The sequence below is a fragment of the Chrysemys picta genome, chromosome 11 (genome assembly GCF_011386835.1).
Source record: "Chrysemys picta bellii isolate R12L10 chromosome 11, ASM1138683v2, whole genome shotgun sequence".
Classification (NCBI taxonomy): Eukaryota; Metazoa; Chordata; order Testudines; family Emydidae; genus Chrysemys; species Chrysemys picta.
The window spans coordinates 10,142,229-10,286,407 of NC_088801.1; the positions used below are offsets into that span (position 1 = coordinate 10,142,229).

The window sequence follows — 144,179 nt, forward strand, 5'->3', positions numbered from 1 at the left end:
AATGATCCCTCACTTTCACAGACCTTGGGAGGCAGGCCAGTCCTCGCCCACAGACAACCTGCCAACCTTAAGCATATTCTCACCAGCAACCACGCACCGCACCATAACAACTCTAACTCAGGAACCAACCCATGCAACAAACCTCGATGCCAACTCTGCCCACCTATCTACACCAGCAACATCATCACAGGACCTAACCAGATCAGCTACAACATCACCGGCTCATTCACCTGCACGTCCACCAATGTTATATATGCCATCATATGCCAGCAATGCCCCTCTGCTATGTACATTGGCCAAACTGGACAGTCACTACGCAAGAGGATAAATGGACACAAGTCAGATATCAGGAATGGCAATATACAAAAACCTGTAGGAGAACACTTCAACCTCCCTGGCCATACAATAGCAGATGTAAAGGTAGCCATCTTACAGCAAAAAAACGTCAGGACCAGACTCCAAAGAGAAACTGCTGAGCTCCAGTTCATTTGCAAATTTGACACCATCAGATCAGGATTAAACAAAGACTGTGAATGGCTATCCAACTACAGAAGCAGTTTCTCCTCCCTTGGTGTTCACACCTCAACTGCTAGCAGAGCACCTCACCCTCCCTGATTGAACTAACCTCGTTATCTCCATATTGATTTATACCTGCCTCTGGAGATTTCCATTACTTGCATCTGAAGAAGTGAGGTTCTTACCCACGAAAGCTTATGCTCCCAATACTTCTGTTAGTCTCAAAGGTGCCACAGGACCCTCTGTTGCTTTTTATAGATTCAGACTAACACGGCTACCCTTCTGAAGATTTCCCTGGTTATACATCCCACGATCGGATAGCTCGTTGGCCACAGCATCACATTGGGGAGCTTATGTTCAGCTGATTATTCACCATGACCCCCATATTTTTTCAGTTACTGCTTCCCAGGGCTGAGTTCCCCATACTGTAAGCATGGCCTACGTTCTTTGTTCCTTGATGTATACATTTAGCATTGTTTGTTTGCCCCCAGTTTCCCAAGTGATCCAGATCCCTCTGAATCAGTGACCAGTCCTCTTCATTATTTACTACTCCCACAATTTTTGTCATTTGCAAATTTCACTGATGATTTTGTTTTCTTTCAGGTCATTGATTAAAAATGTTAAATAGCATAGGGCCAAAAACTGATCCCTATAGTAGCTCACTGGAAACCACACCCACTTGATGACAAATCCCCAATTACAATTATATTTTGAGGCCTCTCAGTTAGCCAGTTTATAATCCATCCATTTTGCACCTTGCTAATTTTATATTCTAGTTTTTTAAACAAAATGTTTGTTTTTATGACAAATTTCAGGTCTCAGTGTCATTCTGCATCAGAACAAAAAATGTTTTGAAACCTCAACTTTCAGTGGAATGGAATTGCTATTTTCTGGCTTGTTCTACCCCCTGGGTCCATCTCTATTCAGACCAAATCATGCCAGAGAAACTTGATTGCTTTTTTTTTTTTTTTAAAGATACATTACAAAACTAATAGATGAAGGGAAGAACACAGTTTATGGAATAGAATAAAATAATTGAGATGGTATGTCACAAAATCTTTCTACCAAAATTAATTTAAATTGGCCTGGACACACATGCTGCAATATGGATTTGGAGCAGACCTGGGATTTTTAGAAAGCTGAAAGCATCCTGCTATGTCTGGCAAATGGTTTGCTTTTTTTTGATTGATTTGAAGAGACAAAAACCAAAGGTAGGGGAAAATTTGAGTGCCTAAGTCCCATTTTCAAAAGGGACATGAGCCCAGATCCTCAAATGTATTTTGGTGCCTAACTCCATTGATTTAATTTAAACACTCTCTTAAAAAGTTTACTCCCAATGTAACACACAGTTGTTGACAACTGGAGCTAAAAGCTAATGCTAAATGTCCTGGGAAAGCTGAGATTGTGTAGTAATACTTTCTAGCCCTAGGGGCTTCTGAGTCATCTGACCTTAAAATCACCATTCTGATCACCAGAGGGGTAGCCATGTTGGTCTGTATCCACAAAAACAGTGAGGAGTCTGGTGGCGCCTTAAAGACTAACGGATTTATTTGGGCATAAGCTTTCATGGGTAAAAAACCCACTTCTTCAGATGCATGGAGTGAAAATGACAGATACAGGCATAAATATACTGCCACATGAAGAGCAGGGAGTTGCCTTACAAGAGAACCAGTGTTGACAAGGCCAATTCAGTCAGGGTGGATGTGGGCCACTCCCAATAATTGAGGAGGAGATGTCAATACCAAGAGAGGGGAAATTTTCTCCTACTTGCTCTTGTATGTTACCATTCCTAATGTCTGATTTGTGTCCATTTAGTCTTTTACGTAGAGACTGTCCGGTTTGGCCAATGTACATGGCAGAGGGGCATCGCTGGCACATATCATATTAGTAGACGTGCAGGTGAATGAGCCCCTGATGGTGTGGCTGATCTGGTTGGGTCCTCTGGTATCGCTAGAGTAGACGGGGATAGAGTAGGCAACGAGGTTTGTTATAGGGATTGGTTCCTGGGTTAGTGTTTCTGTGGTGTGGTGTGTAGTTGCTGGTGAGTATTTGCTTCAGGTTAGGGGCTGTCTGTAAGCAAGGACTGGCCTGCCTCCCAAGGCCAGTGAGATCATTTTCCAGGATAGGTTGTAGATCATTGATAATGTGCTGGAGAAGTTTTAGCTGGGGGCTGTACGTGATGGCCAGTGGTGTTCTGTTATTTTCCTTGTTGGGCCTGTCCTGTAGTAGGTAACTTCTGGGTACCCATCTTGCTCTGTCAATTTGTTTCCTCACTTCCCCAGGTGGGGAAAGTAGATTTAAAAGTAGCCACCCTTCAACAAAAAAAACTTCAAAAACAGACTTCAGAGAGAAACTGCAGAGCTACAATTCATTTGCAAACTTAACACCATTAATTTGGGCTTGAATAGGGACTGGGAGTGGCTGGCTCACTACAAAAGCAATTTCCCCTCTCTTGGTATTGACACCTCCTCCTCAGTTATTGGGAGTGGCCCACATCCACCCTGACTGGAGTGGCCCACATCCACCCTGACTGAATTGGCCTTGTCAACACTGGTTTTCCACTTGTAAGGTAACTCCCTTCTCTTCATGTGGCAGTATATTTATGCCTGTATCTGTAATTTTCACTCCATGCATCTGAAGAAGTGGGTTTTTTACCCATGAAAGCTTATGCCCAAATAAATCTGTTAGTCTTTAAGGTGCCACCGGACTCCGCATTTTTATTGTGATCACCATAATGCTTTCCAACCCCCACTCACTTTAGTTTTTCTCAAAATAGCAGCCACTAAAATCAGAGAACTGGTAGACTTGAAGCAATGCTGTATACCACTTGAAAGTTTGCAACCCCATCTTTCATAGGCAATAAAGAATTAATCTTTGCTGTAAGAGTTCATCGGACTAGTGGCTGCTAAAATCATGCTGCGGAGGAGAAGGGGAAACCACCTGGTAATCAGAATGAGCCTATTTTTAAAGCAGTGGGTATTATCCATTGTATTAAATTCTTTATTCAGTATTTTTGTTATTGAATTTTAATTGCATCAAACCTCTCAGAAGTTTGACGCAACTTAAAAAAATTAATATTAATCTATGCTCTCTGCCATAAGAAATAGGAACTGCTCTGTTCAAGACGACTAAAATTGCCCAATGAAGATAAGTGAAGAAAATATTAGATTTGACTGGGTCAGATTCCTACAGTGGTAGGAATGTCTAGATAGAGTAAGATACATTCCTTGGGTGTCAAAGGGCTTCTCAGACTGCAAGGAGAAAGGAATTGTCATCAAATAACCATCAGTTATCTCATAGTATAACACTTTATTCTAACTTCTGTGTACTTCAGTTTAACTCTGTGCAATGGAGAAAACAAATATCATGATATTCACACCAACTGAGAATTATTAGCCTGGCAGGTAAAGAGAAATCATTACTTTTTGCCTTGAGACAGTACATCAAGATGTTCAGTGAAACAGTTATGCCTGAAGTTCATATAGAGGTACTTTTGATGAAGACATTCAGCATCCATGTATCTGGAAATGCCTCTAATTCAAAAAAGTAACCAGCATCACAACTGGGAGGTACACTTTGCCATGTGTGAATGCTGTAGCATTCCCGCCATTAAAACCTCTCTCATAACCTCACTTATTCAGTACACACACACACTATCTCGACAAATAAATGCAGGAATATTAGATGATATGTTATGCTATCCCTTAAGCATAAATTAAAGCTTTTGCTGCTGTGCACATTGTAAAGCTGCAAAGCCCCTTTCATAAATAACTGGTGGTTTTGTTCCCTCTATTTCATAAGGCAATACTTTGATCTACAGCAGCAAATTATACTTTTTGAATGTTTAAGTAATACATACTTCCACATGGCTTTCAATTTATGAGGCAATTGAAGACTTCCATGGCCCTGCACCAGAAGTTCAGTAAGCACTGATGAGCCATTTTATACAGCCCAGAAGCTGAACAAAGTTTATTGCTATTTTACATCTAATGTGGGAGTAACATTTCCTTTTAGAAAATCCTTCCTCATCTACCTCTATCAGACCATGCTGACAAAACAATCCAAGAGCAATGGATTGAGTGCAACTAGGTTTCATTAGAAGAAGGCCGTATTGTACATACTTGGCCCAAAGTGGTCTGAATGGCAGATCGCTGGAGCAGGAAACACACTAAAATGTGTCATCTGCAAAGGGGTTTGGTTAAGAAGAGTTCTCTAAATGTTCATTCTTTTGTTTGTGTTAGTGTTAATTGCATAGGAACGTTTAAGTGACTCGGTCTTCAGCGCCTGCAGGGATTAACCCCTCAAGCCAGCAATTCTCAACGTGGGCGGTCGTGACTTTGGCTCCCAGTCAGTGGCTTGGGATGGGAGGGTCACCAGCTTGCTCTTCATTCTCCTTCCAGTATGCTGCTGAACTTGGTTTGGTTAAACCGCTTGCCCTGGGTTCTCCTCATAACCTGTGCAATGGCTTTTGTCAGCACCTCCTTAAAACAGCAAAAGACCAGGCGTCTCCTTTGAATCACAGAGATCTGGGGCAAATGATTCTGGGTGCAGCTGAACAGGAACCTTTTCAAATAAGGACATAGTATGTGGGAACCTCTGCCTTAAATCCTCCAAGTGCTGCGTGGGGAAGCAGCCTTGCAATGCATATTCATGGCTGGGGAATCATGTAGTTCAACCCATTTGGAAGCCTACCCATAATTTACAGCAAACTATTTAGAGGTAAATCTATCTATCTATCTATATTTTAAATCCTTTCTTGTTTCAAATGAGTCTTTCTTTAGCTAAAGTTTAACCCTGGTCTAGAAGAGCAGACAAAATGGAACAAACACACTTGCATTCTGCTGTTACTTGACTTTCAGAGCTCACTTCCACAAATGGCCTCGGGGTGGCAGCAGGACTGCAAGAATAGTGAGACTTTTAAACATCAGAGCCTCTTTGGTGAAGCTTCTTACTGCTGAACATAAAGCCAGGTTTACAATCCATTCCTCATTTAATACACAGGCCAGTCCCTTGCCTTGCTGTATGTTTCTGATGTATGAGGACAGATATTGGATTGGTAACTGAAGTGCACTAAGGACTTTACAGAATATGAAAATGCCTCAGTCCCTGCTCCACAGAGCTTATGATCTAAATCTAGCTTAACATTGCAAGCCCTAGCCATGGGCAAAGGGATGGGGAGAGGAAAGGATGGGACAGAGTGAAGATCAGGGGGTTGCTTTTTTACGTATTGTTGAGGAAAGTACTCAAATGTTTATATGGTGGAGGCCACATACACACCTGGGTAGAGCTTCGTTACCCATCATTGGAGCTGCCCTGCTGCTCATTCGTGGGGAGGCCTTGAGGTACTTCTCCAAAATGGGCAAGAAGAATCCATCCAAAACCACCTCAGTCCAAAACCTCCTTTATTCCTGGTTTCAGAGTAGCAGCCGTGTTAGTCTGTATCCACAGAAAGAAGAACAGGAGTACTTGTGGCACCTTAGAGACTAACAAATTTATTAGAGCATAAGCTTTCGTGGACTACAGCCCACTTCTTCGGATGCATATAGAATGTAACATATATTGAGGAGATATATATACACACATACAGAGAGCATAAACAGGTGGGAGTTGTCTTACCAACTCTGAGAGGCCAATTAATTAAGAGAAAAAAACTTTTGAAGTGATGATCAAGCTAGCCCAGTACAGACAGTTAAGAAGTGTGAGAATACTTACAAGGGGAGATAGATTCAATGTTTGTAATGGCTCAGCCATTCCCAGTCCTTATTCAAACCGGAGTTGATTGTGTCTAGTTTGCATATCAATTCTAGCTCAGCAGTCTCTCTTTGGAGTCTGTTTTTGAAGACTGCTGAGCTAGAATTGATATGCAAACTAGACACAATCAACTCCGGTTTGAATAAGGACTGGGAATGGCTGAGCCATTACAAACATTGAATCTATCTCCCCTTGTAAGTATTCTCTCACTTCTTAACTGTCTGTACTGGGCTAGCTTGATTATCACTTCAAAAGTTTTTTTTCTCTTAATTAATTGGCCTCTCAGAGTTGGTAAGACAACTCCCACCTGTTTATGCTCTCTGTATGTGTGTATATATATCTCCTCAATATATGTTACATTCTATATGCATCCGAAGAAGTGGGCTGTAGTCCACGAAAGCTTATGCTCTAATAAATTTGTTAGTCTCTAAGGTGCCACAAGTACTCCTGTTCTTCTTCCTTTATTCCTGGAGACCTTGGTTTGCACTGGAGGGAGTGTCTCAGCTGAGGTCTCCCTGATCATCACTGTGGCTGTGACCAGGCTCAGGAAGGTCTGTATGTGGGACAATGAAAACAAACCAACATTTTTCTCTTTGGACTCCAGAGCATGTAGAGGGCCCCACCATCTTGTAGCTGTAGCTCCCTGAATGATACATGATACCCTCCACGTGCTTCAGACGGGCCTATGGGCTGATGAAGGAGCTCAGAACTAGGCAGGGATTCCTTCTCCCTCCTCATACCTACCCACAGTGTCCAGCAGCTGCAGGCTCTTCTCCCCCCCGCCTCCCACAAGCACAAACCCTCTTTGCTCTTTACCCTGTTCCTCAACTCCCACCCCCATGCAAGCCCTTCTAGTGGGGGCAGGAGGCTGGAACATCACAAGGGTTCTCCATTTCAAATGACATGCAGGATGCACCATCTTGCTCCAGCCCCAGGGAGGGATAGCTCAGTGGTTTGAGCATTGGCCTGCTAAACGTAGGGTTATGAGTTCAATCCTTGAGAGAGCCATTTAGGGATCTGGGGCAAAAATCTGTCTGGGGATTGGTCCTGCTTTAGGCAGGGGGTTGGACTAGATGACCTCATGAGGTCCCCTCCAACCCTGATATTCTATGTACTTCAGTGGTGATCTACCTTGACCCCTCAGTGTGACATGAACTCTCCTTCCATTCAGTCTGTTGATGAGCTGCCTTACTCCCTCTGATAGTCCAGCCATTTATCTGGCTCTTAGAGTGAGTAAATAATATGCTCCATTATATGTCTGGCAATAGAGTATCTGCGCACGTCCTCAGGCAATCAATATACAAAGCCATTTGATGTTAGAAATGGTTTGTTCCAAGTGGCCCTATATATCTTTATACTGTAAATCCACACACTGTCACTGGAAGCCACGCACATATTATTACGCCGTTTTGCTTGCAAAGCAGTCTGTTATTTCCCCTGGATTCAGGAGCAGGCAGATAAACCACCTCTCTTATACACAAAGCAAGATTCTTCCCTCTCCCCCTCCAAGCTGATATATAAGGTTTCTTTTTGAAATCAGCCTCCCCATTAGAAGCAGCAGGTTTTCTGTGCCTGTGGGGGCGGGGAGAAGATAGGTCCCCAACTTTTAAAGAGTGTTCTAGGCCTTTAAAGTTATAGCAGTGTTTGGGACCCCACTGTGCTAGGTGCTGTAAACACACAGAAGGAGACAGCCCCAGCCCCCAAGGGCATATGGTCTAATTAGGCAAGACACACAAAGGGTGGGAGAAAGGAAGTATCCTTGTCCACATTTTAGAAATAGGGGCTGGAGGCACGGAGTGCTTAAAGCTGGGATTTATCAAAGGAGCTGAAGGGAGTTAGGTGACCAAATCTTTTGAAACTCCCGGCCTGAGTGACTTGCCCCAAGTTACAGAGGGAGTCCATAGTGGAAGCCAAAATCAAACCCAGATTGCCCAAGTCCCCATCCAGTGCATTAGCCGCATTCCCTCCAGCTTCCCCATATACTAGTTATACAGTACAAAGGAGAAGTGCTTCATTACATGCAGATAGCCCCATGGTTTATCAAGATTTTGCACCTCTTACTACAGCACCTTCCATGGAAGAGTCTCCAAATCCAAGAGCTTTGCTAATTTTTCTGAATTTAGTTTCACAATTCCCATTTGAGGTAGGGACTAGGAAACTGAAGGTCATGGAGGTTAAGCAATTTGACCAAGGTTTCTCAGCAAGTCAGTGGCGGAACTCGTTATCTGTGTATCACTGGCATTTCTAAGATGCCTCTGATGTTGATTTCTAAGCAGAGGTATCTCAGAAGCAGGAACAGAACCCACTGCTGCCGCTTCTAGTCCTGTGCTTTAGCCAATAGATCACATTTCCCCCTTGTAATGTCTTCTCTTGGGCAACTTCCATAGTAAAGGCACTTTGGACCACATAGGCAAAGGTATGTAAGCACCTAATTCTCATGAATTTCAATGGGGGTTAGGGGCCTAAATACCATTGAGGCTCTGGCCCTCTGTGAGCATGTTACACAAAGGTCAGGGGGTGGGGAGAGGCAAGGCTCTGCCTGGTTGCACAGGCAGCACAGTTCAGTGAACGGTGAAAACTTTTGACTGGCTGGTATCAATGGAGTTACTACTACCCATTATATAGGGGGGATTTAAAGAGACGTGGAGACAAAAACCTCCCAACCCCCAAACCAGGAAGGAGTTGGAATGTGGTAACTGCCTGTTAATATGGATAAGATAATAACTTTGGCCTAGATCCTTCAAAGACAGAAGCACATGTGTAACTTTACGCCTCGGACTCCTCCCATTGCCCTCATTGAAAAGGCTCGTGTGAATGAAAATCACTCGGGCTTCGGGTTTGCACGGTTAGGCAGTAGAACAAAAGGCAACATCTGAAACGTGATTTAGCTCTGCAAAGTGACTGTAAAACATGGAGAGCTGCCGAATCAGCAGATCTCCTCTGTCAGCCTCTGATGTGTGCTGTTTCTCACACCTGCTGACCTTAGTGACAACAAAGGCTTTCTAAAGTTTTGACTGCTGTTGGCTCTACAGAGCCAGCCCAGCTAAGGGGTGAGCTGGACTCTGTTCCTTCTGGTGCATCAACACCAGTGTTCGTTAAATGCCCATCAGCTACACCTGAGCAAGTCCACAGAGGCTCATAGGGCTACACACGAGGCACTGAGGGCCAGCAGAGCAGTCAACTCAGAAATGCAACCCCCACAGCTGGGGTAAGAGGGCTCCAGCACAGGTATCCCCTTGGGCGAAGGACCTCCCTTTCTCTCAGGGGTCTGGCTTGTAGCATAGTCCAAACACACAGATCGTCAACTAGTTGAGTTTTAACAGTTTCTCCCTAATGGAGCAATTAGCCCAGGCTCAGCCCCGCCATGGCTCCCTTGTACTGTGAGCCCAACGGCTGCCTGTGCTGTCTGGGTCTGCACTGATTGCGTTGTTGAAGATTGTCTGCTAGCCTAGTTCCCACCTCAACGGCAGCTTCTGTGTATCATTTAGGGAGAAATGGTCCAACTGTGAGAATGTTAATTAGCGAGTGGGACAACCTGCCATGGGAGGCCACTGGGACACCATCACTCGATGCGTTTGAGAAGGTACTTGATAAAACACATAGAGGAGGGCTAGATTCTGTCCTTGGATGCAGAGGCTTAAATCTTAATGAAGCTGCATTTCAGTGCCGAGGGCAAAACTGGGCCCTTAGGGAACTGGAGTAAAGGACAATGCTACCCTGGGGCAGGCAGGTGGGCTCTATTGATAAGGCCAATACAATCCTGGACAACGATGGCCTGGCTAGAAATAATGGGCCACAGCCTCCGCTGATGTAAATCAGCATAGCTGTATTGACTTCAGTGGAGCCAAGCATTGAGCATCTGGCAAAAAAGTTCCTTTTAACAGACTCTCTGAAGCTTTGTTTCTCCTTTTCACCCCCATGTTCAGCATTTACTTGCTGGTGATAAAATGTCTATCATGCATTATATGCACAGTCCCTGCTCAAAAGAAAGAGGGTAAGAGACTGCTGTTCTTCTTATTGACTGTTTATTCACTTCTTTAAAAGTAATTAGGCGTTTAATCAGTGCTTCTATGGATTTTTGGGGGAATCTGTAATTAAAATCTGCCCAGTTCTTTTGCATTATATACTTAATTTTCTCTCCGTGTTGCTTGAATATCTTTTAATATTCTCACTCCCTGTAATGGAAACTGTCAGATGCTCTGACATAAAAACGAACGGCTCATGAAGCCACTGAAACGTGCTGGCAAACCACAACCCTGTGAGATTTTTGCTATTAGAAAGAGTCAGATCAGTGATAACAGCCCAAGATGTGGGTTAACAGGCTTGATCCAGTCCAAGCTGCTTCCCCCCCCCCTAATTAATAGAGATATTTCTTTTCATCAGCATTACAGTGTGGAGAGGAGGAGGGGAAAGAAAAAAAGGGCCGTCTCACTGTGGGAATGCAGCTGGTCTCTCGATAAACCTAATTTTAATCTGCCGTTAATTGAAATCTTATCTTCTCCCGAAAGCAGGAATGACATTAATATACTAACACAATGTAATAATTTAATAGCCCTGTTGGAAGTGACTCATCCATGATGGAAAGATAGGGATTTAGCCCACTGAGTGCATCAGTCCCCTAATCCTGCTGGTTTAGAAGCAGCCCCAGGTAGAGGCAAAGCTGCTTTGGGATCTTACACCTGGTTTGCTCGTTCTGCACGATCATCTCAATGGCTGGACTGAATTCCTTGGAGAACATTGGAAGATGATGGTCAGGCTGGGTGTGTATGATACGATGAATCTCATGATTGTTAGTGTAGTCCCAGAAATGAAACTCTTCATTTACAAGCAGGGGTCAAAGTTGCGAAGTGGTTAGGTCTAGCACAGCTCTCCCTCTGGAACTATATATTGCAATTGCATCTACTAGATCAGGAGTGGGCAAACTTTTTGGCCCAAGGGCCACATCAGGGTTGCGCAACTGTATGGAGGGCCGGGTAGGGAAGGCTGTGCCTCCCCAAACAGCCTGGCCACCGCCCCCTATTCACCTCCTCCCACTTCCTGCCCTCTGACCAGCGTGGCAGGGGAGGGCGCCGAACCCGGCCGCGGGCCACTCTCCCTGACCGGCCGGAGCGCAGGGGGGAGGGCGGCGAGCCCGGCTGGGGCACCGCTCTCCCTGGCGGCTGGAGCCGGAGCGCCGCACCACGCCGCCCCCCTCCAGGTGCCGCCCCAAGCGCAAGCTTGGTGGGCTGGTGCCTGGAGCCGGCCCTGCCCCTGACTGCCCCCCGCAGAACTCCCAACCCATCCAACCCCCACTTCTCCTTGTCCCCTGAACGCCCCCTCCCGGGACCCCCACCCCCCATCCCCTGACTGCCCCGACCCCTATCCACACCCCTGCCCCCTGACAGCCCCCCCGGGACTCCTACCCCCTATCCAACTGCCCTCTGCTCCTCATCCCCTGACCACCCCCTCCCGGGACCTCCGGCCCCTAACTGCCCCCCAGGATCCCACCCTCTTAGCCAACCCCCCCTCCTCCCTGTCCCCTGACTGCCCTCCTGACCCCTATCCACATCCCCGCCCCCTGACAGGCCCTCCGGGACTCCCACTCCCAACCCTCCCTGTTCCCCATCCTCTGACCACCCCGTCAGAACCTGCGCCCCATCCAACCTCCCCCTCCTCCCTGACTGCCCCCCAGGACTCCCCGCTCCCTTACCCAACCCCCCCCGCTCCCCGCCCCTTACCAGCAGCAGGAGCTCGCAGCCGCGACACCCGCCCAGAGCCAGCTGCGCTCCCCACGCTGCCCAGCGGGAGTGGCGGGCCAGAGTGCGACCCGCGTGGTGGCGTGTCTGCAGGGGAGGGGGGGTAGTGGGGGATGGGCAGGGGACTATGCTCCCCGGCTGGGAGCTCGGGCTGGGCAGGATGGTCCCGTGGGCCGGATGTGACCCGTGGGCCGTAGTTTGCCCACGTCTGAATGCCAGTCCAGGAGGGAATCAGGCAGCCCTTGCCGATGGGCGCAGCCTGCGAGTATTTGGCCTTCCTCTTTCAACTGGCCACAGTGGCAAAGAGGGGAGTCACAAAGGCCCCACTTACAGTCCTGAGCAGCACATTTGATCTCTCCACATCTGAAGAGCTTGAGCTTTTCCCAAAGATGGGGTGGAAGGTCAAAACGAAGAAGCTGGACTGATGGATTTGTCATGAGATAGACATTGACTATGGTTGAAGCTTGTTCTTGCCAACTAGCATGCCACCTGGAGGTGTCATCGAAGTTCCTTAGGGGAATTGTCCGAACGGGGTGATCTGAGCTAAAACAGTGCCTGAGTGGATTAAACAAGGGGTAGATGTGGCATGTCTTGCACCTTAAAGAGCAAATTCTGAAGGTGACGTGTTGCCTGATGTCAGGAGCGGTAATGCTGGAGAGAACCTGGTAGTCAGGACTCTGTTTGTGGTGTTGCTATTTCTTCAGCTCTCTTCCAAACTTTCTGTCCTTATCTGCCCTGGCTGTTAGGAGTGACTGGGTCATGGTGCTGTGTCGAAGGCTTCTGAGCAGCACCAATTCTTTTGATTAGTGCCCAGGCTTTGCAGCTATCTCTTGCCATGTTTAGCTCTGCAGTAGCCAGCTCCACCTTGTTCCTCTAGAAGCGTACAAGCTGTCTAAAAGATGTGTGGTCCTGTCTAGATTGCATTTTCTTCATATTGCTTGAGGAGTTCTGCACACTCCTCATCTAGGCAGGGAATGTAGGACTTATAACAACCTCTTGAAATTGACTTGCTGGCAGCTTTGTAAATAAATGGCTTTTGTGAACCACAGGTAAGCTTCTTCGGGGGGGTGTTATGTTGGATACAAGAGATGTAGGTGAATTGTGTAAAGCTGGGCCAGTCTGCTTTGCAATAGTGCCACTGAGGGTTTGTATTAGTGCTCACAATAAATCTGATTATTCCAACTTTGGTCAGGATCAGATGATGTTGACTCTGTGGGAAGTTTCCCAATACACTGAAGTGGATGGCTGCTTGTGCTGATAGTCCTGGTGAGGTCAGGGAAATAGTCTTGCTTCCATTTGGCACAATGAAAAGTATCCCTTTGTTTTGGGTCATGGATGACATGAAGGTCAGGGAGCAAGGCCCAGTCCCTAAGGTCAACTCCATTTGGATCTGACTTTCTATCCCCAAGTGATAATGGTGGGTAATAAAATCTGCAGCTTAAATGGCTGGGTCTGGGAGCTTAGGGAGAATATATGGGGTAGGCCAGGGTTGGGGACTTGTACGTATTTGCCACTTTGACATGACCGACTCTCACAAGATCACCGGGGTGTGAATTAGGGGAATAGTTGTGTGTCAGCAAGATTTACTCTAATATAGATAATATGGCCACGTGCATGACATAGAGAGTAACTCACAAGATCATAATCAGGCTGGCAGAAAGAGTCAACATTTGTACCCTGAAAGCAGATTACACCCGTGTTGTATTTCCAGGCTAGGGACTGGAGAACAGAACACTTAGCAACTGAGAAACCTTCAATATTTACCAGAAGGATTTTCAGGGAGAGGCCAATGTCCAAGGTTCCTTGATCATAGTTAAGATTGCTGAGACTGCTTGAGAGCCCATGCTGGCCAGGACCTGAGAGATCTGGCTTGCTAGCTGCAGCTTTGGTTTTCCTGTCTCAGAAGAGTACTTACAGAGCATGCAACAGGAATGTAACTGCATTATACCTCGCTCTGGAACTAAGAGTGGAGAGAGTGCTTCCCCCTCCCTGGCTTCTCTGCAGACTTCCCCTCCTCAGTGCAGTGAGATCTCCCCCCTCTATTTCATTGTTATTTGAACCACTGCTTACATACATTAGGTCAGGTCATGCCAGGCACGTATAGCCTGCTACCGGTCCCACCTAACCCAGTGCAACCTGCCACGGTTTGGGTGTCAGCAACTAAACTCGGAACTCCACCACTCAATGGGGGTATGCCAGATACCCCTGGAATAACAAACAATATCCACAAAGGAGTAACTCCATCTGGCACTGCTGCCTTGCTGCTAGTTCTTGGTTGAACAAAGGCCAGGGGAGAAAATCTTGAATCAAATCTCCTGTGGATCCTTCCAGCATCTCCTGCAGCTGTGCTGGCTTCCAAACATCGTGCTCTTTAAGTCTTTGGCCTAGTCTGAGGGGGGCTTTTGTCCTAAGGCAAGACTCTGCCTCCTTCCTTTCTTCCTAGGTATACGCACCAAAGATTCAGTTACAATGGTTGCCCTCTTCAGACTTGCTTGTTGGAACGAAAGGACAATGTGCACAGGTATGTCAAACTAGAATAGGTCCAAGGCCCTAGAAAGTCAGCTTTCTCTGACAGATCTAGAGAAATTTGACATTGATGGAGCCACTTTCTCTGCAACCAGATTAGCTGACACAGGTTCTTTCTGCGAGATGCATTACCCATTTTTTCTGGCATGGAAAAAGCAAACAAGATAGCCATGAACATGGTGTGGGTTTTGCATTCAAAAACTAGTACCTGTGGTCAAATGTTATGTTGCAGCATCAGAACACATATCACTAAGAATATCTACTAGAGGTGGCTTGCCAACATCATTAGGAGATATGCCCCAACTCTTTCCTCCATATTTGAAGAGTGGGACTTGTTCTATCAGCAACTCAACAGCATCATCACTAAGCTACCTCCAGGCGAGCAACTCTATCTGCTGGGAGACTTCAATGCTAGAGTTGGCTCAGATGACAAGATGTGGCTGCTGTGGATGGCTACCATGGAGTTGGAAAAATGGCAATGGGCAAAAGACTTCTGGAAATCTCTGTTTCTGAAGCAGTGCTAAATGCAATCCCCAGGTTCTAGACTATCAAAGAGCTTGACATAGAACCATCTATAAATGAGTTTGAAAAGGTAATCACCTCCCTAGCATCAGGAAAGACCACAGGAAAAGATGGAATTCCAGCAGAAGTACTGAAACAAGGAGGACAGGTTGTGCTTAAACATCTGCCCAGAATCTTGCTTGCCTGCCTGCTGCAGGCAAGGAGTGGTACCACAAGACATGTAGAATGCTAACATCATAACGTATAAAACCAAAGGAGATTGGAGTGACAGTAACAATTATAGAGAAATGATGAGTGTGTTGCCGGCAAGGTGTTTGCATCGGTCATTCTTAAAAGACTGCAAGCTTTTGCTGGACGTGCATATCCAGAGAGTTAGTACGGCTTCTATGCCAGTAGATCAGCTATTGTCATTGTCTTCATACTAAGGCAACTGCAAGACAAGTATCAAGAACAAGGAAAACCTCTATATGTGGCCTTCATAGATCTTACAAAGGCTTTTGACCTGGTCAGCAGAAAGGGCCTTTTCCAATTGCTAGAGAGAATTGTTTGCCTCCCCAATCCTCCTTAGTCTGATTTGATCCTTCCATGATGGTATAAAGTCCAGTATGATGCTGATCCTTCTGACAGCTTTGAAATCCACAGTGGTGTCAAACTGGGATATGTTTTGGCACCAGGACTCTTCAGTATAGTCTTTTCTGCTGCTTTGCTGTACTTTCTCATCTAGCTCCAAAGGTGCATATCTCCATACAAGACCAGACGGAAAACTCTTCCACATTTCATGTTCAAGAGCAAAACGCAAAATGATGTCCCCGCTCTGTGCCTCAATTTCCCCATCAGGAAAAAGGAGACAATGATACTTGCCAGCTTCACAGGAGTGATATAAATGCATGTTTGTAAAGTATGCTCAGATCCTCAGCTGAGAGGCACTGAGAGGTAGGTGTTGCTACCAACTTGTGGATATATTTGTGGCTATCTCTAGATGGCAAAGGCTCTGTGGTTAAAGCACCAGAATGGGAGGTGGGATAGTTGGGCTCTGTCACTGAGCTACTGGGTGACTCTGGCCAAGTCACCTCCCCTCTCTGAGGCTCAGTTTCACCATCTGTAAAATGGGGACACAAAATACTTACCACACTGGTGATGTTGTGAGTCTTAGGCTATGGTTACACTCCAGAGCTTACAGCGGCGTAGCTGCACCACTGTAGCACTGCTAGTGCAGACGTTCTAAGCCAACAGGAAAGAGGTCTCCCATCAACTTCGTTACTCCAGGCCCCACAAGCGGCAGTAGCAGCTCTCCCACCGACATAGCGCTGTCTGCACTGTCACTTAGGTCAGTGTAATTTACATCACTTGAGGGGGTGGCTTATTCACATCCCTGAGCGACGTAAATTATACTGACATAAGTGGTAGTGTGTACATAGCCTCTGTTCGCTAATCTTTTCTAAGCACTCTCTGGTCCCCAGGGGGAAAGTGTTACAGCTCGGGTCACTGAGAGATCCTGAAATCAAGTTGCTGAGATTCTGGAGAACAAGGTACATAAAATATAATCAATGAAGTTTGTATCTACCACATGGACCTGATTCTACTCCTATTAAAATCAATGGGAATTTTGCCACTGAATTCATTGGGAACAGGATCAGACACAGTATGAATATTCATTCACTGACTAAACTCCCAAAGGCCTTTCCCTGCACGTCCTCTGCTCAGCATAAAATGTGGGACCGGTTCTCAGGGGGCAATGTTACCATTGCTTGTTCCAAAATCCTAGTCATATAAGTGGTGCTCCCAGGGGTCTTCCAGAAAATGCTGTAGAAATACTAAATGTGCTGCACTGTTTAGCGTGTGAGTAGGCACTGTCTGTACATGATCTTGTCGTAATTAGAACTGTGATCTTAGCAAACGGTCCCTCTTGAAACCCTGGTGTTGCTTTGCAGGGAATTAAAGAATAAAGCAGAGACCTATATGCTGTTTCATTGGTGAAAGCAAATTAAAGCGCACATTTTAGCCGAGTAAAACAGCTGGGCTCTTCTCAAGACAACTCCTCCGGGGCAACTGTCTGCTTTTGGCGGATACAAAAACATCTGGCATGACACCAGGCATTTAGCCACAAGTGTCAGCACCAGCTTGCATTTGCCAGAGAGGAATTGTGCTGGTCACTGAGCCTGACAAACAGCAAAAAGTTGGGCACAAGATGCAATGACAGAGAGAGCAGGGGTTGGTTTCCGTGTGTGCTGAGTTATCTTGTATCCTAATGGGGAGCAGAGAGGGGAAGTTAGTTGCAACATGCAGTTCTCAAGGTTTATTTGCTAAGTAACACTAGTAAAGGAGGAGAGGACATGCTGGCATATGGCACTGGGAGCTGGCAGGCTGGGCTAATGCTAGGTATATCTGTGCACTCAGATAGAACATGGAAGAGCATTACCACCTGGGCTACGTAAAGGGCTGTTCTTACAAATCAGTGGTGCACTCTGGAATACTGTGTTTGGCTCTGGGGGTCGCTCTGTCTCTAAAAGAATCCAGCTGAAATTGAGGGAGTTAAGAGATGGGTGACAAAAATGATCAGAGTCCTGGAAAGTCTTCCATGTGAGGAGAAAATGAAAGGATTGGGACTTTGCCATGTCCCCTTTTATGTGTCCCCTCTCTACATATATATTAAATAGTGAAGGATGTAGAAAAGGAAGATTGGGTAATGTGTGAACACCCATTCTCAACAAGAGGACATTAAATGCAGTTGAAATGCAGCAAATTTAAACAGACAAAAGGTATTTATGTACAGCGCTTAGTAAGCCTGTCTGCTCTTGTGGGACTCATTGCCACAAGATATGTATATAACATTGAATTATCCTAATTTTATAGATGAAGACATGGAGTCACAGGGAGATGAAGTGACTTGCCCAAGGTCACAAAGGGAGCCTTTTGCAGAGTCAAAACTGGACCCAAACCTTCTGACTTCCAGTTCTCTGCCTAAACCTCCACACTTTCCTCCTTCCCCGGTTGTAAGCTAAGCAGAGGACATGGGCAGTAAAACTGACAAGAGATCCAGAGGAATGTCTTCATTGTTATTAATCAGGTCATGTTTTAGCATTTGGAAAGAGCACATTATCTAAAAAGGAGATTGACAAAATATGGCATCTGAAGGCCTTGCCATGTTTAATGTACTGTGTGGTAGTGATTTGCTTTCCCCTGCTAAGCTCAGCTGGTTTATAATTGTTTCGCTTGCTACTGAAGATGAAAGGCCAGTTGTTTTTCAAAGCCCTTTTTGCACGTCTTTGCTCCTAATGGGACTGTCAGTGCAGCTGCTTTCTATTTCCACTGTCAGTGGAGCTCTGAAGTTCCACTCTGAAGATTTCCGCAGTTTAAAGGACGATTTTCCCCCTCGGCCCCAAAAGACCCCGCCAGGGACCACTTGGAGACGTTACTACTTTGTGTGGGTGGAAGTTCCTATAGGCAATGGCCGATTTCCCAGAAAGAGTCATGATATTCCGTGTAGCTTATGAAAACCCTTAACCTCCAAACCAGAGACCCGCCCTCTGAAGAGCTTTAATGAAGGGGAAAGGAATTTAGTCTATTTCATATTCATTTCTATGTTGGGGAAAGGGAACAACCCCCTTCCCAAATGAAAACACACTGAAAAGTTGACAAATATTATTAATTATTTGTATTATGGTAGCATGCCCAGCTGAGATTGGGGGCCCCAGTGTAAAATGTGCTGTACAAGCACATAGACAGACAGTGTCTGCCCAGAAGAGCTTACAATCGAAATAAACAAGTCTGGTAAGGAGAGTACTATCATTACAGGTGAGGAACTAGGGCCCAGAGAGTCGAGGTGACTTCCTCCAGGTCCCACACACAGTCTGCGGCAAAGCTGGGAAATAAACTCAGATCTCCTGAGTCCCAATCCCATGCCTTAATGTTCTAATCCTCCTTTTGTATTTTAACCCACCTCCTACATACTAAAATAGGGTAACTTACAAAACATGCCTGCCGTTCCCCTCTAGTAGCTGTCTCATTTTGATGTGTCATCTGGATGGTTGGGTGTTTTCTATTGTTTTGGCTCAGAGACCACCCTATAAATCCCTCTGATTGGTCATTATATGTACATGGTTCCTGTGCTCTGCTTGATAAGATGATTCGTAGCTCTGTGAGGGCCCTTGTTCCAGCTGATGAGGTATTTTTCATAGCAGATCAAATCTTTCTTTAATGGTAAGTTTGAAGGCCAGTTTCTGCGATTCACATTCCAGGCATGTGTTCTTCCTATCTTGGCTGCTCCTCCAGGGCTATCTGTCAGTCAGACCAATGTTCCTAAGCTGCTACGGTTCCTAATTAGAAATCATCTTATGCAAATCCAATCACAAAATTGTACCAAATATAATGGGATGCTGAGAGTTCTCCAAAGCTCTTCCCTTCCGCCCATTTGAGTGAGATTTTTTTTTAATGGAAATCGAATAAAAATAAATGAATTCTAGAGGGGTCATAAAGTTTAACCCAATTGATTTTTACTCTATAGCCTGCTTGAACGATTATCACTTCTAAAGAATTTATGCCATAATGATGCTATTATCCTGTGGAACCCAAAGCCACAGCGTTTACAAAGGCATTATTTTCAAAATTGCAAACATTTTCCAGTGCAAATTTCCTGGGAAAAACCGTAACAGCAATAAAGGGCCAAATCCGGCTATCCTTACTCAGCAGTCTAGAGTCCTAAGTAAGGAGTGAATAAATGGTGAGTAAGCTGAATGTGAATGAACGAGATTATTTTGATAAATTGCTGGTTCTAATCCTTCCCATGTTGGATTTGATAGCATCCTAAAGGCATCACCATCACATCAGTTGGCTGCTTGGTGGTCTGCATGAAATGAGTTTGCTGGATCTCAGTCCAGTTCTTCACAGATAAGTGTCTGTATCACAAAACCACCACCACAGTTGGCACAAACTGCCCACCCTGTCGGCAGTCTCAAGGGCTGCATTGGTATCAAGACTGAATTACTCTCTTGCCATGCGAGGTGATCTGCTCCGCATAGAGTTTAAGTGTGTAGGCTGGATAATATGGGGAAGCTTGCCCTGCAACTGCTTGGCTTGTGCTAGGGCACTGCAGTTCTGTACGTATGTATATGGTTACCCATAGGCTGCATTTCAGTGCGGAATTAAATTATCTCTGTCCATAGTATATTTGGCCATATTGCCTTGATCTGCATCAAGAATACCTCTTTACATCAATGGAAGTTCTGTCCTATCTAGAGTGGCCCCCTTCACTATAGTCTCTCAGCACTTCACAATCCTCACTGTTTTTATCCTCATAGCACTTCTCCCTACCTCATAGGGGCGGTATCCCCATTTTACAGATGGGAAACAGGCACACTGAGGCTTGTGCAAGGTGTTGCACAGAGAGACTATGAAAGAGTAAATGAACTGGGGTCTCCCAAATCCTGGTCTAGTTCCCTAACCACTGAAGTGATCTTCCTTGCTGTTTCATGCCTGCCTTGAGAACAGTCCTATGTGCAGCATGGATTCTGTTCCCAACTCTGCCATTCAGTTTTCTGGATTTTTTTTAAAAATTGTTTTTTAGGAACTAAATTTGCTGCTTCTCTCAGCAGATCAATTTGGCTTAATAATTAATAGATTGCTCACCACTGGCAACAGGCATAAAAGTCCAAAACATACATAACTGTTCCCTGTACTAATGTAATAAAATGCTGTTACTTTTATGGCGGTAATTTTAACAGGAATTTAAATCACCGCCCTGTTGACAATCAGACAAGTCTTCTTTAAATAGACATGCGATGCAATTGAGCTAGTTAACATTACAGCGCATGATTGTCTTTACCTGCTGCAATCAGCTTTTATTCTCAATTTTATAATAGGTGTAAATTTTTATATCTCCTTAGGCAAGCAGAGGACTGAACTGAACTTCTGGAAAATTACTTAGAATCGGCTATGGTGATATAATGGAATAATTATAGTTTCAAGGACTGGCCATCTACTGAAAAAAATAGAAGATTCCTTATAAAGTACTAAAGGTCAGATGAGAAATGGAGAAATTGACAAATAGGAGAAGCTACGGCACTGGAGCTGTAAGTCAAGCAGTAAAAGCAAAGATTCGGTGTAAGTTCACATTGCAGCAGAACAACCAGGTGGATGTTTTTGTCTGAATCTCCATTGTAAGTGGTGGAAGTGGGGAAAGGCTAGAGGGTTGGAATGAAAATTCCACAGTTGGCCATAGAGAGGGAGAAAAGCAGAGGGAGTATAATCTTGCATTGGAGCTGGAGATATTTGTGATTTGTATCGTGGTAGTGCCTGGAGGCCCCATTCAGGGATTGCTGCTCTACTGTGCTTGGCACTTTATGCAAGCGTAACACAAAGAGCCTCCAGGAGCTTGCAGTGTAAATAGGAAACATGTTGAAATTGCAGTAATGGCATTTTCTTCAAGACATTTCTGAGCTAGAGGGGTGTTTGCTCCCCTTCCCCCTCCTTGGAGAAACCAACAGGGGATTTGGCCGGAAGGACTTGTGCAGCCTCCAGGGGTCAGTTGAAAGCCCAGGCCATCTGTGCAAAGGCCTCTTGTCTTCTTCTGGCCCACTCCTTCCTTCCTGATTCTATGGCACCAATGGAGCCATGTCCCCATGAGTTCCCCTGCTGGCCACCTCCCCGCTCTCCAGCCATCTCAGGAACTTGCCCAAGTGAACTCTTGACACTGTGGGATATCCCTGCAGAGCTGACAATGCTGTCGATAAAGCCGTTCTCCAGGCCCTGCTCTCTCAAGCCCGTCTTCCCCTTCCTACCCCTGGAGCATATGTGGAGGGCTGCTTGTAGGCAAATGAGACCAATGACATGCAGGTAGTGCTCCCCACCTGGCTCTAGGTGGTTCCCATCCCTTCCTTTTCCACAGGGGACAATTGGGCCTAATTTGAACAATTCCATGGTGATTGTCAAGGAAGTTTAGGCTCAGAGTGGAGGGACTGTAAAACAAAAAGAAAGAAAAGGGGAAGGAGGGTTTGCATGCGAAAGCTGCTCTTCAACAGTCAAATGAGAAACAACTGGCACATCCTCTGGCTGGGTTAGAAACCCAGCCCCCACCCTGACGCAGATCTGATGCACGTGAACCCGTGAGTGAAACTGATGAAAAACGCAGAGTGAAATTGGCCAGAGCAGTTTCCCTGTGAAATGCAAAGAGTGAATAAACAGCAAGTGAGATTTTTAAAATACTCTGTTTGGATGAAGTTGGGTAGTATTGATAACACAGGGTAGGAATTTTTGTTTTTCCCTTATCTTGACAGTGTCCCTTTAAGAAATAAGGGAAATAATGGAGATCTTGAAGAAATCCCACTTCTAGAGCACTCCTGGTGCAATGAGCACATTTATATCAAACTACTCCGCTCCTGTGGATAGTCAGCTGTTTTGACTCAGATAAGCTAAGTCATGGCACATTGAACTTGCACGGCCTCATGGGATAAAATGTAATTTTATATCCTGAGCTGATGGAGCCCAGTTTTTATTGCAAAATGTTTTTGTGCCATCTCTTGTGATTATGCAGAACTGTGGGCATAAATGGGGCAGTCTGAGGCTGATTTGCACCTGCAATTCATTTGATGATTGCAAAGTTTGTTACACACAGAAGTATTGTGGGTGCAAATTGTATTGGCCTAAAGGAAGATCTACTTGGCTGAAAATTTAGCCTAATTGTTAATTATTGTTACTGTTATTTATCAAGTACCCAAAAGTGTGACAGGTGCTTCAGAGACGTAGAACAAAGAATACCCATCTAGAAGAGCTTGCAATTTAAGTACATGGAAGCTGGAGGACAGGGAAGTAAAATACACCCAATATAATTAATGTGAGGTGTGGCATGTCTGAAATTCCAATTTCAAAGTCTGAGCTTTCCCCCCAAGCCTGGAAGGGGGGTGGTGGTTCTGCTTCTGGTCCATCTCTAATAGGAGATACTGCTGCAGATTTTCTCTCTTCTATAACTTTTCAAACCCTTCTAAATTCTACCTTCCACTCTCACAATGGTCTTGTAAACTCAGGAAGTTAGCTGGAAGGTGGTGTCAGTGCAGTTCAGGAGCAAAAGGACAGGACGGAGACAGGTCTAGTGTAATCTAAATGAAGGCAGTGTGATCTAATTTGCCATTACATTACACTCAGGCTGTTCCTGTCTCTTGCCCTGTCTCTCCTCCCCTTCCTGCCCCAACAGTGATGAGATAAGAATAAATCAGCTTGGGTTGATTGCACCTTACTGAATTTGTAGTCAGGCTGGTCCCAGGAGGAGAGGGATAGCTCAGTGGTTTGAGTATTGGCCTGCTAAACCCAGGGTTGTGACTTCAATCCTTGAGGGGGCCACTTAGGGATCTGGGGCAAAATCAGTACTTGGTCCTGCTAGTGAAGGCAGGGGGCTGGACTCAATGACCTTGCAAGGTCCCTTCCAGTTCTAGGAGATAGGATATTTCCATTAATTTTTTTTAAGGCCATTAGAGACAAAGGGGGTGAGGTAACATCTTGTATTGGACCAACTTCTATTGAACCTGAAGAAGAGCTCTGTGTGGCTTGAAGCTTGTCTCTCTCCCCAACAGAAGTTGGTCCAATAAAAGATATTACCTCACTCAGCTTGCCTGAAAGGCCTTTTCAGTGTATCCTGGGAAGTCCACATAATTACCATTTTACCACTTTAGTCCAAGGCACGAGCCATCTCAGTTTTAAATAATTCTTTCTTGTATGCTAGCCAGTCTTGAGAATTCCCCATTAAAGCTATTCTAAGAAATACAGACTAAGATCCTCTGTAGAAATAGCTGGATGAAGCCAGCAATTAATCTGATGATCTGAGCCCCTGGATAGGTCTCCACATCTCTATGTTGCTTGACAGAGCAGGCAGATGCACTGGGGATGGGGGATGGGAAACAGGCTGCACCATCCTAAATGGCTGCACACCGTTCTATAGATGTTAAGGAGCTGGGTTGGGATTAGTCTCCCTAAATTCCCTCTGGGGTAGTACAGTTCTATCCCACTGCCAATGCAGGGCTGTGCCTTAAAGACACACACTGTCCTACAGGACACTGTGAGGACACACTTGAGTTTTGCTTGGTGTGCTGCAACCTCTGTTACATGGGAGGTCATCGAGGCCGTTACTGTGTGAAATGAAGTAGACAAAACTTCATTTCTGGAGCCCTGTGAGGTGAACTCTGAGGGAGTTGAGAAGGCCTTTCTTTAACTGCCGTCTTGATGCTCTCAGCTCAGTGGTGCCTGCTACTGAACCACCTGACAGCCCTAAGGATTATAAGAGGAGATATGGCAGGAAATGGGACTGGCCACAACTGCCATAGCTTTTTGGCGCATTGTAATCCATGTAAACGTGCAGCACGATCACATCCAAAAGGGGATCTGGCAGATAAGCAAAGCAACCCGAAGTCAAGTTTGGGCAGCGAGGGACTCAGGCTGGAATTCACCATCCAGCGCCACCCAGGGCTGTGAGGAAGTCTGGATCCAGACATTAATTTTGTGGCTTAGTCATTCTGGGCCTGTTCTCCTTTCATTTACCACAGTTTCACAGTGGGGTAGCTCTATTGATCTCAGTGGACTTATTCCTGATTTAGACAGGTCTGCCTGAGAGGAGAATCGGGCCCTCTCTCCAATGAGCAGAATAGAATCCCTGATTGGAACACACCCAAACTCCCATTGAATTCAATGGCATTTTTTGCAGGATTTGTCCTTGCGAGTGAGAGCTGAGAAGAGACAATGAGTTAAGTCCTGCACGTAGCTCGCCCCCAACTCCCCGCCATTCACAATGTGTGTGAGAGAGAAAAAACCCTACTCACACACTGGCTGGGAGGCCATTCAATAAAAAAGCTTTGTCCTCTCTATGCCCAGTGCTCCCATTAGTACTTTTCAGCAAGCTGACAAGTGCCATGAGTATTGGCAATGAACTCTCACTGAATGCATCTCTGAGCTTTGCAGGAGCGGCCGTACGGTTATCGCTTCCTTTTGGCCCGGAGGCTCATCCCCAGAGCTGTAAAATCACAGGAGCTGAGTTCTACAGTACGAGCTGCAGGCTAGGGAGGTTGCTGCGCTGCATTAAATTAACCCCCAGAACCAGCTTTTCTTGGCCATTGGCTTCTTTTTAAAGACTAGCGGGAACAATCTTTGGCCTGAGTCAGGAAATCAGAACAAGAAGCCCCATAAAGCACTGGATAGAAGGGCATCTCCCTCTCACACTCTCACATACATTTTGGATTCCTAATTCTTCTCAAGAGCTTTGAGAAAATGTATGTACTTTGGATTTGCCATCAGCTGAATCTCCCTCTCCAACCAGGTCTTGCAGCTACATGAATAAAGCCTTCAGACAGGAGGGGAACAGCCATGTGACGACTGCGCCTGAGAGTAAATATATTTTCCCTTTTTAGAAGCATTGTTTGTATAGGCTGTTCAAATTCTATTGTGTGCCTTTTAGAGTGTGGGCCCAGCTCCTCAGCTGGTGTGAATTGGTCGTGTCCCACTGAAGTGGATGGAATTAAATGGATTTATATCTGCTGAGGATCTGGCCCCAAATCTTCCTCTTTGTTTGGTACAGTACAGAGCATACTGTCAGCACCTGGGGCTAGTCTGTAACTCCACAGTCTTGTGCTGAGTAGGGAGCAATGCCTAACTGTGCTACCCTAGAGGCAGACCAGAGAATGAATTGTGGCTCAGACAGATACAATCCCTCCCCTGCCCCTCCCTTTCCTGGGGAAGGAATAAACCATTTCACACCTTTTTGTGGAGCTGCTCACTCCTCCCTATGCACCTGGCCATCAATTTTTATTTATTGTATTGCGGTAGCACCTTGGAGCCCCTGTCACGGACCTGGGCCCCATTGTACTAGGCACTGTACAGACACAGAACAATGAGATGGTCCCTGCCTCATAGAGCTGAGCTACTTTGTTTGGTGACTGGGGTAGGTGGTGTGACGGGTTGGATCACAGAAACCCCCTTGGGAGCTGCCACCTGATGTGCAAAGACTACCCCTGCTCCTGTTTTCCCTGCCAGCTCAGGACTCCAGCACCCTGTCTTGCTGAGCCAGACACTCCCGTCTGCTCCAACACAGACCCAGGGTCTGAATCACTTGTCCCAGAGCTGCAAGTTTACCCGAAAACAGCTCACAGAAGTGTGCTTGTCTTTAGCACTCAGATGCCCAACTCCCAATGGGGTCTAAACCCAAATAAATCCGTTTTACCCTGCATAAAGCTTATGCAGGGCAAACTCATAAATTGTTTGCCCTCTATAACACTGATAGAGAGATATGCACAGTTGTTTGCTCCCCCAGGTATTAATACATACTCTGAGTTAATTAATAAGGAAAAAAGTGATTTTATTAAATACAGAAAATAGGATTTAAGTGGTTCCAAGTAGTAACAGACAGAACAAAGTAAGTCACCAAGCAAAATAAAATAAAATGCACAAATCTATGTCTAATCAAGCTAAATACAGATAAGTTCCTCACCAGTTCCAGAATGCTCCCTTTTACAGGCTAATCTCCTTTTAGCCTGGGTCCAGCACTCACTCACACTCCCTGTAGTTACTGTCATTTGTTCCAGTTCCCTTCAAGTATCCTGGGGGGGTGGAGAGGCTCCTTCCTTAGCCAGCTGAAGACAAAATGGAGGGGTCTCCCACGGGTTTAAATAGACTCTCTCTTGTGGGTGGAGACCCCCCTCCTCCCTCCTATGCCAAGTCCAGCTCCAAGATGCAGTTCTGGAGTCACCTGGGCAAGTCACATGCCCCTGCATGACTCAGTCTTTACAGGCGGAAGCCATTGTCCACATGGTATCTTGCATGTCTCCTGGAAGACTTCTCAAGTGGATTGGAGCATTCCAAGATGCATTGTTCCCCAAGTGTTTCCTGATCAGGTACTTAACCTGGCGAATTCCTTCCTAAAGAAGCTGACCAAATGCCTCACAAAGCTTACTTAGAAACCAGGCAAGCATACAGCCCATATTCTTAACCTCAAGTAGAAAATGGTATATATGTACAAATAGGATGAATAGATATAGTAGACCATAACCTTTATGGAGATATGTTACATGGCACAGGCAGCACAAAACATATTCCAGTTATATCATACATACATTTATAAGCAAACCCCCCCCATAAAGCCTTATGGGGTACGCTGTCACAGGTGGAGTCAGGGATGTGACCCACAGTGCCTGGGGCAGCCCTCACTGGAAATGCTAAGGTCAGGGCAGGCTGCAGGCAGATACTCCCAAGACTGGTGGGTAACACTGAAGTTAAACTCCCTAACCAGTCACAAACTGTGCTTCTGATCCCCCACAGTGGTTATCAAGAAGCAAAAAAAGAAATCACACAGCCCCCTTTATTGCATTCTAGTTCTCTGGCTCCCAGTCAGCACCTAGGTCCAGTACAGTGAGAAGTCATTTAAAAAACTCTGCTCACATATACAAAATGTTCTTCTGACCCCAAAGGGTCAGCCACCTCACCAGGTCAATATAGGTTTGGATCTTACACAAAATACCACGCTGCCAGCCAATCGTTTAGCGTCTAAAACTAAAGGTTTATTATAAAGAAAAAAAGAAAGAACAAGAAGAGAGATGTGAAATGGTAAAACAGTCGCATACGTACAAAGACTTCAAAGTCCATTAGGTTCCTAGCAGTATTGGTGAATCTGCTGGTTTGAAAGTCCCTCTGGAACACATCCACAGCTTGGATGGGTCATTCAGTCCTTTGTTCAGAGCTTCATTTGTAGAAAAGTTACTCCAGAGGTAAGAAGCAGGCATGAAGACAAAATGGAGATGATGCAGCTGCCTTTTATAGTCTTTTTCCATGCAGCTTGATTTCTTTTGTTCCAGACCCAAGCTGCCTGGCACATGGCCTGGAAGCCTTAGAGGTCTGTCCATAAGCAGGCCCCTGCATGCATGCCTTGCTGAGTCATAAGTTATATCCCTTGTCTTCTCTCAGTGGGTCAATTGTATAGTTGATGGTCCTTAATGGGCCATCAAGCAGCTAGGCAGTGCTGATGCCAAACTGTCTGAGGGGTCAAGTATCAGAGGGGTAGCCGTGTTAGTCTGAATCTGTAAAAATCTGTTTTGTCTGAGGGGTGTCACCCAGAAGCATAGCACAAGTTTTGAAATACAGACATACATACATAGCTATAACCCCTAATACCAAGGTGATACAAACATATAAACAAGATTATCACATTTGGCAAATTATAACATTTGTGTAGATATTTTACATGACATATCTGGCCTAATTCATTGTGATTTTACAATATTGGTATTCATAATATTCTAAAGTGTCCCCCAGATTCCATACTGTGTCAGAAGGGGTCCTCAACCCCTTCCCACTCACAGCAGCCAATATTGGAGGAGTAGCTCTTGCACTCCTCACTGATGCCTGTCTATAATCTGAGCAGGGCCAAGTAGAGGAGTAAGTGGGGATTCCCACTGTGGCTTAGTCACGGTAGTGACAATCTAGCCCTCAGCAAATAATGACAATGAAACCCCATCAATTATTTGACTACAACCAAAGTCCTTAGTCAAGACCCTCCACTTATAGGCCACAGGGCGTTTTAAGCAGGACCAGTGCCCACTGACTGCACTGGGAATTGCACCTGCTTATTCCAGCGCTGAATCTCACCCAAAGTCGCACAAATTGAACTTGAAAAGAAAATCTATAATTATTTTTTCTAAAGAACCTGCTCCTTGGGGCAAGAGGAAAAAGGGCCAAAGCTTTTTGCCCAAACAGTTCTGAGTTAATTAGCACACTTATCAGGGAAAGTGGGCAAAAAAGTGCAGCCAGGTGATTTTTCCTTATTTAACCTCCTAACCAGTAGTTCAGAAAAAAGCAATTTCTTTTAAATCTGAGTTCTGGGTGAATGCATTTTATTCTAGCTCCATTAAATTACTCCCCTGCTAAGTTCTCATGAAATAGGTTGTTTGTGCCAGCAGCCATTCACTCCCTGAAATCATTCAAATCAAAATGCTCTGTGTTTATTAGTACTGATGCATAATTCTCTCTTGGTGTGGAATTTTGAGACTAAGTTATCTGTGCCCAAATTGCACCTACATTCCTTCCCTGTAATTCTGGGAAGACCCAAATTCTGCTCTCAGTGACACACATACAGCTGAGTTATCTTGAGAATGTGGCCCTATACAGTACTTGATGAATGCTTCAGGGTGGTAAGGATAGGGATTGTATTACAACGATAGGCATGGCTATGCAAATAAGTGCATGTGACTATGCTAATGTGTTAAGCCTTTGAGCATGCCCAGTGTCAACCAGATGTTTCCAGATGTTTCAGACTGAGTTGAGTATTCATGCGGTTGCTGCTATGTGACACACTGAACGGGGCTGGTTGGAAATTTTTGACTAAAGTTTTTTTTTTTTTTGGTCAGATAATACTGATTGGCTACAACCAGAACTGTTTGTGGAAACGTATCCCTTTTGATGAAATTTTCATTGAGAAAGAGAGACCCACCCCACCGTAGCCAGTTGATGTTATTGCACTCACCTCCAGGCTGAAGAATGGCTCCAATAGGAGAGACTGCCTCTAGCCCAGAAGTTAGCGCACTCCCCTGGGATTTTGGAGACCCAGGTTTGAGTCCTTGCTCTGAATCAGGTGGAGTAGGGACTTGAGCCGAGGTGTCCCACATCCCAGAGGAATGCCTTGGCTATTCAGGCATGGGTCTGGGTTCTTGTCTTGTAATTCTTCATGAAACAGAATTCTCATTTTCCGGCCAGTGCTATTCCTGAGCAGTTACTGTATATTACCCAGAGAAGGTGCTGCAGTAACATCCTGTGTCGCTACCTTTGAGCCTTCCTCTCTATAACAACCTTGCAACTTCTGCATCCTTGTGAATGGGAGACCAGGCATGTCACGGAATTGAGATGTGTGGGACTGAGATGCCGGAAGGAAGAGGGCTACTGCTCTGGTATTTATCTGGTGCTTGGTACTTATCGCCTTCTTGCAAGCCGTGCCATTGTCAGCTATGCTGGTCTCTGTACGTCCCTACCCCCAGCCTGAGGTGTAACTGAGCATTACTAATCATTTACCTGGTCATGCTACTGTGTACTGAGGCTTTCACTCTGTCTACATTGTCTTACTTTCTGCTGTAGCAGCAACAGGGGGGCGGAGATTAGACAAATCTGCTGTAGCGTTGCTTGTCCTTATGCTGCTGCAGAATTCTGTCACACAGTAGCACGCTGAAAACCTACCACAGTTGCTCCTGATTGGTGCCCTTCCTGGAAGTCTTGTCTGATGGGTCTATGACTGTATGGACGTAGCAACTAAACTATCTTCTCATCTCTACAGTTGGTCCCTCCAGCTCAGAGCTGATGCACATGGATGTGGGGCATGGCCTATGTGCTGCTGGATGGTGTGGGGGGAAGCTTGCACTGTCACTGCCTGTGCTGTAGATGGAGACTTCGGTCTCCAGGACTCTGCCTGGCACCTTCCAGCATGACCAAATTCATTTAAATTTTATACAAATACATCCAGCATCAAAATCCACAGGTTCAGATTCTGATCTCGGTCTCATTCTGGAGTAACTCCAGTTAAATTGACGTTGATGATATCAGAAGTTGGTCCACTGAGGCCAGTGTTTGACTGCTTTCCAGAACTACCCTGACACTTCACTTGAAAGAACCAGAATCAAAGAAGGAAAGGACACCCAATGATCCCTTGCAATGAATAAATGCATCTTTAATGTCCTGGAAAGAGCCTCTTGTTCCTCACCACAGGTTTTATGTAGGACCCAATGCACAGTGAACAAGGGTACAGTCCAGATGGGGGATGCATTCAAAAGGCCTGAGTCTACTTTTTTGTATTATACACGTATACATCCATTGACTTCAGCCGAGTCCATCCTGATTTACATCAGCATAAGCGAGAGAAGAATCTGGCTCTTAGTGTATTAATTCCAGTCTCCAGGGACATGATGGTGTCTAATAATGTTCTCTAATTTATTCTCCAGCCATTCGCAAACAGCTTTAATGGCTTGTTTATCTCCTCTAAAATGATGAATACATCACTCATCGATTGGCCTTATTAAATGACTAACATGCCATGGGTGGCTTAGCGGCTGAAGCATCAGGGCTGAAATAATTGGATTCACTGGAACCCTACGTCTGAATCCTGGCAGAATCACTAATGTCTTTGACGCGCTTGGATACTACCGCGTTGGGGGCCTAGAAGCACCTGGATAGACAGCCAGGCAGTCAGCTCAGGCCCGTTATCTTTTCCCCAGGGAAGTTTTAGATTGAATTTTACTGTAAGTCTTGTGGGGGAGACTTTAAAAATGAAATTCTCTCTGCTCTCTTTGGGAATTAAAGAACCCATGGTGTTTTTCCTATGTCCTTGGTCAAAGTCTCCCCACCCTCCCCCTGCTCCACACTTCTGCCTGCCTGTCTCTCTCTCTCTCTCTCTCTCACACACACACACACACACACACACACACACACACACACACACACACACACACACACACACACACACAGCTGCATTTCAGTGACAAGCAAGGTGATTCTTGGATGTGAAGATGGTTGGCCAGATTGTCAAAGGGTCAGCACCCACAGTTGGGGCCGTTTTTTTCAATAAAGCTCAGCATCCAACACGATAAAGGTCTTTTGGAAATTTGGCCACTTATTTTGATGCCTCTATGGTTGCTGACGTCCCTCGAACACATGCGTCCCTATGTATGATTGCTGAGCTCTTTTGAAAATCTGGTCCAATGGGGCCAAACCCTGCGGTCCTTCTTCAAGCAAAGTTCCCATTGGCCAGCAGGGATAGCAGAATTTGTCCTACAGCTGGTAAAGTGCTTTCAAATTTGGCGGGGGATACTGGGCCTGAAAGACACAATGTTTGACTCTTAAATCTCTCCCTTCTTCCTCTGAAGACACACCAGCACTTCTTTGGGACAGTGGCTAAATATGGGCCAAATACTGGAGTACTAAAATTGGTCAAACCTTTGAAGGAAGCCTGAGGAAGAGCTGAAGGATTTGCTCTAATATTTTAAAGGAAATTTGCTGTAGTCATGTTTCAGTAGTCAAAAGAATACACTGTTTCCTGTGGGAACTTGTGCTCTGGAGTGTATGCCTTGCAAGAGGACTCTCCTACATATGCATCAAAGAAATGAGTGGCAGAGAATATATTAATTAACAGCCTGAAGAAATTAATGTAAATTAAGGACACAATGAATTTTTAAAATTAATTTAGCTGATTCTCAGGAAGCAAATGGGTCTAGATAGAGAAATCAGAATAGGGAGATGCATTGCAAGCATATCTGACCATGTCAAAACCACAATAAAGATGCCAAAGATTAATCAAGTGCAAATTAAGCACACCTGTGATAGAAAACAAAGCATGAATTCTAAGGAGCTAGTCACCTGTCTTGTAACCCAAACCTCACTCATCATCAGATTGGCCCACCTAGATACTCAAATACCAATTAGTGCAGATAAAATAAAAACCAACCTAAATCCTTCCCATAAATTCAAATCAGACATTTCTTGAGGTTTTAAAAGTTCATGTCGCTTTTTCCACCACCACTTTTCATCTTCAGGAAGCGGCACTTTCTTGCTCCCAGGTGGGAGCAAAAATGGAAATGCCTGGATCTGAGTGAATGTTCTTGAATTCCCGTGAATCTTCTTTCCAATGTATTTTAGAAGATCTGCTTTGATTATGCTTGAGTTCCTTTTGCATTCACTTTCTGTGAATATTCTAACAGGTAGGTTTGCTGGGAGGAAAATTTTCAGGAAAAGAGAATTTTCAGCAAGAATTTCAGATAATTCGCATGAAATTAATTTCAAATTCATAATCATGAGTGCTCACATCAGGGACCTGATTCTAAATCTGCAAGTTATGCTTATCCAATCAGAAAACAGATAGAGACCATGTGACCTATATGTCCCATCAAAACAGCTTAATTTCAATCCTTAATATTCTGAAGGAACTGTTTATGACCGAGCTGCAATTATTTCTAGATATTATTTGGTGAATAATTTTGAATAACAAATTCAAGAAAATTGGGATTTTTTTCCCGGATCGTTAGCAATGGAAAAGAGAGGGAATGAGTCAAATATGTGATTTTTTTGCAAATTCTTTGCCCAGCTCCAGAACTGACAAAATAACACAAAGGAAGCTGCTTTTGTTCTATTTGCAGCCAGCATTGGAAGCAAAAGTGCCCCAAATCTCTCTGCAACACCTGTTCTGACCAGATTTCTAGCCAGTTTTATGAAATAGGTTTGATTTAACTGTAAAGAAGCATTTTGGCCGCACTAGTGAATCTTAGGGTTTGTCTACACATTAACATGAACTAGGTACCTTTAAATTCAGGGTCCACATGAGGCCGTTACAGCGCAACACTAGCAGGGTCCACATGGGGCAGTTACAATGCAACACTTTAGTGTGCACTGCAACTCACACCCCCATAATCCGCAGTGTGGGGCTGCATAGATGAGCTCCTAAGTTCATTGATGCTTGTATGCATGGGGACTAACACTTTATAAAGTCAGTAGGAGTCTTTCTGGGCAGGGGCAGCTCTATGTTTTTTGCCACCCCAAGCATGGCAGTCAGGGAGCCTTCGGCGGCATGCCTGCAGGCGGTCCACTGGTCACACGGATTCGGCGGCGTTTCTGTGAGTGATCTCCCAGTCCCACACCTTCGCCGTACCCGCTGCCGAAGCTGCGGGACCAGCGGACCTCCAGCAGGCATGCCACCAAAAGCCGCCTGCCTGCCGCCCTCACAGGGACCGGCAGGCTGCCCCCTGCGGCTTGCCACCCCAGGCATGCACTTGCTGTGCTGGTGCCTGGAGCCGCCCCTGTTTCTGGGGACAGGTTACTCTATTACTGTAGGATTTCTTGCACCGTTCTCTGATACTGGTCACTGTCAAAAGACAGGATACTGGATTAGATGGATTGTGGTTCTGATCCAATATGGCAATTCTTTCAATGGTCTTTGGGTCATTCCCCACATACATCAATTAGCTTGGAAAGTGCTGAGGTCTGGTGCTGAAAAGCCTGGCCTTTCTTCCTTATTGTTCTGTTCCCTCATGCATTGTTTCCCTCAGTAATTAACAAGGACAGATACCTACTTCTCTAGTGATTGTTTAACTGCACTGACAATTCCAGGGCTCTCCCTGGGGACCGTCCCAAATGTGACATGCTTTTTAAGTTATGTCCCCTTATTGATCTCTTGTCTGAATAATTCCAAGAAGTAGCTGCTCCTGGCCATGGCATGTCTGTAACCAAGCTGATAGTGTCATTCACGGGAAGAATTATTTTTAAAAGGATGCCTCTTCAGCAGCATGCTTGGTATTTCAAATGTAACAAGCTCTTTTAGAGCTCCCTGGGCAGATCAGATATATTAGAGACGGATCAGAATCTTGAATTCTTGAATCTGAGTGCCCCAGTGTATTTGGGGACTTAAACTGGGATGTGACTCCTCAGACCCAAGTGTACCCCTTCAATTTTAATTTCTGTTTGGGTCCAAAGCTAGAAGTGGCCCATGTTCCTGTTTATATGCAGCTTGAAGCCCCACAAAAACAATTTGTGTTGGGAGATTTTGTCCCAAAATCAGGGGAAACTCTGAGAATGGCTGATTTTGGAAGGATGGCAGGAATCTCATGGGAAACTCCACTATTTTGGGCTGAAATTTCACAAGAAAAGCTCACAAGGTCTGCGTGTCCTCAAATGTGAACCTGAGCCCTGGCCTTGAACCCAAACTGTAAATTCCAGCTAAAATCTAAGCCAGGCTGAAAGTCTGAGTCGAATGCCACTTCCTTGACATGTACAACTGTATGTATCCCACCTGTTTCTCTCTCTGTCCTTATGTGTAATTGTTGTATATTCGAAGAAATAAAGCAGTGTTTTATTGCAACCTAAAAGAGCTGGCTCAGAAGCTCTCTGGACCATTAATATTGACTTTCAATAACTCTTGGAACACTGGGGAAGTTCCAGAAGACTGGAAGAAATCTAATGTTGTGTCTATATTTGAAAAAGGTGAATGGGACAACCCCTCTAATTATAGGTCCTTCAGTCTCACATCAATTCCAGGCATGGAGTGGCTGATACGGAACGTGATTGATACAGAATTAATGGAAAGTAATACAATATAATTCATTCCAGTCAACGTGGGTTTATCGAAAATAGTTCTGTCAAACTATCCCTATATATATATATTATGAAATGACAAGTTTGATTGATAAAGGTAAGAGTGTTGATGTAATATACTTTGATTTCTGTCAGGCATTTGATGTGGTACTGCAAGTCAATTTGGTTAAAAAACAAGTTACAAAATTAACATGGCCCACAGTAAATGGATTAAACACTGGCTAACTGATAGGTCTCAAAATGTGACGGTAAATTGACAATCATCATCAACTGGGTGTGTTTCTATTGGAATCCTACAGAGATCAGTTCTTGACCAAATGCTATTTAACATCTTTATCAGTGACCTGGAAGAAAACAAAGTTTGCAAATGACAAAAAACTGGGGGGAATGGTGAGTAATGAAGATGTCAAGTCACTGATACAAAGCAGTCTGGATCACGTGGTAAGCTAGGTGCGAGCAAACAATATGTAAATGTATGCATCTAGGAATAAAGAATGAAGGCCATACTTACAGGAAGGATAATGTAAAAGGATAAATGGACACACGTCAGATATTAGGAATGGCAATATACAAAAACCTGTAGGAGAACACTTCAACCTCCTTGGCCGCACAATAGCAGATGTAAAGGTAGCCATCTTACAGCAAAAAAACTTCAGGACCAGACTCCAAAGAGAAACTGCTGAGCTCCAGTTCATTTGCAATTTTGACACCATCAGCTCAGGATTAAACAAGGACTGTGAATGGCTAGCCAACTACAAGAGCAGTTTCTCCTCCCTTGGTGTTCACACCTCAACTGCTAGAAGAGGGCCTTACCCTCCCTGATTGAACTAACCTCGTTATCTCTAGACTGATTCCTGCCTGCATATTTATACCTGCCTCTGGAAATTTCCATTACATGCGTCTGACAAAGTGGGTATTCACTCATGAAAGCTTATGCTCCAATACATCTGTTAGTCTATAAGGTGCCACAGGACTCTTTGTTGCTTTTTACAGATCCAGACTAACACGGCTACCCCTCTGATACTTACAGGAAGAGGGACTCTATCCAAGTAAGTAGTGACTCTGAAAAAAAATTGGGGGATCACAGTGAATAATCTGAACATGATCTCCCAATGCAATGCTGTGGCCAAACGGGCTCATGCAATCCTTGGATGCATAAACGGGGGAATCTCAAGTAGGACTAGAGAGTTTATATAACCTTTGTATTTGGTAATGGTATAAATGTTGCTGGAATACCATGTCCAGTTCTGGTGTCCACAGTTCAAGAAAAGTTTCAGAGTAGCAGCCGTGTTAGTCTGTATCCGCAAAAAGAAGAACAGGAGGACTTGTGGCACCTTAGAGACTAACAAATTTATTAGAGCATAAGCTTTCGTGGACTACAGCCCACTTCTTCGGATGCATATAGAACATATATATATGTTCCATTCTATATGCATCCGAAGAAGTGGGCTGTAGTCCACGAAAGCTTATGCTCTAATAAATTTGTTAGTCTCTAAGGTGCCACAAGTCCTCCTGTTCTTCTTTTTACAGTTCAAGAAGGATGTTGCTAAATTGGAGAGGGTTCAGAGAAGAGCCATGAGAATGTTTACAGGATTAGAAAACATGCTTTAGAGTGATAGGCTCAAGGAGATTGATCTATTTAGTTTAACAAAGAGAAAATTAAGGCTTATCAGTCTATAAGCACCTACATGGGGAACAAATATTTGATAACAGGCTCTTCAGTCTAGCAGAGAAAGGTATAAGACGATCTAACTGTTGGAAGCTGAAGCTAGACAAATTCAGATTGGAAATAGGGTGTAAAATTTTAACAGCTGAGGATAATTACCTGAGGGTCATTGTGGATTCTCTATCACTGACAATTTTTAAATCAAGTGGATATATTTTTTAAAAGATCTGCCATAGGAATTATTTTGGGGAAGTTCTAGATGAGCACAGTGGTCCCTTCTGGGCTGTGAATCTATAAGGAAACCAAAACATTTGACCAACAGTAGGCTGAATAACTGGGGAACTAATGGGTAAATGATCCACACTTCAGGACACAACCAAGTTTCAGCGGAAGTGGAGTTTCGGGTTAGAAGGGTTCAGGCCTAGGGTTTACTCAGTATATATGCCCCAAAATAAGCCATTATTTAATGGAACAGATTCTTGTGCTTGACAAAGGACCCTGGGAAGGGAGGACAAAGGCAGCCTTAAAGTTGTCTTATTACCCTGTCATAAATTCATTGTTACCATATCTGCTTGTTGTATCCATCTGTGTCTCATCAGATGTTTAGATTGGTAAGCTCTTTGGGACTGTTACTTATGAGTATGGTACATTGCACCTTTGCTCCCCCCTGCTCCTGGTGGCTGACTCAGCCACTGGCATAAGTTAAAGCAGCTCCCCAGTCCGCTGATCCAGGATCACCAAAGCTCCATCTGCATCCTCTGCTGCCCGTGGCACATACCGTACACTGCGGGGTAGATTGGGTATGGGGGATACACAGCCAGCTTTGCCTGCTCTGTGATAGCCAAGGATTTCCCTATACAAGGAGAACCTCTCGCTGGCCTGTTAGGGCAGCTTTTTGTCCCTATGCAAAGGCCAAAGGCAGAAAGAGGGAGCATGTGGGGTACAGCAACCCCTGTACTGCTACATGCAGAGGAAGCATGCTCCTAGGGTTACCATATCTAACAAATAAAAGAAGAGGACCCTCCACGGGCCATGGCCCCGCCCATTTCCCCACCCCCCAGCCCAGCCCCAACTCCGCCCTTCCCTGCCCTAACTCCGCCCCCTCCCACTCCCAGCCACGCGGAAAGGGCTGCCCGACCGCTACCGGCTTCACGGTTTGCCGGGCAGCCCCCAGACCCTGCGCCCCCAGCCGGCGCTTCCCCAGCGCAGCTGGAGCCCCGGAGGGGAAGCGCCCAGCCGGGGGCGCAGGGTCTGGAGGCTGCCCGGCAAACCGTGAAGCCGGTAGCGCTTGGGCTTCGGGCAGCCCCCTTGCCTCCGGATCCTGCGCCCCCAGCCGGGCATTTCCCCTCCCGGGCTCCGGCGGCGCAGGGTCCGGAGGCATGGGGGCTGCCCAAAGCCAGTAGCGCTCAGCTCTTAAACAGAGCCGAAGAGTCGGGGAGGAGCAGAGCCGCCGCGGCCGGAGGCTCTGCTCCTCCCCTGACTCTTCGGCTCTGTTTAAGAGCCGAGCTGCCCGAGCGCTACCGGCTTCGGGCAGCCCCCTTGCCTCCGGACCCTGCGCCGCCGGAGCCCGGGAGGGGAAGTGCCCGGCCGGCGGCTGGGGTCCGCAGGCAAGGGGGCTGCCCGAAGCCTGTAGTGCTCGGGCAGCTTGGCTCTTAAACAGAGCCGAAGAGTCAGGGGAGGAGCACAGCCGCCATTTTCCCGGACATGTTCGGCTTTTTGGCAATTCCCCCCAGACGGGGGTTTGAGTGCCGAAAAGCCAGACATGTCCGGGAAAAAGAGGACGTATGGTAACCCTACTTGCTCCCCCTTGTATCAGGAGCTGCTACCTCTCCCAGGCTTGCAACTCTGCCTAGGAATGAAGGAATTAATGTCTTCATCGGGAGGTTTATAGACTCCTCAGGATAATCATCGTTGGAAAGATGCCTGCCCTGAAATTACAGCATAATGCTCTCCTTGATTAAACCTAAAAGTCTGGTAGATAAAAATCACTAAGAATATTCATTTCATCATTGACTTCAATGAAGCTGTCAGGACAACTCAACTACTCAGGCAAAGTTTCTTTTATCAGACTTCTCTTGTTTTGTAAACTCTGAATATTTCAGCATTTCTTACCCATGATATTAGGAGTCAATTTTCTATGGGGGTATAAATCCACTAGGTGCAAAGGGACCATTGATTTCAAGGGGAGTTCGGTACCCAAATACATTGGAAGATCTGGGCTTTAATCGCTGTGCTTTGGTTTCCCACCTTTAGAATAGGGATAACAATATTTCCATTCTCCCACCTTTGCCTCTCTTGTCCATTTCAGTTGCAAGTTTTTCAGGACAGAACTGTCTCTTACTATATGATTTTTTTATAGTGTTTAGCACAGTCTTAGTTGCAATGTATAGGTACAACTGTAATATGAATAACAACAATAATGCATATGCATGTAGGTGCACAACCGGGTCTGCATTTTTTTAATATAAACCTCTGTTGTCCTGCTTTGCTAATTTTGCACCTATATAATCTACTACTGAGCACTGAAATATCAAACTGGAGATGGGTGAAGAGAAGAATATACCCTTTTCCTGAAATTGAACAGAAATACACATAGGATTATAGTCTCCTGTAGGCGTCCATGTGTCATCCCATTAATATAATTTACAAGAGTGCTGTACATTCCATAGTATATAGGGCTAGTCCTTAATAAACACAGATAAGAGCATTACTCTTACACACTACTCGTCTTGAGCTATCTATCCTGTTATTAAACAAAGCTAGAGATGAATATATTAGCCTTCTTTTTATCTCTCTAGATAATTCTGCAACTCTGCAGTAAATGCAAATATTTGAAGACATTACGACACATTTAATACAAAAGAAATTGGTTCTGTAAAAATAACAATTGTTTTCCTTTTTTAATCTAAAACTAGTCTCTTTTAGAAAGATCTAAGTGATGCCGGCAGTCAATCAACCTCTATGATTTGGGCCCTGACTACTTGATTAGAATAACTTTAAGGAAAATTGCCTTTCTGAATCAAATCTATGAACTTGAAGAAACTGCTTATCTGAGAGTTTAGGACTCAAAACACAGTCCGGGCCATATTAGACAAGGCCTCCTTGAAAATGTGGGGTAAGGACAAAAAGTAATAAAGTCTCTGTCATAAGTTCAATCAATCAGATCTAATATAAGAGAGAAATTATCCTTCTGACTTTACTATTCTTAGATCTTCTATTTGTTAACAATGGGAAATGTCAGGAATGTGGAAAACTGGTTTCATTACCTTGAATTATTTCTAGATGTTTTTATCTTGGAGAGAATGAATTTTAATCGCTGACTCTGTACAGCTGCGTATCAGCCAAAACGTATTCATGGCTGAATATGATACTAAGACATTCCATGATGAAATTATCCACTGACTTATAGTTAGAGATAAAACTGAAGGAGAGATGGAGAAAATGTGCTCTGTGCATTTTACTTCTAATAAGGATTATTTTCTCTAAACATAAGGTCCAGTCCTGCAAGTTGCTAAGCACACAAAACCTTATTTAGATCAATTGGATTTATACATCTCAGGAGACCACCTACACCTGAAAGTACTGGGCCCAAATTTGGCAAGACCAGATCGACTCATGGCTTGTGCTGGCTTCCATTAGTCCAGACCCAGGTGAAGGGCATGTAGAAAACCACAGATGTGTTTAAAGAGGAAGAGCTTTTAAAGATAATAGCTACAGCCACCCACAAACAGGTTTCTACACAGCATGAATTCCAGTTTTGTCTCCTGTGTTTATCCAAGGACCACATCCTGCCTGGAACTCTTTACAGCACAGAGAGACACCTAGTGGGTGAATTATATACTACAAGTATCAGAGTAGCAGCCGTGTTAGTCTGTATCCTCAAAAAGAACAGGAGTACTTGTGGCACCTTAGAGACTAACAAATTTATTAGAGCATAAGCTTTCGTGGGCTACAGCCCACTTCTTCGGATGCATACAAGTAAACATTATTACAGGGCACAAGTGACAGAAGGACCTGGGGGAGATTGTGCCAACACATTCCCAGAATTGGACAGCGCTGGTCATGGAAGGGGCATCATCCCTGTATGCTCTTCAGGAGTCCCTGGTGAAAATGAATGCTGCCTTTTCTTGCCAGAACACCCAGGCTCAGTGTGTGGTGAACCATCAGCTGCCCTCCCTGAATGACGGAATTCTTCACCTGCAACACAGCAGCCGGTGCTGCAACTCGCCTCTCCCTACGCTAGCTCGTAGTTGGTACATCCATCCCTTTTTGCAAATGCAGCTGAGCTCCACTTACCCGACTGCCTAGCAATGGTTTCCTCCAAAGGCACCAGTTTCAAAAGATTGCAAGCGCCCCACTGGAACTGCCACTATCTGCATGTGTTGCATAACATGGTATCACACTCTGCTCAGACAATGGTTTTTGCAGTTGCCGGGATTGGCAGGTGATGGGCAATCGAGGGAAGGAACGATCAGATCAGTGGTTAATCGCTGTCTGCAGGATTATCCTGACAATCTGTGGAGGATTGTTACCCTTCATAGTAAACGGAGGACCTGCTTAAAGATGAATTAGGAAATCCTAAGGAGCCAAGGTCAATGGAGTGAATTTGGCTTTCGATGCCCTGCTTTAACCTTCTGCCACCCTACCAGTGCTGATGGTCTGAGAGTGCTTTGGCAATTAAAAGACAGAGAAAGGGTTGTTTAAGCACTTTGATCACAAGGAGCCTGCTCCCATTTCAGGCAATGGTAACACACCCATCATTTCAATGGAGCAGGATGGAGGCCTGCAATTATAGGCATAAGATAACAGATCTAGTGACTGATCAGTCGCTCACTGTATTTTAACTGGAGATGTTTTGTGGATTGTCTCTTTAAAATAACTGGATTCTGCACTGATCTCTAACCCGTCGGGTCTATGGAACTGCTTGTGCTAGAGGCCTGATCCTGCAAACACGAATGCAGGTGCTTAGTTTGTGCAGAGGAGTAATCCTGTTTTGCTCAAAGGGGCTGTATGTGCAGTAAAGCTAAATGCATGCATTAGTGTTTGCAGACGCCCAAGTTAGCACTGGGCTTGGCCCATTGTGTGACGGAGCAACGTTGAAATAATGCAGCTGAATTCTGTCCTGGGGCATGCACACAGGGAGCTCCCTTCAAGCCCCACATGCAAATCTGGGGGCCTTAAATTTGCCAAGTCCCTGATGTAATCTTATAGTGCAGGGACATGGATGGCACTTGGCTGAAGCTGCTGTAACGGGGGGATGGTTATTTCTGGGAGAAGGGCAAATCGAATCAACCCAAAGCCAATTTGCGAGAGGCTATAGAACAGAAAGAGGCAATGTGAACACATGGGAAAGGTTGCGCACCTTTAACTCCCATTGGCATCAGCGGGACTTGAGGGCGCTCGGCCCCTTGCAGGATTAGGTCCATGGCAGTGAGAAAGCAACAGGAAAGGACGGATATATTTTGTCCTGTCTCTCATTGACTTCAGTGTGGGTAGGTTTCCATCCCAGGTATAACCATAACGCTGCCGTATGCTGTGTACACCTCCATAACATGAACTGGGTGGCTTGAGCTCCGTGGCTGTTTACTGAGGCCAGTATTTTTAAAAGGGGCCTCTAATTTTTGGTGCTTCCATTTTGGGGTGCCTCCAACTTTGAGCCCCGAGGGCCTGATTTGCAGAGGGGCTGAGCACCTCCAGTTCCAGCTGGCGTCCGTGGGAGCTGCGGGAGCTCAGGCCGTCAGAGAGCTAAAACTGGGAAGCTGAAAAATGGAGTTACCCCCAAATTACAGTTCGCTTCTGAAACCGGGGGAGGAAGATGTTATGAATTCCACTGGATGAAATCGTGTGCTGCCTGGCTCTCTGGATGGCAATGCAGACAGGGGATGGTGTGGGAGGGGTGATGAACTCTGCAGGAATGGCAGTCCCCAGGATATAGAGAGGAGCAATTAGGCATCATTGGTGATCCCTCGATTCGAGGATGATCTCTACCACAGATTTACAAATGGGGCCTGAAATGACTCAAGAATCCGATCCTGGAACCGCAGAGCTGCCTGCAGAAGGTACAGACATTTCCTGGCGGGTCAGTTGCCGTCTGGGAGAAAGTTCTTTCTTTTTCCTTCCATCTCTCTCTCTTTTCAGCTTTGAGGGCAAGGCGCTGCTCCTTGAAGTGGGCCACTGACTGGTGGAGGAAGTGGTGCCATTGGGGTCAGTTGGTGGCTTGCTTCTCCCAACTTGTGATGTTCACATGAGTTTTCTTGAGATCCGCTTTCACTGTGTCTTTGTAGCGTTTCCTCTGACCACCACAGGGTCTCTGACCATGTATGAGCTGAGAGTAGAGGGCTTGTTCTGGGAGACGAGAGTCTGGCATCGACACACAATGTCCAGCCCAGCGGGGTTGGTGCACAAGGATCATTGCTTGAAAGCTGGTGACGTTGGCCTCAGTGAGGATGCTGGCATTAGTGCAATGATCTTCCCAATTGATGCAAAGGATCTTCCAGAGGCATCGTTGGTGGTACCTCTCCAGACTCTTGAGGTGCTGTCGATAGGTCACCCAGGTTTCGCATCTGTAAAGGAGTGTAGGAACAACAATTGTCTTATAGACCTGGATCTTGGTGTCCAGCTGAAGGTCACGGTCTGTGAAAATACATCGCAGCAATTTCCCAGGCACAGCTGACTGACAAACAAATGATAAAGCTGTGAATCAGCTCAACCATTTCCTTATCTCAGAAACATTTTTGGGATCATCCATGTTGTGTGACTCTTGCAGATTGCCCTAATAAAACACCGATTGTACAATAATAACTAAGATTAAAACAACAAACTATGTGCTGAAATTCAGAGATAACATCCGCTCTGGCACAGCAAAGATTCTGAAATTCTTTGTGGCGTACATCAAGTACCCTGGCATGTGGCACTCTTTAGAAATAAAACGATTAATGATCCTATAAAGGTTGCATGCAAACTTCGTAATTACACAGCATCTTTTATCTGAGGATCTCCCGGATACTTTATAGACATTAACGAATCAAACCTTTGAGCCCTGCCGGAAGGTAGATAAATGTTGTTTTCCCCAGTTTTATGGATGGAGAAACCGAGGCACAGAGAGTTGAAGGACTTGCTCAAGGATGTGCAGCAAAGTCAGTGGCATAGACAGAATAGAACCCAGGAGTTCTGACTCCAAGTCTTCTAACAAGTAGGAAACAAATCCTCCCCCACTGCATGATAAAATCTACTACACCCTGGGTTTCCGGTGGCGGAAGGAGAGCTGGCTCGTCACGTGATGCCAACTCTCCTTGTTTCCAGCTTCACCTCACTGAAGAAGAGCCTGTAAAATGAGGAGGAGGGGAAACCGAATCTATGTTGGGGACTGAAGACACCAGTGAGAGAAGGGAATCAGGCAGTCAGCTGCAGGTGCATGGGGGAAAAAAGCATCCTGGACAGCATGTTCAGGGGGGAAGAGACCCAGAAATGGGATGAGGGGAGAGGGGTAAGAAGGAAGATGAGACAAATTCAAGCGCAAAAGTAGACAAATTGCTTAGCCTTTTATCATTGCAGAGACAGCATAAACACATCACTACTCTCGCAGTGCTACTCCACCACGTGAGCAATTGTTGTGGTTGTTACAGGGAAGTTAGGTCCTTGCATCCACGCTGTGTGTAAACTTGCCGATTCTTTCTGCATAGCATCTCTGACATAAGGCCTTTCCTAGCCAGCCACGCAGCTCAAACTCTCGTCATATCATGTCTCGGTTTCTGCAACATTCCTTTCTCTGGCCTTGGGAAATGCAGTCTTGTCCCGCTCATCTCAGAATGCTGCTCCAAAGATGATTCTCCTAGCCCATTGCTTTGACCCCTCGCTTTGCTTCCCTCCACTGGCTCCCCTTTCTCTATTGCATCACATATAAACCGGGTGGCTTCACATCCAAGGCCCTTCATGACCTAACCCCACCCTACCTAGCATCTCTCGTTCGCTATTGAAATGTTGACTCCTGATCGGCCCATGGCATCAGCCTCCATCATCGCCCACTTGTTACATTTTCAAACAAGAACCTCTGTGTTTGGTCCCATGCTGCCCCTCATGCTTGGGAGATGCTCCCCATAAACATCCTCAAAGCTACCTCATTGGCCTCCTTCAAACTCTCCTATGCCGTGATGCCTACAAAAAAATGGACAATGGTTCGGCTGCTGGTGTGCTGAGACCAGCGCCTCTCAGGCTGCCCAATACTGTTTCCTTGTACTTCACCCTCTGTCTGTCTCTCTGCATCCATCTGTTGTCCCTGGTTTTAATAATTAAATTGTCAGCTCTTTGAGGCAGGGATTGTCTTTTTATTTTGTGTTTGTACAGTGCCTAGCGTAACAGGGGCCTGGCCCAGGACTAGGGCTCCTAGGAGCTATGGGAATACAAATAATTATTATTGTATTATTTGATCATGAGTGGGTGTGGAAGTGGGATTGGCCTGATGGCAAATGGGAGGGGAGGCCCCATCGCCAGTGACATTGACAAATGGATTTGGCCAGTTATTAGAAAACTTTGTGAAGGGAACAGTCTTGCAGCAGCCCCAGGCAGGTGGACTGGATTGGATCTCTAATAGGTGTTTCCCATTTTTGATTGGTCTGAGGCCTGGTCTACCCGGGAAAGTTAGGTTGATATAGGGTGTGAATTTTTCACACACCCCCCCCCCCTCCCCGAGCACTGTAGCTCTACTGAACTAACCCCTGGTGTAGATGTGTCTGAGCACTGAGAATTCTCCCAGTGACCTAACTCCAGCTGCTTGGGAAGGTGCATTACCTACAGCAATGGAAAAACCTTTCCTGGCGCCATGGGACGCATCTGTGCTACAGTGGCATAGTGACAGCACCATAGCTGTAGCACCTGTCCTGTAGACATGGCCTGATTTCCTCATTCCAACTTTAGGTACGAACAGGACAGTTTACGTCAGTGTTCTCAAACTTTTGTACTGGTGACCCCTTTCACATAGCAAGCTTCTGAGTGCGAATCCCCCCTGCCCCCTTATAAATTAAAAACACTTTTTTATATATTTAACACCATTATAAATGCTGGAGGCAAAGCGGGGTTTGTGGTGGAGGCTGACAGCTCGCGACCCCCTCCCCCTGTAATAACCTCGTGACCCCCTGAAGGGTCCCGACCCCCAGTTTGAGAACCCCTGGTTTACAGCTTGTTTCTAGTTGCTGTATAATCCAAGCCACGCTGATCTCAAGACAGAAAGAAATACAGGCTGTTGTGTATGTGCACTGACGAAAGTTTAATGCCCCTAATCTGTTAGGAGCCTAGAAAAAAATGTTCAGAATGTGTTATTTATATCCTTATAAGTCAAACTTTAGGCTTATTTTCTAATAGATTGTCTAGCTCACTTTCTGTTTTCCTTATCTCATCTCTCCTTTTCTTGCTGAAAACCATCAGTTTGCCGCTGACCTTACTTTTACTTTTCACCTCATAAATGTTTATTGATCTAGCCAAGATGTGATTATATTGGAAAGGTGTGCTGCATCCCAGAAACTGTTACAATGTGCCCTGCATTACCAAAGGGGATGTAGAGGAAAGGAAGGCAAATCAGGACAACTGAACACATGTTCTGAAATGTACACATTCAAGGGACGGGGCAGGTTCAGGCAATCCAAACTGAAGATCAAGGGCCTGAATATTCACTGATTTAAATGACCCTCAATGGAACCTTGGAATAGAATAACTAATTGTGAGAGTCTTTTCACAGACTTCAGCAGGCTTTGGATCAAGCCAGTATAGATCATCCCACAGCGCAAGGCTTGACTTCATATTTGATATGTCCTAGACGAATGAAGTGCTGCTCGAGGGAGAAACGGAAAATCAGGTGAAATTCACTCCTGTGCTGAGGACCTGCACTAGATCTAAACACTAACTGAGTCCTACTCTGTCCTACTGTTAGAGCTGGGTGGGGAACAGTTTTCCCATCCTGGGAAAATTTTGGTGATTTCAAATACATTTTCCCATTCTGAATTGGGAGAGGGGTGGAGGGGAGGCAGTCAAAAGCTTGAAAATTGTCATGACCCAATGATTTGAACAAATGTTTTGGTTCTGGTCAAGCCAAACATTTTATTTTGATAATTTTAAAACATTTCATGTTTATTTGAAATTTTTTAAAAAGATGATTCTTACAACAAATTAACTTAAATTTCAAAACAAAAAGTCACTTTGAACCAAAAATCAGAACTTTTTGTTTAGATGATGTCAAAACAGGTGGTGTAGACAATTTCAAAACTTTTATCAAAATGTTTGTTTGAAGCAGGAAGTTCCTCCAAACGGACCCTTTCCGACATTGGCATTTTTAGATGGAAAACCATTTTGTCATAAATTTTCTGATTGGCTTTGCCACTTAAATCATGGTCTGAGAGCACATGACTTTACAGCTGAGTCTGCGCTAACTTACTCCAAGGGCTGAATTAGACCCCAGGGTCAGGGGAGTACAAAAGTGTCTTTATTTGTATTGATGTAAAGCCTAGAGGCACCGTCAGGATCAGGTCTACTGTGCTATGCACCGTACTCAACACATAACAGACCGTCCCTGCTGCGAAGAGTTGGGAGAAAAGTATGAGAGCAAAGAAGGAAGGAACGGAAGCTGAAAGCTCTGCAGAAAACCCATTCTACAGTAAGTTTAAAATTGGAGGCACCTCTGAGCAAATCTTTGAAGGGAAAGAATTGCAATAGCAGGCAAACAGAGGAAAGGCTGAAAGGGAACATTTGTACTGGTGAATGAAGAGAGGAAGAAACTCAACCCCAGCCGCTTTCCCCTGTCTCTCACATGTCATTAGCACTATTTGTTACCATAGGCCCCAATCAGGAGCCCGTGTGCTTATACTGGGGAGATAACTCCCTGCCTTGAAGAGCTTACCATCAAAGGCCTTGATATTACAAACACTGAAGCACATGAGTAACTTTATCTCTGTGAGCAGCCCCGTTGGATTTCTTCTCCTTTCACCACTACAACTTTTACCTTTCACCCTTTCCTTTTATTTTCCTTCTATCCATCCTGATCAATGGAGGTCAATGGAATTATATAAAGTTACGTACATGCTTAGGTATCTGTGGGATCAGGAACTAAGAAGACAATTGCCACATGACAGAGGAAAAAGAGGGAAAGCTATATCATACAGACAACAATTGTACATAAATATTATGTTCACATAATCATATTGAAATGATTATTCCCTCCCCTAAGCCTAGACATTGTTTGTTAGCAGATCTCTTATAGGCTTGGCTGGTAGCAGTGAGCCTTGAAAAGGGATTTGAAAGAGGAGAGAGGGGTGAGTTGATGGATCAGTTCAGGGAAAAGTGTTCCATACAGAATGGAAGAAAGGGCACAGATATTTGTAGTACCAATGGACAAAAAGATGGTGGAGGCTGGGCCCGTTGGGAGACTGGAGTGGACATGAAGGATGCAATCATAGACAAGAGCAGAAAAGTAGGGCTGGGCGGAGCTGTGAAAAGTCTGTAAGAAGAGGGCAAGAAGTTTGAATATAATATGGTGGAAAAAGGGTAAATCAGCAAAGAAGGGGAACTGGGGTAATGAGGTTACAGTGATGGAGGGAAAATCCTAGCAGCCATATTTTGAATGGACTGGAGGACTGGAGTCAGGCTTGGGAGGCCGGAAAAGAGGAGGTTGTGAAAATCAAGCTGGGAGATGTTGCTGATGAGATGGGCTAGGGGGAGGAGGAAGAGAGGACAGGATCATGGACACTCAGGGCAGGTGAGGAGGGTGTGGTCAGCAGTGTCAAAGCAGAGGAGAGCTCAAAGAGGATGAGGATGGATTAGAGGCCCTGAGATGTGGCAACAAAGGGGTCATGAGAGACCTGTGTTTCACATCACTGCTCAGCCAACTGAGCTTGGCCACAAGCCATTCCCCCTTCATTTGACTGTTCAAAAATGTGTCTGGAGAAGGGGCTATCCCCTATTGAAAAGCCCTATAGACTAGAATAGAAAGTGATAACCTTTCTATTATAGGGTTTTTGAAAAATAAATAATTATAAATCAACCCAATAAAATTAGATTCTGTTTATTAAAATTCCTATTGTCCAGTGTACATTGATAACTGTGGATTAGCAAACTCGCATCGTTTTAAGTATATCGAGATGTTTGGGTCATCACTGGAGGATGGTAGCAGCTCATGGGCGGGCAGGGAAAGACAGGCACTCATTTCTCTGTAGGGAAATATTGTGGCTTCCCTTTAGAGGTTAGTTCAGGGGAAACATGAAAGGCAAGTAAAAAAATTGTGCAAAGGAATTGATTTGTTTATAGGATTCCTTGTTACATTAAGGTACGGGAGGTGAAGAAAGGGCTCTGTGCATGATGAATGGGGCATCAATTTAATAAAGGCTAGTACACCAGATGCAAGAAGAGCTTAGAATTAAAGTTGGCCTGTTAAGAGTTGATGAAGCCCCTCTCGGAACAGAGTTAACTACTGTTGCATGCACTCAGGTAAGGCCAGATCTGCAGCTGCTGTGTACTGCAGTAGCTCCTTCCAAGTCAATAGGGCTATGCTGGTTTATGCCAGCTGTAGATCTGGCCCTAAGTAGTCTTGGGTCAAAAGCCTGTTCCCTCAACAGCATAATAATCCTATTTAACACCCCCGCCTCCCGCCACAGCTGAAACTAAATGTGATTTCTCAAGAATATCTACCGTGAAAAACATAGGGAACATTATGACTATAATTTACCAATAGTCTACATGTGTGGCCTATCCATGCTTGATTTTCTGTCTACAGAAGTTGAGAATAAATAACTTCAGCTCCTCTTGAAAGTGAAAAATCAAAATACTCAAAAACCAGTGGGAGAACACTTTAACCTGTCTGGTCATTCAATGACAGATCTGCGGGTGGCTATTTTACAACAGAAAAACTTCAAAAACAGACTCCAACGAGAGACTGCTGAGCTGGAATTGATATGCAAACTAGATACAATCACAGGTTTCAGAATAGCAGCCGTGTTAGTCTGTATCCGCAAAAAGAACAGGAGTACTTGTGGCACCTTAGAGACTAACAAATTTATTATTCGCATATGCATCCGATGAAGTGGGCTGTAGCCCACGAAAGCTTATGCTCTAATAAATTTGTTAGTCTCTAAGGTGCCACAAGTACTCCTGTTCTTTTTGAAAAATCAAAGACTGTCCAATGGCATTTTATTGGTGACTAACTTGTCACTACAGTAAAGTGAAACATTAACAAAAGTTAAATAGATAAACAGGATCGCTCAGCAAGATTAATTTTCAGCAACGCAGGGCTGGGATCACACAGAGCACAGGAAATTGCAAACATGGCAAGGGAGAAAGGTACAAAGGAAACAGCAAAGAAAAACCAAACTGGTGAGAGATTTTATATTTGTTTTTCTTGCTAATTAAAAAAAAGACTGAGAGAGAGAATGCAAAGAAAATGCTGCTGAGTCTAGCAGGATAGGGTTTCTTTCATCTTTGTTGGCTATGGGGTTTAGTGGTTAGAATGTGGGTCTGAGGCTCAAGATTCCTGGGTTCTATTCCCGACTCTGCCATTGATACACTACTTAGCCTTTGGCAAATCACTTAACTTCATTGAACCAGATCTTCAGATAGTGTAAATCAGTGTAGCTCTGTTTCAGTCAATGCAGTTATGATATTTCACATCATCTAAGAATCTGGCCCTCTGTATTTCAGTTCATCTGGAAATTTACTCTTATAAAAATATTTGGATCCAAGGTTCCATAGGGCGCTGTATTATTATTGCCTTAGGAGGAGACAAATTAGTACTTAAGAGTAATTAACCATTGGAACCATTTCCCAAGGGTTGTGGTGGAGTCTGCATCAGTGGCAATTTTTAAATCAAGATTGGATGTGTTTCTAAGGGTAGGTCTATACTTACCTCCGGGTCCAGCGGTAAGCAATCGATCTTCTGGGATCGATTTATCGCGTCTTGTCTATGTGTCTTTTTTTTTTATTATTATTAAACTGGTGTCCCTATGCCCGATGGCAGCCCGGGGGGCCGGGATGAGGCAGCAAAGGATAGCGAGATGCCCGGCCTGCCTCACAGTAGCAGAGAGTCACAGTTCCCCGCAGAGACCCCCGTAGCCTCTCCCTCACGCAGAATGGCCATGCAGAAGGTACCTAATTAAAAGCACTAAATTTAGGAATAAAAAATGTCAGTCATTTTTGATATACCCTGAAGTTTGTCAGAGATTTATTTGCAAAAACTTTGTAGTAAGGGCGAGTCAGCTGTCCTGCTGAATACAACATTAAATATGATGGAACACATGATGCAGCTCTTCTCTGTTTAACATTTTCTTAATCAGTATTTCTAAGCTGATTTTATATTTTAAATGTACTCTTAAGCCTTCATAAAGTCATCATTCCCGATTACTACATATTTAACTCACTGAAACAAAGACATTATTTTAAATTAATCAGTCACAGAGGTTTAGTGTGTTCATAACAATGTGCATTGCCTTTAGAAAAAGGGAATACTAATTATGTTTATGAAATTTCACCAACTTTAAAAAAATGTTTCCAAAGATTTTAGGTATAGCAAAGGATTTTATATCTTACTAAGGTACTGATTTTGCTGGAGGGTTCTCTTAAAACTAGTTAATCAGATAGTCAGAAGTAAAGAAAGGGAAACTTGTTTGTCCAACTATCTGGCAGGAAAGGGGTGTTGCCTCTTTAAGGGCTCTCTTCAAACGGGGGGGCCGGGGGACGAAGGGAGAAAGGGATGGACAGAAAGGTCCTGTAGACTAACATGTTCTGAGTAAATATTACAGTAATACACAACTGTTTTTGTCAGTTAATTCAGAAACTGAGGCCTTGGCTACACTTGCGGATTCACAGCGCTGCGAGAGCTGTCTCGCAGCGCTGCAAGTACTCCACCTCTCCGAGCGAGCGTGCAGCGCTGCAGGCGCTGATTACACTGGCGCTTTACAGCGCTGCACTCGCTGCGCTCAGGGGGGGTGTTTTTTCACACCCCTGAGTGCAGCAAGCGCAGCGCTGTGAATTGCCAGTGTAGCCAAGGCCTAAGACAATAGAAGGAGGAGTTTTTCTGCTGGTATAGGAACATCATCTCCTTGAATGACATTAGCAATGCCAACAGAAGCACTCTTCTGTCAGCATAGCTGCATCTACATGGAGGACGTTGTCAACATAGCTCTGTTGCTAGGGTTTGTGTGTTTTTTTTTCACTCTACCGGTAAAAGTTTTAGGTGTAGACCAAGCCTCATTTTCAGCGTCCCGTAAAACAAAATAACATTGATTGCCGGTGATATGAATTTTTCCCCATTTCTGTCTGCTAATCTCTGTTGGTCATTAATGATGTAAATATCTTTGCAATGCTTTTGGTAAGTTGTGTGCTAAGCCCATTGCCTGATACAAGTTTTCTTACTGGTTCTAAGTAAATCACTTAGCTTATGTAAAGCATGGGGTTGGTCACATGCTCAGGATAAGTAGGTGCAGGACTGTGGAAAAATCAAAGCATCTCATTGTACTAGCAGCACGGGAGTCCAGTCCCACATTTTCCATCCTGTTTTTATTACTGATCTAGCTCGTTGGCTGCTGGAGTTCCCACTGCAAACCTGTGCATTGGTGAAGACCATAACCTTCTGTTGGAGGGATGCCTGATGATACACCAGAAAAGCAGCTAGGGCCTGATGCAATGCTCACTGAAGTCAGTGGGAGTCTTTCCATTGACTTCAGTGAGCACTGGATCCGACTCATAATAATCAAGAGATTTCAAATGGACATTTAGGTCTAGTGAGTGACTCACTGGGTGACTGTGGGTAAGTCAACTCTCTCTCTGTGCTTCAGTCTCCTCATCTGTGAAATGGGGCTAATAGTACCCACCTCACGGGAGACCAAATTAATGATCCGCTGTATATGCTCTGCGACCCTCAAATGAAAGGCTCTACTGTGCAGGCATGTAAGGTATTGTGACGATTAAAGATCAGGAGATGGACCTGCAGTATTATAGAGTCAGCATAAGCATCCAAAAGTGGGGACAGGAGACCTTTCCTCACAGCTGTGCCAGCAGCTAGGGGTGCTGCATCCCCACCAATGCAGTGTATCTTGCACAGAGGCTGCCAGATTCTGACCGGGCCACCTTCTCAGTTGATGCATTGAAGTCAACCTATGCTGGTCTGCTGCACAGGAGAAGATGCGTTCTTACTGATGATTAAGGTGCAGGGGGTAAAGCCAGGAATAAATTGGTGGGGCTTCCCTTTATGATCAAAAGGTAGTTTTCCTGTGCTCATGTTGGACAAGTGTCTGGTTGTCCATATACAAGATGGTAATGGTCAGACCCAGGTGTCTCTAGACAGGGTAAAGTCATGGATCTTGGGGACGGAGGGACTGGAGTGCTTCAGGGGGTCTTGGTGGGTGTGGAAATGCAAGATGGGAAATTCCAGGAGGCATACAGGGCTTTATGGCAGGCAGTGTTGCGAGTGTGGGCAATTCAGCAGGGATATTTTTTGTGGAACAGAGTTCCACAGAGTCCCTTGCAGAAGATTTAGGGGGAGGGGCATATAAAGACGAAGGGCATTGGGTGTCTATTGGTCCAATCCTGCAAGGAGCTGAGCACCCTTAACTCCCATCGTCTTCAGTGGGAATCAAGGGATCACTGCACCGTGCAGGAGTCATTCAGCACCATGGGGAGCACATCAGGAGGCCTCCAGAATGAAGGGTTTCTACGGGGAGAGGGATTTAGGCCTTCTCTCAGGGGGAAATGGGGCAGTGAATTGGGGGGGTCCACTTGGGGCTGTCCTGGTGGAGCATGGGGGAGGGCTCTGTACGGAGGGAGCAAATTAAATGGTTCTACAGGGGAATGCAGGATTGCTGTGGGGAGCTGAATGCAGGGAAAATATCAAGTGTATCTATATGCGGAGAGGGACTTATTTAATGGGGTACAGGAACCCATCAGGTCTGCGGTCTGAAAGGCAAAGGTGCAGCAGAGGTTGGTGCAGCAAGTATAACCCACAGGTAGCTTGTTAGAGAGACAAGGTGGATGAGGTAATAAATATCTTTTATGTTGTCACTGTGCTATCCATGGGGTACTTTTCTCCAGCCCACCATTTAGCTCTGGAAAGAATTTAATAAATCTGTTATTACTGAGACTGGCCTGAGATGCAAACTTTGCTCCTAAATCTGAGCTTCCACAGACTCCAGAGGTGTTTGGATCTGGCATTTGTTCTTGGGGTCATATCTTTGTGGCACACGGTTCTTTGTCGGGCTAGTTCATGCACGATAGCCGGGGGAGTGCCAAACAAACAATGCAAAGTGCTGAGAACCCAAATCCGTTAGTGATTTAGGATGAGCTACTACAACAGCTCTGTTGTTGTCATTCCTAGTATCATCCCCACCAGTGCAGAAATGGGCTTGATTAGGGTTAACTTAACTGAATCAAACTCCAAACCCTGCGGTTGGAAGTCTTCCAGTCAACTCACAACAGCCACATAGCATGGTGTGAGACGAGGCGAGGAGGGAGATGAACGCTTTTCAGAAAAACAAATCCAAGGAAACTCTGTTCACTTTTATTCCTGCAGGAGATGATCCCCCCAAAGGAGGTTTCTCGTCTCAGAAAAAATCCCCGGTGAGTATTACATCGGGCTTCCTTTTTTTGCTTTCTGTTTTGTTCACTCCAAACCTCACAGGATCGCTCTGTTTCTTCCCCTGTTGTGCTGTGCCTGCAGACAGACACTCCTTCTTGCCTCGGATTGGAATGAGCATGAAAAACTCAAAACAAAATCCCCTCTGCTAACCGGATTAAATTAAGAAAGGGCAGCTTATGGGGGGAAATGAGCTGTCAGATTCTTTGGGAAATGCAGCTTTGATTCCTGCCTTTTTCCTGGAGGCTCCTTCTCTAGCAGGATGGTTCCTTTGAAGTGAAGACTTGGAAGGCAGGGAGGAGTGTAGGGGCTCCGGAGTGGGCCTATTTATTTGCACAGTTTGTTGTAAAGCCACTAAAGAGGCAGTTTCCAGATGCTGCTGAGCAGTGAAACAGATGCGATGCTAGCACTGGCCATTGCCGCACATTCCAGTGCTCCCTCTCCAGAGTGAGAGGCTCCGGTTTAAATCTTCAGCTGAGATTTAAAGGCAGATCTAGCAAATCATTTTCTCGCCATGCAGCTTTGACATGTGTGCTGCCTCTCAGGCTAGTTCTCATCAAGCGATGGAGACCTACGCATTTTGTCATGCTTCCACTGAGCCCAAAGTTTGCTTTTCCTGGACCTGACTTCTGGGGCCCATAAAAACGGCTGCTATTTTGTGCTTGTAAATGGGAATATTTGCTTTTAAGTCTAGAGCCAATGGGAGTTAGGCACCTAAAACATACTTTTGAGAATCTGGGCCCTAAATCAATATACAGACACCTTCATATGGGGCCTGATTTTCAAAGGTGGCGAGAGTCTACTTCCTTGGGATTTGTGAGTGCTCAACACTTCTGCAAAACATGCCCTTCTCTCGGTAACAGATTCTCTGTATACTTTGAGGAGCTCATTACTCCAAGAGCAGCAGCACTGATTTCAATGGGACTAGTTGCAGAGGCAAGTGCTACTTACTACTCAGTGTCAGTAAGTGTGGCAGAAGCTGGTCCTAAGTATGGATTCAGTTGTCTAATTTTAGATACCCAAGTTTGAAAGTTTTGCCCCAAGGCCACAGAGCAAGTCAGTGACAGAGCTGGGACGACTCAGGATTTCTTAACTGTCAAGATTGTGTTTGTTTTTATGCTGCCTCCCCCTGCTTCCTAGATAACGCCACACGCTGATGCAACATCAGCTTGGGAAGATACCACCTCATTGGTTCCTCGCTACACAACATTGCCACATCATGATGCTGAAGCCAAAACTAAGGACCCGATACTGCAGACAATTGCTACACGCAGCGTTGTAGTTACAGCTGGGCGAAGTTTTTCAGATGAAACTTTTTTTCACTGAAAAATGCAGTCAGGGTGACCAAACCATTTTACAAATCCATGTCGAATTTGCCATTGTTTTGGTTGGAAGAAAAGATGATTTTTCCCCCCCTAAAAAATCAAAATGTTTTGTTTCATTTGAAATGTTTGTTTTGTTTGAAACAAAACATTTTGATTTCTTTGATGCACAATGACTTTTCCCATTGAAATTTACTTCAATTTTATTTTAAAAAATTAGAAAATGAAAAAATCCTCCAAAACGAAAGGAAATGTTTTGCTTCAAGTCAAACAAAACACTGCATGCCCCAAAATGATTTTTTGATTTGCCAAAAACTTTATTTCTGGTTGACCTAAAGCAATTTCACCCTTCACCTATTTTTTTCCAAATGACCAGAGAACCAAAAAGTCACAGCTCTGTTAGTGATCACTGATGTGAGAAGTGCAATTTGACTTTCAGTGGATAGTAATCACTACATGTGGCAATAAGCATCTGTAGACTTGGGCCCTAAATTTGTAACTTTTTTAATTTTCTGCACGCCAGCCGCACAGGACTGTGAAAATCAGGAATCTCTTGCAAATTTTTGGATGGGCTGAAATGTTCATGTAGTCTACTTTTATTTCTGTTTGCACAAAAAGACAGAATTGCATACTTCCCTTTCTCTGCTTTTTCTTGATAATAAACCACTTGTTGGAGAAAGGCAGACATTACACTCTGGGGTGGGAACATGTGTGTGCCTGGGCGTGCATCCACACTTGCAATATTTACAAGTTTTTACGCTTTGGGGGTTAATTAACAAGGGGTGCTAGTGCAGAAATCTGAGGAATTAAGCCACCTTGTGTAGGATTTTGCTTACAAACTGTGTTCCAGACTTTATAGCTACAGAGTAAATAATAAATAATATTAATAACAATTGCTCAACCTGGACACATGGTCAGAAGGTTTCTGAAGAAACAGGTATGCTGGCTGAAGTCTTTATCCCATAGATAAGAGATGAAAAATGTGTTTGAAATGATGCACCAAAATATTTGTGTTTAGACAAATGGGGTTAAATTCTTGATGGTTTAATTTTTTATTCTTTTTTAGTTTCCTCATACTGTCTTTCATTGCTCTTGTACATTCCTGGCAAAAAAAAGTATTGTTAAACTGGTATTTGAGGTTAAAATATTCTGTCACTCCAGGAATTAAAATGAACCCAAATGCCTCAATATTTGGGCATGCTTGAATAAACATATCTATTTTGGCATCTGTATTTGTGTTTTGTGAACCATTTTTGAGGCTGAAAAAGAGGAGATCAGTATTTCCATCTTTTAGGAGCTAAAATCTACTGGGAAGACCAGACCTCATGTCATTTTGGCCTCATAATATGGCTCTTTAAGAAATTAAAAACACAAACACCACCCATGAGTAGGCTATGATTTAGTCATGGCTATTTTTAGTAAAAGTCATGGACAGGTCATGGGCAATAAACAAAAATGCACAGCCCGTGACCTGTCCATGATTTTTACTAAAAATACCTGTGACTAAATCTTGAGGGGATGCCTGGGGCCATCGGCACTAGCTGCCGGGGCCAGCAGACTGCAGCTTCTCCAGCCGGCCGCCCGGGGACCACTGCTGGGCCAGTGGACTGCAGCTTCTCCAGCCGGCTGCCCGGGAACCGCTGCAGGGGCCAGCAGACCACGGCTGCTCCGGCCGCCCTGGGACTGCTGCCAGAGGCCGCCCGAGCAGTGGCTGGTGTGGCTGTCCCTGGGGCCACCTGAGCATCTGGCCCTGGAGCCAGCTGCTTGGGCGGCCCTGGGGTCAGTCACACTGGCCACTGCAGAAATCACGGAGGTCGAGGAAAGTCACGGAATCCATGACTTCCACAACCTCAGTGACAGACACTGAGCCCTACCCACGAGTCAGGCCATGTTTGCACTACAAACTTTGGCTGATACAAGTTATGTTGGCATAAAGTCACTGCAGTTAATATGTCACTCGTGCATGACTACTTGGCTTCTACAGGTACTCACCAGGAATACTTGTGTCTCTGCATAGTGCGGTGCACCTTGGGTAGGTATCCCAGTGTGCAATTTGCCACTGCACTGTCTTTGGGGAAGTTTTGGGAATGCATGGTAGTGCAGAAACGAATCATGCAGAGATAATTGGGAGCAAGGGAGCAAGTTCTCAGCATGCAATTTTCTCCATCCCATTATGTCATCCATACCCCATCATTTTCACGCCTTTATAAAAATCCGACGATCTCACACAGCCCTCCTTGCTGTCTGCCATCTCTGACAGTAGTCTGGAACCTGCAAAGCTCTGCACTATTGTCACAAGTATTTGCAAGCACCAGATCCTCAAGGCCATTTGGGGAGTTGGTGTTAGTGCGTGGCCATAATGGGGTGCTTACACTGGTGGGATTAAAATTAAAGTGTAGACACGTGCACAACGAGGTCGACGCAAGGTGACTTATGTCCATCTAACTTTGCAATGTAGACCCAGCCTCTGGGTGTAATGAGTCCCTCTCTCTTACTACCTGGGGCTGTCCCTAATTGGTATGGGATAGGCCGTGTTCTGAAGAGGCACATCCCCTGTTGTGAGGAAGCGAGGCTAAGCAGGCGATGCATGGACAAAGAGCATATAGAAGGAATGACTGAGGCACACTCTGTGGTCCTGTCAAGACTCATTTGTGTTTAAATAAAATCCCTTGAGGTTTTACTCTGAGAGGGTAAAGCTAGCCTCGGTTAGGTGAGATTCAGTGAAATAGCAGCCAAGCTCAGAGGAATTATACACCAGTCATTGTATTTAAAAAAAAAATAATCTACTGATACCACAACATTGCTCTGTTTTTGGAATAAGAGAGAGAGGCAGTTACTCTGTGATAAAGGCAGGTTAAGTACTGACTCCAGCCACAGTCGGAGTAAACTAGAGACAGAATCTGGGGCAAGAGGGGTGCAGAACTGGTGAGTGGGCAGAACTGAATTGACCGGGGAAGGGAGTGCTGAATAGATGAATTGGGCCGGGGGATACAGATTGGCAAAATTGGAAGGAGCTGGTCTTCTCCCTCATTGTAAAGCTGGTGGGACAGTTCCATGTGCCTGGGGCAAGAGAGCCTGGTGGGAGATGGCGGAGCGCTGCTGTGAGAGCCCAGAGGGCAGCCACGGCAATAGAGAGTGATGGAACTGCTAAGACGAATCCTCAGTGGAAAAAGCAGCACCGGGTGGGGAGCGACAGTGGGTGTCCTGCTCAGAAGGCCTCAGCAGAAGGAGCCGTAACCTGTGGGGAGAGAAGGGGACTCACTGGAGGGAATCCCAGCCGCAGCAGGAGTAGCAGATGAACCCTGACTCCTGCTCATTGATGGAGCTGTAAAAAGTCCGGTCAGCGGCGCACCAGGGCTAAGGCAGGCTCCCGGAAGCAGCAGCATGTCCCCCATCCGTCTCCTAATCATAGGGACAGCCAGGGGGCTCCGCACGCTGCCCACCACCCCAAGCACGCAGCTCCGCAGCTCCCATTGGCCAGGAACAGCAAGCAATGGGAGCTGCAGGGGCAGTGTCTGTGGACGGGGTAGCACACAGAGCCGCCTGGCCACGCCTCCGCATAGGAGCCAGAGGGGGACATGCTGCTGCATCTGGGAGCTGCTTGAGGTAAGTGCTGCCCGGAGCCTGCGCCCCAACCCCCTGCCCCAGCCCTGATCCCCATCCTACCCTCTGAAACCCCACATCCCCAGCCCCACCCCAGAGTCTGCACCCCCAGCGGAAGCCTTCCCCACTCGCACTCCACTCCCCTGCCCCAACCCCCTGCCTCAGCCCGGAGCCCCTTCCCATACTCCAAACCCCTCAGCTCCATCCCCCAGCCTGGAGCCTCCTCCTACACCCTAAACCCCTCATCCCTGGCCCCACCCTGGAGCCTGCACCCCTAGTCAGAGCCCTCACCCCCTCCCACACCCCAACCCCTTGAGCCAGCCCGGTGAAAATGAGCAAGTGATAGAGGGTGGGGAGAGTGAGCGACAGAGGGAGGGGGGATGGAGTGAGCAGGGGGTGGGGCCTCAGAGAAGGGGTGGGGTAAGGGGCAGGGCAAGGGTGTTCAGTTTTGTGCAAGTAGAAAGTTGGTAACCCTAGGCGACCCACCTAGGAGAACCTTGACTGCAGCAGTAACCATGGCTGGCAGGCAGCAGCCCGTCCTCGGTGCCTGATTTTCACCAGTGTGCCAGACCTACAAGGCTGGGATGTGGATGTTGATCTCCTTGGAATTTGGGGTGTTTGGCTGTGGGGTTTTGCATTAGACCCATCTCTGACATCAACTGCACATAGCCTATGGGAAGACGTTGCTGGGACCAATGCTTTTCACAAAGCCAGCATGTTCCTATTTGTTTCCCATAGAAACTATGTGGCACCAACTACCCACTCAGCATTGCCTTCATCGTGGTGAACGAGTTCTGCGAGCGCTTCTCCTACTATGGCATGAAAGGTACAGGGTGTATCTAATAACCCTGCTTTGCTTTGCTTGGCAGGGCCCCCCTCACTCTGGTCTGTTGTCTTCAAATATACGCCCCTATATTGCACATTGACTCAGAGAGAGTTCTTCAAAGTATCAGTTTAGCTAATTTAAACCTGATGTGCATCCTGGGTCAGGTTTTTCCATGGCTTCTAATTTTGTCCACAGACTCTGGTTTGTGTGTGCACTTATTGCATTTACACGAGCAATGTGGGAAACTATGTGGGCAAGGGCATGCTCACCCAAAACTTGCTCGTGTAAAATCAGAGGCTAGGATCAGGCTGGCGGAAAAATATGTCCCTTTATGCACTCTGGACATCGATACACACAAATAGAGGGGGCCTGAAACCAGACTAGCCTGTCAGAACCCCTTCCAATTTCAGTGGGTGGGAGAGTCAGATTTGAAACCACGGATCCACATTTGCACCTACAGGTTTGGTTTCAGATCAGATGCCAAACTGGGAAGGGGGCTTCTATCTGACATAGCTGGAATCTCCCCATGAGGTTGCAGTCTCAGAGATTCACTTGGTCTTGCTAGATTTTCATCATTCAATATCAGCTGATTTCAGGACAGCTTTGCCATATGGGATCAACCATTTGCAGATTTGTGGACAATAATGAATTCTAATCCAAATCTTAATCCTTGATACGGTAGCAAAATGAGCCCTAGTCTTAACCTGATCCGAACACTGCCTCCTCGTGTCACCTTTGCTTACAGGGTGCAGCACAATCTTTGGCAGCCCCTGTTCCAGCCCATAGGCTGGTGAAGCAGTTGCTTCTGTTCCACATGCCTCTGTAGGTTTCTAAGCAACTGCATCTGTAAAAACACAAATCCTGTAGCCCTGCCCTGGTCTCCCTTGAAACTGACCTTGCACAGTGGTTGCTGCACAGGATAATGTGGAGATCTACCACATGGCTATTCCACCCTAACTGCCCACCATGCTACCCTTTCCTTGTGGTTTTAAACCTCCTGGCTGTCCTTATGCCAGCCTTACCCAAAAGGAATGAATATCACCCTTACTGAATACGTTCAGGTGTCCTTGTATAAGACAAAGCCCCAGCTGAACTCAGGATCAGCCTCATAAAAGAGAACAGGCCCATTACAGGTCACCTCACTGTCCCCATGTAACTACTGAACTGCTGTGGACCATTGACACTCAGGGCACGTGTCCTCAGGCAGAGGGGGAGTGAGTGTACTGCACACTGGAAGAATGTGGGTCCTTGTCCCCCTCTAAAAGCTGGACTATGTTAAGGAGTTTATAAGTCTGCTTCTGTGTCCAAGATGATGACTTGTTCCTTTAGCTCATGTAAGAGGGGCTCATGATATTAAATATGGAGGTCCTGGATTTGATCCTAGCTAGGGGCCCTATTACTATAGTATGAAAAGGATCTAATGAGAAGTGTAATGATACCTGACCGCAAGTCAGGCGGGGAAAGAAAAGTCACAAAGGCGAGTCCAAGACTTTTAATTCTTTCCATGCCATTGTGTGCATCAAAGTCTTATACAAACAATTCAGTTGATCTTAGTCCCAGTGATTTAACCCACCTTGTTCACCTGCCTGGTTGTGTGTATGGATTATCTGACCTGTTTTGTTTGTTTCCTTTTTTTCAAGCCGTGCTGACTTTGTATTTTCTCAATTTCCTCCACTGGGATGAGAACTTATCCACCACCATGTACCATGCCTTTTCAGGCCTGTGTTATTTCACACCTGTCATTGGAGCTCTCATCGCCGACACATGGCTGGGAAAATTCAAGTAAGGAAGGAAACCTCTTTAGTTCAAATATACTAACCGCCAGCTTTTCCCCTCCAATAATGAGTGAACTGCTGATATGCTTGCTGAAGCCTATCGTTTTCGGGGCCGCCATAAAAGAAGTGCTTCAGCACTCGTACGTGGGGAATCATGATGTGTGTATTGTGGTGGCACAATATTGTGGTGATGAGGCACAGGATTCCAAGATACCTCATGAGGCTCAAGGTACCTGTAGAGCACGGTGGTAGGCATGGTATAAAAACCAAGAGAGAGAAGATGCTGGAGCACTACTTTTAATAATGCTCTGTATTTCTCTTCCATCTGAGGCTCAATAAATGATTTACAATGATTAACAAATTAAACCCCATAAGTCCCCTTTGAGTTAGGCAACCATTATTTCGCCAATTTACAGATGAGGAATCTGAGGTACATTTGCAAACTTAACACCATCAAATTAGGCCTGAATAAAGTCTGGGAATGGCTGGGTCACTACAAGGCGTAATCTCCCATCAGCTGTTGAGTATGGGCCATCCACCCTGATGGAATTGGCATCGTTAGCACTACAAAAAATAATTTTTACTCTGTTGACATTCACACCTTCTTGTCGACTGTTGGGAATGGGACACATCCACCCTGACTGAATCATTGACTTCCTCCCCCATCCCCCGCTTGGTAAGGTAACTCCCATCTTTTCTTGTGCTGTATATTTATGCCTGCCTACTGTAATTTTCACTCCATACATCTGAAGAAGTGGGTCATAGCACACAAAAGCTTATGCTCTAATAAATTTGTTAGTCTTTAAGGTGCCACAAGACTCCTAGAGATTAACATGTGACTTGCCCAAAGTTAGTGGCAGAGGTGGAGATAAGGATCCAGGAATCCTGCTTCCCAGTCTTGTGTTCTGATGTCTAGACCATATTGTCTTCTTAAAAACAACATGAAGATCTCCCTTCTTTCCAGAACTGAGCATGGACTTCCCGCTTCATGCTGTCCTAGAAACAAGGGTCTGAACAAGAGAAAAACAATTTGGATCCCTCTTCCTGCTAGCATGTTCCCAATAGGCCGCCAACATCCTCTTCCCTTCAAACAAATAAAGTAACACTGGAGGTTTTATTTTGCAGGTTGGTTACTCAAGTTTAACAGCTGAGTTCACTGATATACAAGGGTGTCGGTGACCTGAAGGATATAAACCCTCAAGCAGAGCTCTTAACTACTAGGAGTTCAGAGGAAACTTTCCCTGGGGCAGTTATGCCCCAACTGCTTATTGCAGGGTTATTGCCTAAGCAGCTGATACTGGCCACTGATGAAGACAGGCTGCTGGACTAGATGGGGTCTGATCCCATCTGGCAATTCTTACATTCCTAGGAATCAGCTGAGTCAGTTGGGATTTGAACTCATTTAGGGCTGCTCTGCTTCCCAACTTCTGCTGTGACCATTGGATCACAAGTTATCTTCTGGACAGGGCCGGCTCCAGGCCCCAGCTCAGCAAGCAGGTGCTTGGGGTGGCCAAGGGGAAGGGGCGGCACGTCACGCTCTTCGGCGGCAATTCAGCGGCGGGTCCCTGGGTCCCTCTCGGAGGGAAGGACCTGCCGCCAAATTGCCACCGATCGCGATCGCGGCTTTTTTTTTATTTTCCCGCCGCTTAGGACGCAAAAACCCTGGAGCCGGTCCTGCTTCTGAAGCCTCAGCTGCTGTTAGAATGGGATCATCTGAATGCTTTCATCACGCTGTGTTATCCTAACCACTGCATCTGTCAATGCTGCTCCTAAAAACATCTGCCTGAAACACAGATACATTGTAACTCTTTGGAGTGTATGGGCATACAATCTACATATGCACCTCCAAAGTACGCATTCATTTGGCAGGTGGGCTGGCAAATGCCTGTGTGTGTTAATCAAGTAAATATGACTTGGATAACCACCTAAAACAAAAAGAAGAACAGGAGTACTTGTGGCACCTAAAACAACATTTTGAACTGGAACATGTTTAGTTAATTCCACCTGGAGATCTGTGTGTGCACAAAGCAACATCTATCCCTCTCTGTTAATTTTAAGCCCACCATCTGAACCCATTTGCCTATCTCTTTCCTATGACACTTTCAATGCTGACACAGGAGATACGGGCCTGGGAGCTGCCTGTGGTATGGATTGGCCAGTTACCAGTGTGAATGCCAAGCAATCCCACTGTATCAGGAAATGCAGACATGCTTTCTGTTTGCAGGTCATAAATTACCCGACAAGTATTCAGCTGCTACTGTTTCCTTTCTTCTCAGGACGATTATCTACCTCTCCATTGTCTATGTGATTGGCCACGTGATAAAGTCTGTTGGTGCGATACCAACTGTGGGAAACCAGGTTGTTCATGTGTAAGTAAATCTTGGAACTGGTGTTTTGATACATTATTATGGTTATTCATTTATACAGTGCCCGAATAGGCATCTCTAATAGTGTCTTCCCTTTGTCAGGCCATCAGCCTTTGGGATTTGCACAAGATGCTTTTATTTATATACGTCCTGCAGTTTATGCAGCTTCATAATCGTAACCAAGCAGATAACTTGTACTAGAGATAATGGCCAGTCTCGAGACCTGCTAAAAAAAATTCAGGCAGAATAATGTGGGTGAAGTTTAGGGAAAGTGCAAACAACTTTGTGTATGTCTGTCAGTGGAGCATGAAATCATCAGTTCAAGCACATTTCCAGAACAGATTGGCAGGACCACAAGGAATCTATCTGTTCTTCAGTGCATCTCTCTTCTCTCCCTCCAGAGCTTCAATCAGTCTTCTCCCCAGAACAGTTCCCTAACTCGCTTCTTAGCATGTCTGATAAACTGCTAGCTGGGCACAGCTCAGAAAATGTTCACAACCAGGCAAAACAACATCAGATTTACTAGATACCTTTCTAAGTTCCCTGGGCCCATCCAACCACATGTATTTTCATGCTAGTTGGGAAGCATTTCGGGAGGCCACTGTGTGATTGTAGTTAGCAATGGATGGATCTCACTAGGTTAGGAGTTTGGGTGCAGAAAGCACCCAAAAGTGATGCTGATCCAAACTGGCAAATCTGGCCTGGAAATCTTACAAGAAAAGGTTCACCCTCTCTTTTGATCTCTGGTACTTCCTGCTTCCAGCTGGGCCAGAAACCGACTCTCTCATGCATCTCTGCACTTCCACTTTCATACCTGGTTGATACTCAGAAATGCAAGAAAACAACAAAGTTAATTGAATTTATCCAACACTCCAAAAGCAATGGTTCGGTTTATGTTTTCATGGTTTGGGATGGGGATGGGGATAATTCTTTTGTTCCCATGACTAGCCCATCTCAGCTTGCTCTTCACTCACAGCCTATGTGCAGATTAATAAATGACACATCTGGTTTAAGATGTAGCTAGAGTGCTCTGCTTTATCCTAAAGGGGTTCTGTGGTGCTGAAGTTTTTCATCCTTGTTTGAAGGGTTCTGTCCATGTTTGGCCTGGCTTTGATTGCCCTTGGAACGGGAGGTATCAAACCCTGTGTGGCTGCCTTTGGTGGGGACCAGTTTGAAGAAGAGCATGTAAGATTTTATTTTCTAAACTATGCAGTATCTGGTGTATTAATGTATGGGAGGTATATGATGTGATCAAACTACAATCAAATGAAAGCATACTCTGCCTTGGGAAAGAGAGATGATAGTACTTCACCGTTCCGTCTTGAATCTCAAAGCACTTCACAAACATTAATTAATGGGCCCTCACAATAGCCTTGAGAGAGGTAAATCTTCAGTCACCACTGAACTGCAGCTGCCTCAGAGCCAACTCAGTAACTCTGTCACTAACATGTAGCAGCACAAAATGAGGCAGTAAGTAAAGAAAAAGATTATATTTGATTAAAACTGAGGCACAGGGGAGAATTAGGCAGACAGATTATTTCCTGAGTTGAAAGACATCAAAATTGTCACCTTTATATGTGTGAAATTGCCTCTTTAATGACCACAAAGGATGAGCACCTCAGCTTTAAATCTTATCCAAAAGGCAGCATTTTCATTGGCTTTGTGATCCTTAGCAACACTGGTTCAGTACAGAGCCAGACAGGGGAGTGCTACCTACCACATCATCAGCACTGCTGACTGAAGATCCTAGGTGTTCATTGAAGTTTTCCATCCAACCTGTTGCTTCCTTGTTTATTAGAGCTGATTGGAAATGAGAATTTCTATCCTGTGAGTAATTCCAATATGTCGACATTTGTTTTGGAACCAAATCAGGGTAAAAAGCCAAAATATCTAAATTTTTCACGGAACAGAAAGTTCTGAAAAATTTCAATTCGGAAATAGTACAATGTTTCAGTTTAGCGTAGCTATTGTAGTGCCTCATGAGCACTGTAGTCCAGGTGCTTCATGCCCCCATTCTTCCCTGTGGGCTGGGATCTCTAGCCAGACTGCACCTCCCATAATGCATCACAGTCAGGGAACTCTTATGATGCACCAACATGGCTCAGCCGGAGGGGAGACCGGTGCGTCATTGGATATGTAGTCCAGCCAGGGAGCCCAGCCTGTAGAAGAAAACGGGCGTGATGCATCCAAACTACAACTCCCATGAGGCATCAAAGCAGTTCGGGCAGACTCAGATTAATGTCAAATTGACTTGAAATTAAATGCTTTTTGTGGCAATTTTACAGAATTGACATTTTCAAATTCCATTTTGATTTTCTGTTTTGAAACTACTTTGTGTTTCATTTTTAAAAAGTTTTCTATTATATCATAGAATATAAAATTTAAAAAGTCAAAATAGGAACAAAACTTTCGATTTTGTTGGAATTAAATGTTTTGTTCCCCTCCCCCCGAATTCCATTTTGTGGGCAATTTAGATTTTGCAATAGGAGACATTTTAAACTCATGAAATTCCCTGCAAAATAAAAAATCTGGTTCCCACCCAGCTCTACTGACTCCTGTGACCTTCAGCAAGTACTTAAGATCACTGATTTAGTTTCTCTATATGTAAAATGGTGGAGATAGTAATATTTCTACATACATAAAACTGCCTCTGCAGATCCCTATTTATCCATGTGAGGACCTGCAGAGACCATATAACCAGAGTGCTCCTGCAACTCTGATAAGTAACCTTCCTTTAATTACCTCATGGGGACACTGAAAAGTTTCTTATCTAGAGACAAATTCAATTCTGCGGTATCTGTGGGCACAACTGCACTGATGTCAGTAGAGTGTCAGCTGCTTACCAAGCCTGAATTTAATCCCTAATACTGAACACTTGTTTTCTTCAAAGAACTTTAGAAATATAATTGTCCTTGGACCTGCCATGTTTTGGGCAGTGCTTCCATGAACAATGATAGGGGCCACTGGCTCAGAGCTCCAGGCTAAACATGGCTGAACAAAATCATATTGCCAAGATTTTGTGTAAATGCAAAAGTTTCTGTGCATATTAATTAAGGGCCAAAGCTGCTTTCAAACAATGTGTTATGCTTTGTATAATACTGAAAACCATTTCTTTGTTTCTTTATTTTCCTGTTGCTAGGGAGATCAGGATTATCACAAATGCTACCTTTTCAGAATTAGCTAATCCAAATCATGATATGAACGTATGTCTGCTGCAAAGATTAAGAAAGCAAGGAGGGATATATTTTTCTAATGAGTGTAATATAAAAATTGCTAAGTCATTTTTTATGTTCACACTTCTGGCATTCAGATCATTTTGTGAAGTCATTGAAATCTGTAAATGTGTGAAATGAGGTGACCAAAATTCTTTACAAATCACCATTCTCTTTAAAAAATAGCACGGTGCTGGTAAAATAATCATGTTATTACAAAAAACCAATCTGTTTGCAATATCATGTGCAAGAAGCACAATTCCTATCTGGTGGTTAGAGCAAGGAAGTGGGGGCCAGGACTCCTGCGTTCTACTCCTGTTTCAGATACAAATGTGTCTTTGGGCAAGATACTGAACCACTCCGTGCCTCAGTTTACCTATCTGTTAAGTGTTTTCAAAGGTTTTGTGAGGGTTGAAGTTGCGGGTACTTGTAAGGCACTTCTACTTCTGTGCTATATAAATTAAAAGTATTAGTTAATCTTTTTTGCTAATCTAGTAGATATTATATATAGTTAAATTTACACATGGAAAGACCATAAGGTCATTTTGTTTATCCACTTGCCTGTGCTGGGTTATATAGCCTACATATTTCCTAGAGCTTTGTTCAGTCTCATTTTAAATGCCTCAAGCGAATGGTCTTTCACACTTCTTTTGGGTCACTCTTGCATGATCAAAGAGATCTCACCATTAAGATATTTTTCCCCCCTGCTTATTCAGTCTATTTGATTTCACCCATTTATATCTAAAGACACAATTCCACCCCCTTTCATTAACATCCAAGGATCTCAAAGTGCCTTACTAATTTCACAGAGGTTCTCTCGCAGAAAGCCCACAATAAGGTGAGTGTTATTTGTATTTGTTAAAATTGCTCTTAGCTCCTCTTTCAAAGCCCAAACGGTCATTGCCACCAATGCTCTGAATTGACCCGTGGCACCAGTTTATTCAATGCAATATTTTGTGTTCAAAACCAGCAGAGCCCGAGTGAGCTTTCTTTGGCTGTTCCTTTCAAGCTACCCTTTGCATACTGGGAAGTGAAAGAGGAGACCAGACTAAAACTTTCTCATCCAGAGGGCTCTATGGCTCAGCAGTTTTATGATGTCAAAGGTCATGGATTTGAATCCTGCTGAGCAAATGAAAAATGCAGTGGCATTCAAATACCAAGGGTTAGAGGTGTGGTCTGAGAACTTAGAACCAAAGTGAGCAGAGAAGTAATCTTCCACCCCATCTTTATCCAGTTGTAAAAGCGTTGCCTGCTATTGGGGTGGATCAGTGCTAGGTCCCTCAGCCCCTTGTAACTATAAATAATACCTCACAGGGGTAGGGTGACTAGAAAAGTGTAATATTTTAACTATATAGACTAGCACTGAAGATTATTAGCTAACTGAAATAGATAGCTAGAGATAAAAATAGAGATATGGATTTAATAGACCCGGCACTGTTTACCATTAACCAAAGAAGTGAATGACGAGGATAATTATTATCTGAATAAAGGTTCATTGGTCCTTAATCCTAGATAAACTATTTACTAACAATATGCAGGCTAGATTGGCTGGCACTGACAAGGCCTAAACCTTCTGTAGGGGCCAAATCCAGGAGATCAGTGAACAGTCCAAGCAGTTGGGCTCTTCACTTTCTTCACTTCACTGCAGAGACCAGAGACCAAAGCACCTTCCCCGCACAGACTGCAGTAGCCTCCATGACTCCTCTGAGGGTAGAAGTGGTTGGTGAAGCCACATAGCAGCAGATCCCCTGGTACCACCCTGACTGTTCCCTGTGTCCCCCAAGCACCCACTTTGCATGAGTGTATAAGGAACTCCCTGTGTGAGCTCCCCCAGTCCTGTCCCACCCCCACCTCCTACAGCAGAACCACAGCAGTTTTCTGCTGCAGCTGGGGACCAAGGACAGGGGTGGGATGTTTGAGATGGAGAAGGGGTGAGGCAAAGCAAGGCTGCACTACAGCTCTTTCTCCATTAGCAGAGATCCCTGAGGGACCTTCTCCCAAAGGCTTGAATTAAAGCTGCCCTCCTTTAACTTTGTTACATTGAGGCCAGATAGTTGAGAATCAAGGGGCTGCAGCCATCTGTCTGTTGGGAACTCAGGCCCATATCTTTCACTAAATTTAGCTGCCTAACTCCCATGGCAGTTAAGTGCCTAAATACTTTTGAGGATTTTGGCCTCAGTACATAGTGGAGGATCAAGCCCTGAGTGACTTGCACCAGGCCACACAGATAGTCCCTTCTTGAGCCAGCTAGATCTGCCAGTGCTGAATCAGAAGGCCATCCACCCTTTCATTAGTATAACCTAGCTCCCTATGTACATTCTTTGCAGTGCTTTGTAGATCACATTGCTGTGTCTGAGTGGGGGTGGGGAGGGGAAGGGAGGGAGAAGCCTCCTAGACACTACAGTTTAGGAGCATTTCTCATAAAGGAAAATGTTAGTATCTTGCATTGACCAGTTAGTTCAAATTGTGCCTTTCGGGATGTCCTGGCCCTTAACTGACTTTTCCAAAGTGTCTAAGTGACATAGACCCCATTAAGAGCCAAATGATATAGACACTTGGGAAAATTTCCCCCTCTGTGCACATCTTCGCCCTCTGTTTTGTATTGAAGAGAGCTGGTCGCACACACACTGAACAACTTCATTTGTGAAGACCTTGGAGAAAACTGTCAACTTTCCCAGCATAATTCCACCAGCTCCAGTGCCCAGAGATCTTTCCAGTTACACGGTGAACAATCCAGAGGGTTCCAGTACCACTTTTTGATTAGCATCTAGATGAGCTTTTGATCCATGCTCTGAGTCAACCTGAAGCATCTACAGAACCCTGATGTATGGAGGGATCTGACCCTCTGAGGTGAGGTGTTCATCATCTCAGAAGAAGGCACTCAGCATCTTAATGGGGCCCAACATGTGATTCATGGTTTGACTTTTATAGAGGCAGAAATACATACCTTTTAAGTGTGTGTATAGCTCTGCCTGGGGAGGGGAATGAGTGATAGAGGAAATCCTATTTGTCTCCCGTGTGTCTGGTGTGAGACGGGGAGAGGGGTTACACAGACTCACACAGGGCAAATGTGACTTCTGTTGGCTGACCCCACCACTATACCCCCTGTGCATCCCTTTGAACATATGGCAAAAGCTAGCATGGCCAGCAAGTGTGAGGAGGGACCACTCTTGGCAGCAGGTTCCCCCTACTAAGCGGATCAAAATTATCATGGAAATACTTGATCCTTACCATTGCTAAAGCATGACTCACACAGAGGGTGTGTTGCCCTAAGTGACTGGAAAGAAGAATGATTTGATAGACTTCTTTTTACTGTGTTTATTAATAACCAAATATTGCAGTGTTGACTCTCACCCAGGGGACCTATCCTCAGGCCCTTTCTTCCTCACAGCAGTTTCACTGGGCCTGCGTAATTGCCCCCACCAGATTTAATGGATCCTATTTGTTTGGGGCTGGTTAAATCATCACAACACTCAGTTTTGTCATTCTTAGCTTCTCCTCCCAGACTCTCCAGCAGATCAGTCTCTCTCACACACTCTCTCATTTGTGCTGTCATTACAAGCTCCTCAAAATGCATAGGTTTCTGTTTCTATTTAGGAAAAAAAAAAGCCAGGACGTGGGAACAAATGACAAGCTGTCAAGCGCTGCCAAATTGGATTGAATTAGGTGACAGCGAATCTGAATCAAGCTACTTGTTCCGAATAAGTAAACACGTTCCCCCTCCAACTTCCTGACAGCTCCAGAGCAGCAGCTTTCCCTCCAAAATGCCAAGAGACCCGAAGTGCTTTTCAGTAACTTGAACTGATTTGTGTGAGCCTATGCCATCCCCTGAAAGCAAGCTGGTTTGCCTTCCTTTCGCTTGCATTTTATGCACCATGGGTCAATATTAACCCAGCCCTCCTAACAAGAGCATTGATAGTGTTCCGTTTGCAAATCCAATGCTGTGCTTTGTCCATGATATTGATGTTGCCTTGTCTCGTTTTAGGCCCAAGAAAGGAGCAAATTCTTTTCAGTCTTCTATCTAGCTATTAATGCGGGAAGTTTGATCTCTACATTTGTTACTCCTGTATTGAGAGGTCAGTGTTGATTGAGAATGAACCACTAAATTAGCTGCACTGTGACTGTTCTGCTATGGATGGTTAGGTTCTTATAATGATTGAATGTCAGAGATTACATTATCTTCTGAATGACCAGTGTGTTGTATTTATGCCTTGTTAATCCTGCTGAAGCTGCATAACTGATTTATTTAAACCAGCAGAAGAGTCAGACATACCATGCTACAGGCTGTGTTTATTTTCTTTAAAGCCAGCCTGAGTCATAGAATCAAAAATTTAGAGATGGAAAAGACCCATCAGGCCATCTCCCTGCTAATGTGGGATTGGCATATTCTGCAGCCCATAGGTAACATATTGATAATGATTGATCTGACCCTACTCCCAGCCTTTAATTCTGGGTTACTTTAGCAGTGCTGCCTAGGGCTCCAATTCTGCAAACTGACCCCTGCTCTCATACAGAGCCCCACTCGCTTCAGTGGGACTCCAGACAGGAATAAGGCTCAACCTGCATGGATCAGGTTGCAGATCATGGCCTAGAGTGGCTTGTTTTGAGGACCCGCAATGGCCTATGCCCCACTTAAGGCCTATTTTTGTATTCCACCCATTGTGCAGACAGGGCCGGCTCCAGGCACCAGCCCACCAAGTTTGTGCTTGGGGCGGCACCTGGAGGGGGGCAGCGCGGTGCAGTGCTCCGGCTCTGGCCACCGGGGAGAGCGGAACCGCAGTGGGCTCGCCGCCCTTCCCCCGGCACTCTGGCCGCCGGGGAGAGCGGAGCCCCGGCCGGCTCGCCGCCCTCCCCCCGGCGCTCTGGCCGCCGGGGAGAGCGGAGCCCCGGCCGGGCTCTCCGCCCTCCTCCCAGCGCTCTGTGCACTGGGGAGAGCGGAGCTCTGGTCGGCTTGCCGCCCTCCCCCCGGCACTTTGGCTGCCGGGGAGAGCGGAGCCCCAGCCGGGCTCGGCGCCCTTCCCTGCCGCGCTGGAGGAGGGCGGGGGGGGGGGGGGGGGCGGAAGGCTTTTTTGCCTGGGGCGGGAAAAAAGCCAGAGCCGGCCCTGTGTGCAGAACCCATTTTTGTTCTGAGTCTTGCAGCACTTACTTCATTGTATTTCAGTGCCCAAACACCTCAGTGATTGGCACTCTATAAATAGGGCCCTACCAAATTCACAGCCATGAAAAACACGTCACGGACTGTGAAATCTGGTCTTTTGTGTGCTTTTACCCTATACTGTACAGATTTCACAGGGGAGACCAGCGTTTCTCAAATGGGGGGTCCTGACCTAAAAGGGGGGGGTCACGAGGTTATTTTACGGGGGTATTTACGGTATTGCCACCCTTACTTCTGCACTGCCTTCAGAGCTGGGCAGCTAGATAGCGGTGGCTGTTGGCCGGGTGCCCAGCTCTGAAGGCAGCACCCCGCTGCAGCGCAGAAATAAGGGTGGCAATACCATACCATGCCACCCTTTACTTCTGCAGTGCTGCCTTCAGAGCTGGATAGCTGGAGAGTGGCGGCTGCTGACTGAGGGCCCAGCACTGCAGGCAGCAGCACAGAAGTAAGGGGGGCAGTACCATACCAGGCCATCCTTACATCTGCACTGCCTTCAGAGTGGTTCTGCCTTCAGAGCTGAGCTCCCGGCCAGCAGCTCTGAAGGCAGCGCTGCCACCAGCAGCAGTGAAGAAGTAAGGGTAGCAGTACCGCAACCCCCACTACAACAATCCTGCGACACCCCCCCACACACACAAACAATGCCTTTTGGGTCAGGACTCCTACAATTACACCATGAAATTTCAGATTTTAAATAGCTGAAATCATGAAATTTACTATTTTTAAAATCCTATGACCGTGAAATTGATCAAAATGGGACTGTGAATTTGGTAGGGCCGTATCTATAAATATCCAAACATACAGAGAAGAGGGCAGTGTCCCATAAACTGAGGTACCTGGCACATTCAATAGCATTTTTTTCTGACATCTTCCAGAACCAGTAATTCTGAGTGATTATTTTAATATCCTGCTTGTTTCCTGGAGCTAGAGGTGTGTGTGTCCACTATATTTGTGCCAAAGCACACAGCAAAAGACAAACTACAACTCTCTCTCTCTCACCCATGTCAACAATTCGGTGCTAAGAGGCTGTTGCTAAATTTGTTGTGGGTGGATGAAAATCCAGTTCTCTTAAAACTTTTACTCTATGTCAGTGCAGTGGAACATCAAACCAAACTGGAGGGTGAGAGTGGAAAGGGAGGTGTAGGTTTTAAAATTATTTTCTGCGATTCCTGGAGAGGAGAGAGAAGCAATTCCTTTGAAACTTGGCAGCTTCATGTGGCGCACGTGGATTTAGATGGCAAAATCCAACCGTTTCTGCCCATGCTGTATGTCACAAGTTCAATGTACATGTTAGAGTGTCATTGTTTGGTTTATTGGATTTCAGCTCATTCTTTGGAAAGTGGCCAGATAAATGATAGACACACATGACTCTGAAACTGAAATAATATATGAATAATACGCTGTAATGACCGGAGGTTTTGCTGGATGGTTTCCTGTTTTGCTGGATGGTTTCCTGTTTTGCTTTAGCTATGTGGGTTTTTAAACCACATTTATTTACTACTATCGAGTGTATGAATAGCAGTAGTTTCTAACCACTGGTGTGCAGACCATACTACTGGATCTCGTTTGGGATTGGCTCTGCAGGCACCCACAGGAATGGAGCTGTGCTGGGTCATGGTACAACCCTGTGCTATGTTCCCACACTCTACTGTAGCTTGAACTGCTCCAATCCCCATTCTCACAATGCTACTTTCATTATGAGTTATCACAGGACTGGGGTTTGGAGCAGGCTATTTCCCTTGGGGCCAGGGGGGACACAAGTCAATAGGATACAGAGGGAGTCGGTTCATACCGCTGAAATCTTAGGGTCTGATTCTGTGATCTCACTTACCCTGGTGTACCAATGGCTTCACCCTTGCTACTCCTGATTACAGTGATAGAAGTGAGATAAGATGCCCCCAAATGGTGGAGAACCACTGTACTGATTACCCAGGCCTATTAAAATAAATTTAAAATGATCAGTTTATTTTATGTAGGGCTTTTTTTACCCACTCAGGGGGCCCTCCCCTGCTTCCACGTACCCTGCTGCTACTCACTGCTTTAAGTGGTAGCACCCTCTGCCCCATGCAGCATCTGTTACTGCTCATCACAGTACCGAGGTTAGGACTGGCCCCTTTCACCGTTGCTGTAGTTGGAAGAGGCTGCTGTGCCAGCCCTGCTTCCAAACTGCCACCATCAGTGGAGCCCCAGGGCACTTGCTTTAAGTGGGTTGGGTGCACAAGCGGAGAGCTGAGAGAGGCGACTGCTTCGGCAGAGGTCGCCGTGGAGGCGTCAGGGTGGGGAGCACGGGTTGAATCTAAACATGGTGAAATGAGATGCTTTTATGATCTTCTCTTTTAGGGGATGTGAAATGCTTCGGAGGAGATTGCTATGCCTTGGCTTTCGGTGTCCCAGCAGCACTCATGGTTATAGCCCTGGGTAAGTGGAAACAATCACAATGTTTAGAATGTTCCAGTCAGGAGGCTTTGAGTGTTGCTGTCCACTCTCACCGCCCAGTACACCTCTCCTCCCCCGCTGCACAGAGAACAAATGAAGTGTCGAACCCCCTCCCCCCCGAACCCTACTGGCAGGACAATCCACATCTCATTCTGTTCCTCTGATCCCCCTATGCAAGGGGTTGCCTTGCCACCTGTTGTCACTTTCACAGGCTGGGCCTGGCTATGTCCTATAAGACGGCAGTTCAGGTTAGCGGCTGTCACATCATGGCCTTTCTGCAGCATGTGCCATGTTGTGACACTTATCTGCTGATGCTGTGAGGTGTGTCTCACAATATGATGGCCTCACACGAATCTGCTTCGAGAGGCTGCAAAGCAAATGTCCCAGTGCGGTGGTTTGCAATTTTGTCCTTGAGCAAGTTTGGCCTCTGGGGCCTCCACAATTTGCAGTCCTAGGTCTCTCAGTTCAGGGCAGTTGCACCTGGATTTCCCCCTCGTGGTCCATCAAGGGCGCTCACTCTAGGCTGCTGACTCCTCAGCTGTCACCAGTCTCCCTCCTAGCTGGGGTTTTTCCAGGTTGCACAGTTCCCTGCCTACACTGAGATATCTCCAGCAAGCCAGACTGCCTAAACAGGCCGGTGTCTATACTTTTCTTTCTTTCTGAAATCTATGAACAGTGGAATTGCCAGCTGTTATAAGTTAGCACTTAGCTCTTTCTAAGCAAGCACATTTATTCTTGAGGTGAAAGCATTTCAGCAAAAACATAGATATAAAAAGAGTTTCTAGATGCATGCTAAAAGCTTACCAGAGGTCACCCATCAGTCTTATGGGGTCTCTGTAGGCCAAAGTTCTTCCAACCCTTCCCAAGAAGGATTGGGGCCCTCCTTGGACAGAAGGTCTTGTCTGTCTGCTGGATCCGAAAGAAAGCTCTGAGTTAGTTTAAACTCAGGCTGTTTATCTAAAGGTGATTTCTTTGTCTGTTGGACTCTGGAGAATCCAATCTGAACCAGTATATGCGAGCCTCTCCAGGTAGTGGGACATCTTTGGGGATGTACCAGCCTCCCACCACACACACCGTTCTTAGTTCCTGGAGGGGCTGTGGTCACCCTCCCACAGGGAACTACATACAATCTCTGGCCCACAACGATACATACACGTAGTACAGTAAGATAGTCCAAACATATTTCAGGAAATTACCATATCTGTCACAATAGGCTCCCCAATGTGTGGGGTGGAAGCTTATCATAGTGCTTCTACCTCAAACTCACACCGTTTGCAGCTCAGGGCCATCTCAACTTTGTATCCAATGTTTGCTTCATGACCTACTCACTATCCAGAGATTCCCACGGGGGATTAACTGAGACTAGAGCAACTGCCTTGCTTTGGTTGGCTGTACTTGCCCGCGCAATTACTGTTATAGCCTATTATGTTACAGTAATAATACTGTACATTCCTATTCCTCAGTCTCAGGCACTATCTGTAATTACACAGTTTCCCAAATCTAACACTTTAGCCCCATCATCCTATTGCCAACATAGTCCTCTTATAGGCCTTATAAAATAGCAAATGCTGGCTGCGTTTCAGTTGCCATTCCTCAGTGACCAATAGAAACACCAACTTGTTTGTTTCTCTATTAAAATTGTTAACTACTGTTGAGAACAAGCCCCATTCATTCCCCTTATTATGCCGCACTCAAGAGTTTTCGTCACGGCATTGTGTGAGTTCTCTTTCAGATTGTTAGTTTAATTAACAGTCCAAGAGATCATGCAGTTTTCAAAAAATATTGGCTTAGCTGTAACATCAGTGACCTGGAAATTCATTCTTCCAGAGATAATGAACATGGCATCTTTCTGGAGAGCCTCCAGCAAAGAGGACAGAATAGGGCACTAGAAAAAGATAATGAGCCAACGATTAATGTTACAGCAATTGATTTCAAAAAGTGCATGGTCACTGGCTCTGAGAAGCGTCCCATTTTCCCACAGGGTTTGTTCCTATCAGTTTAAGAGACTACCGGATTTTTCCTACACAAGTATATGACAAGTATTTCTAGCAGGGTATCGATAGCTGGGGAAAACTGACTTGCAAATATTGCACAATTTCACTGCACAAATTGACTATAAATCTATTTTCTGCTGTGGTTCTCCTACAGCATTCATAGTATGCTGAATAAACGTCAAAATAAATGGGGTCCAGATGTAACATGTTAGGAAACTGAATAGAAACTCATTACAATGGAAAGCTGGAAATCATAGAACCATAGGGTAAGAAGGGACCACAATGGTCATCTAGTTTAACCCCCTGCCACACTGCACTACATGTGTCTAGTGGCTAGAGCAGGGGATTAGAAATGAAGATTCCCTGGGTTTGGTTTCACAATCTGTGACTCTGCACAAGTCTTTTAGGCTTTTAGCCATTTCTGTGCTTCATTTTACACATCTGTAAAAGGGAGAACATCTCACCATTAAAATTGTCAGCATTTTGCCAATGTAGGTAATTAAGGTAACCCTGGTATTTGAGATACTTCATCCTGAATATCCCCATCTCAGGCAAACACTTTAGGAAGCCTGATCTGCTGTGCATATATCTTGTGCTTGGGGAGAATGATTTGGCAGGGAAAGATCTTTCAAATTGTCCATCCCATCATACTCAGAGCTGATCTCTGTGAACTCCAGTGAGCACCATGGAACAATTTTACCAGGGGTTGTGGTGGATTCTGCATCACTGACGATTTTTAAATCCAGATTGGATGTTTTAAATCCGGATTGGATGTTTTTTTAAAAGATCTGCTCTAAGAATTATATTGGGGACATTCAATGGCCTGTGTTATATAGGAGGTCAGACTAGATGATCCCAATGTTCTCTTCCAGCCTTGGAATCTATGAAAAAACAATTTGGATTGACTGATAATGCTAGAAATGGACTTGAGATGCAAAATTTGGATGCAGTCTTGCATCTGGATTCCACTCGCCAAAGTTCTAGGTGTTCATAAATGGTAGGTTTTTTTTGGCCCAGCCTGTTTTGCAGATAAGGGCCAAATGCAACATTTAGATCGGGATCGAGTTTCAGATTGCAACCCCCGGTTTAGGGTAGAGTGACCACTCTTGCATTCTCAGCATACCGGACATTCCAGTACTTCCAGGAGTGGCATGGGCTGTGTATGCACCATGTGGATGCCATTTTGAAGCGCAGGCTGCTCCACCCCTGCCAGGGTGACCTCTCACACAGATGCTGGTAGTGGCGGAGCAGCGTCCTTCTCAAAATGGTGTCCCCCATTTGATACTGGACAAAACTATGTCCAGTTTTATCTCAGTACTGGATGGGCAACAAACCAACCATAGAGAGGACTGTCCAGTTTAAAACTGGATGAATGGCCTGCCTAGTTCATGGCTGTTTATAATTTTGCCTCAGACCATGGAAAGTGGGGTTTCTTTTCAAAGGCTCGCATAGGAGTTAGGTGCCCCATTGATCTCCAAGGGGGATTGGGTGCCAAACTGTCCTGTGACCCCTTGAAAATCTCCCTATATACAGTGTGTGCCACTGAATACATGTAAATGACACATTATACTTACAGTTGGGGGGTAGGGGGGATGGATGGTGCATGGATGCTTATGTGTTTGTTTTATGCTACATACACCCTGGGCCCAATCCTGCTGCAAGTGCAACTCCTGTTGAAGTCACTGGGAGTTCTCTGCTCAGGAGGAGGCCCACAGCCATATGGCACCGGGAAGAATTCCAGATTTGGATTCTAATGTTTTACAGTTGTGTTTATTGCTGGAAGTGGAATGTACAAAAAAACTCCGCCACGAGGGAACATCTTACTCGAAGTTTGCCAGTGCATTGCGGTGAGCTTGTTTCCATCCCATCATTTTCATGCACAATTCACAGGTTGTAGCATTGTAAAAGCACATTTTCATTGGGGTAAGTTTTGTATCCTTTTTTATATAATAATGTAATCTGGAGATATCGGGGAGCCAGGAACACCTGGGTTCTGCTCTTGGTGGTGCCACTGATGAGATGTGAGGAAGGGAAACTCATTTGGGGACAGATCTTGACACCCTTCCTCATGCTGAATGGTGCCTTACTCCACAAGGCGTTCTCCTGAGGTCTGCGGGATGACTTGCAGAGTGAGGATGGTAGAATCTGACCCTTACGCTCTCTGAGAAGAAACTCTGAAAAGTCACAGAGTGGCTGAATCACAGGTTAATTTTTCTTTTTTGCTGTCCTGTAACTTTTCCAAAGTTGATGAGTTCAGCAGAGAGCAGTAGTACACGTGCCCACTAACCAAGCTCAGTTTGGTATTGTTATGGTGGGCGTCACCAGTGCACTGTAACGCATAGGTTCACTAGTCCTTTTTCCTGGCATGCAAGCTGTGTACAGTCTTTGAAGAAATACTGGATTGTTGTTAGTTTTGCCATATAGTTTCTATTTGGGGGAGTTGTTACAAACAGCCAGCATTTTCCATCTGCCTTAATCTCTCTAACTGGAGTCAATCCTTGAGCCAGAGTTGATTCCTGGGAACAGGCCATTGGTTTCTCAAGGACTGGTGTAGACAGTGCAAATAAACAAATCACACGTAGAAAATACCCACTTGTCCTCCGATGGGAAACCAAGCTGCAAGGCCCTGAAATCAGAGAAAGGGACAACAGTTTTAATCTACAAACCGGCCTGCAGGAAAACAGAGGAATGAAAATTCTGGCTATGTCTTCACTAGCACTTTTGTTGGTCAGGGGTGTGAAAGAAAACCACACCCCCGCCCGACATAAGTTACACCAATAGAAGCACCGTTGTGGACGGGAGATACTCTTGCGCCGCTCATTGGGGGGTGGTTTAATTTTTCGGACCGGAGAGCTCTCTCCCATCGACATAGAGCGGCTACGCAGGGGACCTGACAGCGGCACCGCTGCAGCACTATAGCGGTGCCACTGTAAGGTCTATAGTGTAGACATAGCCTCTGGCTGTGAAGTTGCTGTAAATAATGAGGCATTTATTCCTTCCTGCCAGTGGTCAATTTAAACTGTGCTTTTTAGAAAAGAAAAATAAATGAAGTGATGTTAATGAATTTCAAATAAGAAGATTTTTCCTGTGACTGGTTTTAAAACAAGTAGGAAATGATCTTGGTGGCTGGTGTCACCTTTGCCTTTGAGAGATAAGAATAGGATGTAGCTGATCCTCTTAATCAGACCAGCATCAAAAGAGGAGTCCCTGAGAGAATCACTCACAAAGAGCCTATCCTGCAACCCCTCAATTCCCGCTGACTTCAGTTGTGAGCATCCCTCAGGAGATGCCAGTGACTCCCAGGACCGGTCCCAAAGTAAAGAGATTGGGGGAAAAAATACGGTGATAGTTAAAAAGAGGAAGGGATTCAGAGGGTTGTTTAGTGGGAGAGCCAATGGATGGGAGCAGGACATGAAGAGGGATAATACCCAAATGTGTAATATTGAGGAGAAGGGCAGATCTGGGGCTGGAGTGAGCATTTGAGGGGAGGGAGTATAGGAAGATGCAGGTAGATATTTTGAGGTCAGAAAAATATTGAGTGACTTCATGTGTTATGTTTCCACATGCAAAGGACAACCATATCAGTTTGATTTAGAAAAACTGCAAAGCTAGAAAAATCTCCATGGGGGGAGAGAGAGAGAGAGAGAGCACACTGTGTGTGTCTCCTGTGTAACATGAAGCATCGACTTTGCCTGGCAAAAAGGCAGCAAACTCCTAGGAACATAGAGGCACAGAACAGAGAAAACAAGATTGCATAGTTTCTGTGGCTGCATAGACCATACCTTGGAGGTTTGAGAATGATGGGGGGGGGGAGTTTTGATCTGGAAATTCTACATGGACAGGGGGGATGAAAGATGGGATGAGGGAGACGGTCTAACTGGTTGACATACACAGAAGTTACCCCTGTTATTCATTTGTTCTTCCCTCTAGTTTGCTATTACAAACCGGCTGAAAAATCACTCCAAACAGATTCCAAAGAGGGAGCACTGGCTAGATTGGGCATCAGAAAAATACTCAGTAAGTGATGACTTACATGTAAGTGACTGAGTGTCTGGTTCTTTGATCTGGCATGGGCTGGCTGGTGTCTTGGGTTCTTGGGCTGTACTAGGGTAGCCTTAAAGGGACACCTTGAGTCAAGCTGTGTGTCTGAGCCTTTGAGCAATCGCCAGTACAGATGAATTTTCCCGTACACTGAAATTAACACTGAAATTTCCCCTTACACTGAAATTAATTAACATTAGTGAACTTCAAGATGGAAAACAAATGCAGCACTAAAAAGCCATGCTGCACTGAGCACTACACAGCATCTCCAGGACATGAGTATCTCATAGGGCCTATGTATATAAATACTGTATATATTTGGTTGTCTCTCCCCCCAGCCTCTCTTTATTACTTGCCTTCCTAAATTGTAAATTCCTTAGGACCTGGACCATGTCTACCTCTGTGTATGTCCAATGGGATTGGAGATTCTGGGGGGCGGTCTGTAATGCAAATAGCGCAAGTAGCATGTATAAGTATGATAAATATTTGACACACCATTCCTTGGAGTTAATTAGGGACCTTCACACATGGGGACGGAAATTGTTGTTAGCTGTTCCACCCCCATTTTATCTTTCTGTTTTTTTCTCTTAATAGAAGCAACTGATCAATGAGATTAAAATGGTGACACGAGTTCTCTTCCTGTTTATCCCACTGCCAATGTTCTGGGCTCTCTTTGATCAACAGGTAAAGTATAACAAATCACAGACATGGTTATTGTGCCAGATTCTGATCTTGGTCATGCCAATGTAAATCTGGGGTAACTCCATGGAAATCACAGTGCACTGAGGGCATCAGAGGTCTCATCTTACCACTAGATATCTGCTTGCCTTGATGAGGCAGCACCTGCCATTCATGGTCATCTGGCTTTCAATCTCCTGCTTGGTTTCTAGGATGGGGTGGGTGCCAGAGGTGGTTGGAAAGAAGGTGCCATGCCTATAAACAGAAGAAAATGAGGGCTGAGAGAGAAGGGAAGCAGAGGTGGGAGAAACAAGCAGAAGAGATACTGGGAGAATGACTGAAGGAAGAGGAAGAGAAGTCAAGCCCCTCCAGCACTCACTTCTCCTCTGTTTCCTTATTCTCCCATCCCTCAGAGCACACCAGGGTTCTTACAATGGTCTGTTTTGTCCTTAGGGATCTAGATGGACTCTGCAAGCTACTAAAATGAATGCAGACTTTGTAAGTACTTAAGATTACTAGGGATTATAAAACTAGTAGTAACCCTGGCTTTTTGAAATTAATTGTTCACAATAGTTAAACCTGCTGCTTTACAACCTCGTAAGAGTTGCACTTTTATGGATTAGAAAAAATGTTGAAGATGTACGTACCAGAATTCATAATGATCATGAAACATTATGGAAAGAAGTGAGGACTAGTAAACTAAGCCCAGCCCTGCGAGCTAGGACTACTTGAGTTCTACTTCTGTGACCTTGAGCAAGTCACTTAGCTTCTCTCCCTCAGGTGTAAAATGTGGGGATGTTGTGAGGATCTACTAGTTAATAAATGTAATAGATGTAAATTGCCAATGGAACAGCATTCAGTCAAGTATAAATGTGTGTAAACCGGCTGGGTAAGGATTTTTTCATACAGGGCCCCATTTACAGAAGTGTATGCAGTGTTTAATTTGTAATGAAAGAGGTGCCGGGGATCAAGCAATTAGGTGCCAGAGTTCAAACAGTTTTTTACTTTCACATCTGATACAGAAAGCCCAGAGGGGCTGGGGCTATGAACGGCTAAACCAAGAGGTGCCGGATCTCAGCCCCAGCAAGTCCTGGCACAAATTACGCACTGTATGTGTGTCTTATAGGCCATCCAGATCTTACATGTGGACACTCAGATCAGTACTTAGGCATGTAAATGGCCATCTTCTTTGTGTAAATTCGGATTTAATCTCCAAAGTGTGAGTCCTGTTATATCACTCACATTTGAAGATTGGGCCCATGGCATTTGTCACTTGTTAGGTAAATCAGTCCAAGCAAGGCATGAAAAGATTGCAACTCTGTATTTTATACTGTGAAAGGAAAGTCAATGAAAGTTCACACAGCCCTTGTGACTGGTAACTAGAAACACTGTAGTCTCTGTGTTTAGTGATACATTAATGAAACATCTAAGAATCGACAGAACTCCTTTACTAAACACTCTCTGGCTGAAAACATAACTGTTCTTAGCATTTTGTCCCAACAGTTCCTATGGATTTTTGGCTCATGTATCAACCTGTCCCACTTCCTCTGTGCACATCAAGGGCAAACTGTCTCTTTAAGGTCTCCTGGCATTTCTCTTTGTAAAATCCCCCTTGCTTTCTCAGTCAAGCGTTCTCCTTCAGTAAGGAGTGAGCATTAACAGGAGAAAGGAAAGTCAGATCTGTTCCTGTGTGAGCTGAAATATGTAGACTCTTATTTACTAATGCCAAATTAGCACACGGTATACAAACTGATGCCACCGCGTATTTAGCTTTGTAACTGTTGTGCACTGCAATTGTAACTCTCCCAGATTCTGCTGTCTGCAGAGACAGGCAGCCATTTTGCACTCGGCTCAGTGCAGACTCTCAGAGAGGAGACAAAAGTGTGTGGTGTTCTTTCATGGAGATTTTACTTTTGTTCTTTCTTGGGGGGGGGAGGTTCGTCTCTTAGTCTAAAAGGAAAGTCATTCTGACTGAAAATATCTGTTTGCTCTTTGTGCTCAGAGAAACACCTGCTGCTGGTGAAATGCATACTTCCTCCTCTCTGGAGACTGCCAAGCTATCCCCTTCGGGCACTTATTCATATCCCTCACTCCTAAAAATATTTCCAAAGAGTAATTTTTGGAGTACTAGGTTGTACAGCCCACTCCCCCTCAGTGCAGCGTTCTATCCCCGCCAATGGCATAAGGGCCTCATAGCCAGGTAGTTGAGCCCGATACAGCCTCGGCTAACAGAGTTAGAGGCTCATGCTTTTAGAACTAGGGCTCTACCACCAGGAGAGGGGGACAGAGCACCATGTTGAGTGGGTGTGGGTTACAGTTGTGCCAAATGACAGTCATTGTCCAGAAATGGGCTTAAGTAAAACAATCCCACAACCATATTTTGAAGCTGCCCAGAGTTTGGGAGCATTATGTGGCAGAGTTTTGGCTCATCCCATTATGGATGTAGAGGGGAAGCTCAACATTTGGATCCCAATCTGGATTCCAAAATACCCATTCTTCTTTCCCTACCAAGTTTAGGGCTGATCAAATCTGGGGCAGTAGCTTCTAGTGTTATCAAAACTTTTCCAGGGATCGGATCTCCCCCAGTTGTCCTCTCTCCAGGGATTTATGTTCCTTCTGCAAAGGACTCAGTTCAAACACCACATCCTTAGAAGAGAAATGGCAGGGAGAACACAGCATCCACCACTCAAGCAAAGGTAAAGCACCCGAGAAGACAGTTCAGCTACCGAGGTCTATATTGTGGGCGGTCTGCTTAGTTGCTAGCAATAGACATGGTATTATGTTGTGTTGACTAATCAGTTTGAATGTCTGTTTATTTCAGGGAGGAATAGTCTTTAAGCCAGACCAAATGCAGGTAAAAGAACCCATAGGGCAAATTGCACGGTCCTTGTAAATGTGTTGTCTTTCTTATTCATAGTTCACTCTACACTCACAGCCCAGTCCTGCTCTTATTAAAGACAATGGCAAAATTCCTACTGACTTTAATGGTGCAGGATCAACTCCTTAATTTTGCTATGTATTTGGTGAAACGTAGTCCTCTGGCCTTAAAACTCCCCTTAGAGCTGCAGGGGTTTTCCTACTCTGCAGGTGAATTCTGTTGACTAGCCATGAGTTCCTGTAAAACAAGGGACTTCCGAGGGAATTCCTAGAATCATAGGAACATAGGGCTGGAAGGGACCTCAAGAGGTCATCTAGTCCAGCGTCCTGCTCTGAGGCAAGACCAAATGATTGTGCTGCAGCCATGTTATGCTGGCATAATACGGGTGAGCACAGAGGGTTTTGCTAACCGGTGCAGAGTGGCACAGCCAGCTTTATCCCACCCCCCAGCCCAGGAATTTCCAATGCAGGAAATGTGTCAAGGGCATGTCAGTGTGGGCTGGGATTGGGGTTTGGAGGAGTGCAGCCACGGCTTTTCTCTTCCCTGACTGTTCTCTGTCGTCATAATGGTTCCTTAGGGTCTTTGCAGCCAGGGTACAAATTAGGGTGGGCCTCTAAGCTGCTCCAACATGCACTGATGGTGGAACCACCCCCCAGCAGCCCCTGCATAGAAGAGGCACAAGCCACCTCTCCTTTCTTCTGGTCCCTGGGGTGTGCTCAGCATTGCCGGAAAGAGAAATTCTCTGTCCTTTCCTGCAGGGAAGGTGGAATTTTAAGGCTCCAGGACTGTGCAGTGCAATCACAGCTGATTGCAATAGTTTTCGGCTCTCTAGGGGTGGCTGAACTGCTTCAGAGAAATTCAAAGTCACCTCTTCCCTGCAATCTTCACTCAAAACTCAAGCTGAATGTTCCTTGATGTTTGTTCCCCACAGCCATTATTCATTTCCCTGTATTTCCATTGCTATTTGGCAGCACGCACACAGATGTCCCAGCAGAAAAGCTGCTCCCATGAGACTTCTGAGCAGACTGGAAACAGTCTGTGTTGGAAATCTCACAAAAAGAGTCTGTTCTCATGAGATTTTTAACCCTATAATGAAGACCCAAGATTTGAGCATCATTGTTAATTAAACATCTCAGTTATTGAGTTGATTCCCTAATCAGAGCTCTGAGCCTTTGGAAATTCTCCCATCTCTGTTATTAATGCATTTCTTTGTGCACTTTAAAAATGTAGTGCCTCAGTTTCCCCATTGGTAATACTGGGCTCATAACACTTATTCGCCTTCTAGGGGTGTTGTAAGGATGAATATATTCATGTCTGTGAACCTTAAATGGAGGAAGCTTTGGAAGTGCAAAGTATGATTATATTTTTGAGTGTTTATTTGCGTCATTCCTATAATGGAATTATTTCTGCTTTATGAGTTTAATTACTGTAAATCGCTTTGTATTGCCTAATCTCTCCCATCCATTGGTGCTGCAGTTCTTGAACCCACTCCTGATTCTGATCTTCATCCCAATTTTTGACTTTGGCATCTACCCCCTGATCAACATGTGCAGATTTAATTTCACGTAAGTATTTGGGGCAGTGCATACTGCCAAATTTTTATTCCTTTGCAGCTTCCTTCTTCCCCCCCCCCCCCGAAAAATAAGTTTATACGAGATTGGGTGGACAAGACACCTGAGCTTCCATTCATTCCGCAACCTATTCTTGCTTCTAACTTAGCCTTCTGTCCTGCATTTGTCAACATCACCAAGCTAACACATAGTCCATGGACGTTACAGAGGGAAAAGAGCAATTAGGTCAGCTCTTCCAGTTCTGCACCAGGGGGTTGTTCCCTACTGAGGGTGCAGAATTGTTCCAAACTGAGCATTCAGTAGGGCTTTGTCTAGTCCAATGTAACTGTCTCATGTAACAGGGATTCCCCGAGCCTTGGAGGAGTGTCCTAGGCGCTAGCAGATCTCGTTGATGGTGGATTTTCCCCAGCAGTCAATCTCATCACTCCCTTTCTTAATTTCATCCCACAGCTCCTCATTGCACGCTCTTGCACTACTCTAAATAATTGACCTCCTGTTTTAGGGCCTGATTGAGGCTTTCCCCACTTTGGCCCCTCCGGGGAGGAAGGGAGCTAAACTCATTAGCAGTCCTTGTTCTCAGGAGTCTTCCATTGACTTCGGTGGCCCTTGGATCAGGCCCTCAGAGAGCAAGTTGCTTGTGTGAGCAGAGCTGGCAAGGTGCAATGAGAACAAGAAGCTGTGCCCTCTTCCAGAGTGGTGTCATGGCCACACTCCCCCATGCGCGCCTCAGAGAAGGAAGCATTTTACTCTCCTGAGACATGGTGTCCTGTGGAGCGCACACTGGAGCAGCACTTCTCCACCCTGCCTCAAAGGGCCTTACGCTGGCAGAGCTGACTGGACATCTAGCCACATTATAACCAGTTCTTCGTCCATTCCACTCATGAGCCCTAAATTCACATGCAGATTAAAAGTTCTGCCACACAGCAGGGACCAGAGAAAGCTCCATACTCCAGACCAGGGGTAGGCAACCTATGGCACGCGTGCCGAAGGCGGCACGCAAGCTGCTTTTCAGTGACACTCACACTGCCCGGGTCCTGGCTACCAGACCGGGGGCTCTGCATTTTAATTTAGTTTTAAATAAAGCTTCTTAAACATTTTAAAAACCTTATTTCCTTTACATATAACCATAGTTTAGTATCAGAGGGGTAGCCATAGACGTCTGATGAAGTGGGCATTCACCCACGAAAGCTTATGCTCCAATACTTCTGTTAGTCTTAAAGGTGCCACAGGACCCTCTGTAACAATAGTTTCGTTATATATTATAGACTTATAGAAAGAGACCTTCTAAAAACGTTAAAATGTATGACTGGCACACGAATCCTTAAATTAGACTGAATAAACAAAGACTCGGCACACCACTTCTGAAAGGTTGCCGACCCCTGCTCCAGACCCTGCTCCATCTTAGTATTATACTGTATCTAAAAAGAATCCTCTAAAAATAATTCTGAATTAAACTCAGTCTCTTTCCCTCTCCAAGACACGGGTGCTGACACACCAACGCCCTGTCTTACACTTCCATCTGCGAGCGCGATGCAGGGTCCCCAGAGGAGTCCACAAGGCTGCAGGGGTCTGGATTGCTAGATCCTAATGCAGGATCAGGGCCAAAATGGGGTCATTTATTACAACAGCATAAAGAGTCAACAAGAGTTTTTTGTTACACTTAACTGAGAGACGGGCTCAAACTTGAAAATTTGGCTTTATAGCTGGAGTTCCAGCAGCCCAACATTCAGAAAATTTGGGTCTGGGGCCATTTGCATTATTTGGATATGGATCCACATTTGGATTTTGAACAGCCTAAGCATCCAGAGTTGTTTTGGTTTGGGTCTAGCGCTAATTTAAATATTCAGCCTGGACCTACTTCAGATCTCACTTTAACTGGTTCCACATCAGTATCACTCCTGTGACTCCAGGGGTGTTACTCTTGGTTTACACCAAGTACAGTAAGCCCGGTCTGAATTTGACTCTAAATGTATTTGCATGAGAAGTAACAGCACAGATGATGTAGCTGGTTGGAAGTTTTGATGATGTGAACTATATTTTTGTTCTTGAAGTCTGCAGCTAAATAGCCTGCTACCTTTTTTGTCTTTCCCCAAAAGGACTTGAAGATAGATCATTTGTGGTGCTTCTTCCAACATTACAAGTTAACATAATGCCAGAATCTATTCCCACTAGAAGAGCTCGGAACAAGATAATATGAAACTTGCAAGCAAAGAGCTTTTTTCATGGCATATCAATTTTAATTGGCCTCAGTGCTGGTCTTGTACTGTATAATAGAATAGTTTGAAGTTAAACGATTGTCAATTTCAACAGCACATCATCCACAGTGCCACCTGTTTGGACAGTTTAATATATGCCTTTGGAATATCTTTGACTCTGAGGGATGGTATTACACATTTTACATTACACTTTTATTAAGGAAATCTCTCCCATTCACTCTGCAGGCCTATTAGAAAAATGGCAACAGGTATGATCCTTGCAGGTCTGGCGTTTGCAGCTGCAGCCATTGTAGACGTCAAAATAAATGTAAGTACAGAGCAGTTGCACATGTGGAGATACACACAAATCCACATAGATACATAGCCTCCATTGGGCTATTTTATTAATGTCTATTGGACAATACTCCTTGTAATTATTGTACAGCTTGATCTCCTTCATTAACATATGCTTTACCGTTAAACACACTGTTACTTTTAATAATACTTATCACCTTGTCTGCTTCTCTCACCTCCTAATCTTTGCCATTCTGATGTGCCAATCATCTGTATCAGTTTATAGCATATAGTGCTTTCTATTGTCAATGTGCTTTACAAACATCTAATTAACACTAGTGGCTAATTCCAAATAGGTAGTGTATCCTATCTTCTGTCTAATGTTTTATCTTGCCTGTGTTTAAGTAGGGATGGTTTTGTTCCTTTCCATGTGATTACATTAGGATTAGATTTGTTTGCATGGATAATGCTTTCAATAATAATGGGTTTGAGTGTACTCAGACGTATTTAGTTACAGTCATTTGTAATTGACATGGTTGTCCTATTTTCTGGGTGTTTTCTAATCGCTTGCAATTTCTGTATGTCTGTTATACATGTTACTACTATTTGTTGTTTCTAGGCTGAGCATGGCAGGTATTTTGCAGACATAGGTTGATCTTTTCCTTTTAAAAAATGAATAAGGAATTAATTTTTAAAACTTCCACTGAGACTGATAAAAGACCCAATCCATCAAGATATATTTGACACAGAGTAATCCCTAACTTGCTATGGCCCATAGAGTTGGGCTTTTATTTACTGCTGCTCTCATGAAGTCATTAGCAAACCATACAGAATGGGAAGAGACTGTCTAGGAAGGAGTACGGCAGAAAGGGATCTAGGGGTTATAGTGGACCACAAGCTACATATGAGTCAACAGTGTGATGCTGTTGCAAAAAAAGCAAACATGATTCTGGGATGTATTAACAGGTGTGTTGTGAGCAAGACACGAGAAGTCATTCTTCCGCTCTACTCTGCTCTGGTTAGGCCTCAGCTGGAGTATTGTGTCCAGTTCTGGGCACCGCATTTCAAGAAAGATGTGGAGAAATTGGAGAGGGTCCAGAGAAGAGCAACAAGAATGATTAAAGGTCTTGAGAACATGACCTATGAAGGAAGGCTGAAAGAATTGGGTTTGTTTAGTTTGGAAAAGAGAAGACTGAGAGGGGACATGATAGCAGTTTTCAGGTATCTAAAAGGGTGTCATATGGAGGAGGGAGAAAACTTGTTCACCTTAGCCTCTAAGGATAGAACAAGAAGCAATGGGCTTAAACTGCAACAAGGGAGGTCTAAGTTGGACATTAGGAAAAAGTTCCTAACTGTCAGGGTGGTTAAACACTGGAATAAATTGCCTAGGGAGGTTGTGTACTCGGCTAGCTTGATTATCACTTCAAAAGTTTTTTTTTTTTCTCTTAATTAATTGGCCTCTCAGAGGTGGTAAGACAACTCCCACCTGTTTATGCTCTCTGTATGTGTGTATATATATCTCCTCAATATATGTTCCATTCTATATGCATCCGAAGAAGTGGGCTGTAGTCCACGAAAGCTTATGCTCTAATAAATGTGTTAGTCTCTAAGGTGCCACAAGTCCTCCTGTTCTTCTTTTTAGGGAGGTTGTGGAATCTCCATCTCTGGAGATATTTAAGAGTAGGTTAGATAAATGTCTATCAGGGATGGTCTAGACAGTATTTGGTCCTGCCATGCGGGCAGGGGACTGGACTTGATGACCTCTCGAGGTCCCTTCCAGTCCTAGAATCTATGAATCTATGAACCAGTCACTGAAATCAGATTTTGTGGGTTCATTTCTCCTCCCCATTCTGTACTTCTTTGCCAGGCAAAACTCTGTCACTGAAATCAATGAGAGTTCTGTCTGAACATTGGTCCCAGGGTGTGGTTATTTCCCAATGAGGCATTGCACCCTTGTGTAGAAAACAGACCCCATAAGAGCTTTTGCCATTAAAATCTCTATCAAAGATACCTGATTTATAACATCAGACAAAAAAATCAGAACCAACCAGGCATTACGGCAGCCTTTGCAGTCACTAAAAGTAGGGTGGGCTGGTTAAAAACAGACTGTTCTGATTTGCGTTAGGTGTGCAAATAATGCAAGATGCTTCTGAAAAGCTCTTTCTAGCAAATTATTTCCAATAAGGATTTAAGTACATGTATGTTTGTTTGTTTCTGTCTCTGTGTCAATAGAGAAAGACATATATAAATAGCTCTTTGATATGGTGGTATTGTATATGTAATCTAGAAATATCTCATAGAGACACAGTGCTCAGCATGCCTGAGTCTGCTCCCATTTGAAGTCAATGGGAGTTATACTTGTTGACGTCAATGGGAACAAAGTTAGATTGTTGCTGGGTGTATTCAAAAACCCTACCTATGGACATCACTATAATTCTATCGTTATCTAACATGATAATACACTATCCAATTAAACCTCTGCACTTGGGAAATGTACAATGTGAAAATCAGGTTGGCTCCAACTATCCAGGAAAAGTATCCCAGCTACACATCATCTCTCGTGTATTTGATGGGGGTGGGTGTGACGACCACCTTTCTGAAGAATGGTAGATTAGGCAGTGAGGTTCCTACCAAGTAAGCTCTTCCTAAATCAGAGTTACGATCAGCTGTCTCACAGTGCAGCACCCGACAGCACCCTTGCTGCAGAGAGGCAGAATATTACAGCTATGAGCTGAGTGGTATTAAGCAGCTATAATAAAGGGTAAAACTAGCACATCATTTTGTTTTAATCAGGAAACCACTATGCCCTCGCCTGTTCCAAAACAAAGTTTCATTCAGGTTCTGAATTTGGCAAATGACGATATTCATGTGAAAATCCAAGGCCAAGACTTATTTCAGCAACCCATTGGGGCTTTTCAGGTAAGAATATATTTTGGGATTAAGAGTCCATTGAAACCCAGGGCCGGCTCTGGCTTTTTTGCCACCCCAAGCAAAAAAAAAAAAAAAATCGGGGCAGCCAGAACGGCAAAGCAAAAGCAAAAAAAAAAAAAACCTGTGGCGCGGCCGGATCGGCAAAGCAGGAAAAAAAAAACCCCTGAACCGCGGCCGGAGCCAGGGTACAGGAGGACTCCCTGCACTGCAGACACTCCAGGGCTTCAGTGGGGTGCTTGTCATGCGGCCCCAACCACTGCGCCGCCTGCCAGGAGGGCTCTGCGCCGCTCCGGTCAGCGGGGAGGGAAGGACGCGGGCTGCCCTGCCGGGCTTGCTACAGACCTGGCACCAGCTGGGGCAGACGGAGCGCGCAGCCCGCTCCCAGCAGGGCGCTCCCCTCCTCCGCGCCACCGCCCCCTGCAGGGCGGCTGGATCGGCGAACAAAATAAAACAAAACAAACAAACAAAAAACAAAAAAAGCGGCCATGCAACCCTAGGATTGGTCGGAATGCCGCCCCGTAGAATCTGCCGCCCCATGCACGAGCTTGCTCGGCTGGTGCCTGGAGCCGGCCCTGTTGAAACCAAAGAGATTCTTTCCAGTGTCGTCCATGGCCTTAGATGAAGCCCTTAGACAGTGGCAGTAGGAGTGTAATGGCACCTCAAATAATGTATGCAGCAAATATTAGCCCAAATTTGTATTCTCCTGAATTGAATACATCCCACGTAGACTTCCTAATTCACAGAAAGCTCAGGTGTCATCTCAGCAGGCTCCCATTTGAAAGAGGAAGCATCCACACTCCCATATGTTTAGAGACTCAGAAAGCTGTTACCTTGCACTTCCTGAGCCAGCCCTGCCTGGGAAGAGGGCACGGAGCCGCCCGCCTTCTGGAGACACAGCACTGTGTCTTTGGTGGCAAAATTTAAACAGAGCTTTTTGAGTTGCATTTAAGCAGAAGATGAACAGATGGCTAATTGCATTCACCTATAACTAGGAATAAAGGATAATTGTCCCAGGATGAACATGTGCAGGAGGGGAAAAAAAAAACCCACATTCAGTCTGCATCTCTCATTGCTTAGACGTAAATCAAATGTCACTGCTGGGATTTGGATTTTGGATTTTAAATGTATTTACCTGGAAAGAATAAAAGAAAAGAAGGGGCGGGGGTTTACTTAAACTTGAACCTGGCAGCTTAGTTCTCTCTCCTTTCAAGATCCCAAGTACATTGGGTGCAGCCTTGTTAGGTGTTCAGCATGTTAACGCATCGGCCACCAACTATCCATAATCTTCTTATGTAGCTATAGAGCAGGGGTCGGCAACCTTTCAGAAGTGGTGTGCCGAGTCTTCGTTTATTCACTCTAATTTAAGGATCTGTGTGCCAGTAATACATTTTAACATTTTTAGAAGGTCTCTTTCTATAAGTCTATAATATATAACTAAACTATTGTTACAGAGGGTCCTGTGGCACCTTTAAGACTAACAGAAGTATTGGAGCATAAGCTTTCGTGGGTGAATGCCCACTTCATCAGACGTCTGATGAAGTGGGCATTCACCCACAAAAGCTTATGCTCCAATACTTCTGTTAGTCTTAAAGGTGCCACAGGACCCTCTGTTGCTTTTTACAGATTCAGACTAACACGGCTACCCCTCTGATACTAAACTATTGTTGTATGTAAAGTAAATAAGGTTGTTAAAATGTTTAAGAAGCTTTATTTAAAATTAAATTAAAATGCAGAGCCCCCGGTCTGGTAGCCAGGACCCGGGCAGTGTGAGTGCCACTGAAAATCAGCTTGCGTGCCGCCTTCGGCACGCGTGCCATAGGTTGCCTACCCCTGCTACAGAGTTTGTTGAGTGGCACAACAAGCCCAGGGGAAGATCTGTCCTGCAGTAGCAGCAAGCACAGAGAGAATGCCCTGAGCAGTGGGTAGTATTAAACCTGGAGGAGTCGCTCTGAGCTCTGGGTAGACTAGCATCAAGCACATAGGTCAACATAGGCCATTTACCAAGAAGGCTGGGATGCTTTCAGCTAACCTTAATCCCCCACTCCCTATTAATCTGTCTCTACAACTTTCCTGGAAGTCAGAATGGGAGTTTCCCAGGAAGAACTTGATCTTTTCTCTTATGAAGAAAATATGTAACAGCCTGTTTTCTTTTTGCAGGACCCAGCTGAGTATTCAAAATTAATGCTGAATGGAGCACAACAAAACCTTGGCTTTGAGCTGCAGTCCCAAGGATCAGTGTCCACATTTTACCACACCGTGCAGGAAAAGTCAGTATACAGCTTAATTGTCTACAAGTCAGAGGGAAACCTATCAAGCCACTTAGTAAGTGAAGACTGAAGTGTAAATACAGTATTAATTCAATGGCTGAGATGATACAGTGGGGTAATGGGTTCATTAATTCATTCGCTCAGTTGCAAAGTCTGTCTGGTTGCTCTCAGATGCTGTAAACTTGACTTTGCAGTTAGCAGCATTGAATCTGTGCTCAGTTCTGCTGGTGATTAACGAACTAGCAGATTTTATGGCATCAGTGTTGCTGGGCCCTGTTTAAACTGGTGAATGCTGCAGCAAGAGAGCAGAATAGTGCCTGCCAGGCAGCAGGGCCGCAGAAGATAGGGAAGCTGAGCGTCGGAGCTTCAATACAGCAATGGTGTTAAAAAGAGACTCTGGGGCCAGGCATAGAATGAAAACATCAGTGGAATGTTTGTAGGTTTAGTCTACTAAAAACACACAGAAGGCCCATTTGTTTTACTGAACAGAACAAATGATTACGCTAGCTTCTCTCTACGCCAGCTTGATGTGCAGTTTCGGGAATTGCTGCAATGGCCTTGGAGATGTATATTGGACACTATGGGCCAGATTCTGATCACCTACATGAAGCCAAAGAAACTCCATTGAAGTGAATGGAGGTACTCCAAATTTGACCAAGGGGTAAATGTGATCAGAATCTGACCTCCTGTTGAAACACGCTTCCTCCTGGGATTCCTCAACCTTGTCATTCTGTGTTGCCAGCCCCATGCATTCGAATGCTCAAAATCACAAGATTGGCTGAAAAATCAGGAGATTTTAAAAAACAATCAATTTGCATCTGAAGTTCATTTTCTTGGTCTTTCTGGGTTTTGGAGTCTTTGGGCTGCATTCGGGTCCCGTTCTCAAGCTTTTCTCCACAATTGTGAGCACTAGAAACTCGCTTTAAAAAACCCCCCAAAACCTGCAACTCTCATGAGATTTCTTGATTCCAGAAGCTGGGGCTTTAAGAAAAAACATCAGATACCCAAGGCTCATGATAAAATCACAAGAGTTGGCAGCACGAAACTCTTGTCATCTTCTCCCTTAAAAGAATAAAGCAGTACTATGTTGGCTTGCGGGCATGTGCTCGGAAGAGCTTCGAGAGCAGCTCTGAACGTGCCAGGATTCAGTGCTCCTCAGCATCGCTTGTAAATTTTAGGGCCAGCTTGGCACCTTTGCTGCAAGCCCTAAACTGCGCCTTGAATCACAGAATCATAGAATCATAGAATATCAGGGTTGGAAGGGACCTCAAGAGGTCATCTACTCCAACCCTCTGCTCAAAGCAGGACCAATTCCCAACTAAATCATCCCAGCCAGGGCTTTGTCAAGCTGGGCCTTAAAAACCTCCAAGGAAGGGGACTCCACCACCTCCCTAGGTAACGCATTCCAGTGCTTCACCACCCTCCTAGTGAAATAGTGTTTCCTAATATCCAACCTGGACCTCCCCCACCGCAACTTGAGACCATTGCTCCTTGTTCTGTCATCTGCCACCACTGAGAACAGCCGAGCTCCATCCTCTTTGGAATCCCCCTTCAGGTAGTTGAAGGCTGCTATCAAATCCCCCCTCATTCTTCTCTTCTGGAGACTAAACAATCCCAGTTCCCTCAGCCTCTCCTCATAAGTCATGTGCTCCAGCCCCCTAATCATTTTTGTTGCCCTCCGCTGGACTCTTTCCAATTTTTCCACATCCTTCTTGTAGTGTGGGGGCCAAAACTGGACACAGTACTCCAGATGAGGCCTCACCAATGTCGATGAGGCCTGGAGTTATCCGGGACAGCCACAAATTCAAGAGAAACATGGGAGGAACCAGGCAAGGCTGACTGTGAGATTGAGCTCATCACCTAGGCAGCGTCAGCTGACAGGGCTGCTATGCAGCCTCAGTTGGAATTTATACCTGCCCCAGACCCCAGTGGCAGGACATGGGGGGCAGGGTTTGCACTCAGAGAGAGTCACCCGTCCATCCGGTTCACCTGCCTAGGAATACAGGAGGGGCAGGTGGAAATTTCACGCTTCAGAGCTGTATCTGACCCTTATTTGTCTAAAGCCTGGGGTCCAAATGATACTCTCGTTTACACTGCAGGCAATGGGCCAGCTTTCTCCCTGGCTACATTGTATGCTGTCAGTGGAACTGCACTGCTGGCACCAAGAGCAGGACATATCTCACCGTCGTGAGGGACTGCTGGGTTTGCCCATCGCTGACACGGGTCTGTGGGGCTTTCCTCAGGCGAGCCAGCCTGGAGAAGCTTTCTGTGATGTTCTCCCATCTTTGGAGCCCCTGAACTGTAGATAAAGAAATTAACAGCTCTAGGGTGCATTGATTACAATAGTAATTTAACTGGCCTGCCCCACTAAAAGGCGACGTTATTTCCCATGTACCCACCATTTAAATAAATGCCGTTGTTATTTATTATACATGTGTTTACTGTCCATTATGACTGTTTATCATGTATAGAGCAGCAGACAGCACCAAAAACATGATAGGCATTTTATAGGCATGTCAGAAGACAAGGTCCTTGCCCTGAGAAACTCAGTCTAATCTAGAGAAAGAAGTGTGTGTGGTGGCGGGGAATGTAAAACGTTTGCACTACGTTGAGATAGACCCATATTCTGATCACCTTGTGCACGGTATGGGCCACATCCTTGCCTGGTGTAAATTGGCATAGCTCCATTGACTTCAATGGCCGCAGAACATCAATGGAGCTACGCTGGCTGAGGATCTGTCCCTATGATTTTATTACCCCTTTGGGTAGGGACCATGTTTTCCTATGTCTTTCCCAGCCCTGAACACAGTTGGCCTTCCTCAAATAAAAAGAGAGAATATAATTCATCTTAGAATTGCTGCTACGCTTCTCAGCTCCAGGGTGTATTTGCGTACCCTCCACGTGTCCCCTTTGGGGGTCCTAACAAGGAGCTGCGTAGAGTGATCATAAAATGATGATTAAATGAAGAGTCACAACAATGATTTGAGGGCTGGAGAAAATGCCTTCTAGTGAGAGACTTAACAAGCTCAACCTGTTCAGCGTATCCAAATGAAGATGAAGAGGGGCTGGATTACAGTGTCTAAGCACTTTCACAGGGAGAAAACCCTGGATACGAATGGGCTCTTTCATCTAGTGAAGAAAGGCATAACAAGAATCAATGGCAAGAAGTTAAAGCTGAACAAATCTGAATTAGAAATAAGGCACAGACTTTTAACAGTGGGAAGAAACTACCAAAGGAAGTGGTGGGTTCTCCATCTCTTGATATCTTCAGACCAAGACCGGATGCCTTTCTGGAAGATATGCTTGTGTCAAACATAAGTTATTGGGCTCAATACCGGGGTAATCGGGTGAAATTCTATGGCCTGCATTACTCAGCAGGTCAGACTAGCTGATCTAATGGTCCCCTCTAGCCTTAAAATCTATGAACCCTGCCCCCATTGGAGACAATGGGAATTTGGCCATTGACTTCAGTGGTGTCAGGATTTCATCCCTAGGGCCTGAATCAAAACCTATTGCAGATTCCCATTGACTTCAGTGGGCTTTCCATCAGGTTCCTAATTCCCCTGATTTCTACATTTTCCCCTGCACCTCGTTTGAAAGGCCACCATAGTAATTGTTTATTTGATTTATTTCTAGATTGCAGACATGGAAACAAAACCAGCCAAGGGGCTGACGGCTGTCAGGTGGGAATTGCTTTGGGGTTGATTGTATGGTGCTGTCTAATGGGGTTTGGAGATAATGGAACTTGGATGCCCTTCTCAGCCAGAGTTTGAATCCAATCAATATTCCTGAGTGAAAGGAGGCTTCAGGTGTCAGCCGCTTTGGCTCAGTCCCTGGTGAGCTGTAAAATTCCCATCACACTTGCCAGGCAGAATCCGGTATTACTAGCAGTCACCTCCTAAGAAGTTCAGAATTGAGATGGCAAAAAAAAAACAAAAAAAAAACAAGAAAACAACTGCTTTCTTGTCACTTTGAAGGAGGACACTATAGCCCTCTATTGCACCTGACCTGACAGCACCAGGAGCAAGCAGGCTGGAAAACTGCACCAGCTAACTGGGCCTGTCAATGCTGCTCTGGAAAATGCCCAACCCACGATGATCATTCATCCCAACCCACCTCAGACCTGATTCTCCCCTCTCCTTCACCTTGTGCAGTAGTTGACCCTTGCGGGCCTCTGTCTACAGCTACCAAACCAGAATTCTCCTTTCCAAGCGATGGCAGGGTTTGACCTCCATGTTGCTCAGGTGTAAAGGATTATACAAGGTGTCAGGCAGCAGAGAATCAGGCCCCCCAGGGATGGATTCAGTGCCAGCACCACTGCCGGGATGGCACTGAGGTGAATGGGAGGCCGTCTGCACTTCCCCTACTCAGTTTTTCCCCCGGCACATGGTTGACCTAACTTGCACCCTTGGTGGAGTTGTACAGAAGTGCGGTGTCCCGGTTCAGGGTATTTCTTCTCAGTGGTACAACTAGGGCACCCACACTCCGCTTCCAGATCCCCAGCTGTTGCCTCTCTTGTGTGGAGACATGCCTCTCTCCCTTCTGACCGGCGTATGCCCAGGCCAGACAGTTGCCCTAGGATACCTGCTTGTTTTCTCTTCAGAGATGGATAGCAGCATAATTGCTACTGATATGTCACCACACAGCTCTTTCTAAGCCAGCCTTTGTTCCTAAGGTGAAAGCAGTACAGAGGAAACATATTAAAAACCGTGAAAGAACCTCCACGCAGGCTAATAAGCTTCCCAGAGTTCATCCCAACTCTCATGTGGGTTCTGGCAAGTGCAGTCTTTTCATACCTCGCCTGAGGGGCATCCTTGTGGTTACAAGTTCATCAGAGCTTCAGATCAGAACAAGCACACGATCTTATGAGGCCCTAGTAGGTCAAGTCCTCCCAATCCTCTCTTAAGGACTGGGGCCCACCAAGGACCAGGGGTCCTGGTCATGTGCTGGATCAGGAAGAAGGCTCAGTCTATCTAAACCCTGGTTGGTCTCTGGAGAATCCAGTTTGAACGAGTATGTGCATTTGTCCCCAGGGGGGTGACATCAAAGAGTTGATAACGGAGAAAGTTCATTAGCCTCCCCTCTCCCTACTATAGCAGGTACATACAATGTCACAACAACACATACACAATGGCATTTTTAATACTGCGTACCCCAAAGGTGTTAACCCTAATTCAATAAGGTTTAACTTAAATCCATAAGATTTGTTCAGTACATTACAGGATACTGACAATCTGTCACATGCTGATCTGCCCCGGCTGCACCCCCTTTCCTCCCGCTTCCTTCCTCCCATCTCCAGAACGCCCAGCCCCAGGCCTGCCCTGGCCTGCCCCTCGTGCCCAGGCTGCTACAGAAGCAGCACCAAGTACTGTAAAAGAGGGTACTGATTTCAAACTCCGCAGTGCAAGTCCCTATTGGAAGGAAGGTATGAAGAAGAACCTCTCTGCTGAAGGCATACGTTACTCATGGCCAGATAGCTTCGTGCACAGCCCCAGTAGAGTGTATCATTCATTGCCTTGTGGGTTAGCTGAATCTAGTAGCACTTTCATAATCACGGTCAGTAGTGATTGAACATCCCAGGGAGACATGCTTAGTAGAGCTGATCAAGAAGTTTTTTATTTTCCTGGGGAAAATTCTGACAAAGTGAAAAAGGTTTTCAGTTTTCATTGAGTTTTTTTCTTCAAAATTTTTGAAAACATTTGGTTTTGTTGTTTTTTGGCAAATAAGACAGTTTAATTTTTTTTTTCCAGTTTTTGGCAACTGAAAAATTTCAACTGTTTGGGCAAACATTTTTGCTTTTACTGAGACTTTTCTCCTGACCACCTAAATTTTTTCAGTTTTTGGCAACTGAAACAACATAGTTTTTTCAATGAACAATCCAAAATATTGTGTCGAAAAAGACATTTCTATAGACACTTCCATGTAGATGAAAAAGCCATTTTTTGTTTAAAAAAAATTATAACCAGCTCCAATACTTAGGCCTGATCTGCACTTAAATGTTTTGCTGAAATAGCCATGTCTGTTAGGAGCGTGAAAAAAAATCACACCCCTGACCAACATCAAAATGCAAGGAAAAACACTAGTGTAAACACAGTCATACTGGCAAAAAAGTCCTTTTGCTGGTATAACTTATTTCACTCGGAACTGGTATAAACTATCCCAGCAAATGCACTGCCAGTATGAACTGCATGTCGACTTGCCAGTACAGCTACGCTGGTAAACCCTTTCTAGTGCAGGTAAGGCCTAGTTTCCTTGGAAGAGGTCAAATCTCCTCTTGGAGCGGCCCTGCCGGTCAGTGCATGAAAGTGTCTCAGCAGAGATTGCCTGCAAGTTCTAACAGCCAGTTCATAGGGGAGAAAGGGGGTGCAGTGGCAGTCAACTCTGGGGGAAATAAGGGGTTAAATTATATGAGGGTGGGAACCAGTAATCATAGAATGAATAGGTGGGCAACAGCCCAGGCTTAAATGTTGGTATCTGGCAGGCCATAACAATTAAAAGGTAAAAAGTGCATTAGGAGAGATTGAGTGTCTCATGTAAAATATCTGGTGCTGTATTTCTCTGGATTGATATGACACCATAATAAAATATGGCTTCCTTGCAGGTTCATTAATGCTTTGGACCAAGATGTCAACGTCACCATTGGCAGAGAGCAGATCATCAGTATTAATAAGAACTACAGTGTTTCAGATTACACAACGTTAGAGAGGGGAAAGTAAGATTCCTTAACTCGGCTAAAGCCTACATCTGAAGTTCATTCCTCCCTCTGGCTAGGTGGAGCTTCTCTCAGGCTGATACGAAGGTCCTTTAGCACCATCTCCCAGTTTGCTCACTACATTTGTAAAAGCAGTCACGTCAGCCAAGTGGAGAGCAGAACAAGAGTCTTGTCCCATTCGGATAGACTTGGAGGGAAGCAGTGTTGTTACTCCACGGGGTGTCCAGCAGATCAAGGTCCTTTTGTATGATCTGTAGTCAGATGAATTCAGCATCCGGTCAATGCCAAGACTAGCTCTTTCTCCAAGGCTGTTACTGCTTGGGATAGATGATTAGGATACAGTGCGGGGTGGAGGGGGAATTCTGAAATCCATAATCTGGACTTCCATTACCCAAGTAAAGATGTAGCAGTTTGACCCAGTATCTTACTTTAGCTATTGTAAGGGCCAAGTCAAGCAAACCCCTTGGAATGTGTCAAAAATACAGTGTGTGACTTTCTTCCACTTGCCCCAAATTCTTATTCCATGTCGTCTGGGAAATGTAGGGGGAGAGAATGGGCAAGGCGTCCAGAACTGGTGTGTGATTTGCTGGAGGTAGGGGAATTGTAGGGATGGTTATCTGTTAAACAGAAGGACAGGAGAGCCTTGCACATTGCCCCTGCCAGAGCGATGATAACAAGCGTGATTCTCTGTGGGGCTCAAGCTATAATCAGCACTGAGATCTTGGCACCATAGCCATTCGTATTTTGCACCAGGAAGTGCTGGAGCGTGGGTGGGAGAAGCCACGCTGGTATTTCAGCCTGTCTCTGCTGGGCTTGAGGTTTGGCAGCACTGTCTGAACTGAATACGCTGGTATTTCTAAGGTGCCCATCATTCTAACACCTGTTAGGTCCAAAAAAAGTTTGCACAACTTCCCCCTTCCTATGCACTCCTGCCCAAGAACTTTATTGCTGAGATTCAGCTGCCATTCTGGTAACTATGTCCAGCCTCTATGCATCTGAATGGAAATCTCACTTGTCCACAGCAAGAAGAACACATCTGAAGGCAAGTCCTGTTCTTCTGAAAGCAAATGGTTAACTAGATTGTGGAGGTGGAGAGCTCATTTTCTTAAGAGAGCTGAAGACTCTATGGGCCCTTCTGAAGTGTCTGGTCCACAAACCTTGAAGGAGCGGGATTTAATTTTGAAAAAAAATAAATCTAGGGAATTAGGAGATCAGTGCCAGATGGAAGCAGAAATCATTTTAAAAATGCCAGGAATTTAATGTACCATAAGCTGAATTTACCAATACCCACAAAGTAGTCCTAAAAGGAAGGGAACTCAAAGCAATAGGAAAAACTCTAGAGCAGCCCATGGAGATTTATATGACTACAGCTGTAGGCTATTCAATCCCCCTAGTCCACTTCAGGAGTATTTTTAATGGCTGTGTTCTGTGCTCTTTGTCTATGAAACTAACCAGGAAATACTGTACTTTGTCCTTGTATCAAGATACAGTGTACAATGCAAAACTGAAGCTAAGGAAGTCACCCTGGACCTAGGCCTGCTTGACTTTGGAGCATCATACACCATTGTTATAACTAACGTAAGTTACTCTTTTATTTTAACATGTTGTTTCCATGCTGCATTCAGCCCGTATCTGTCACTGCTCTTGCGCTTCCACCGGCAACTGTTAACTATTCCTTTGCCCTGGTAGGAATGGAGGAGTAGCCATTTAAAGGCATGAATTACATGTGGGTCAATGGGCGTTTAAGGAAGATTTTTGATACCCACCCATGTGAATTAATGCAGCCTGCAGCCATCCCACCACAAGCTGTCATTCTGTCAGATAAGGGGTAAGGCCTGGCCAGTACATTGGATGGGAACCCTCCCAGGAAAACCATGTGATCCATGAATTGCTCTTGGCAATTCCACTAAGCAACATTGTTTGCACTGAGTTAATACTGTACTAGGGGGCGCTGTGCTGCTGGAAACACCATCTTTTGGATGAGGCATTCTGGTCTTGTCTACATGTGGTCACTGAAATACTTTCCTAACGGAAACCCCTTGCCCGCATCACTTTGCAGAAACATTCTACCATGTCCCCAGACCTAACCTATCAATTTTTAGGCCAATACAACATGTCTTGTGGATTTTAGATGGGGTCAGGGACGGGTGCAAAACGGTGAGTAAGGTTGGAAAGACCTTTCTCTGTCCTTCCAGTCCTCAGCTGGGGTCTGTGTAGTAAATTTGGGCTGTAACCAAGGAAAGCCTTTATTCTTAGCTGGTTTAGCGTAATGGAAAGGAAGTGTTCATGAATAAAACACCCCTTGCTGGGGTTTGAGCACCTTCTGAGCTATGCAGACCCTTTTGACTGATTGCCCCTGCTCAGATCTTCTGTTCTGTTCTGGTTGGCAAAGGCTAAGTATATAAATGTGATCAGATCAGTTACTATTTAAGCCTTTCCAGCGCACAGCCATACAGATAAACCAGGTCTGACAGGACACACTGCTCAGCTGTCCTCTCTGTCTCTGACCACAACCTTGTGATTCGGATAGCAAAGTGCCGTTAGCTACTCCCTGGTAATAAAGTCTCCCTATTGGGTAATTAATAGGCTCTGTCCATGTCTGGAAAGGCCAATGATCTAAAGAAAAAACTGCAACCACAAAATAACTAGCCGCTGCTAGAATAGGGCGTAGAATCCTAGGGGGAATAGCCATACGCTGCCATCTTTATGAACAGGGATTTATGTAGCTAACCCATAAATGCTATCAGGAGTCACACTCACCCAGTCCTTGAGAATATACTCTTAAGTCTGTCTCTGAACTCCGAGCATTCCAAACTTTATGCATTAATCTTTGATATGCCAAGTGCCTCCTATCTGCATTTGCCACAATAAATAACAGCATCATTTGCATGGTATCTTTTTGCTCAGATAACTTTTACAATTTTGGTTACCTTAACAACCTCACTCCGGTTCTACAAATCAGCAAATGGATCTTGGCCTATTTGTTTATCCTCTGCGAAGGGATGTTTTTCTTATCTCTGCAACTCATGTTATCAGTAGTGTGATTAAGTAAAAGTCGTTTTATAGTGTAAATAATCACGTTGGAATGAGCTGAATCAGATATATGCATAATGCTGCCCTCTACTGGATGGAATCAGGACTGCTCAGCTTCAGCTATGTATCATGGGCCCTGACAGCTAAAGGTGTTTTCCGTTCATTTTAAATGGTAGAGGTCTGTGCTTTGGAGGCACGAGAATTTGGATTCTATCCCTATTGTCAGTGCTATGCAGAAGAGTAACATCTGTGTAGTCCTAAGTGGACATAGATTCATTATGATATATTGGGCCAGATCATCAGCCGTGTAAACGGGTGCAGCTGCATTGACTTGAAGGGAGCGACACTGGTTAGCACTAGCTCAGGCCCAGCCCATTATTTTTAGGGTAGATGTTGCTCTTCCGAGACTGAGGATACTGAACTTAAATTAGCTGTACTGGGCAGGGGCACCCCCCACTCCGGTGGAGAGGAGACTCATGAGCTCTTCTGGGCTTGTTCAGCGCTAATGAGGTGCACCTGTAAGGATAGCTCTGCCTGCAGGGGGGGGGGAGTTTAAAAAGGGAACACCTGCCACAGGAAGGGGGTGCTGAACAGTCCGAGACTACTGACCACGGAGAGAGATCAGCCAAGAGGGACACAGGTGCTGGTCTCACCGTCCCTGGAACTGCGTGGACCAGCTGTAGAGCAGAATGCCTCAAGAGGAGGGGCTGGAGGTAGATTTTTAATTAAAGGCAATAGACCTGCTGAAAGCCCAAGCCCAAAGGGCTGACTTGTGAAAGACTGCCACCTGTGCCTTCCTTTCCTTTCATCTGGATTCCCATCTCATAAGGAAAAGAGAACATAAGAATGGCCCTACTGGGTCAGACCAAAGGTCTGTATAGCCCAGTATCCTGTCCTCTGACAGTGGCCAGTGCCAGGTGCCCCAGAGGGAATGAACAGAACAGGTAATCATCAAGTGATCCTTCCCCTGAGAAAAGGTCCTTGTTGTTGTTGTTTTGTTTGTTTTGCTTAGAGAACCCCTTGTATTCTATGAATGGAGATAGAGGGAACATAAACAACTTGAAGTAGGGGTTGGTGGGAACTCAGGGGAGCCCTTAACCCCCCCCCCCCCCCACACACACACACACTTTTATTTTTAAAATGTGCATTTGGGGGCTTTCTTATTTGGCAAGAGATTGCACCCCTTTGCACACAAAGACCAATTGTTTCCATGTATTCCCACAAATCTATAGCACAGAAGAACAGAAATCAACGTGGCTATTTTTTGTTTACTTCCTATTTTTGCCCTCCATCAGTAAGGGGCCACTAACACAAAACCCATGCGCTATAAACAAAGACATTTCTTGACCTACGTTATTAAGACCACCCCTTAAAAGACTAAAAATGCAAGAGTTTCCCAAACCCTTTGCTTGTTTTTCCTTTTTCCTTCCTTCCTTTTTTTTTTTTTTTTTTTTTTTTGGCAGCATTTATTTCAGCTTGGACATTGAAAATCAAGGATGTTCATTTCACTTTTGTTTCTCCCCACAGTGATTGGCCAATATTGTACCAATGCATAAAAATAACGAACTTGCCCCAAGAGTTTCAGCAGCTCTTCAAGTAGATGGGTATTGAGGGAAGCCACAGGCGTCTGGAGAGATGGCAAGTCATGACCTAACCAATTGCAGGGCCGCCCAGAGGATTCAGGGGGCCTGGGGCAAAGCAATTTTTTCCACTAAAAAAGTTGCAATACTATAGAATACTATATTCTCGTGGGGGGCCCTGTAGGGTCCGGGGCCTGGTGCAAATTGCCCCACTTGCTCCCCTCTCTAGGCAGCCCTGACCAATTGGGACAAAGCCTGGCATTCTCACTCAGTTTCTTCAAAAGGGAGTTTAGCTTGAGTAATGACCAAGTGGAGGCTTTGGAATCTGGACCTATTGTTTGCTCCTTCCTATCAGAGTGAGGGAATGAATAACACCTTGCAGCAGTACCAGGTTGGACAATGGATTCAGCGCATGGTTGTGCTCATGGTATACGAGGCCCTCAAGAATTGTTGTCCAAGGTACTTGAATGATCATCACTCATACGCTGTCCTTTCTGGACTGTCCACATTCATCTCTATTGCTCTATCCCCAAGCGGACAGGGATGGGGCAGGGCATGCTCAGTTCAGGGGCTCTATCTATCTAACTCTGTCCCTGACCACAGTCCTGCTGTGGCTGTCTCTTAAGGCTCTGTGCAAGGCCTTCCCATCTGACTGAGGTCATCTTTGACCTTCCTGACCTCTCCATTTTACCATCTCTTCCCCTCTGGGCAAATTTGTTTTTTTTCTGTAGCCTGAGTGGCCATTTCTCTCCAGGCCCAGCTCAGTTCTAATTATTACTATGAATTGTACAGCACCCAAATCACCTGTGGTGGGTGCTATATAAATAAATTAACTACATGCCATGTATGGCATGTTAGCCCGGTTGAACTGTAAGATGTAAATCGCTAGGGACACTGTCTCCATCTGGCTTTCATCAATCTCCAGTTATTTTAAGGGGTTAGTGACATTTCTTTAGGGTCTAGTGAGCACAGAAAGTCTTCTCCCCACTTTTAGCCTTCTAAAATACACTCTCTCAATTTGCCTCCCTTTAGGGTGATTAAGTGCATCTTCTGTTCTACATAATATCCTTCCTGAAAGCAGAGTTTGCTGTTGACTTTAAGTCAGTGTAGCCCAGAGTTTTCTCGGCTACCACTCAAATCTTTCTCTCTCTGAATCGGAGCAGATTTTACTGCAATCTAGGAAAATAAAATAAAAGCATTGTAAATGAATTTACAATAAACCATATGGGTCCGCCTGGCAGAGGTTTAGAACAATAATCCTCTCTTGGATCTGTGCAGCGGATTGTGATTCCAGTATCTTGCACTCCTGACTTGCCCAGAATTTTGCTAGTAGAGAGGAAGAGCACAGTTCAGATCCACCTAGTGAATTCAAGGGCAGGATTTTGCTTCAATCTTTAAAGGAAAACCTGTTTTTGGTAAATTCTGCATGGAAGCCAATGTAATATAGATCTCACACTTCAACAGCTAATCAACGTGACTTTTTATTTTCCCACTTAGACTTCTGCAAACACTATTGGAGCATGGAAGACAGAAGATATCATGGCCAACGATGTCCATATTGCTTGGCAATTGCCACAGTACCTGTTAATATCAGCCGGGGAAGTGATGTTCTCCATTACGGGGCTAGCATTCTCTTATTCTCAGGTATTGTACTTGGGATTGATGGCTTGTAGTTTAGAATCCATTAGTCTTGACTCTTTTTTCTTCTTCTTCTATTCCTGCCTCTGCCACTGACTTGTAACATGGCCTTGGGCATGACACTTAGTGGTAACATCGCTGTGCTTCCGTTTAAAATGGGGATAGCGATGTGTCTATCTCACAGAAGGGGTGTGAAGCTAAATTCAGTCAAGCGTTGAAAGTGCCTTGACTGAAAGAAGGATGCTTTAGGAGGGCAAAATATTACTGGGTTGCAGTTATAAGAAATTGGGATTGTGAGGCAGACTTGAGGAAATGGTTAACGTAGATGGTCCAAATTCTGCTCTAAACTATACTCAGGCAACCTCCCGTCAAGTCAGGACTGAAACAACAAGCAGAATTTCGGTCAGTTGCTTTTTAAGGGGAAGGACCCAAATGCCATAGCATCAGTTTCCCCCAAGATGATTTTCTTCTTCTCATTTCTGATTAATATTTTATAGAGACAGCAGCCAAAATGTAACATGAATGACTCCTTTCACTGCTGGTGCAAGCTGGTGCAGCTCTGCTGACTCCAATGGACACCAGCAGATAATTTGACCTGTTATCTAGAGGTCAAATGAGCCTTTGCTGCTACTTGTATGTAAGCCCATTGCATTTACAGCTGTGCACGCCCCCTGCCGTTATTGGGGTTACACAGGTGTAATGGGAGGAAAATTTGGGCTCTAAAAGCTTACTATTTAACTCGTTCCTGTCTTTTCAGTTGGATTCTCACTAGAGAAATGGGGGTGGTCCTTGGATGTAGAAATAGTGGAATACTGAGGAGGAATAAGAAGATATACTTACATAGCCTCTGTGTACAGCATTGGAGTCCAGGTTTAGTGTCCCCACATTAAAAAGGATGTTGTAAATTTTAAGAGGGTTCAAGAAAGAGCTACAAGAAAACTTGCCTTGCAATGAGAGACTAAAGGAGCTCAGAGAAGCTTAGTGAAGAGAAGACAAGAGGCGACTTGAGCATGGTCAATAGGTGCTTATATGGAGAGAAGGTATCTGCTACAAGAGGGCTAATCTAGCAGACAGAGGCATAACAAGGTCCATTCATCTGGATGTTGAAGTTAGACAAAGTTATACTGGGAATAATATGGCACACATTTTTAACCATGAAGATCATTAACCATTGGGACAGTTTACGAAGGGATGTGGTAAATTCTCCACCAGTTGGGAGACTTTCAGTCATGACTGGGTCTCTTTCGGCTCTGATTCAACCACAAGGTATTGGGCTAGAGCAGTTGAATGGATTGGGTTGAATTCTATGGCCAGCCTGTGCTATGCAGGGGGTCAGACTAGATGATCATTTCTGGCCTTAAAATGTCTGAATCTATGGGGCATGCAGCAGTGGGGCTAGTGGGTGCACAGGTCTGTCCCAGACATATTTGCTTTATCCCGACACACCCCATCCTGGACCAACTCTACACACATCCTGGAAAGCCCCTGTGCTCGTGACCCAGGCGCTGTGTTAGACCAGAGGTGTGCTCTGCTTGGAGGAATGAGGGAAAATTAAGTGTGCAGCCCCTTGGTAACCACCTTGCACCCATGGGCCTGGCAGAAAGTGGCCATGGTAGAGAAGAAGATTCCTCCCACCTCAATCCTGTTTCTCTCTGTAGAGCACCCACCCCTCCACACACCTGTAACCCAGGAAATAACAGGGAAGGAAAGCAGCTGAACACAAAAAACAAGGAAAACCCACTTATCAGGCCTCTGCGTTGTTATTTTCAGGCTCCTGTCAGCATGAAATCAGTGCTCCAGGCAGGCTGGCTGCTCACCGTGGCCTTTGGAAATGTCATTGTGCTCATCGTTGCCCAAGCAGCGCCGCTGGAGCAGGTATGGCTTTGAATATTACTGACCACATTAGAACCGGGGTCAGGACATTGGCAGAATCCCAAGATCGGCTCTCTGCTAGCACAGCATTTGGTAGATTTAGGGCCCGATTATTTTCTTTCCAAGCACTCAGCAGCCTCATTGGCCGCAGCGGGAGCAAGGGGTTCTCTGTACCCCCACAAATCAGGCGGTTCAAATCAGAGACGGGCTGAGGCTGCCCTGTTATTTAATTGTTCAGTAGCGGCTGGTGCTCAGATCAAGCAGTGTCGCTGGAGCAGAGGCAGCAGGGAGCATGTGCAGAATGTTGTATATACCCTGCCTCGGTGGGCCTGAGCTGCAGAAGCCTCCCAGAAGTCTGTTATCCCTGTCTTTTGCCTCGGCTGCCTGCACTCCACTGGTGGCAGCCAGGCATACTGCAGCCTCTCGGGGCTGTGCAGATATCTCTAGCCCCACCAGGAGATTCTAGCGGCAGCAAAGGGTACTGCAATCTTCAGTACACCCTTCACACGACACAGCTGTGTCATTATTGGTCAGGCTGAGCTCCATTAGTCCCCAAGGGGTAGCTGTCCCTGTTGGTCTGGATCAGTCCGGGTTGGATTTGGATATGGTTTTCTGCAGACTGTCGGTATCCTGGGGGGCTTGCAGAAAAGGTTCTGGTGCAGGGCCGACGAGAGGCAGGGGAAGCCAGTACAAATTACCGGGACCCGGCGGTCCGGAAGGGGGTCCCTGGCCCGGCTTCCCCCCCCCACCTCGTTGGCCCTGTTTAGCCCGTCTGCCCTTGCTGGGGGGCCTGAAAAATGTTTTTCACCAGGGCCCGAACCCGCTCTCAGCAGCCCTGGGTTGGGTTTGATTTCTAGTTAAAATTTAACACTAAATCCAAATACACGGGGAACAGAATACATTTTTGCCTAGCCCATAAGCTGTTAGAGTGTATTCCCATTCATTGAAAAGGGTGGAAGCAGATAGGGCACACTCAGAGTAGATTCTGAGGAGAAGCCCTCATTAAACTAATTTGATCGGTCCAATTAGTTTGATCTATAATCCATCTGTTTATAATTAGCATGGTATGTGTAAGGCAGGCTTCTAAGTGGCTTACAAGAAAAGTCACTCACGACTTCCAGCATGAGCACTCCTGGAAGTCAAGGTACTGCTTTTAAGGAGCCACTTTAAAATGAAGTGTGATGCCCTTCGTGTTAGACACAGAGTCCTCAGAGTTGTTCTTTTTCTTCTCCAGTGGGCTGAGTTTGTCTTGTTCGCTTGCCTGCTCTTTGCCGTGTGCATCATTTTCTCCATCATGGGCTATTTCTACATTAGCGTGGATCCCGAAGACCTGCCGGAAAAAGAAGAGGAGAAAGAGATGCCCAGTAATGGAAACGTGATTAGCCTCGTTCCCCAGAAAACAAAGCTATAACATGACTGTAGGTTGGGCTGGTTGCTTTAAGAGGAAGGAGGTTCAGGGGCAGGGATGGGGTTTTATTGCATTCTGGCCTCTCGCTCGAAATGTATCTTTCTGCTAAATTGAAAAAATATCCCCCTTTTCCCCAAACAAGGGGTCTGAAAATTTGTATAAAACTTCCCGGGAAAGCTCCCCTCGTATTAAAGGCACTATTACAAATAAATACAATATAATTTTAAATCTGCCCGCCCTTTATAGCCAGGAAATTATTTTCTGTGACTTGGCTTTAAATATATATTTAGCAGCAGGGGGAAGCATGTACACTGGACTCTGAGACAACACCGCTGATTTATGTAGGCATTTGGAAGAACGGGATGAAATTTACTGAAGAGCAATTTGGTGGAATGATTGGTAGGAGGTTTCCGTGTCATCAGTAAGGTCAGGAAGTGTTACGTATAATCATGGAAGATTTCATCATGTGACTTTTTTTCTGGGCATTTTGCTCCCATTGTTACATATTACAAGGGGTCTTGATTTATGGTTTCTACCTGCAGATCCACATGTAATAATGGGCAATGAAATGTTGCAGGACAAAATATCCCCCAGAAACTACCCGCAGCATGGAGCCAGTCAGTTTCACCTCTGCCAGCTGCCTGATGCTAAGAGAAGGATTCTGCTCCCAGAATCCTCTTTCGCAGGTCAGTCACGTCAAGTCATGTTCTCACACCTTTCATTCAGTATGGCCCCACCGATTTGGCACCATTCCAACACATGGTGGCCTCTGCTGGTGCCCAGCTGCCTTGCAAGCGGCCTGCTACTCGGAGGACATGTAGGGTTGCCGGGTGTCCGGTCGAAAAGGGAATCTGGCAGTGTCCGGTCAGCACAGCTGACCCCTCTCCACCCTGGCCCCTTGCTCTGAGGACCAACCCCGCCCACCCCGCTGTGCCCCAATTGGGCAGATGGGCAGGCTCTGTGTCAGCTCCTCCCAGTCTGGCTCTGCAGGCAGCAGGTGAGTCCCGGGAGATAGGGGAGTGAGCGGGCAGGGGGTTGGATAGGGAGCGATGGAGCGAGAGGAGTGAGCGGGGAGGGCAGGACCTCAGGGGAAGAGGTGGGGCCTCGGGGGAAGAGGTGGGGCAGGGGGCATGGCAAGGGTGTTTGGTTTTCAGCAATTAGAAAGTTGGCAACCCGAAGGACATGTGGCAGCTCCGGTGAGGGGAGACAGGTGTGAGAGCAGGAGCTGGAGATCTGCAGGCAAGGAAAGCAAGCGCAGTCTGGCAGGAGGGAGCTTCATGGGGCTCCCACCCAGCCCCAGTAACTTTCAGCACCCCACCTTCATCACCCGGCCCTGGGCTGCAGCAGCTCCGAGAGGGAGAATGCTCCCCAGCAGCCCCTTCCTGACGTGGGGCAGCTGGTGAGCACCGGGGGCGAGAAGGAGGGATGATTCCTGCCTCACAAAGCAGTGGCAGATACCGGAATCCTGGGGGGGCTGGAGTCCAAGGGGAGCTGGGGGAAGGTGAGAGTCCCCACTAGGCGCTCTTGCAGCCAGTGCACTTGGCGTTCTGCAAGTGTCTGGGCCCCGTGGTGCCCTGCGTGTGCCCTTGCAAACTTGCTCAGTGCACTGGGCACTTGCAGTGAGGCTAGGGCTGGCCATGCACATTTTGGCCTTGCTGGTAGTGCCGCGGAGCTCGTGTGGGAGCCCGGGGCAGAGCATGCTGCATTCGGCCTTTCCTGAGAAGTTGGCACAGTTGGGCGGCTTGGGGGGCAGCTGAGCCCAGGGCCCTGCAGAGTGCTGGGGGCGACGGGGGGCAGAGGTAGAGGTTCCAGGACTGGGCTCCACTTCAGGGAGCTACCATGCTTCTGAAGAGGCTGCACAGAGCACCAAACAATGGGTGCGGAATAAAGGGGGAGGCTACAGCCGTTGCAGGGTCCGTGACAGGGCTAAGGCTGCGTGCAGGCAGGTGGGATTTATGGTGCTGTGTAGAGAGTAATAAATATTTTGGGGCCAAAATACTTGTGTATTTTCTACTTAAGCTATTTACTGCGTTGGGACTGGCCATCAATGTTTACAAATGAGTCCTGATCTAAAAAAAGTTGAGAACCACTGGTCTAATCTGTCTCATGTATGGAGTTTTTAGTGGGCTTTGCAGACTCATGAACTATTTCAATAAGCTACAATTAAAGAACTGGTTAGGTTTAATCCCATAGACCCAGACTCCTTGCTAAGTAGTAAAACTTTACTGAGCATTTGGTAGATTACATTATACCCTTGCCACTTCAGGTTAGGATATAGCTGTTTTGAAGCATCTCATCCTATGCTTCAGTTGTTCCCCACTGGGAGAAATGTTGCAGCAATTTCTGTAACATTCCAGGTATCCTGCAGAGGGTTAAACAAGGATGCGCTTTATTATCCTATTCCGTTTTCCGCCTAGCAAGGCAGAACACTGCACCAGTGATTTATTTGGCTCACTTAGCTCTGTTTTTAACTTCATCAACGGTGTGTCTTTCCTTTTGTTCCTCAGTACCAGATTCTGGCAAGAGCTATTTTAGCAGAACTGTGATATAATTATCCAATTTTTCTAGCTTGTCTGAGGATGAGATTTCTTTCTCTGTCCAGAAATAAGCTCATAATTATTGGTCTAGCAAAACTGCCAGGGAGGTGCCCGCCCTCATCTGTGCCCCCCCTTCACCCAGACTCTCTCTGTGTGCTGTCTCATTTGGCAAGGGCGTATCACAGCATTTTAGTGGCAACAGTGCTCTCAGCACATTTTCTTAGAATAATTGCAGAGGAGGCAGATTTATAGTGAATAGACTTTTAAAGAGACTCTCATCTTTCAAATGCTGCAGAAGTCAGGCCTTGATCATCTGTGGTCATTGTGGCCCTAATTCAGGAAAGCACTGACACACGTGCTTAATTCCAGTCCTATTCTGGACAGCCCTTAGGCACATGTTTAACTTGATGTGCTTACGAGCTGTGTTAAATAGGGATGCTGTCCAGAATCAAGGCCTGCCAATCCCATGGCACTTTTCATGAGAGATGGCCCAATTACTTAGTTTTCAGATAATGGCATTCTGCTTCCCTACATTTCTTCTGCAATTTCAATTGGGTATGATGTTTGCCTTCAGTTCCTGTTCTAAACCATTGCATAGTTGCAATGGTTCTGTATATGTTTTGGCTAATGTTCTGTTGAACAGCTGCTGGGTTCCACCCCAGGAGAAGCTATGTCTTACTGGTGAGTAAAGGATATACAAAACCATCTATTAGGTCACCCAGCCCACTCTTCAGAGCCCAGTTCAGGATTATGCCCTTTGCTTCTTTTCATATTCTTCTCTTCTTGCCATGACTGTTGGTTCTTTCCCCTCAAGGCAATCTTCTTGCTTTCCTAATCCTTTTTTATGATACATTGAGAATCAGCTCAGCCACTGCTGAAATGCTCTGCCATGATGCTATCTGACTCACTTCTAAAGTGAAGCACTCATAAATGGACCTTCTTCCTCCTCCTCTCCCCCCCCCCCCCCGAAAAGTGGTGGAATGGAGGACAAGCTCCAGCAACACTGAGCAGACTCAAGTTGAAATTATTGGAGCATTTAAATTTTTATAAGCTTTGAATTTGGAAGCAGTTTGGGGTTTCAGGGCTTGTGCAGAGTAAAAAGCAATTGAAAATTATTGGAGCACTTTCCAAGGGAAGCGATCAGCAGGCTGCGTACTGACAACGGATTTGCAAGAGGAAGAGTCTAGTGGCCAAATGAGGCTTTCTTAAAAGTCGCATCTCCTCCAAAAGCTCCTTTTTCAAATGTTTTTTAGCTCGTTGGCAGCATTAGCAGAGGATGTCGCACACTCTGAGTTCAAATTACAGGCATCACTCCAAACTCATAAAGGATCCATTTAATATGTGATATGAATCTGTAAATTTCAGATGCCAAATTGCACCATTCCAAACTTCTCTATGTACCAAGCCATCATGATGAAATGAGGGCAAAATAATCAGAGTTGTTCATTGTTTTTGTGTGCGCCATTAAAATTACTGTAGACTCATGAAATGATATAATGAACCACTTGTACAAACCCGGACCTGATCCAGCAGGGGATTATTTGTATAAATTGGAACAATCCAGGAGGGGAAAAGGTGTACAACATCCAGCAGTCAACACTGCATGGCTCCAGTTTTACATCAGTATAACCCCAGTAAGGCCCTCGGTCTCCTTAAAATGCATTAAGGGCGTGACGGGTTGGATCACAGAAACCCCCTTGGGAGCTGCCACCTAATGTGCAAAGACTACCCCTGCTCCTGTTTTCCCTGCCAGCTCAGGACTCCAGCACCCTGTCTTGCTGAGCCAGACACTCCCGTCTGCTCCAACACAGACCCAGGGTCTGAATCACTTGTCCCAAAGCTGCAAGTTTACCTGAAAACAGCTCCCAGTAGTGTGCTTGTCTTTAGCACTCAGATGCCCAACTCCCAATGGGGTCTAAACCCAGATAAATCCGTTTTACCCTGCATAAAGCTTATGCAGGGCAAACTCATAAATTGTTTGTCCTCTATAACACTGATAGAGAAATATGCACAGTTGTTTGCTCCCCCAGGTATTAATACATACTCTGAGTAAATTACTAAATAAAAAGTGATTTTATTAAATACAGAAAATAGGATTTAAGTGGTTGCAAGTAGTAACAGACAGAACAAAGTAAGTCACCAAGCAAAATAAAATAAAATGCGCAAATCTATGCCTAATCAAACTGAATACAGATAATCTCACCCTCAGAGATACTTCAGTAAGTTTTTTCTCAGACTGGACACCTTCCAGGCCTGGGCACAATTCTTTCCCCTGGTACAGCTCCTGTTGCAGCTTAGGTGGTAGCTAGGGGATTCTTCATGACGGCTCCTCTCCCCCCCTTGTTCTCTTCCACCCCTTTATATATCTTTTGCATAAGGCGGGAACCCTTTGTCCCTCTGGGTTTCCACCCCCCCTCACTGGAAAAGCACCAGGTTAAAGATGGATTCCAGTTCAGGTGACATGATCACATGTCAGTGCAAGACTTCATTACTCACTTGCCAGCACACACATATACAGGAAGACTCACAGGTAAATACAGCCATCTGCAGACAATGGGAGTCATCAAGATTCCAAACCATCCTTAATGGCCCACACTTTACATAATTACAATAGGCCCTCAGAGTTATGTTTTATATTTCTAGTTTTAGATACAAGAGTGGTACATTTCTACAAATAGGATGATCACACTCAGTAGATTATGAGCTTTGTAATGATACCTTACAAGAGACCTTTTGCATGAAGCATATCCCAGTTACGTTATATTCACTTATTACCATATTTTTTCTAAAACTATGCCAGTTACATTATATTCACTTATTATCATGTTTTTATAAAACCATATAGACTGCACAACGTCACAAAGGGTCAAAGATTTAAGGCCCAATTCTGCAGTGTTTAGCACCTTCCCACTCCCAGAAATCAAGCTGAATTGTATTTTGATTTCAGTGAGAGTTGAGGGAGCAGAGCTTGCTGGTTACATGTGGAAAACAAACCCGGTCCATTTTCAGTGCTCAGGAGCTAGAGCTAATCTGGATTAGTTTCCAACCCAGGATTCCTTCGGAGATAAAGGCTATGAGATATAAACAAATTGTGACGTCCTTACTCAGTTTTTCACTCAGCCATTACACAGAGAAACTCCCATTTTGGTCAATAGAAGCTTTCTTGAATAAACATGTCAGGATCTGACCCATTATTTTTATGAAAGAATAACAACATTCATCACTTGATCCTTCTAGTGTGAGCAAATTGAGGCTCTAATTTCTTCACTGCAGACACATGCTTCCCTTCGTCCCTGTTCTGGTTGGGTGTATCTTCATGGAAAAAACACCGCTGGCTCCCAGAGCAATGGGCCAAGTTACTGTCAGAATGGTGTTAATATAAACTGCAGTGGTTTGGATCATTATGGTAGAATTTTGTAGTAGATTTTATAGGGTTGTATCCCGATGAAGATTTCCATGCTGAAACTTCTCTTCACTTGCACTAACTGCTGTTCGACAGATTTGCTTAGGAAAACATAGACACAACCAGCAGTCTGGCCAACCCAAAGAATTAAAAAATCAGAAGTTAGACCCAAAAGATTCATGAGATGGCTTAAAAATCATGCGGGTTTTATTTATAAATAATAAATGTGGGGTTCTTTGGATTGGTGTTCTGGTTTTCAAGTTTTTAGAATGCACTTAGGTCAAGCTTCTTTGTACAGCCAGGAGGGCTAGACACTTATTTTGGTTTTTTTTAAAAGGATGGCTGAGATTTGCATGCAGTCTCTTGATTCCACCAATAGGGGCTTTGGGAAAAATATCACAAGACTCGGCAACACAGAACCAGACTAAGACAAGGCTGCTCATTCATTATACAGAATCCACTGCCTATGCAGAACCCTGCTTCTTTCAACTCTCTTTCCAGCCCTGTGTCACATTCCCCTGCCAGCTCAATAAAACATGATTTCTCTAATATGAAAACAAGTAATGTTGGGCTCTTCTAGTGAGCAAACCTCCCTCCCATTCCCATCCCACCTTGTCGAATGTAATCTCTCCCTGTGTCACGGCATGCCTTCTCTAATGTGGACTGTAGCACAGGTCAAGGGCCAGATTTTTAAAAGGTATTTAGGTGCTGGCGGGACTATCAAAAGCGCCTACATGCCTAACGCCCGTTGATTTCACTGGCTGTTAGTGCCTAGGCACTTTTGAAAATCCCATTAGGGACCTATCTGCTTTTAAATCCCTTTAAAATCAGACCCTAGAGCCTCACTTGGTGTAACCTGGCGTAGCTTCATTGATGTCAATGGCATGATATCAATTTACAGCAGCTGGAAGTCAGACCCCTGTCTCTTAGCTGTCTGTGAAGTGCCCTTCCCATCTATGATGCTGCATATATAGTGCATGATAATACAGCTGTGTACGGCCCACTGGGAAAGGCACTGTCTTGTTGGGACTCATTCCAGCAGACAGGGGTCCATCATCTAACCCAACTAAATGGCAGCTTTTTGGCTGTAAGCCTAGAGAGTGAATGGGCATGGGGCGGGCTAACCTGTCTCTCAACCCTAGAGATGATCCCACCGGAACGAGGTTGAGTCACAGGAGTTGGGGAAGCTTGCTTGGCTTTTCTGCTGGGGCTGTTTACCAAGACATCTAGTTCCTGGGCAATACATTAGGAACTAATTTAATTGTGACAGGGAAAGAGGAGCCAATAGCATTTTTCACTGGGTGTGATTTGACCTTAGATGCTGTGTAATGTGCGTGTGTGGGATGCACAAGTAGAGGTGGGGAGAAAGGTCCCTGCAATCAAGATCTTCCCAACTCTTAAGTAGCTTGAAGTCATTGTGGCACATTAACCCAAGAGAAAATGAGATTGTAGACCTGGAAAGGTCATCTGATTAAACAGTGGAGGACTCCAGACATTTCAGAAAAAAACATTAAAGGGCACTGCTACAGGGATTGTGAACTGTTTTAAAGAGAAATTCCCAAAGCGTGGAAAGTAATAGTTTACAAATTACACTAAAGAATTCATGACACCAAGACTGACCTAGAGGTGCCAACGAGGGGCCTCTCTTAACTTTCCCAAGGCAAAACCAGCAGCCTCAAAGTGTTACTGAGTGGGGCAGCCTAGGGGAATCTTTCACTGTTCCTGCCCAAGGTGCACCTGCTCTGTGGCTATAGAGGGCTGCAGGGCTACTAATCCAGTATCTTTCACCATTTTGCACCATGACTCTGCAGCCAGCTGGAGTTGAATTCTGCAGAAAGGTTCCTGAAGAAATGGTTCTGCAGCACTGATGTAGTGAGCCAGAAATTCAGACTCATTTAAGTTAAAATGCAACAACTTTAATGCATCAAATGTGAAAATCAATGATACACTCAGTACAGCAGCTCCTGTGTTAGTTGGATACTCAATGTCTCCTCCGGGCTAGGCCTGGGAGACAGAATGGGATTGCGAGAGAAGCACATTTGCTGGATGTTTCTGCTAAAATGATCAGTTGTCAGAAAGCTGATGGGGGTTGATATTGAATGGCCATCTTTAGGTTTCAGGGTTAACATCCAATTGAGATTTGAGGGTATTTTCTGCCTCTTCACATTCGCAAGTTTATCTTCACAATCACGAGAAACTTTTTTTAAACGAAAGCTTAAATCAGGCATCACAGGTCCATGGGAATGGCCAGGGCTGCTAATTGTGGAACACACATGCCTTGCATTTCATGAGCACAACAGTCACTGTTTTTAAATGATTTCAACAGCAGCGCTATGGGCTTGTCTTCATGGCCACAGGTAGCTCTATTTAGTGTGCTCAAGCGACTGTACTGGCTAGCCTAGCGCGAACCAGAGTGACCACAATTCAACACAACATTGGAGTTACACAGAGTCATTGGATTAGCACCACAGAGTCATTGGATTACATACTGAGGAGTTGTAACTTGAGCTGCATCTTGAGTAATGCATCGCCACTGCATTACTAGTCAAGCTTCAACCCAAGCCCCACCACCACCCACAATGGGACAGCTAGCTCAAGTATAACGTACCATTTAACGTGAGCTAGTGATTTTTGTGTGTGGATGGGAGTTACATCAGAGGTAGAATTAGAGGTATAACTTGAGCTACCCACAGGGCCAGCTCCAGGCACCAGCGGAGGAAGCACGTGCCTGGGGCGGCACATGCTAAGGGGCGGCATTCCGTCCATTCTCAGGGCGGCACACTCCAGACGCCTTTTTTTTTTTTGCTTCGGCAGTTCAGGCAGCTATGAAGACACACCCTGTGAGCTTTTTTGGTCCCTGATGTGGAATAGTTTGGCCAGAACTTTCTATGTTGATCACCAGATTTTCAAATGTTCATAGTAGTAACACTGAGATGCCCTGTGTGCAAACTACTGGATGAGGCGCACTTTTGAAGCGCTGGCCTGCATTAACTTCTGGGGAAGGAGTGGGCTATTTCTCTGAGAATGTCTGAGTCTTAGGGAAGGTTTTCATCATATCAAAGATCCCTGTTGATTAAAGACCATTGACTGTTCTGCCACTTTGAACTGCCAGAGATTTGCTTTCCCGCATGCATCTCCAGAGTTGCAAATGTTGCGAGCCCTCTTGAATTACCATAGGCATTTATTAAAAAAAGATTCTTCTAAAAAATAAGATACTCGTAACTAAACTAGATTAATAATAATGGTAACATCACTTGATTATTGAAGCAAACAAGCCATTTCCTAATGCGGGCACCTAAATTCATCTCTCTTGCAAGTGCTTCCCAAATGAATAATGCAGAATCCTGTCTCATGCTTTGCCTTGACAAGGGCTCACAATGTATTACAGAACTTACAGGAAATAAAACAATCACTGTGCTAAGAAGAAATTGCTCATTCCCAGCCTGCCAGGAGCATTACATGCCTTGCTCAGCTGATCAACATGGAAATGAACCAATGCTATGCCTTTTGAGGGCATTCTTAAAGAGACACTCTCTTGGTTGCTAACCAGTCTAGGACTATCAGCTTTACTTCATAGCCTTAGTATGCAAAAGACTGTCAGACTGAAATGAAGGATATAGTCCACTCAAAACAAGATGTCCTAAATTCCTGCTGATTACACTGGTGTAACTGAAAGGAGAATTTGGCCCAGTGTTTTAAAAAGAAATGACTAAAACAAACCCCCTGAGAAATGAGAATTCCTAATACACATGATGCTCCCTTTTCCCCATCAGACCATTAAAGCCTTGTGTTCTTCCACATGAAATTACCCATTCACACCCAATCTTTAAACCGGTTAAATTCTGCTCTCTGTTATACCAGTGTGCACTGGTCTCACTGGGGTTGCATCACTCAGAGCAGAATATATCCTGGGTGCTCTAACACTGTTGTATTTGCCCCTCCTTCCTTTTTTGCATTGGATGATAACTTTTCTCTAGCTTTCTAGCACTGTGCCTGGGTTCTGATTCTCCCGAGCCATTTCCTCCCCCTCTATGTGTTGTAGATCTCTCTTAGGAGTTGATTGTTCACGCCTTGGGAGCCTTATTCTTCACTGGTTTGACTGCTCTCCTGATTTTTATGAATGGTGACATCCATCCCCATGTTTATTTCATCTCTTCAATCTCCTCTATTGTTCTGGGCTTTTCATCTGGTTCCCTCTGGTTCATGCTGTCAAACTATTGACACTTCAATCTTCTTAGTCATGGATTCCCATTGTTGCTCCTTGTGCTCCCTCGGTCTCTGTCTAAGCACACTCATGCCACAGAAACTTAAACAGGGTAAACTAAGCAAATCATTAGAGCCAGGGTAGCCTTCAAAGGCACTGTCTTCATCAAAGAGTGAGATTCAGCTAGGTTCCTTTGAGAAACTGATCTGATGAGCCAGTTTGTACTGTGTATGTGGTAGTATAGATCTCATGGGGAGTGGAATTAAACATCAAAAGACAATGTGTTGTAGTTTGTTTAGAGAGCTAGCAAGAGATTTCTAGAACTCAGTAGTCACTTATTTGTCTGAACAAAATAAAACCCCAAGCCTGTAAGATGCTGAGCAACTTTCTGCAAATTACTAAGTGCCTACAACACACAGAGACGTCTAGGGTGGCATTTGTAAACTGGATCTCTTGCAGTTTGATTTGTGTGCAATTACCTTTAAATTGAGTGAAGATCCTGCTACAGATGCAGCTGCCATTTTAGGTTCAGATGCAGCCAGTTACAGGAGAGACAAACACACTGTGTTCTCTCTCATGCAGACTTTCCTTTTTCCTCTTTTGTTGTTCTAATATACAGTAAAGGATAACAAGTGGGCACTCAGCACTTGCAGGATGGTTTCAGAGCTTGATTATAATATATAGAGCCAGTCCAGCAGGCCCTGTTCAATAAAACTCCTGGGAGAAGTCAATGTTAACTTGCAATATTGGGCTGTGTTTTGGAAATGATCATTGTACTGTGTAAAAGTGCAAGTCAGGTGTCCTGATCTATTGATATTCAGTTATTGTAATAGACTTTAAATTGAACTGAGTCTTTTGAACCCGCTTTCACATCCATAGAGTCATAGCTTTTAAGTCCAGGAGGGAACATTGTGATTTAAGGCCAATTTGCATCTTTGCTAAACTCTAACCAATTCATAATCTAAACCGGCCAGCTCAGTGCAAGCTACAAATATTTGAGGCTTCTCATCCTTCAGTCCCATGGCCTGATTTCCATTAACTTCAATGGGCTCTGAATCTGGCCCCCTGATGCAGAGAAAACTGAATACAGTGGGCACACTACCTCCTCTATGGCTGCAGGCTCTGAGCTGGAAGGTGTACGCTGATTGCAATAAGGCAGGTTATTTTCATAATTTCTTTGAGGAGCATATATTCTGCATTTTAATTACAGCTCTTAGACTATAAGGAAATAGCTTGAGCTGCAATTGATCTTGTTTTTCAGCCAGGAAGTTTGTTTTTCATCTATTATAATAATAAATGTGCTGCTGATAATGGCTTAGGTGTAATATAGTGTGGCTTTGTAGTGTGCATTGGTTCTGAAACACCAGGATTTTCTTATTATGCATTATTGATGTGACAGTTTGGAAATATTTAACAAACAAATTAACAGGCTTGTTTTTCCCCCTCCCCTTGGCGTTTTGGTTTGAAATCTCAATCTTTTTGACAGCCAGAGCTGGCTGGGATTAGTAATTATTTTGTTTAAAACATAATTTTGTTGCAGGTAATTTTGTCCTCTATGCTTACAGAAACAATGTGAATAAAGACCATTGGAAACTTAAATTATATCCCATTCTGGGAGCAACTTTTTCACCCGTATAGTGTCCTTGAATCTTCCAATTAAAATTCTTATTTACTTGTTAAAGTGTTTAGTCTCTTTCTTTATTCCTTTTATTTATATGAGAACATTAACATTAAGCTCTTCCAACAGATCCATTTTTTCCTTCACACCCTGTGTCTGTCTTGTTTGTGGAGATCGTAAAGTCTTCATATAGGAATTGTCTGATACTGTGTATATGAACAGCACCTGTAACAGGACTGCTGCATAAAGGAGATGTCTGTAAATATTAGTCAGTTAATAGATAAGGTGCCAATAGATGGTGTCATCTCTCTGGAATTTGTGGGGCCCTAAAGCTTCTTATTGTGGTGCACTGGAAATGGCTTTCTCTGTAAATGGTGCTCTTAACATGGTAAGAGCCTCACCTCTGTACACTCAGGAAAGGGCTAGAGAGCTATAAAGAGGCCTTAAGAGCAATATGTCCAGCTGGGGGAGGATTCCTCCTGATTCAGGCACGATCAAAAACAGCTGTAAGGCTGCCTTCTGAAGGTCCCCTCACAAGCTGGGGGCATAGGAAGCGTGCCAGGAGCAGGGCTGGGAGGGGCCTGAGCTTGAAGCAGGGCTGAGACTCCAGGCTTCTGAAACTGAGACAGGCCCTCAGGGCTGCCTTTGTTATGCTGGGTGCTGTTGCGACCCCTGTGGTTGCCCAGTGTTGGGAAGGCGGAAAGGTGGCTTGAAGTCACCATGGTCTCTGCCCCGTTGCCTGGTGACTGAGAGCTGTGCTACGTCTCTTGGACCTATGGTGTCAGAAGTACACGCTCCTGGCCTCAGAATGGGCAAACTGTGAAGTGGCTTCAGGGTGGGACAAAGACAGCGTGGCAAGCAGAGCGGCTACACCGAACATGGCAACGGGTAAGCACTGCCAACAGCCCCTACCATGCTGTGGCTCTGATCTCAGCTGGGGCCACTAGGGCCAGGTTCAATCTATTTAGGGTCCCAGACCCTCTTGACACACAATTAAACCAGCTCAAGCCCCCACCCAGGAACATGGGAAAACTAACCTCACCTTCCTGAGTACCCTTAGGAGAGTGAACTTCCCCACTCACGAGCACCCCAGGATTGTGTACAAACAAGTCAATCTGCCTGATGACAAAGGGGACACAGTTATGAACGGGGGAAAACCAGCAACTGAACAGATATGCATATAAAGAATCAAATACCCCTTGTCCCCCTTTCCTGTGACTTTGGCAGCAGTCCATCCAACTCCCTTTCCATCCTCTAATCTGAACATCCTACTGGTAACAGTCCCTTGGCCGCATCACCTCACTCATCCACCGGACCCCTCTTACAGCTAGGATCAGCAAGTACCAATCATCCCAGTGTCTCTCTGCAGGCCTGTCTCCCGTCCCAGAGGAGCTGCTTGTCTTGTTCCTCCTGGACGCTCCACCACTTGACTCATCTTAGCAATTCAGCTTTATCAAGGTGCTAGATAGACAAGGTCTCACTGAAGTCTACTTGGTTCTGCTGCTGTCTTCTACATCATCTGTTATGGTGAAGTCCGCACAGGAGAGGAGCCAGAAGTACTTAGGAGCTTGAGTAGTGTTCTGACTGCTTTGGATAGATCCCTTTCCGCAGTACTCCTTCCTAGGCAGTCATTTCCCATTTTGTATGTGTGCAACTGATTGTTCCTTCCTAAATGGAGTACTTTGAATTTGTACTGGCAAAAGTTGGCAACACTGGTAGAGTTTGCATATGTAGATCTGTAATATAGTTACAAGATTTTTTTATAATAAAAATGAAGCAAGATAAGAATAAATATAAGGACACAAAAGCAGGCAAGTTCTACAGCTTGGCCTGAGATAACTCTCTATATAACAAAGACGTAAGGTTTCTAATTCTTAAGACTTCATTTTTGTTGTATTCGGTGACCAGTAAAATGATACAGTACTCACAGTCTAGTTCATATGCACCTTCTGTTAATTTCCAATACAAGATCCTAATGCAGCAAGATCTTAAACACTGATCAGGAAACCTCATTAGGAAATAATACCTGTCAGTCTACAGCACACATGTAGGAGGAAAAGGGCACTGCGGTATATTTCATTTTAGCTGCACATATGGTTTCAATCTTGGGATAAACTGTATCTTAGACATCTTGGATTTGTAGTTAAATCTTAACCTTGACGCTTATTAGCACTTGTTTAAAACTTTTCCATATGATTACCATGCACCGGTCACATCATATCTAGGAGCTCACGTTAACTATTACTGAGGAATAGGATGACTCGGGGCTTTGCTGAAGGGAGACGGAGCCTTTCACATCTAAGTAATTTGTTCGTATCTGGCTTAGGTCCGCACTTAAGGGAAGCTGCTACCAGCTGATGGCAGCTTGTTGCCCTAGGTCAGGGGTGGCCAAACTGCAGCTTGTGAGCCTCATGCGGCTCTTTTACAGTTAAAGTGCGGCTCGCGGAGCTCCCACCACCACCCCATTCTCCGCCTTCCAGATGTGGGGGGGAGCTTGGGGATTCTGCCTTGCGGTGGGATGGTGGGGCTAAGGGCTTCTGCCAGAGACAGCTGGCACCTGCTGAGAGTGGGGGGGGAGCACAATTTAAAGGTTTAGCCCCCCCAACAGCTTGAGTCACGCCCCCGCTCTTACCCTGAGGGGGGCTTGCAGCTCCCAGGTGTTAGCTCTGCATGGAGATACAGCAGCAAACAGCTAGGAGCTGCAGAGAGGGACCGCTGCTTTAGCTCCACAGGGAGAGGCAGCAGCAAAAGCAGCAGCTCTTCTTGCAGCTCCCAGCTGTTTGCCGCTGCCTCTCCCCACTGCCCGCAGCTCCCAGCTTGCCGGGCCTAGCAGCACCATGTCACCAAGCAGGGCCAGCAAACCCTGGCAAACCCCAGGCCCCAGCAGTTGCTCCCCTGCTCTCGAACCGAAGATTGTTGTATGCGGCTCAGAGGGCCAGTAAGTTTGGCCACCCCTGCCCTAGGTGAAATGAGTTATCGTGTGTTTTGTGGTAGCATCTAGGAGCCCCAGACAGGGATCAGGGCCCCATTGTGCTAGACACTGTACTCCGTTCAACTCGTAGCAGGCAATTGTTCACACTACAAATCCACCACCGTGAGCGCTAACTAATGCCCTTGGTAGCAGAGATATAGGATGTGTTGTGCAATTACTAATGCAAGAGGCATTTTGATATAGATTAGATCAAAGGGATCACTAAGACTGACGTGTCTTCAAGAGGTGAACCCCTCCTGGAGCAGGGCCAGGGTTTATTATCAGGGAAGTGCTAGGGAAGCTTGCACCATATGTCTGTTTTGTGCTTGCTCTATATACAAATAAAGGCTTCCAGGGCCTGATTCTTCACTGCCTTGTATCTTGTGTAGCCACCGACACTGGGCAAAGGGTAAAATGCTATCGTTCTGATTTGCACAGGTATAGGTTCAACCTAGGCTTCAAGGCAGTGGAGAATGCAGTCCCATGGTCTCCAAGTCTCAATCCAACATCCTTCACGTACACTAAAGTCACAATTTATATGACACTAAACTGTAGCCATTTTCTCCTTGGAGAAGTTTGCTGATCGTGTATGTGCTGGGTAGCAAAGAGGACCCATCCTTCTTCTAGGTCCCCCCTTGTCACATGACCTGCTTTGTCACATGAATATTGCTGCTCTGAGATCTGCAACCCCCACTGGGGAGCAGGATTTTACAAAGTAAAAGGCATTAGTCAGAGTTTTCAAAGTGCAATCACTAGATAGACATGCTAAGGATAATGTATGCCATGTAGTTGTAGCTATGTTGGTCCCAGGGTATTAGAGAGACAAGGTGGGTGAGGTAATATCTTTTATTGGACCAACTTCTGTTGGTGAGGGAGATTTTGAGCTCTTCTTCAGGTCTGAGAAAGAAACTGGATTTATGGCTTATTACAACAATATGTATTTCACTAACCCCCCTCTTTTTTTTGTCCTGTGACTGCAGAACAGAACACTCCACCTTGAATGATCCCTTACAGTATATGCAAACTACCTATGCTAAAGATTCGGTTCCACCTTGTGTTTTGCTGGGAGTACCTTTCCCAGACCCGAAGAAGAGCTCTCAGTAAACTCAAAAACTTGTCTCTCTCGCCAATAGAAGATGGTCCAATAAAAGATATTACCTCCCCCACCTTGTCTTTCTAATACCCAGCTTCACCCACCTTGTCACACTAAGGATAAGACAGTCCCAGTTACCTGCTGTGCTTACACATAGCCTGGGAATTAAACCAGCAATAATGAACCAAACTGTTCAGCTGCTCTCTCATAATCATTAATTGTGAAGATACCATCATTCACGTTTGCAATCTATGAACTGTCGTGTCGTAATTGATTTTTTTTTAAAGTTCAATTAATTTTCATGGCAAAGCCACAAATAATGCTGTGCAAATAATTCATGCAGAACCTGATCCTGCAGGCCTGGCTTGGGCAAACCTCCCATTGATTTCCATGACAGGAGTTCCACAGGGGCCCATCCACGTGTAAAAAATTGTGTTTAAAGCTTGTAGATATTTTAACTACTGGATCATCCAGCTAAATTAAAACCAAATTATTATACCACAACCAGTAGTATCTAGATTGGTCTCTGAGGAGGAAAAAGTGTAGAAGGTAAATTGAGTGGCACTTTGCACTGCACTGAGAATTAATTCACATGGTCTATTCTATTCTTATGGAAGCGTAGGACTGTAAGGGACCTCGAGAGGTCATCTAGTCCACTCCCCTGCACTCATGGGGACTAAGTTTTAGACCATCCCTTTGTCTAACCTGCTTTTAAGACTCTCTAATGATGATTTAGTTCCATAACCTCCCTAGGCAATTTATTCCAGTGTTCACCCACCCTGAAAGTTAAGAAGTTTTTCCTAATGTCGAACCTAAACCTCCCTTGCTACAATTTAAGCCCGTTGCTTTTTGTCCTATCCTCAGAGGTTCAGGAGAACAATTTTTCTCTCTCCTCCTTGCAATAACCTTTTATGTACTTGAAAACTGTTATCGTGTCCCCTCTCAGTCTTCTCCTCTCCAGACTAAACAAACCCAATTTTTTCTATCTTCCCTCATAAGTCATGTTTTCTAGACCTTTAATAATTTTTTTTGCTCTTCTATGGACTTTCTCCAATTTGTCCACATCTTTCCTGAAATGTGGCACCCAGAACTGGACAAAATACTCCAGTTGATGCCTAATCAGTGCAGAGTAGAGCGGAAGAATTACTTCTCGTGTCTTGCTTACAACACTCCTGCTAATACATCCGAGAATGATGTTCGCTTTTTTTGCAGCAGTGTTACACTGTTGACTCATATTTAGCTTGTGATCCCCAGATCCCTTTCCGCAATATTCCTTCCTAGGCAGTCATTTCCCATTTTGTATGTGTGCAACTGATTGTTCCTTCCTAAATGGAGTACTTTGAATTTGTCCTTATTGAATTTCATCCTATTTACTTCAGACCATTTCTCCAGTTTGTCCAGATAATTTTGAATTTTAATCTGATCCTCCAAAGCACTTGCAACCCCTCCCAGTTTGGTTTGGTATGGTCCGCAAACTATATAAGTGTACTCTGTATGCCATTATCTAAATAGGTTCTATATAGGTTCTTATAGCAAGCTCATCACCATAGTATCTGTGCACCTTCCACTAGTGCATGAAGCAACTTGACTGCACATCTGTCACACATTGTTTGTTCTCTCATCCTCACCGCAGGAGGAGAAGAGTTGTGCAGGGTGAAAATCTTGTTTTGGTAGGGTTGGGTTTTTTTGTTTTTTTTTACAATAAATAAATATTCCTGTTCTGTGCTTATATTAGAAAAGGCAGGTCAAAGAAATGCACCTTGCACTTGGAACGGGAGGTGATGAGGTTTGTGGTGGTCCTTAGTTTGGAGGGGGGGGGGGTCATTTCACAGTCTCAGACACCGCCCCCCGAAGGTTCTGTATCCTGCACAGACGCACTTTACCCTTATTGTAGACAGTTCCATTGTGCCAGAGGAGGGGAGTTGTTGACCAGTCTTTGTCCCAGAGCTTTAGATGATCTTTCCTGGGCCCAGGCCATGGAGTGCTTTGAAAATAAAGAGTGAGACCTTGAACTTGATTTGAAATTCCCTGGGGAGCCAGTGTAGAGAACAGAGGACAGGTGTGATGCACTCACGGGTAGCCTGTGTTGCTAAGGAGATGCATTACTGCATTTTGTACTGGTTGGAGTTTCCTAAGAGTGGAAAGTTTCACGCCCAGATATATCACAATGCTGTAGGCCAGTCTAAGGGTACGTCTACACTACCCGCCAGATCGGCAGGTAGTGATGGATCTATCAGGGATCGATTTAACGTGTTTTGTGTAGATGCAATAAATCGATCCCCGATCGCTCTACCATCGACTCCGGAACTCCAGCTCGGCGAGAGGTGGAAGTGGAGTCGACGGGGGAGCGGCGGCTGTCGATCCCGCGGTGCGAGGACACGAAGTAAGTGATTCTAAGTCGATCTAAGATACGGCGACTTCAGCTACACTGTTCTCGTAGCTGAAGTTGCGTATCTTACATCGATTCCCCCACCTAGTGTAGGCCAGTCTAAAGGTGACAAAGGCAGAAATATCTGAGGGCAGGCTTTCACCTGCCAGGATGGGATGGAGTATCCTAGCCACTCCTACTGCACAAGCCTTCAGACCAAAAGGACTTCTTGAGTGCCTTCTATTGATGCTGAACACCCTCAAGTCCCACTGGGGGCCCATCTTAGCCCCCCCCCCCATTGCCATTGTATCTGAAAGCCACACAATCTTTAATGTGTTTATCCTGTGAGGTAGGGCAATACTATTATCCCCATTTTACGGATGGGGAACTGAAACACCAAGAAGCTACAGCCTACACACCCCTATAAATCAAGAGGAGCTAGGCACTGAAATACTTTTGAGGCTCTCAGGCTAAGATACTTGTTTAAGATTACATGGAGAATGTGGTGGAGAAGGGATGTGAAGCTGGGTTTCTCAAGTCCTAGACCAGTGCCCTAACCACTAGGCAACTCTTTCTCTCACAGGCTAAAAAGACCACTTCTTTAGGTGTCTCGCTGGAAGAGACCCATTTGGCCTACAAATGTGGGGCCCTATTCTTCCATTGCAGGGTGAATCAGTCCCAGTATCTTCAATGTGAGTGACTCATATCCCGTGGGGGCAAATAGGTCCTATGATGTCTACATTCTTCACTTGTCCTGTGCTGCCAACTCTCATGATTTTATTGTAAGTCTGGTTATTTGGTATTTTTCCTGAAGCCCCAGCTACTGGAGTCATGTGATTATGAGAGAATCTCAGCTTTCATTTAAAAAAAAATCTAACCCTTGTGGTTGAAAATTTGAAGCCTAGTGGTTTGAAACCCAGAAGGAAAATAAAAAGACCCCAAATATGTCGTGAATTTTAAGCTTATTTCATGATTTTTGAATGATTTGTGTTTCCTGTACCACATGCTGGGTAATAACATTAGGACTTCATGTTTTTTAAACTAAACAGGCTCTTTATTAAAGCAATTATTTGCAGAAATGTTGCAACTTCAGCTAGCATTCAAGTAATGTGCAGAGAGGCTGACTTCCTGGCCTCTCCTCCAAATCTTCCCTCATGAAGCCTGTGCTTCTCCCCACAGGTTCCCTGCTGGTTGCTACACTTGGCAATGGTAATATTGCAATAATATACAGAACATTTGCTTTGTCAACATGGGTTTGTGATTCAGTGCCAGATTCATTGCCCGGAAGGACAGAAAAAAGGGAGTCAGAGAATAAGGAAAAATCGTACAAAACTGCTGTTATCACTGCTATTATCACTGCTGTTAACCCCCATACTGGCCAGCGCCTGGAAAACTGGCTCCTCTCTTATCTTAGGCATGCTAGTGGGGCATTGTGGGAAATCTTGCACTACCCGCTTCTTTGCTATACCACCAAATCCGCTTTCCAGATTTCGTCACTCCAACCATCGTCAGCAGCATTAAATTAACTTCGCTTTTCTTTTCTTCTTAATTTGAAACATTTATGCCCCCAACCTTTACCTGGGTTCAGGCAGGAGGTTGGCCAAGCTTTCCCAGATGCATGCATGCTGCTGGCTCTCTGATGAATGTTGTGCAGCCAATGCAGCCATCTGGCTCCAGAGAGAAATGGCATAACAAATGAAGCTGTGCGTGCATAAGTGAAATATTGATGAAGAGGATCCTCATTGGACAGAGTGCTAATTAAATAAAAGCTGTGTCAACTCATAGCTGACAAGATCTAATTGCTCTCGAGCTGTTTTTTAAAGGGGTCAGATTAATAGGCAAATATAGGGAAAACAGCCTGGATTTGCTCCAGGAACAGATCTTGCTAAATCACCCTTCCAACTACACATAGGTTTGTAATACTTTTCTCTGGGGGACAGGGACAGAGAAGGAGAGTTTCTATGCCTCATGTAGTCTGCCTAACAGCACTGCGAGATGCACACAAGGAGATCCTGCTAGGATGGGAAATAGCTGTTTATAAGAGGTGGAGTGATGTACAATCTTAGCTCAGGCCAGGAATTCTCAAGTTCAAATCCTCACTCCGACTCTGACTCCCACCCTGGCCTGGGGCAAGTCACTAATAGTCACTCCGTGCCTCAGTTTCCCCACATGTAAAATAATAATAATAATGAGCTACGTCATGGGGTGTTGTAGGGGTTGATTAGAGAGGAGTAGATTGTACCTGGCACAAAAATGAGGGGAGAAGGAACAAGGAGCCTTCATCCTCCACTTGTGCAGGGAATGAGTAAAAGAAGTACATAGGCTGGACTGTGCTCTTATTGACTAGAATTGGAGTTGAGGGTGCTTAGCCCATCTAGGAATCAGGCTCCATGAGTCTAGCAGCATCTGCCTAGTGCATGCTGAGTGAGTGGTGTGGGGCCATGATCCACCAGCCAGGATGTGGGACAGTGAATGCTGCACTCTGTACAAGTGTATCACAACAGCTGTGCTTTCTCTGTGCTCTTGGAGGCAGTGTTCTTCAAGGAACTCCCATTGGGGCAGGGCGGGGGCTGTCCAGACACAATCCAGCCCTTCATGTTTGCAAAGCACTTTGAAGATGAAAAGCCCTAGGCAATCGCGTATTATGTCTTAGCTGCTAGCAAGCTTTGCAGACAACTCTCTTGCTATTGCAAGCCCTATAACTTCCCATAAGCAATTATAAACCCTAGTTTAAACTGAGCTGCAACTCTTGGATCCCTTGTGAAGGTGTGTGTGGTAGGCAGAAAAGGGAAGTTCATCAAATCCGGGAACCTAGTGACCCTGCAGAACAGTGTGAGAATCTGGGCTTTTGGCTCAAATGTTCACTAAGGGCTTAAATAAGTGGCTCCCCACCAGAGGGCAGGGGCAGAGGGTGGGTTTTCCTCTCATAGAGGTGTTGCCAGCCATTGGCAAAGGATGGAGAGCCACAAAACTGCTCCTGTTCCTGGTCTCTGGTCTTCTGCTGATGTGAACATGTTGCGGGATGTGCCAGGAGCAGCCCATAAACTATTGCCCTGGTTCCCGTGGTGCACCAGGCACTTATAAGAACATAAGAATGACCATACTGGGTCAGACCAAAGGTCCATCTAGCCCAGTATCCTGTCTTCCGACTGTTGCCAATGCCAAGTGCCCCAGCGGGAATGAACAGAACAGGTGATCATCAAGTGATCCATTTCCTGTTGCTCATTCCCAGCTTCTGGCAAACAGAGGCTAGGGACACTATCCCTGCCCATCCTGGCTAATAGCCATTGATGGACATATCCTCCATGAATTTATCTAGTTCTTTTTTGAACCCTGTTATAGTCTTGGACTTCACAACATCCCCTGGCAAAGAGTTCCACAGGTTGACTGCATTGTGTGAAAAATACTTCCTTTTGTTTTTTTAAACCTGCTGCCTATTAATTTCATTTGGTGATCCCTAGTTCTTGTATTATGAGAAGGAGTAAATAACACTTCCTTATTTACTTTCTCCACACCAGTCATGATTTTATAGACCTCTATCATATCCCCTGTGACAAAGTTCCTCCTCTATCTTGGTGGGTCCTGCACTTATTGGCAGATTTTCTTGCCTCAGGAAAAAGCAACAGAGGATCCTGTGGCACCTTTAAGACTAACAGAAGTATTGGGAGCATAAGCTTTCGTGGGTTAGAACCTCACTTCTTCAGATGCAAGTTTCTTGCCTCAGAGATTCTCCATGTGGGTTGGGGAACAGTCCAGAGACCTTCCCCTCTGGAAGAACCCACAGTCCAGGTCAATTGGAAGGTTTGGGGGGAACCCGGGCCCGCCCTCTACTCCGGGTTCCAGCCCAGGGCCCTGTGGACTGCAGCTGTCTATAGTGCCACCTGTAACAGCTGCATGGCAGCTACAACTCCCTGGGCTACTTCCCCATGGCCTCCTCCAAACACCTTCCTTATTCTCACCACAGGACCTTCCTCCTGGTGTTCGATAATGCTTGTACTCCTCAGTCCTCCAGCAACACACCCTCTCACTCTCAGCTCCTTGCGCCTCTTGCTCCCAGCTCCTCACACTCACACCACAAACTGAAGTGAGCTCCTTGTAAAACCCAGGTGCCCTGATTAGCCTGCCTTAATTGGTTCTAGCAGGTTCCTGATTACTCTAGTGCAGCCCCTGCTCTGGTCACTCAGGGAACAGAAAACTACTCATCCAGTGACCAGTATATTTGCCCTCTACCAGACTCCTGTACCCCACTGGTCTGGGTCTGTCACACACCCCTTAGTCATCTTTTTTCCAAGCTGAAAAGTCCCAGTTTTATTAATCTCTCCTCATATGAAAGCCGTTCCATATCCCTAATAATTTTTGTTGCCCTTTTCTGAACCTTTTCCAATTCCAGTATATCTTTTTTGAGATGGGACACCACATCTGCATGCAGTATTCAAGATGTGGGCATACCATGGATTTATATAGAGGCACTATGACATTTTCTGTCTTATTATCGATCTCTTTCTTAATGATTCCCAACATTCTGTTTGTTTTTTTGACTGCCGCTGCACATTGAGTGGATGTTTTCAGAGAACTATCCACAATGACTCCAAGATCTCTTTCTTGAGTGGGAACAGCTAATTTAGACCCCATCATTTTACATATATAGTTGGGATTATGTTTTCCAATGTGCATTACTTTGCATTTATCAACATTGAATTTCATCTGCCATTTTATTACCCAGTCACCTAGTTTTCAGAGATCCTTTTGTAGCTCTTTGCAGTCTGCCTGGGACTTAACTATCTTGAGTAGTTTTGTATCATCTGCAAATTTTGCCACCTCCCTGTTTACCCCTTTTTCAAGCTCATTTATGAATATGTTGAATAGGACCGGTCCCAGTACAGACCCCCGGGGTCACCACTATTTACTTCTCTCCATTCTGAAAACTGACCGTTTATTCCTTCCCTTTGGTTCCTATCTGTTAACCAGTTACCAATGAATGAGAGGGCCTTCCCTCTTATCCCATGACTGCTTACTTTGCCTTCGGTGAGGGACCTTGTCAAAGGCTTGCTGAAGATCCAAGTACACTATACCCACTGGATCACCCTTGTCCACATGCTTGTTGGCCCCCTCACAGAATTCTAGCAGATTGGTGAGGCCATGTTGATTCTTCCCCCAACAAATTATGTTCATCTATGTGTCTGACAATTTTGTTCTTGACTATAGTTTCAACCAGTTTGCCCAGTACTGAAGTTAGGCTTACTGGCCTGTAATTGCCTCTGGAGCCCTTTTTTAAAAAGTGGCGTCATATTAGCTATCTTCCAGTCATTTGGTACAGCAACTGATTTAAATGATAGGTTACAGACTACAGTTAGTAGTCCTGCAATTTCACATTTGAGTTCCTTCAGAACTCTTGGGTGAATACCATCTGGTCCTGGTGACTTATTACTGTTTAGTTTATCAATTTGTTCCAAAACCTCCTCTAATGACACCTCAAACTGGGACAGTTCCTCAGATTTTTTACCTAAAAAGAATGGCTCAGGTTTGGGAATCTCCCTCACATCCTCAACTGTGAAAACTGATGCAAAGAATTAATTTAGTTTCTCCGCAATGGCCTTATCGTCCTTGAGTACTCCTTTAGCATCTTGATTGTCCAGTGGCCCCTCTGGTTGTTTAGCAGCTTCCTGCTTCTGATGTACTTAAAAAATTTTTGCTATTACTTTTTGAGTCTTTGGCTAGCTGCTCTTCAAATTCTTTTTTGGCCTTCCTAATTATATTTTTAGACTTCATTTGCCAGAGTTTATGCTCCTTTCTATTTTCCTCACTAGGATTTAACTTTTTAAAGGATGCCTTTTTGCCTTGTTGTTTAGCTACAGTGGCACTCTTTTGGTTCTCTTACTATGTTATTTAATTAGGGTTATACATTTAAGTTGAGCCTCTATTATGGTGTCTAAAAAGTTTCCATGCAGCTTGCAGAGATTTCACTTTTGGCGCTGTACCTTTTAATTTCTGTTTCACTACCTCCTCATTTTTGTGTAGTTCCCCTTTCTGAAATTAAATGCTACAGCAGGGGTCGGCAACCTTTCAGAAGTGGTGTGCCAAGTCTTCATTTATTCACTCTAATTTAAGGTTTCGTGTGCTAGTAATACATTTTAACGTTTTTAGAAGGTCTCCTTCTATAAGTCTATAATATATAACTAAACTATTGTTGTATGTAAAGTAAAAAGGTTTTTAAAATGTTTAAGAAGCTTTATTTAAAATTAAATTAAAATGCAGAGGCCCCCGGACCAAGACTGGGCACTGTGAGTGCCACTGAAAATCAGCTCATGTGCCACCTTCGGCACATGTGCCATAGGTTGCCTACCCCTGTGCTACAGTGTTGGGCCACTGTGGTGTTTTCCCCGCCACAGGGCCAGGGCCAGCTCTAGGCACCAGCAAAGCAAGCAGTTGCTTGGGGCGGCAAATTTGCAGGGGCGGCAGGGATCCAGCATGGGAGCTGAGAACCAACAGGGGGCCCTGGGAGCCAGGGCCGGCTCCAGCATTTCTGCTGCCCCAAGCCAAAAAAAAAAAAAAAAAGCCGCGATCGCGATCAGCGGCGGCAATTGGGAAAAGAAAAAAAAAAAGCCGCGATCGGCGGCGGCAGTTCAGTGGCAGGTCCTTCGCTCCTAGAGGGAATGAGGGACCTGCCGCCCCCGAATTGCCGCAGGTGCCGCCCCTCTCCCTTGGCTGCCCCAAGCACCTGTTTGTTAAGCTGGTGCCTGGAGTCGGCCCTGCTGGGAGCTGTAGTTCCTTGGTTAGCTCCCTGCCTATAGAGCTAGCCCTGGAGCAGGGAAAGAACTACATTTCCCAGCATTCCCTTGGCCGCAATTAACAGGAAAGGGAGGGGGAAGGAGTGTGGAACTGAAACCTCATGCTGCAACTTGCTGTGAATGATAGGGACAGAGCCAGTTCTAGGTTTTTTGCCGCCCCCCACCCCAGCCCTGGGCTCGCCCCGCACCCCTGTGTTGCCCCAGCCCTGGACTTTCCCCCATCCACACCCCCTGCTGCCCCAGCCCTGGGCTCTCCCCCTACCCGCATCTCCTGCCACCCCAGCCCTGGGCTCTTCTCCCCCCCCCCCGCACCCTCTGCCGCCCCAGCTCTGGCCCCCACCTGCACCTCCTGCCACCCCAGCCCTGGGCTCTTCCCCAAAGAAAGAATTGGGTGGACTAAATGGACAGTGCACCTCTCTATCTGAAGCCTAGCAAGAGAGGTACGTGGATCCCACTAGAATTTAAAATGAAAAGTAAGGGAGGCTCGGCTCTACTAGACTGGGCAGCTTTAGATACAGTACCAGGCACGTAGGAGAATTTACACTTCTGAGCCATGGAAGCAGAAATTGACTTTTCTTTTCCAGATTTAGCTAATATTCAGAAAGGGAATCTAGCACCTGCCTTCCGGATTTGAACACCCTCAAAATTCAGGAGTGCTCAGGCTCAATTTGGGCAGCTGTTACTTCATTTCTCCCAAATCAAATATACTGATCCATTGTAACTTGCTGTAGAAAAAGTAGAATAAATTGAGCAAGAAATGCTTCCCAGTGGTTATTAGGACTGGAATTGCTATTTTCAACAGCCATTGCTTTTTCTTTTTTAGTTTTATTTGTTTAAAAGGAAGACAGTGATATTGCATTGGCAAATTCCCCATAGAAACAAAGAATGGAACAAAAGTATAATAAAGGCACCTCAACTTTTCCTCATTTATGTAGGACAGTCTTATAATATGCATCCAGATATCCTCCAATCACACAAGCTGAAAATTGTTCCACTGTACTGCAGTTCTGTAACCATATGGGAACCAATCCTGTCTGTGTTCTGTGCACATCCAAAATTCATGCTGAATGACCCGCCCTGGGAGCAAGTTACCGGTGACCTACGGCTGGGGCGGCAGGAGGGTGCAGTTGTGGGGGCGGGGGCAGCCAAAATTTTTTTTGCTTGGTGCAGCAAAAAACCTAGAGCCGGCCCTACACAGGGATGTTAAATTTAATTATATTATGGTCACTATTATCAAGGGGTTCGGCTATATTCACCTCTTGGACCAGATCCTGTGCTCCACTTAGGACTAAATTAAGAATTGCCTCTCCTCTTGTGGATTCCAGGACCAGCTACTCTAAGAAGCAGTCATTTAAGGTGTCAAGAAACTTTATCTCTGCATCCCGTCCTGAGATGACATGTACCCCGTCAATATGGGGATAGTTGGAATCCCCCATTATTATTGAGTTTTTTATTTTAATAGCTTCTCTAATCTTCCTGAGCATTTCACAGTCACTATCACCATCCTGGTCAGGTGCTCAGTAATAGTAATATATCCCTACTGATATGTTCTTATTATTAGAGCACGGAATTGCTATCCATAGAGATTCTATGGTACAGTCGGGTTCATTTCAGATTTTTACTTCATTTGATTCTACGCTTTCTTTCATATATAGTACCACTCCCCCACCAGCACTACCTGTTCTGGCCTTCCGATATATTTTGTAACCTTGTATGACTGTGTCCCATTGCTTATCCTCATTCCATCAATTCCACTTCTACTGCATCTGATTTCCAGCAAAGCATCATGGGATTTACAAGCATTGTGGGAACTGGAGCAAAGGCCTGTGTTCTGCAGGAGGTCAGACTAGATGATCATAATGGTCCCTGCTGGCCTTTGCAAATGTGGGGGAATGGTATGAAAAAGCTGGACGCCACCTGACTTAAACCTCTCACCAGTGAGAGGAAGAGGATGTATGTTTTAATATGGAGAATCATTGGCATCCTAAATCCCTGAGGAGCTACCGATGCAGAGGTGTAAGTGAAATCCTGGCCCCATTGAAGTGAATGGCCAAGCTCTCACCCAGGATTTCACCCATAGATACTATAGACTATATGTTGGCACAGCTAGTTATAAGAGGCCTAGCTTGTTTCACATTTAATTTATGGGATGATGAAGGAGTTCTTAGCATACAATGCATTTAATTCTGGTTTGGCCTGATTTATGGTGTGATGTGAACTTCATGGGGAGTTTTTAATTCAGTAGGTGGTGACTCTGATTCAGTAGATGAAGTGTGACTGAGGAGATGATAAATTTGATTCCAAAGATGATGCATCAATTTCAGTTGTGAAATGCATCAAATTTATCAGGCGGCGTATTTGTGACAGTGTGTGATATATGCGTTAGAGCAGTGCCAAGTTATTTTGAGGGATGCCTCCATACAATTTCTGTTGTTTGCCAAAACACCTCCCAGTAAAAGAAAGTGGCCTCGGTTGCTGCTGTTTAATTAAACTCTGCAAGACCTTTTGCAAATGTATTAGATTCTAAAATGGTCCTGACTGGACTCTCCATCAAACTCTAGTCAAAACGATGATGGCAATCCACAACTCAATACCCAAACCAGGTGAGGCCTTCCCAGGTGCTGCCTAACGTACAGCACCTGTGAAGATAATAATAATAAGAATTTCTGGCACTTTTATGCCATCTCTTTGATTCCAAAAGATACAAGAGTGTTTTTAAAATTGCGGCCCCAGTCCTGCTTCCATTAAAATCAATGGCAAAGCTCTTCCTGATGTCAATGGGAGCAAGATCAAACCATATAGCTGTAGGAAGAATGCTTCCTCCAGCACTGAAATACAGCCACCTCTGGGGAGGATTAAGGCAGCTGGGGTTTTCACTGCTGTTGTCAAAGGGTTTTATGGAATGCTTGAAGAGAATTCAGACAGCACATTACAAACCAGGGCACTAGAAGGTGATGCTTCATAAAATTAATGCATCACAGTAGAAGCTGAGGTCAACTGATGCACTTTCACCAATCGTTCCTAGATTGTAGTGTCCGGCGAGGCGTGCTGAAAGGGCATTCCCAGTGTGAGGCTCTGGGATTCACTCCTCCTAGAGGTCCAACAGAGCCAAATCTAGTGTCCTACCCGGGACAGCATGAAGTCCAACTTCCTTTATGGGAGGGGGCATATCAACAGTGTTGTTTATTATTGGGAGGAAGGATGAGCCAGGGGTTAGGGTAGCTTGGGATATGGGATACTCAGATTCAAGATCCTGCTTTGCCAAAGATTTCCTGTGTGACTTTGGACAAGTCACTTAGGCCTGAATCCTCAGAAGTATTTAGGTGTCCAACTCCCATTGATTTCAGTGGGAGTTAGGCCCCTAACTATCTCTGATAATCTGGGCCTTAGTCCCTCTTTGCCTCAGTTCTCCCAGCTGTACAATGGGGATAATAGCGCTTCCCTTCCTCACAAGGGTCTTATGGGGATACATCCGTTAAAGGAGCATATCGTGCTCAGATACTGTGGAAGTGCCTAAGACAGAAACTGCATACTTCTCCTTTGAGGAAAGTAACGACAGTTAGACTCACCTTGGCTTGGCTATTAAAACATGCGCGTGTGCCATAGCAGCTGCCGGGGGCATAACAGGAACTTGAGCCAATGGGAATTAGCATCACTCCGCACTATGCAGGAAAAGCTCATCACCTTACATTTTGGCCTGATTCTCAGAGGTGCTGAGTCACATTGCAAGCAGGGGCTGCAAAGAGCATTATACCCCCATCCCTCCCCCCCCATGCAGGAACTAAACTCAGGGATTACACTGGGCTAACTCCATCTGCCTGGTGCACCCTAAGGGTATGGCAACACTGCACACGGAGCCCGAGCTCTGACTCAGGTTGAGCCTAAACCCCCTTCCATCCACATACAGTTCAGTCTGACTCAGGCCAGCAAGCGCTCCGGACCTGTGTCCTAGGACCCTGCTAGAGCGGTGGGTAGAGCCTGAGCTCCACTGTGGCTTAGGTTCAAGCCCTGTCATTTGCAGTGTGGACGCAGCTCTAGCTGCATACCTGAGTCAGAAGGTCTGCGTAGTGCAGTATGGCTGCATTAGCAGGGCTGTGAGCTCTGGGCCCAGCAATTACAAACCCAGGTTTACAATGCAGTGTAGACCCTCAAGCCTAAGTTTGGAAACACCGAATCCACAAGCCTGGGTCCCACAGACCAGGGTTTACAATGCAGTGTAGACATATCCTTGGTGGATATGGGGAAGTGGCGCAGTAAGAGCTGATGTAAGAGCTGCAGCATTCTGATCAGGTAATATCTTACACTCTCTCTGCCCAGGTGTAAGGTCCTGACCCAGTTCCCACTGGAGCTAATGGCAAATTTCCAGGTAACTTCTGTGGTGAGAATCAGGCCCAACAAACAGGACACAGCCGGTGCAAGGCTGAGGAGAATCAGCTCACACCTGCCCTGTTGTATTAAAGCAGAAAAGAGAGCAACTAGAGCGATGATGATGGGGTTTGACTACAAGAATAGTGGAAAGTAATTACTCTTCTCCTTCACTCCTCCCTTGACTGCCACTTTACTAAGGCGAGGATAAAAGTAGTGCATTAGCAGAGATGGGTGGCAGATACCTTATAATACTGTCCTCCCCAAAGCCTCATCCAAGGACATTATGTTGTTAGCTTTCTAAGCAGTGATAAAATTGTGAGCGGTCACTGTGGAAAGCCATTTGAAAGCCTCCAGTTATGGGTGTATGGGATTTTTCTCTCCAAGAGCTAGACATGTCTCTAATGTGTCCACTCTGAGCAAATTCTGGTGGTGAAGTCCTTGGGGGAGGGGAGTATAAGTTCCAGACACAATGCATCACATTTAATCCAGTGAGAGAGAGATGTTCGAGTCCCGTTTGCCACCTGCTCTAGAAGCTCTAATCTGTTGGGATGGTTGAATATTTTCCATCAAAACCTTATTTCCATGGGAAATTGCTTCTTTGAGCAAATTGTCGGCTTTCCTGGAAAATAGTTAGTGGTTTGTCGGAAAATTGAAAACCTCCCCAAATAGAAACTTTTCAGCTGAATGCATTTTGGTTTTCAGTGGAAAGCTGACATTTCCTTTAAGGGGAGGGCGGGGACGGGACATTTCCCACCATCTCTACTAATCTGAGCTCTGTATAACTGACTCATCGCTGTAGTGTATAGTGGGGCACCCAGACTGAAACTGATTTGGATGTTCTGAATGTCGGGATTCTCTGGGAATGTTTACAGGAAACGTAAGAGATGATAAAAAGGCCATGAGCCATACACACCTTAAACAATAGAAAACACTGAACAAAATCCCTTTGATTGACCACAATGATTGCTAGCCCCTATCCGTACTTCTTTTTAGGAACCACTTCTTGCTGAGGCTAAGATGACTTGGAAATGTTCTCTGGTGACTGGCCTGACAGTTTGGGGATTTTCCAGTCCCACCCTTTTATGCTGTCTGGTTGTCTCCGGAAGGAGAGATTTAGGCTATTCAGGATCGCTCAGCTGAATATTATCATTTCTTCCTCTGACCCACCTAATCAGAGAAGTGAGTAGCCTCTGGGGGTATGTTTACACTGACACCTGGGGCTGGCCCGGGCCAGCTGACTTGGGCTTGCAGGCTTGGGCTGTGGGGCTGTTTAATTGCAGTGTGGACGTGGACATTCAGGTTCAGGCTGGACCCTCCCACCTCTCCAGGTTCTAGAGCCGGGCTCCAGCCCCTTAGTGTGAGCCCCAATCAGCTGGCATGGGCCAGCTGTGGGTTTTTAATTGCGGCGTAGACGTGCCCTAATTGTAGTGTAGGCATAACCTCAGTGACCCTTCCAGTTGTAGACTCCAGCCGATGAGTCACAGCAACCTGTGACTTCCCCAGTGCGAGTTGGGAGCAGTTAGGACAGAGTCCCTAGCTCAATGCTGAATGGCCTATGTGCTGGTGTGCAGATGCAATGCAGGCATCTCTGCACCACCTGGCAGGAGCACGCCTCCGGAGCATAACAATAGCCTGTGGAGCGTCATTACCACTGAAAAACATCTTTATTCTAGAGCAAAGGGTGTGATTTATTTCTTTATTTTGCACGGGAGGTGAAGCAGCCGGTTTATAATGTCCAACAACCATTTTAGCTGAATGAAATAAGCCTTATAAATCAATCGATCCCTTTAGGATATTAGCCAGTGTGCAGGAATCTAAGCAGTGCTATGGGTTCTTTTCTTGTTGTTTTTCTGGGACACCCAGGATAAGTCTACACTGCAGCTGGGAGTGAACCTCCCAGCCGGGGCAGGCAGACTTGCTAGCTCAAGCTAGCATGCTAAACTAGCAGGGTGGATGCTGCGGGTCAGGCTTTGCAGCCCGCCTGATCACGTAGAGAGCCCCAGCTCCAGCCCAAGCTGCAATGGCCACACTGCTGTTTTTAGCAGGTTAGCTCCAGCCCCACTAGCGTGAGGCTACCCGGCCTTAGAGGCTTGCTCCCTGCTGCCGTGTGGACGTATCCCTCGGAGCTAGAGCCTCAGCCGGTGGAAGTCAACGTAGCTCTTGAAATCAATGGACCTGGGCTGATTTATGCCACTGACGATCTGGATCACTGGAAATCTGATCATGTAGTTGCTGTCTAACAGAATTAGTAATTTATTTTAATTTTTACTGAGTTCTCCCCGCCCCTCACTAGGCAGTCTTTTAAAATACACTAGTAAATTGACCTGTCACTTAGGTGAGGTCAATTCATATATCCCAGCCACCACGTAAACACAACACAAATGAATCGTTCTCCCCACCAGCGTCCCACCCAGCCACCACCCCCCCCCCCCGAGGTACCCAACACCTCACGGACAAGGGCGCACAGACGCTTCTCTTTCACTTAAGGGCAAACGCTGTCCTGGCCTCTGTGGATGGACAGGCTGCTGTCTGCAGTGATTCCTCTGAGCTGATGGGGATCCCTTTCCATGCTAGAAGCATGAGGCTTGGCAGGGCCGAGACGTGGGAAGGGCAGTTATGAACGGGAGAGATGTACAATGAGATGACCTCCGTGGATTAGGAAGCACTTCATTAGCCAGAATGATTGCCAGGCTACGACATAGCTCAAAGTCTAGAGCAGTGGTTCTCAAACCGGGGGTCGTGACCCCTCAGGGGGTCATGAGGTTATTACGTGGTGGTCGCGAGCTGTCAGCCTCCACCCCCAAACCCTGCTTTGCCTCCAGCATTTATAATAGCGTAAAATATAAAAAATGTGTTTTTAATTTATAAAGGGGGTCGCACTTAGAGGCTTATGGTGTGAAATATAAAAGTTTGAGAACCACTGTTCTAGAGCTTGTCGAAATGAGTGTACGTGTAGAAGAATGAAAAATCTATTTGAATAAGCTGATGTCCCTATGCCACAAATTTCCCATTCACTTCCATGGGAGTTTTGCCAGTGTTGGGAATGCAGGATCAGACTCACTAGGTTTATATGAACAGGGTCTTGAAGAGGATATTTGCATATCTTTGCCAGCTGAAAACTCTCTGAGACGTCGTAGTCATGAACAGCTCAGTTTTAGAGCAATGACAGTATTTCAGTTTTGGAACTATTTTAAGCCAAAAGTTTTGGCTAGATTCTCAGCTGGTAGAAATCATCATCACTCCATGGAGGTTATGAGGACTACCCCGATTTACATTCCCAGAGAGTCTGGCCTGGTGCGTTGGAATTTGTACATTTTTAATGTGTGGCTCTAGATTGCAAACGAAATTGCAATAGAAAATGTATGGTCCTAAATCGTATTTCCATCACCTCAGGATCAATGGAGCAGAATAATATCTGCTCCCTAATAACAGCTTAATAAAATGAATGTCTACAGCCCTGCCATGAATTACTTTAAAATAGGGTTTGTAGAACGGTAATGTAAACAATCATTGATTTTTCTTTGAGAAAGTACAGTATTACCAGTTAAATATTGCTCTTCTCATCCTGTAATTGATACCAGACAATGCAGCAAATCTATCGGTTTACTTTAAAGATGGGTGTAAAGGGAAAACTAAATAGGACTCCTGTGATTCTTGAGTAGAGATTAGATAAATGAAAGGGGTATGAAGCACAAGATGAAAGCTCGTAGTTACATGACACTCCATCTCATCCTGATCTGCCACGATCCAATTAATAACACATTAGCCAGGTCTAGTAGTTCAGCTCCGTTAATTGAAATAACGTGATTGACTGCATCAGAGGAGACAGGGAAGACTTCGAAAAATAAAAGAAGTCTGTAGCTCGTCAGCAGCTTGGGATGCATTACTCAGCACTTTACCACAGATAAGAAGGTGGGTCCAATAGTTTGGCATGGTAGCCTGGGACTTAAGAGACCCATGTTCAATTCCCTGCACAGACTTCTGGTGTGACCTTGGGTGTGACCTTGGGTCAGCCATGTGTATGCTTACAGCTGTGCTGCTGTAAGAGCCCTCTTGTAGCCGGGTTATGCTGATGGAAGAACGCTCTCCCGATGACGTAATAAAAACCAGCTCAAAGAGCAGCGGTAGCTTTATCAGCGGGAGAGCATCTCCCACCGACATAGCGCTGTGCACGTGAGCACTTTGCCAGCCAAACTTATGTCGCTCACGGGGGTGGTTTTTTACACCCCCGAGTGACAAAAGTTTTGTCGACATAAGTGCTAGTTTAGACATGGCCTTAGTCTCTCTGTGCCTCAGTTCCCACTCTCTGAAATGGGGATAAGCACGCTGCTCTGCCTCACAGGGGGGTGGTGAGTACTCAGACACAATAGTAATGGGGCTATATAAGTACCCTCGCTAGCGAGACAGGGAAATTTCCCGTGTTGTTGTTAGGAGGTGATTATTAACTAGACATGAGATAATAGGTGTAGGCTACAACTAAATCCCCAGTTATTCTATTTGTGTGTGTAAAGACAAACATGTGGGGGCTAAAATCTAACCTGGGTGGGGCAATTAGACAGCACGCAGGAGCATGCTTGTTATGGAGAAGGCAATGTACAATAAAGGTACAGGTTGGAGATGGACTAGGTCAGTGGTTCTCCACCAGGGT

At 45.3% G+C, this 144,179-nt stretch overlaps 1 protein-coding gene across 2 annotated transcripts; it reads left to right on the forward strand.

The window, feature by feature from the left end:
- The first annotated feature begins 50,027 nt into the window (after positions 1-50,027).
- Positions 50,028-110,413, forward strand: SLC15A2 (solute carrier family 15 member 2). Of its 2 annotated transcripts, XM_024104802.3 has the most exons (23): positions 50,028-50,148; positions 54,335-54,381; positions 60,061-60,148; positions 61,789-61,930; positions 64,200-64,292; positions 65,375-65,474; positions 71,487-71,577; positions 74,994-75,071; positions 78,848-78,930; positions 81,014-81,100; positions 81,719-81,808; positions 82,256-82,300; positions 84,624-84,656; positions 86,157-86,245; positions 88,693-88,774; positions 91,534-91,659; positions 93,829-93,993; positions 97,575-97,621; positions 100,540-100,650; positions 102,135-102,228; positions 106,761-106,907; positions 108,672-108,776; positions 110,008-110,413. In XM_024104802.3, the coding sequence occupies exons 1-23, from the start codon at positions 50,100-50,102 to the stop codon at positions 110,182-110,184; spliced, it is 2,169 nt and encodes a 722-aa protein (XP_023960570.1). In that variant the 5' UTR covers positions 50,028-50,099; the 3' UTR covers positions 110,185-110,413. The 2 variants fall into 2 exon arrangements, with proteins under 2 accessions (XP_023960570.1, XP_005279855.1); XM_005279798.5 differs by lacking the exon at positions 50,028-50,148 and having other exon boundaries at positions 54,250-54,381.
- The last annotated feature ends 33,766 nt before the right edge of the window (positions 110,414-144,179 follow it).

What these genes read in the sequence shown, in the direction of transcription:
- SLC15A2 (XM_005279798.5), top strand. Translation starts at nt 54,277, where the DNA reads ATGAACGCTTTTCAGAAAAACAAATCCAAGGAAACTCTGTTCACTTTT. An exon ending in CTCCTACTATGGCATGAAAG is followed by an intron (nt 60,149 to 61,788) that starts GTACAGGGTGTA and finishes CTTTTTTTCAAG; the next exon opens with CCGTGCTGACTTTGTATTTT. An exon ending in GAAACCTATCAAGCCACTTA is followed by an intron (nt 93,994 to 97,574) that starts GTAAGTGAAGAC and finishes ATTTATTTCTAG; the next exon opens with ATTGCAGACATGGAAACAAA.